The sequence below is a fragment of the Perna viridis genome, chromosome 13, assembly GCF_037379345.1.
Source record: "Perna viridis isolate PV_CMFRI_1.1 ecotype Kerala chromosome 13, ASM3737934v1, whole genome shotgun sequence".
Classification (NCBI taxonomy): Eukaryota; Metazoa; Mollusca; class Bivalvia; order Mytilida; family Mytilidae; genus Perna; species Perna viridis.
Genome location: NC_142457.1, coordinates 23341439 through 23485617, shown reverse-complemented (window position 1 = coordinate 23485617; position 144179 = coordinate 23341439). Strand labels below are relative to the sequence as shown.

The window sequence follows — 144179 nt, the reverse complement described above, 5'->3', positions numbered from 1 at the left end:
CAATTTTTAACACATGTAAATTGTAACTATTCGGGTCCCTGTTGACTATTCGCAAAAAAATGAGGATCTTTAAGGTTTTTCCTTACTACGTTAAGAATGACTTAGGGTAGTTGAATAACCGGGGCTCATGGCAAAAACGAATTTACTTTACAACTTGATTCAAATTGAATCTTAATTGTTTGACAAAGCATTGGAAAGGATATTTGAATATTCAGGTACATAACTGCGTCATACGACATTAAGTAATTTGAATATTCATATATTTCATTTCACATGCTTTGTAATCCTGTTTTGATATCTTTAGATAAAAAAATTACTTGGACTGAACTAGCTATGTTATGTAGCTTGACCACATTGAATTTCGTTTATTTTTATATAGGATAATAATTACACACTGTCCTGGCTTTTCAAAAGAAAAATAAAGTACACCTAGCCTGATTTTAATATTGATATTATTCTTTTTAGAGTATATATGTACAATACTATCGCAACATATTGAAAGGGAGGAAAGTGTACGGAAATTTTGAGACTTTATAACTGATATTTTATAATGTGAACTACTCATTGAATAATCAGATACTTGTACAAAATCAAAAAGGTGTTACCTGTTTATATGAAATACCTACATATATAAACAAGAAAACAACCATTTAGATAATAAGGGTAAATGAGGAAAATGGTATTTGTACAGGTTCGAATACAATTAAGATGTTTCTTTGATAAATTAACGACAAATTAAAAGGGGGAAAACATAATAAATGAATCAAAACATAAACATGACCAATGCATAGGTGTTTTACATAATCGTCAGTATATGTAGGAGCATTGTTAAAAAATCACTAAAAAAAGGAAAAAAAGATGTTTAACTCTTATAAAGCAGGAGTTATCTCGTTTGAGTTAGCGGTCAATGTACACTAACTAAATCTTTCCTTTTAAGAATAAATAAACAAGAATAATTAAATAAAATAAATAATATTTTGGTGTGGATATTACGTAACTAAACGGCAGTAGTCGGATTTGCTGTGTAAAAACTTTTCTGGTGGATTTTAATAAATATTGTTTCTACGCACTTCAAATGGTCTGCATTTGGAATGTCTAACAATAGATTAAGATGTAAAATCAAATCGTAAAATAAGGAAAAACTTTTCGCAAATAGTTAGGGCGCGGTTTTCATGTATCGCCTGAACTTTGTCTTTCAACAGAACACACGATCAAAGTCAATTTTTCACCACTTAAGGTTTATTTGTAACTTTCATAATTGTATTGAATGATTTTTTTTATTCAAGTCGTTCAATAATATTTATAGTAATCTATAATCAGTTCCTTTGCGCGTGTAATAAGTTACTAAAACATTTTTTTGCGTAAGTCCTATTCTGGCTTTAGCGTATGCATGATTTGAATTAAAAAAAAACAGATTAGGGACCAGATTTAACAACCGCCAATGTTTATGTTTAATGTATATGATCTGTATAGTCAATTTTAACGATCTGAATCGGAAACTGGGTAATGTTCTGCTGAATCAATGCCAACGGATCATTTCATCTTTTGATGTAAGCTTCCCGTTCTTAAACGAGCTTACTTCATTTTATATTATTTTATTTATCCATATTTATGCCTGGTATTTTATGTTGGGTGTAGAACGTAATCGAGGACATGAACGGGAAGGCCCTATCCAAAAATCGATTTCGATTATTTGGAGATGTTTAAGATTTAATTTTGTTGGCATGTTGTTTATGTGCCTCTAAATATCAGTACCAACTTGCAGATTTAAGACTTTAGTATTTGGTTAAATAAATACTTTCTTCTCTACTATTTTACAGAATTTAGAAATCAAAAATTACCCCTCAATCAAGATCATTTTGTCACTATTGTCTGCAATTAAAAAAACACATTTCTAAATACATTTCTAACATGTTAATTCAAAAATGTCGTCTGTCTAAGACGCCAACATGTGTACGAAGTAGCAATTAATTTTCTACGGGCTCGGTTAAGAATTAACAGGAAATAAAAAGAGTTAAACAAGAAATTGTATTTCAATTTAACATTCTACATTTGCACCTGTCCTTGTAAGTAAAAAAGGGTCGGTAAAGGCACTGCTAAAATAATAATGCACAGTACATGTATCCATTAAATCAAGTAAATTGTAGTCAAAACTAAGTTTAAAGCGAAACTTCCTTTCAGAATCATCTTTGTAAATAGTATGAGTTTAGCAAGTTTCATCATGTTAGGGAAATTTCCATTTTTGCAATGATGCAACGGTTTTCAAGTGTGAGGTCCTTCCGTTTATCTTGTAACAGCAATTGTCTCGCCAATATGAAGTCATATCAGGGGTATAAAAAACGAGGGAACTATCACATTGTGAATATTATGATCAAGTGGTGGAGATTCCAATCAATACAGGGTAACAATCAACGAATGCATCGTGTCAACAACTTTAGCTAGTGGCAACCGAACATGGGTCCGAAAGTTAATTTGAACGAATTTTATCAAGTTAAAAAAAACTCGCTTAGCATCAACAGGCTCTAGCATAACGTATAAACGAGGATATAGAAACTCTGTCTGTCTGTGGTCAACTGTAATTAAAGACTCATCTAGTTGTCCTTCATTAAGTAGTATTCCATCTACCGTTGAAAGATAGACCTTTTCAGTGTATGTACCTTGTGTTTTTTTCTAAAAAAAAACCAAACAAACAAACAAACAAATAAAAAAAAAAAACAAAAAAAAAAACATATTAATCGATATTTGTCAATATCATTTGTTTTTTGATAGCATAGAAATCTGAAATTAAGCAGCCGCAATTTATGTATTAAACTTAAATGTACAAAATATCCAATCTATAGTCCATAAGTCACCGAAGTTTATATATTACAAGAATTGTCATATGCTGCCTATATGTATGTTTATTTCATATAAAATGGAAACGATTAACCGTAATGGCGGGAGGTTTGGAGAGACACATCTTTGTTTAACCAACCATTTCCATCAGAAATTCGTGTACCAAGTCAAGGCCATAGCGGTAGAATCCAATATTCCTGTTTAAAGCTTGATATCGCCATTTATTACAAATTAAAGAAATTAAAATTGATGGAAAAATGGAGATAACTCTTTGATTGCACATAATTTTGTTGCTATGTTAAGGAACTTAAAAACAGTTTTCTGAGCAATACTTTGGCGATTAATAAAAATCTTGACATACATACCTTGTGATGATTTGTGACGGATCATAAATCAGTGAGGAAACATATGCTGTGCCGCCTATATCATAGGATTGGTTTGCATGTAAAGCTTCTTAACTGTTTAAAAAATAATAGTCCACTTAATTGTTGTGGGCATGCACAACTTTCGAAAATGTGTTTCGTCGACTTTTAAACATCAAGTGTTATGCCGATTATTCAATGTGATAAATGTATTTTAATGATGCACACAGTAAAAACAGTTATACACATATGACATACTGAGTCACAAAGAAAACATTCGTATTCGTAAAAATGATATAATGATTTTATAAGTTCTTTTGAAATAATTTGTATTTCGAGCGTATTCAGTCTTGCAATTTAAAGAAGATACATCAAACAATAACTTTATATTATGTTGCTTTCTACTTCGTAAATTACATAAAGGAAAAACAATTCCAAATAAAAATCTGAACATGACAATCCACGAGATATGTATGGATATTAATTTAATATCCATCAAATGCAAACTATTGTCATTTTTTTAATATTTTATTTCGTTTATCAGATCATTTTTTAAAGGAAATCGAAATCGTCGCTTGGTCGGTTAAAACGATTAAACACGAAAATGGTATATAATTAAATTTCCGAAGTAAATAATATTAATAATTACACTGCTTCGTCACACCACAAGATGCAATTGTATTTCGTTTCTAGCCATGTATCAACATACAATAGTGTATTTTAATGTAAAATGAAATTGCAGAAATTTCTCATCATTTAAAATATACATACAGAATGACTTATTTTTATTCAGACGGTTTATGTACAAAACCTTTTTGTCAAAATTGATTGAATAATTGTTTGGAAATAAACAAAAAATCATTTTGTTACAGGGACTTCTGTGCAGCCCAATTTGGTCATTCTAATGTCCAAAAATGGCTCGTTGAATCAAATGTAAAATAGTCACCCTTTGACAAAAAAGATTATCCTACTCAGACACACTAAGTAGTCACTCGTAAATACATTGTATATCATGTTGTGCGTTTGACGAATTACATAATTACCGCGTTTAAGGCGTTCGTTTTACTCGTCTTGAGTTTGAATTATTCAAAATATTGTAATTTAAGGACCCAGGACCACTTTTGCATATTCTGTAGCCAACGTTATATGGAGATCTAAAATTAAACTGCACAATAGTCCTTTTTAAAAAAAAATCTACCTGGAGGAAGCAACAAATACTATACAGATGTTCATTATAAATTTACTTTTGTTTTATTCACGGGATACAATACATAGAATTAAAACCTTGATATATTGATGAAAAACAAACGGGGACACAACATTTTCATTATAATTACAATTGTTAAATTTGGGTAATACTACGACATATTCATCGGAATTCTACTAGTGAGATGAACGTATTGATACAGTTCTACAAAATCAATGATTGTTGTACAGATGAGATTTTGTTTATCCACCATTCGTATCGTATCTTAAGGATGCTTGCTGGTCATGTTCAGCCATTTTTGTCAGATTTTCGGACACATCCGGTTTTTTTAGTATTAGCATTTATTTGCACCGTGATAACTACTTTTCTTTTCATTTTTTATTACATTCACCTAAAAATGTTATTTAAATGTAGTTTTTTTCATGGAATGCTTGTATTTCTTCCATGATTTTGATATATAAAATCACCAAGACAAAAACTATGGAAAATCTGGATGATTTTTCCCCGTCAAAATGTTAAATGCTTATATTACAAAAACAAGCACACTTGTCCACCTTTTTTTTTCATCCTTTTATTGTTCTAGCATGGAAGATCTTACAAGATTTCACAACCAGCTGAAACCCTTTTAATTCTTAAACAGAGCAGCCAACATCCTTTATGCGAAAAAATGTATCAAGGTCGGAATGCAATGATGTGTTATAAAATATTTAAATAATTAATAAAAAAACATATCTAAAAAACCCTTTTTATTCGACCAATTTAGTAACTGTAATCTATCGTATTCGAAAGAAAGAAAGAATTAAATATCAATAGATACGTATTTATGTTCTCATAGGTTAGTTATTTGTTTGTTTGATTTTGTTTTGTTTTGTTTTGTTTTGTTTTGTTTTTGTTTTTGTTTTTGTTTTTGTATTGATACACCATCACACACACATTTTTGTAATCAGTGGGGGATATATTTGAAATGTGGAAAATCATAGGAATAAAGGACTCTAATAAAATTTAAAGCATTTCAGCATTCGTGAAAATATCATATACTCCATGTTTTCCTTAACTAAGGACCATATTGTAATATATTAGTTTACACCAATGATACCTATCACTGAAACGTTAAAAAGACGTTAACTGTCACGCACATAATGCATGATATACCGATCTAACTTTTATCGAAGGTTATTCAAAAGAGATAGTTCTGGAATTTATATAACCAATTATGATGACATTATGAATCTACTCTCCTGATAACAAGATACATGTACTGTGCATTATTATTTTAGCAGTGCCTTTACCGGCCCGGACAAGGACAGGTGCAAATGTAGAATGTTAAATTGAAATACAACTTTCCTGTTTAACTCTTTTTATTTCCTGTTAATTCTTAACCGAGCCCGTAGAAAATTAATTGCTACTTCGTACACATGTTGGCGTGTTAGACAGACGACATTTTTGAATTAACATGTCAGAAATGTATTTAGAAATTTGTTTTTTTAATTGCAGACAATAGTAAATTCTCGATCAGTAGTATTGGCCCCTGGAGGACCTTTGATATATATCTGATCTGTTATTGCAAAATACAAATCTATTACACCAACCGAAACGTATTTTTCACCAATACAGCGTCATCGGAAATAAAAAAATTATCGACGGAAGAATCACGTCCATTTCCTGACAAGATTAACTACAGTTATCAAGGATTATTGATCAATAATCAAACAGTGGGATATAAATTGAAATATCATAAAAACCAGCACTACAATAAAATATGTAAATTGGGAGAGATCATGTCCAATGTCCATATTGTGCCGTATATGACTTTGGAACCTTACATCGTGTTCTAAATTACTACCCTAGATTTACTCTACGAGGAGAAATTACCCGGCAAGCGAAAGCCATATTTTATACAGCCTTGTTGACTTGGATTTTGTGCAGACAGTGTTGTCAAATTGTAAGACTAAATCAAATACAAAACTTGTTCAGACATCAAAATGTACTACATCTGGACAATTGAATATATATGTATCTAAATATCAAAAGTCGTCGCATCTACGCATAATGTTTAATGGTTTTTCTGTACTATATGCAGAACGAAAATGAATAAATCAACCTACATCCGAATTATAGAACCAAATTTAATGCGTTTGAAAATTATAACTTTTGTTCTTATGTTATGCAATATACATGTTTCGCACAAGCAATGTCGATCTTTATAATATACAACCAGACAACAAGCGAAAAAAAATGAACAAATAGAACAAAATTAAATATGCAAAACCAGAGTGTACTAGTAGTAATAACAATAAAACAGTCTGTGATTCCTGCCGCCATCATCAAGCGGATGACTTCCACTGACGCTGTTCTTGTTATTTGAGTCCTCATCATCAGATTTTACTATTTCCTGTCGGACGAGTCTTCCTTTTACTTGTTGGCAAGGTGCTTTATATCTCAGTAAATAAAAGGGTTTGTTTGTTGGGAGCTCAATCGGAGTACTGGCGGATCCATCGGACCTGCGAAATAGAAAATGAAAACAACATTCACCATACCCTAAATAATTTTGTTATCCAGATTGTCGAAATTGTAAATATGGAATACCAATTGTGAAAAAATACAGCTATACTGCAGTATACAAATGTAATACAAGGAGTGTGTGTGTGTGTGTGTGTGTGTTTGTTGTTTTTAGTAAGTTTGTGATGCTGATAAAATAATATTTCAGTCAGCGACATAATATGTTTATGCACTTGTACAAATAATGCAATGAATTCAAGAAACCAAAGCAATTGCTATGGGTGTTTGCTCCACAACTGCAACAGAAACTACTGATTTTTTTAAAATCGTGCCAGTGTTGGACTAGTTATCAAATATATCTGTCAGACTGACGGAAACATATATATATATATATATATATATATTCCCGGTTTTTTACCCTTTTTCAGGTTTACTTTTAGAATTAAACTTCCTTATGTATTCTGATTTGCAATAGTTGATTACCTGCAACAATAATTTATCAGAGTGTTTCTGTCATATGATCCACTAGGCAAGACACCCCCATAGCTGTTTTCATTTCTTTTATCTTCGTCATCCCAATGAATACTGCCAGTTTGGAAATCTAATTGATAATAATTACCAAATAATATATTTTTTGCATGTACATGAAATCACATCGTATACTGGCTGAATACACACGGTATGTCAAATTTTGTTTGTGTTGCGTGACTATCATTATCAGCTTCTGTCATGCTACCGCTCCATAATACTTTAAGAAATTTTAGGATGTATTACACAAACTAATATGGAGAAGATGAACGCAAACAAGGAAATAGGCAGATGTATATAAAGGCTGGTTGATGCTTAAGTACCCCAGTTCTGTGGTATTTGTTTGGCTCTGAAAGATTATAAACAGTAAGGAAGACAAAATTGGAACCTTCATAATTTAGTTTCTAATTTTAAAGACTTATATTTTTTATAAGTCTAAATGTTCTTTCCAATGAACTTACCTGGTGGACAGGATATTCCTGATCTCAAAATACAATAGTTCCCACTTGGCCAATTATGATGTCCCGTAATGACATGTTCGTCTTTGGTACAATAATGGAACACCATATTTCGCCCAAAACTGCCTTAAAAAGTAACCAGTGGTACAATTTAAGATAATTTTTTGTAAATTATAAATATTGTTTGATTTATCAAATTTTGACACTTTTGTTCCATAAAACGTAACTGTTTTATGTGGCAAGACATTGACATAAGCCCTACAATTGTTAAAAGACTCCTGCGTCTTCGTACAAATAATTGTTTGTAAAGATTTTAAACCTAACCCGATTCGGGCATTTAATATTTCTGTTTGTGAAGTTGGCCGGTTGCATAAAGAAAATAATCTCATATCAAACTTGCTTGAATACATATCATATAACATATGAATATAAATGTGGTTAAACTGGTAAACTTAACAAAAAAGAATGTCTTTACCCATATTACAACGCTGACCTGATTAATTGCAAGCTGTTCAAATAGAACAGTATAAGTGGTTCTTTTCGCGGTAATCTTAATTTTTACTATATTCTCGGTCATAGTTGAAACGTGAAAATTAAAATCACAGACATATTGATGTAAATAAAATTGAGCTATTATCTAAAATAAAGCTATTGATTTAAACGTTGAACTGTTTGTCTGCTGCGAAAATCACATAACGTAAAACAAAAATCCTCATAAAATATGCACAATTTTCTACATAAAAAAAACCCAAAAATACAACAGTAAAACAAAACAAAACAGTTACATGGTATAAAAAGACATGACTAGTACCAAAGAAATGATGCCCCGGTGTAATAAAGTTTTGATTATTTTTGTCTTCATTGTCTTGCTTTCTCCATCCTTCCTTCCATCCTGGCGGACATCCTACTTTCGGTTTAACTAGAGTGTATGTTCCCTTTGGCCACTGCACTATGAAATGAAAGCAATCAAAGGAGTAAATAAACAACAGACTGCATTGAGCACCATATAAAGCACCATTGTAGGAACATGAAAAAAGACATAAAATTAAAAGGAATCAATTAATCATCTGTATTGTAGTCAATGCATTAACACAGAAAATTTAAAATGAATCAAATTAAAAAAAAATGATCTTAAATCGAACTAGTTTGAATAAACATTAATGAGAATTCATATCTAAAATATATATCCTTCGACAAATACGTATGTTTAGTTACCTGCATATGCATATGATACCATCATGATCAAAGGCAAATACAACATCATCATTGTAAATGAGTATCTAGGATAAAAAATAAGTAGTAAAAGTTGTTGTTCAAAAACATTGCAAATGTTTAGGTGAATACCTTTCCACTCTCGTGTAAAACAAACTCCGGAAACTTTATATCGTTTTTCTATAACATCATTCTAATTGTTATTTATTTAAAAGGTTAAGTGTTAGCTTAGGTTAAGGTAAAGTTCAAATTTATAAATTATTTCTTCCCGCCAATTTTCGAAAGTCGGAAAAATCTATATTAAACAATTTAATAGAAAAGAAAACTTTAAATAGCTGTCTTTGTAAGAATCATGCAAAATTTGAAAAATGTAATACACCCCAAAAAAGCTACATATTTTTATTTTTGTAATTAAGTTGTATTATGGATCTATACTATGAAATGTGTAATTATTCATTCAAATCTGCCTGCTCTTAGAAGATAATCACCATTGAAAGTCCAGTAGATTCTATTAAGTTAGAGCGTCATTTACAGAGTTATCTCCCTTTATTTTGAAATCTACGGTGCATTCTATATACTTTTTATCTCCTATGAGCACGGGTTATATGAAAAACCAAATGTTAATTTCTGTTTACTATGACATTTCAAACCAATTCAAAATATAAAAATATGTAGGCTTTTTACTCATGAATCACATGTGTGCTGGTTCCTACGATAGTTGAAATGCACTGAAATTGTCAACAGAACAGTTTAAGACAATTTGAGTACCATTTTTAATTAAGTTTTTAACAATAAGGATTATGAAAGAAAAAGCCATGGGACCTTGATAAGGACCCTGGATTATATTTATTTCCATTTTTTAACAAACACGTGTTATTTGGTATTCTTGTGGTAATATGAACATTAAAAATACACAATACATTAGAAGCATTTGCTTACTTACTTGTCAATGCATCCGCCCAACTGTTCTATACTTAAAATGAATGGAAACATTTATGTATGTTCGTAACCAATCAAATTTTACCGTATGTGTCGATGCCTGCTTTCCCCCATCAATGCATTTCATATTCTGATATCAACATGAACCGACAAGGATACAAGGAAAGCAGTTAAATCTGTTAAACCGACTTCCCAAAATAAGAGCAAAATTTATACATTTATGAAGAGGAAATTTGTATCCTTTCTTCATTGCACAAGTACTCATTAGAGGCAAAATCAAGAATGGAAGGTTTAATGTTACTTAAATAAACATAACCATTTTTTAATTTTGAAATATGTTGACAGGTATTTGTTTGACCAAAGTTTGAACTAGCAGTTTTTGTTTTCTAAAAATCAGACAGAAGGTGATTTATGCATGTCAAAAAATCATCGAATTCAGTTTTATTTCTTATTCAGGAACATTTATTGATCACATAACCAGTCTTAGTTTTTTATTTAGCTGTTACGCGTTTGAAATAAAAATTATGAAGATTGTATAGTATATACAGGAACCGGTAATGACATTCTTCTCTGTTATTCAAATGCAAAATGTAATAATTAGATTAAATTTATTTTTGTTTATGTATTTGTTTCTAAACATTGTAAATCAAATGTAACTTTTTTAAATTTTTTCCAATGCTATTGATTTGTCTGTTTACCCGGTTTTCAATTTCGTACTATTATATTGCGTATTTTTCTTTCTATATCGAATTTTACTGCTGGTAATAGGAAGGATGTTCTCCGTTTCTCAAGATTTCATTAGTACTACAGCTAAGAATCATGCAAAATATGATTCATGGTTTGAAAAGTTACTGTTCGTATTTTTGATATTTTGTGAAAAAAACCTTATCAAAATAAGAAATTAACATGCAGTCGGTTTTTCATATAACCCCTGTTCAAAGGGGATATAAATAACACAGAATGTACTATGGAATTCAAAATTTAGGGATGTAATTATGTATTTAACACACAAACTCAATAAATACTACTACTAGGTAGATTGGATATTCCGTAATATGATGACTAGGCGACAATTAGCAGAATATAGCCGCGGGAATCACTTCTCTCGACAAAAGCAGATGATGCAGACACTCCAATGTGCTTGTATAAAAGAGCATGTGTAGACTTTTCTTTATGTTACCAATAAATTATTTACTCTTTTATACCAGCTTTACCTTTGATGTTGCCTCATGATTAAGAATTTTACTCCTGAAAGAACGTCTTCTCACTCTTTTGTTAACTTGAAATATTTGATTTCGATATCTATTCTTGAATTTATTTTTATTAGATAAATGAAATGAATTGAAATAAATTCAAATATTTCCTAATTGACAAATTGTTTGGGAACAAAGTGGCTTACAGATATGTTAAGTTCATAGTTAATATTGTTCACAGGTTTATTTATTATTTTTATCTAGAATTAAGGGTGACATGGAAACAGTATAATTATCCGTTTGATAATTCATATCAATCATTTCTTTGTTAATTTTGTTTTATACAAATCGATTGACCTTACCTATATTTATCAATTTTAACAAAAACATTGCGCTAATATTATTGGTAGTTATATAGCCCTAACTATATGACAAACAAAATAGGTACTCGGTGTAATTTTATATTCAAATAGAAATATGCTAAATCAAAATTAGATTGCTTAAATATGATGTCGAACCCTTTATATGGAGCAGAATTATACAAGTAAACAAAATAATGATCCATGTATTACTTTTGCGTTTGACAAACAAAATTGATGAAATGTTGACCTTCGCTATTATGATATCCGCTTTAATTTGATACGCAGAAGCCATATTTCCTTGTTTAGTAAAACAAGGGAAACCAGTGGTTGTATAAATACTTGTAATAGGTCATGTAGTAAATACCCAAATATTACGATTATAACAAAATAAGAACCCTTCATATAAAACACTCAATTATTTTAAATGAAGGACTATACAGTCCCGGAGTAGATCCGCCCAACAATTTGAAGGATCGATGAAAGCTGCCATAATGATCACCGACGGATCGATTATTGATTACCAGTGTCCGATCTGATCGCAGTTTTGTTATGTTCATTGATATATAAGAATTTGAACAAATCAAATATAAAACCATATTACATTTATCTACAATTTAAGATAGTATATGTAAATCCACACAGTAATCAATTGGTGTTGAAATTTATTACATTTAGTAAATATATATATTAATTGACAAACGAAACTATTGAGTTTCTGGAATATATCAATATCATAGTTGCACAGATCGGTACGAGTACAGTTTTATGAAATTAAATTGCTTGAGAAAACATGATAAATTGCATATTGCACTGCATCATCGTATTATCTATAATACAATAAAACCTGTGTAAACTGACATTCGGTTAGGATAGGTGCGTGGTAAACTAACTTGCAAATACATTTAAAATTAAAGAAAGGCAATTTTAAAAGATATCTGGTTTAGAACTGGTTTCCGATTATTTACAATTCGGTTTATACATATTTCACAATATATAATCAACTGGAGGGTAGACAGAACGTTTTAAAGAGTAATCAAGGGAGCCAAGGTTATAGGTTATAGTGGCAATTATAAGAATGTAATCCAGGAACCAAGACCAGACATGGAAAAGAGACACACACAACAAAGAACATAAAGTAACTAAAATCATACATACAAAGTGACAATAGCAAATGAGGAACTCGGACTCAAGTAAAAACTGGGAGTATGGACCAGGTGCACCGGTAGAGTAAGTGTCCTCTGCTTTCCTAGAAATACCCGCCAAGTTTACAAACTGCAATTCTTATGCGAAATTAACCTACGCAAACCTCTTTATTATCATTCGATTTATTTACAGCAAGGCTGGTGCATGTGGTCATAGGCCATGTGCTTTCAAAATGATTATGATAAGGCACATAATAGGATCATCTACTTGCCAAGATGTCAGCAGTGAATGACGGATAACAAATACACAGTGAAACTGTTTACTCGCCTATAGGTATCAATCATATGTTGATCCCGAATTGTTTGATTTCACAAATTGATATTTAGACGATTGTTCAGTCTGTTTTCATAAATGTTTAGATTAACCTCCATGCATCTATAACCACTGTTTTCTCTGTGTCATTTGTACTCCTTCGTTGCGAATTTGATGACAGTAGTCATCTCAGTACAAACATATATGACCTACGAGACGATTGTGTTACAAAACTATAAATTTCCTTTTCTTGTGCAGTAATACCAGCTTGCTAAATAGACAGGCTTTTGGACTAAGGTTGTAACAACAAAAACGACCTCATATGCTGTCTAAAAAGTTTTACTTCCGGTACAATTTTATATGAATTCGATAAAATGCATATTTGGCATGGTCAACTTCATTTTATTGTTTTAAATTTTTAATTTAATCTATATTATAAATTATCACCCGTTTAATAAAGAAAACATCATTAAAGACAATTTAACAATTTGTTAAAAAGCATGAACGTATTGCCTTAGATAAGCAGTCACTGTCTGAAGAATGAAACAAAAAAAATATTAGAATTACCAATTGTTTTATTCATGTTTTGCACCGAGTAGGGGAAATTAACAGAGGGATATCATGAATCAATTTAATACTTATTTCATTTTACCAAAATTTATATCAAGTAATGCACCTAACCATAAATAATAAATAATATAAATGCTACAATTTTTTAAACATAAACGGATGTAAGATACGTATCCACAGTAAATTGTATATGTTAAAGTGACAATATTCATTGGTAATATCAACCATATGTAAGTGCACATTCGACGTGTAATAAAATCAAAATGCCTCTCTTATGAAATATGGAAAACAAGTCAAAAAGTAGTATTGATTTTCAATAAATCATTAACTTTAAATTCATATTAGATACACTTCATTCTTAAGATAAGGCAAATGCAGTCATAAAAGTGTTGTATCGCTATTTTGTTTAAAATCCCTTTGATCTTGCTATATGATAATTGTTATTCTCACACCAGTCGAGTAAGAATGAGAATTATCGCTAGTTCTATGTCCTCGTGTGACATACAAGCAACAACGTAGGAATATTTGACGACCCAAATAACCGATTATTTGTTTACTGAACAAATCCCAAAATTATTCCAAAAATTTTAAACGCGACCGTCATAGTTTTTTTTCAAAAAATCTGTATCACAGCTGCACAACATACGTGACGTCACGTAGCACGTCGCTGAAAAATAGTCCCGAAAAGAAAGTTTGCAGCGCTTATAAAACTTACATATTTAGGTCAAGAAAACGGAAAATAAAAGAAAACGAATACCTTAACAGCAATAAACCGATTATCAATTTTTTTTTCAACTCGCGGGAGTTTCTCATGCTCATCTCGTCCCTCTCGTTGATAAATAATTAAATAATCTAATAGTAACTCGTAACAAAAGTTTGTATCAGTCAGAAGATTAGAAGACAATACAATCCAAAACAACCCTAATAGAAACAAATGGTATGGCAAAAATTTATTCTGTACACAAGTAACTGATTTTATTTATATACTGAAGTCAAACGTCTGGCATAGTTTCTGCTGTTAAATCTCGGAGTAGCCTGTTTTATGTGTCAAGATATGAATGGGAATTCCATGCAGTCATGTTTGTACGCTTAGGAATTGAAAGTAATCAAGGGAAACAAGGTTATAGTGGAAATCAAAAGAATGTAATCCAGGGACAAAAACAAGACACACACAAAAAAAAACCACTCACACCACAAAGAACATAAAGTAACTAAAATCATATATACAAAGTAACAAAGCAAATGAGTAACTCGGACTCCACTAAAAACTAGGAGCATGGAGCAGGTGTACCGGTAAAATAAGCGTCTTCTGCTCTTCTAGAAACACCCACCGAGAGAATAGACAATCAAAAGAAAATCACATAAATCAAAGGTTATAAGCAGCACACGTGCCTTTTTTGCAAATTAGTCCTACAATTGAATGCAGTCAATCTTAAAATTCATATTAAATTGTATCATGTTTAAAGAGGACGCTTACACAACCGGTGCATCTGGTCCATACTTCCAGTTTTTAGTTATTCATTTGCTTTTGTTACTTTGTATGTATTGTTTTAATTACTTTATGTTCTTTGTTGTGTATGTCTGTTTTCCATGTCTGGTCTTTAACCATGTATTACTTTCTTTTGATTACCGCTAAAACCTTGTTTCCTTGATTACTCATTTTAATCAATTCTACAATAATGTAATGGGCGAATTTAAAAAAAAAAAAAAAAATAAAGCAAATTTAAAAATTATGGTGGTCTCCACATGCCTAAATCTTATCCGGATCGCTTTTTGTGTTATATACACGCCATTCCTATGTCAACATGAAACCTGTTAATACAAGCTCTTCTACATGTATTAACATTGGAATGAATTGATAAAGGAGAACATCTCTGTTATTGATGTTTTAATGGAAATTGTTTGTTTGTGTCTTGTAACGAATGTTTTCCTTCTTTATTACTGATTTTTTTATATAAGTGGGTGTATGAAAGTGCAGCGTTTTACTTAAATATATCGTAAGTATAATTAAAAGTATGTTCAGTTTTGTTTTTTATTACTTTTCATCTGTCTGAAAAAAAAACTTAATAGAACGAATGATTAACAGTATTGGTTGAATTTTGCTTTTAATCATGATTAAAATGTGATTCGTTTCTATAAGTTGATGATTTAATCAACAGAATGACTTAATCTGTATTACAGGAGTACAAAGTATGAGGAATGCCATGATTTAAAAAAAAGGAAATACATACACAAAAAAAGGAATATAACCTACCAATGTAATTAAAAGTAAATGAAAAATCTGTAACTCAACTTAAACTTCGAGCGTGGACTTCGGTTTGGTAAGCGGCTATAGCTTTTCTTGAAACAACTGCCTATATTTCTTTAATATGAAAAATCTTTTTTTGTCTTTTATTTTTTTTTCTAAATTCAATCATGAACCTAATCATTTACCATTATATTTCTTGTAAAATGAAACGATTATATTGTATAACAGTAATCAAGGGACAAAAGGTCATAGCGTTAATCAAAAAAGGGCAAACCAGAGACAAAAATCAGACTTGGAAACCAGACATACACAACAAAGAACATAAACTAACTAAAATCAAATATACAAAGCGACAAAAGCGTCCTCTGTTTTTCTAGAAACAACCCGCCAAGTTGCTCATAAAAAGTCAAGTTCAGGGTAGACGAAAGAGGTGAGAAAACTATGACACACTGAACAAATCAGTTTTCATGGCACAGATTGATACATCCTAGCAATTCAAGATGACATTATTTTATATTTCAGATTTATTAATCACATTTTCCTAGCAATGTTCAAGAAAAAAAAGTATGTATTACATATCTTTTTCGCTAATGCTGGTAGAATTCTTTTGTCATTTTTTAAAACAATTTTCATCCTTTTTTCGTTTTGTACTTTAAATACAATATTCTTTTTTGAAATTTTCGTGATATTGTGCTTGAACTTGTCCTTTTTATGCAATTCACTGGTCATTCAGTGTGTACCACGTAATTGAGGTATTTTCTTCTTAGACCAACAGATGCAATTTCGATATTACAGCATGATTCATTGTCAGTCAACAACTTCCTCACTTAATCTAGTTCTGATAAGAACATATGACTAACATAAGTGTCCTACGCAACAATATACTTAAAGGCATTGATAGCCTAAGTTACGTCCGTCATGTGTGATTTATAGGCTATATCTTATAAATATTGTAGATAATAAAGTATCTCCTTTGAATTTAGGGGATCAACAAAGGACGGAAAAGAAAGTGTCAAGCCAGGATCAGATAACAGCAGCAAAAGTAAAAGCAATCCATGGGGAATTGAATTAGAATCTGCCACCGACAACGTGAAGCAAGTTACAAAGTTTGTGGATGCAGAATACAATAGACAATTTAGTGATTCAGCCCAATCATTAGAAAATAGCTCTGATGCTGAAGAATTCCGACGGTATTAATTTTTGTACCATATAGCATAACCTATTTTGCACCCTATTCTAAACATCTTGGAATGTTATTCTTGGTTTTTATCATCTGTATCTGCAATTCAAATACACGTGTATAAGGAAAAAAAGAATCATGAAAAATACATCTAAATCTGAATTGCAAGAACTTTCCTTTTCCTACCGTTCAATGTTTTTAAAGTGTCTATCGCTTTGCGTACACCTGCATGCTCTTTCATTGTGTAATGTAAATCGTTTTAGGTTTTATGTAGTGTTGATGTTATGACCGTCAAGAGATTGTATCTAAATTTAAATAAAAATGACTGGGATTTATTTTATTGTTGTTTAAATATTAAATTAATGGGTAGCGGTAGCTGTTTATTTCACTATGGTTTGGCACGGTCCGATTCTCATAGATGGTACTTTGGTCGATTTATGGTTTGACAAAAGCTTTACAAGCTCAAGAAATCTTATATTAAAATGCAATTTGTATACAGTGGACATGTTTGCATTCAAGAAAGAAGCAAACTAAATTACTATTAAAATCGTTTTAGGTTTATTTCAATGAAACCGAACCTAGGTAAACTAATTAATCAGACAGATTTTAAAGTCTAAAATTGTTGGGTTAATACAAGTATCATCACTGCATAAAGAGACAATAAACTTTTGTTACAAGCCCTAGGTATACAAGTTAGATAATATATAATACCATATTAACGTCATCTTATCGCCGTAGGAATGTGTCAGACTTCCTATTCTTCTTTTTCTTATATAACAAATTTAATAAAACTGTAAATAAAAGTTTGCAATCAATTTCTATAGAGGTGATCAATATTTGAAAAAAAGTACAATTTAACACGTGCTAAAGATTTTTGTACCAAAGATTAAATATTATCATGATAGCGGTAAATACTTATGTATTGTGTTAGCATATTAAACAGTTGGATTGGCTTTAAGTATTCATATATTTAGCGTCCTATGCGCCACATTTCTCAATAGTATTGTGATCTACATTTCAATTTATATCAAGTACGATTACTGTCTAAACAATAGAAAAAAAAGAGAATTTTCTTTTTCTTTCTACATCTTGAAATAATATAGGTATATAGATCCGTAAGAAGCAAAACGTTTGCACTTTACATAAGTTGTGTCATTTCTATTTTTCAGGTTTATTAATAGATATTTTTACTGCAAAATAGTCAAAATAGACCACAATTATCTGGAAACGTATTGATTTATTAAAGGTCTCGTCGTATTGTTAAGAAACGAGTATTCCATAAATGTACTAACTGTTCTTCACTACATTTAATGAGCGTTTGAATATACCATAAAACATGAACTTGTCTACAGCTCGGATGTGACACTGTCTTAAATTACTTCTTGGTGTATTTGTTTTACATTCGTCTCGTTCACCGTATAAGCTTGTAAAAATGATTTACCTGTTCACGTTAAAAATATATGTTCCTTTCCATGTGCCGTATGTCAAAGTTGCTAGTTTTTAATAAAAAATTACCTTGCACATCATGTATTACTGTCGAAAATTTATTCATTTATAACCCGTAGTTGCTAGCATTAAATGCTATATCATAGGCTAAGAAAATAGCAAAATGACAGGAATGTCCTTGTCAATAATGATCATATTTGTTTTCCCCAATAAATTCTGTTTAAGTAGTGCAACTGTGTGTTGTATAAGGACTACAGTCCAACCATTTTATAAAGTTAAACGGTTGCCAGGTTAACATTTATAATGATATCGGTATATCTGTTTCAAAATTATTGATGAACGAAATGTTAATGAGTCGTAGATTTTTCCATCTTAACTGCTAATGACCTTTTTTTAACAATATGGCATTTGTCGTAACATAGGGCCCCGTGCAGGTCCGGATGCCAAAAGCATAGGCCTGCAGCACCGTAAGCTTGTCGTAAAAGGCGACTTAATAGTGCTCAGAACCCTATCCCGGGGCTGGGATGCTCTGCCCACAGAGCAACTGGGTTGTGTGCCCCAGATGGTGGAATGGGGTACCCCTGGCGTGTTACATGCTGGGGTTGTCAGATTTTAATACAGAAAACCTGACCACAAACCATAGTGGTGCACCGTGTTGGGAAAGATGCCATGTTCCTCGCACGTTAAAGAACCCTACTGTGGTATTCTCCCGGAGTAGAAACCATGGGCTCCGCCACCGGAGGATAAATTGCTCGACCCTATCCATCTTTCCCTATTTTCCTATTTCCAGTGGCAATAAAAATTTGTCGACTCCTTGTGTCCCATCCCATTTTTAATTTCATCATCATTTCATGTTCAATTTATCATCCACTTCATTTTCATTGCCTGAATATAGATGAAATATTGCTGCTCGGGCGTTAAACCCCAACAATCAATGACTCAATCGAAGAATAGGAACATTTCCAGAAATTTGATTTGGATATGTACGTCTTGACTGCATTTATCGTAGTTCATAGGTTATTATTGACCGAAACGCGATCGCACTCTTATAGCAAACATTTGTATTGACACATTAGAATTTTCTCTTTTCTAGTTATAAAAGATTCATATTTATATACACGATTACTTCCAATTTCAGGATTTATGCCGGATACGGTATTTATTTCATGGGTTCTTTTTCCGAAAATGCCGCCATCAAAGCAGAACCGTTTTCACCAGAGAAAAGAGAACAATTTGCAAAAGAACATATTATTCTGAAAGACCATAAGTTAGCATCTGATGTTTTCTCGATATTGTCTATTCATGGTAAAACCTTGAACGAAGGCGATATATCGATTGAATGGAATTTTGGCCATGGGAAGAGGGTAGCGTATCGGAAGCACGCAGTGCAATATCAAGAAAACGGCAAATGGAAGCTTGCTGAAGCAGTTTTTGATGTAAGTACTGATTTGTAAATATTTTCCTTATAATGACGCATTTTGACACCTCCCCGCCTCATTTACAATTTTGACACATCCGTTTTCGAAGTATAGGGGTGTAAAAATCCTGAATGGGTCGTATGGGAAGGAGTTGCACTTCGAAGGGAGCCAATGCCACTTTTTTTGGCAGAAGGAAGTTGAAAGCATTATAGTTTTCCCACATAGCCTTAAAATTACTATAATTGATTGATTAAGCAATTTCTAATTCAAACGTTTGTCTTGATATAATGACAAAATGAAGACATTGATTTTCTTTGAAGATGGGTGAAGGCCATGAGGTATTTAATTAAGAAACACATGAAAGTTTTAAGTAAGTTAATGAGTGCCATCAGTTTTCAAAGACCCTGGTGTAGCAAAAACATTATCTACTACACATGACAAATATGTTGTCGTACCCGCTAACAAAGCCCAAAACAACATTGTTTTTGTCAGCAAAAATTTGTCAGCAGGATTCTAATGGGAACAAATTGTGCTCCTTTTGGTGACCTATTTCTTCATTCTTATGAGGCTGATCTGATCCAAAAGAACAAATATCATTTAGCTAGATCCTTTTATCGCAGTTTCCGCTGTATAGATGCCGTATTATCTTTAAACAATCCTAGTTTCGGGGGCTTATACATTACTTCAACCCCAAATAACTTGAGATAAAGGTTCATACAAATACTGTTAATTCAACCTCATATCTTGACCTTCACTCAGAAATCGATTGTCAGGGAAAACTTTTGACTGAATTTTACGCCAAACATGATGCTTTTTCATTCAGAATTGTCAATTGTCCTTTAATCTGTGGCAAAATATATTCAGCAACTGATTATTTAGTTTTTATATCACAATTATGGTAACATCGCAGACTTTTTGTATAGCGCTAGACTTCTAATATATGTCAGTAGTCTTCTGGAACAGGGTTACGTTGCCACAAGATTGAAGTCATGACTGCAAAAGTTTTATGGTAGTCTTCATAAGCCCGTGAATCGTTACGATGCATCAATCTGCAGCGTGAAAATTGATTTATTCAACTTGTCATAGGTTTTCTATCCGTGCATTCGTGTACCCCGTATTTGATTTTTTATTTACAAATCGGTGGGTGTTTCTAGAAATGCAGAGGACACTTACCCTACATCCGGTCCATGCTCCTAATTATATTTTAGTCCGAGCGACTCATTTACTTTTGTTACTTAGTATGTATAATTTCAGTTACGTTACGCTCTTTAATGTGTACGGATGTTTTTCATATCTGCTGTTTGTCATAAGATTACATTCTTTTGATTTCCGCTACAACCTTGGTTCCCTTAATTACTCTGCCCTTTGAGTACCATGCTGTATTCACGGAAACAGTCACTGCAACCTGTTTTCTGCGGTCCAGTTTATATATCGATCGAGTTTAAGCTTTTTATGTGAATGTTAGGCTAAAATAACTTGTGGGAAATTTACACTTCAGGCAAAACCCTTGACAAAAAGGTATAAAATTGAATTTTTAAATTACATGGTTTGCATGTTTCTGATGTTATTTGTGTCTGTTAATATTTCATATAAAATATATATACAATATAACTTGACAATCATACGTAAAACAGGAAAGAAAAAACACGCCCAAAAAATAAAAAACAAAACATATGAAATGATAACCAAAGTTTACAATTATATATGATACACACATAAAAGAACATCACGAATGAATGCACTTTGCTAAACTCTATAGCGTAAAAATTTCGCGTGGTTGAAGAAATCGCGAAATAAAAGCTTGCCAATTTTAAACCCAGATATATAGATTATGTCCAGTCGACCGTGTCTATAGACCTGAAAAATAAAGACATCATTATTTTATTCCCTTATATTTAAGCCAATTGCGAAACTTTACACTCACAAAAATTACTCGATATACGGTATATAAAAATGCCCTTTCGTATTGTTATTACAATGAGTTAAATATTATCTTACTCGAAAATACAGAAATAAACACTTCAGTATTTTTAACCTTTCTATGCAGACATTAGTAAATACTTTTATATGAATTGTGTAAGATCATATTTAAATATTTTCTTGTGCATTGCATGTACGTTGTAAGTCAGTTCAGAGAGATATAAAGTCTGTAAATAAATTGTATTGGGCCTGAGCTATTTTTATCGCACAATTTATTGCTTTATGACATCAAGATCAAAATCAAATGCTTAAATTTAAAAAAAAAAGATAATTTTAATTTTTTTTGCCTCAATCAAATTTTGACATGTATATATCTACTACGCTAACAATATGATACTTAGTTTAAAAGAATGAAAACGCCCTTATTCCAATAGTGTTTGACATGTGTCACGGCATTGTGTTATTGTTGCTAGATTATTACCGTATTGTACTCGTTTGTAATATGACAGATGCTTCTCAAGGAGCAGGACTTGCTACCTTTCCAGAGCACCTGATGTCATTCCCGTTGTTTTGCAGGAGTACATATGGCTAGTGTTGTTGTTTTGTTTGTTTTGTTTTGTTTTTGTTTTGTTTTTGTTTTTGTTTGTTTTTGTCTTGATGGATTGGTGAACGTCTTGTTTATTTGTTATCATTGATTGTGAAGTTGATACATGTCATTTTTGCATCTCGTTACATCTTTTTGTTATTATATCTGTCTTTATAGAAAGGTAAGGCTACCTTTAAGGTTCAACAATTAACAGCATTGTGCATGTTGTACGGAGCAAAGACGGAGAAGCACATTATATCTCCTAAGGGAAACAGTTTTGTGTCTCAGTTGGAGAAAGGAGTTATTGTCAACTTTCCAGCCAAAGCGGTATCGCAAAACCAGGAAATCGAATTTGAGGTACTTCATTTGTTTAGCTTACCTGGCAAAATATCCCATCACTTTGCGACTGTCGTCATCATCGTCGTCCGTAGTAATAATGTTTCAATTATCTTTTTCTCTGACACTACTTGACCAATTAAAACCGAACTTGGTATAAATGTTCCTAGGGGTATCATGCATGGAACTGATTTGGGGATTTTTGATTCATTGGAAAACATGGCTGACTTTACCAGTCAATATTTTAACACTGTATAATGTAATAGATAGAAGGAAATTTGCATTGGTGATATGATCCTTATGTTAAGCCCCACACAAATTTTCTTTAATCAAATTCTAGTTAAATTTATTGCCCTTGAAAGACAAAATTAAACATAGTGAGCGATTCAGGCTAAGGGAGCCTCTTTTTTTTTGTAACCAGAACTTACAATAAGGGTTATTGTAACAGACTTACATTTTAAGAATTATTTATTTAATTATTTTATGTGTGCTACACATATACGAATAATGGGAAAAGCAATGGGATACTCATTTTATGTTGTTAGAATTCTCGTTTTTAATCTCTTGTGTGTTTTTCATAGAAATTAGGTAATGTAATTGTTTTACATCATATTATGCTAAAAGATGTATAAATCAATATTTGTGCGAATGTAGCACCAACAAATTTTCATAATTACCAAACAACTCATCCCGTGCACTTTTTTTTTCTTTCTATTAAATAGTTATCTTAGCCTGGCGAGATAGTTCTTGTAACTTTCATCAAAAATATTTAACCACATGTCAAATATTCTTTCCAATTAAGGACAAGTCCATATAAAATTCAGATCGTACCTCAATGGTGTAGTAAAACCCTCTTAAGCAGGTTTTACATAACAATTGCTGTTTCTGTATTCAGATCTGTATTTATGAGAAAACCATACATTAATCTCCCATCAACCAATCAAATCATACAAAATCAAGACAGATAACTCTTGGAAATCTATAAAAGTTTATCTCGTGACTGAAACAACCGAATGACAAACTAAGACTTGTTATGTTGAATTAGATTTAAGAGTAATCAAGGGAACCAAGATTCTAGGGGAAAATAAAAGAATGTAATTTAGGTACAAAGACCAGACAAAGAAAACCAGACAAACACAAATAGAACGAACACTACCAAAACGATACATACAAATAACAAAATAAAAATGAGCACTTTGGACTCCACTAACAACTGGGAACATAAACCAGGTGCACCGGTAAAGTAAGCGTCCTCTTCTGTTCTAGAAGCACCCGCCTAGTTGCTCATGTTTCGGGGAAACAAAATAGAAATGGAAAACTACCGCACGTTTAATACATCAGTTTTCATGGTGCAAATGGGTACATCGTACCGATCCAAGAGTTCATGATAACCACCATTAAACTTCTGTAGTGATAACTTCAATCTTGTAGCAAAATAACTCTGTTCCAGAAGCCTAATTGTAATTTCTAGTCCGATACAAAAAAGTCTGCCTAGTTACGGCCAGCTCCGGCATAAAGTATGATACTGAAACTTCATACGCAGGTACTGAAGGGATGTTTACACAAATGAAAAGAAAGTTGATACAGTGTATTAGTTGGGTTTGTGAAATGCATCAATCACGTACATGTTAAACTTAAAACTAATAGTAAGGATTATTGTACAGAAGCAAAAGAGAGAAAACAATAGGAGAAGAAATAGGAGAAAGTTATACATTATGCTCATAACCATAACAATGAATATTCTGTTTTGTTTTTTTTGTTTAATTAACATAAACATTCTTTTTTAACAATTATAGATTATTCCTGTAGAATTTCCGAAAACAAGCGACGACGACGAAGAAGACATTTTATCCGGGCACATATCAGGGTTGACGTATTGCCTAACCACAAGACACGTAGTGTTCGACAAGCCTATAACAATAGAATTACCCTTTAACTATGTGAAGGGGTACTCGGATGACGGACATGACGATTCAGACATTGAATGGAAATACATGGTTTTGAAACTCGACGAAAACAAAAATCTAACGCCAATACAACTTGAACCTAAAGTTGGCAAAGGAAAAGCCTCAATTCAAGTGACTGAGTTCAGCGGGTATAAAACTATTTTAAATGTTCTTTTTGTGACGCAGTTCATTTTGAAAAAAAAAATCTATTTTCCTATTCCCTTTTTGAAATATCTCCATTGATATCATCATATTATTACCAACAGCTAAACGTTGGTTTCGACTAGATTAAATAGCTAATATATACTGTAAAGATCGCCTTCATCATTCCTCCTATTACAAATACAAAACTCTCATACAAAATCCCTAATCTCCATTCCTAATATATTTTAGATTAAGAATTTTAAAGTTTCCAAATGCAAGTACAGTGTCAATAGTAAACGAAATGCAAAAATGTATTTTGCAAAATAAATTGCTTTTTCAAAGCTATAGTCAGCACAGCATGTTTAAGATATTAGTTAAAAGTTTATGCTTTAAACAAAAAATATATTGATATTTTTTTTCTTGCTGATTAACAGTATGGATTGACTTTTTCAGTAGATACACATTTCTAAACATATGCTTGCATTGTTTTTTTTTTAGTTCAACGTACAGTTCCCGTCAATAATTTTCAAAATTTGAAAATGGACAGAACAGATGGTTTTATTGACCACAAAATAAAACATGATATCTTTGAAATAACATGATTATTGCTGAAAAATATTATTCATCACCTAACACAACTTCTTCCAATTCGAGTGGCATAATATGCACTATTTAGCATTACAAGAAAAACTGTTGTTAAATAGTCTCTGGAATGAAATGTGTATGTTTTGCCTAGTAATACCATCAGAATAAAGTATCAAAGGCTACAGCTGCCTTCTCATTTTTTTTGTAAGAGGATTACTATTTGATTGAAATTCACAGCAAACAAACATCTCAGGTGCAGATAATTTTGCTAGAAACTTATTGAATTAAAGCGATAAATTCAAAACAAATAGAGTGATGAGATCATCACCCAAAGGTTATTTCAAATAAAGAGAAGACAGATCTCAAAGAGTGCATTGTCAAATTGTGTTTTTTTAACAAGTTTGTTTTAGGGGATTTTTTGCCAGATTTTTACAAAGACTTGTACTGAAAGATTTTTTTTCTCCTTTAAGGTATAGCATATGCAGATACTGTTCAACAACATCTTTATCAACAATAGTTACGTTATCAGAGGAAAGCTATGGTTTTAAATATCGATGCAAGATTTTATTTTTCGTGCAGAAAAATTCGCTAAAAAGTTTTACAATGTTGCTAACATGCATCGAGAGATCAAGAATCAAGGAAACAATAGACAAAAGGCAAAGTGATGGTTTTAAATACATTTCAAAATGGAAGAGTAGAGATCTGTTCCTAAATTCCGAAAACACCGGTTTTTCTATCGATGTTAAAGGTAAGCTTCGACTACCTCGGTCAGCTGCTATCAAACACCCAAAGCTCACATTTGAACAAATTGCTGTCGACAATTTCTCACGATTTAGTGTTGAAGTTAATCAACTTTCACCTGAGTTATGTGGTGTTCTTACTATTCGAGACAGAAAAGGTGTTATTGATGAAATTCATTACGACCCTGCAAGTTCCAAAGAGGTTCATACTTCAGATGTTGTAAAAAAGCCGGTGGAAAGGAGTGGTCATTCAAAATTATCCACAGAGAGAAGAGGTAACAGTCGTCCGCTTCCTGTATCAAGACCCACTTCAGACGAAATGACTTCCTTTCCAACAGTAGATGTAAATAAAAAAGAAAACACAGAACAAAGAACTGGTGACGGTATGTATTTATAGCATACAATTTAATGTTATGTTACCCGAGACTGGTTAATCTGAATGTATTAAGTAATACATGTGCTAGTTAAGGTGGTAGACCTAGGGTAAGGGACATGCAATCAGTGATATGTTTGCATCATATTCGAATCATTTTTGGGCTGAGAAATTTATTCGGTCAAAACAAGTCTTCAGTTAACACAAAATGGAAAGGACCTCATATGATGTCTGCTTTACACAGGTCACCGGATATCACAAGTTTGGTTTGAACAGGTTTAATTTCATTAAAAGCACATTGTTGAAAGACATGTTTTGAAAGGACGACTAAACAGAAAGTTGTCGAATCGGATGTTGCTTTGATCGTATAATGTGACTGAATTGAAATAGTTGAAAGTTACTGTAATGTTGTATTATCAATTGGTTTTTGTTCTATGCAGTTTAAATTTTACATTGTGTTAAGGAGATTTAAAGAACTGCGCATTTATGTCCGTCCGTGTACAGTTCTTGTATTGTGGTAAATTGAAACTTCCCGGTCTATGATATATTTGGAAATAGGAATTGGAATTTCGTATGACAAATTATTCTTTTACAGCATATGTTTAATTTAAATTCAAATACAAAAAATACCAGTTTTTAATATTGTGAATTTTGATATGCTGTTCACGTTTTCCAAGGAGTAACCTTTTATCAGCAGCATTAAAATCAAATATGTAGGAAGATCAGAATCATGTCTGACAAAATCACAATTTGAACAAATTTGTTCTTCCGTGCAATAGATACACTATAAGGATCCACAAAGGTTTTACTATTGAAATGAAATCCATTAAGTATTACATTTAAAACTGCATGTTCAAAAACTATTTATGCAACATAATATTATAGTAATAATCTAGGACATCAAGCATATGGATCTAATAATAGTAAATTCTATTGCAGCCTTTCTCAATGATGTTGGACTTTTAAATTTGAGCGAATATCTTGATGACAATGATCTGTTTCAAGTCTGCATTCGTCTAAAAATGACACTCCAGAAGCATGCAGAGATCACTTCAGAGAACTCGATTCCTTCAAAAAGGAATGTTACCTTATTAAGCCATGCACTTGAATGTACGACGGGGAATCCTGTAACAACACTTCTCAAAGCTCTACGAGACGCTAGAAAGAATCAGTTGGCTGACAAAGTGGAGCAATTATGGCAGAGGGGTCAACTTCTTAGCGATATTAAGCCCTGATCTTCGTTTTGAAGTTTTCCGTTTAGTGTTACAAATTGTTTTCAAGTTCATATCATATTCTACTGTCACATTTTAAAACGAATGTTTTCTTTTATGAATTAATTTAAAAATATTTAGATAGCATATGTTTTTTGTGCCTAAAATGTCATCGATGCTCGCATTTCATGTTTCTTTTAGATTTTATGTATGCCTGTCTCAAAGAAACGTTTGATTGCAAAATAAACACATCCTTATCTACTTACTCAAGATTTAATGAGCTTTGACTTACCCATTGGTCTTTCAAAGATGTACTTTGGTTACCTATAGCATGAGTTTAGAGAAAATGATAGTTTGTTATCAATGATAAAGGCTTTACGGGCTACGAATTTTAAGGTCGAGTGCAACTTTAACTTGATAGCAGGTCAGAGTAACTTTTCTTTCTGTAATGATGCATTGTAATATTTAACTGCGTTCGTGTTTTCAGATGTTTGTTTTTTCTTTAAATATTTTCTGCATTGCATAAACAAAAGACCTGACTATCTGAAATAAAAAAAAATCTAAAATTATTAAGAATTCGATGTAATGTATTTTTTTAATTATGATTTATGCTTGATCTAGTGCCGTTTATCTGTATTCATATAAGATATATTTCTCGACTAAGAGAAAAAAAAACTTTTAATTCAAACCGTTTACAGACGCGACCTCTCAATTTGTTTGTCAACAACAACTTTACTTACTGGTTTCCATATATCAGATTTTTATTATATATGCTCAGACACATACATAGGTCAATCATTATTACATAAATAAAACGACACAGAAATGAGAAGTAATAAATACAGGCATTAATATAGATGCATATGGAGTGCGAAAGGTGATAAATCTATCAAAGCATAGCAAATATTTTTTTTAATGAACACAGAAAGTATATTAAACACATTCAAATTGCCAAAAAAATAGTAAACCACCTATTTTGTTGCGATATGGATGCTCATAATTTAACCTTGCCAAAAACGTATTTCATCGCCATTTTTTACATTAAAAAAAATACATGAAATTCGTCGCCAATATTTTCGTTGCAAAAAGACCATAATTTCTCAGATTTTGGAATGTTATACCACCGTTCTTTTTCAGTTGGTAAGTAGAGAGTACAAATGCGTAACTTTTATCCACATACTGTAATACTTTGGTAATTTGACTGACTAGGTTTCAGTACCGAATGATGTCTTGACAAGCGAGTAGCATTCGCCTGTGGAAGAACCATAAATAAGGCTTTACCATGTATTAAATACCCTGATCCTGCAGAACTTATTAAGTTAATTGATTCGCACAAATGTCACTTATATATGTACCATCGCAAGTATTTTAAAGTATTCAATCTATTTTAATTTGAATGTTTCAGTGCCATGCAGCTTAAAATTTAATCGATAAAGAGAATTACATAATTTGCTCTCATTTTGAACAAGCCTTGCCTAAAACAAAATCATGCGTTCTCTATCACGAATTTGCAAAGGAAATTTTGAACTCTCCATATACCACATAATTTGGGGTAGTGTTTCTAACACCAAGTATATTCTTGAAAAATTGCAAATGGACAATTACATCAATATTTTAAAAGCCCATCAATTTTGTTTTGCAATGCATCCTACTTTTCCTTTAGAATCATAGTATCATCCGTTTACAAATTCACGAAAAAATAAATAAATAAATAGATAAACATGAATTTCGTCTACCATCTTTAATTATTCAATAACTTCAAGTGATACTCTATTGAGCTGTTAAAAAAAAACGCAATTCTTAGGCATTCAGAAAAATAGTTATAATTATTGAATTGAGGTCTATCTTGCGAGCATCTTTTTATGGGTACTTCCATTTCGTGTAGTTTAGTTCTGAACATTTCAGTATTTACAAAAAAGTTACATCTTCACTTATTTCTAAAATATCAAATAAATCACCATCAAAATCTACAAAACCGCTCATGTTCCCACCAACTAATGTGACAATCTATGTGTGAAAAATTAATCATCTCGCTCTTAATTTCTATATATCAGAGGACTATTTAGAACTTTCTTGGGATATATATGCACATCCCCCCAAAAAAAAACACTTCTTACAATGTTGATGTTTTGTTGGAATTTTTCAAAAACTATTCACTGAATGAATTTGCTTTCTGATTTCAAAAAGGTTTAATATTTTGACAATGACATTTTATATACAATAGTAAATCCTCCAGTTTTTATTTTACATATTTACTCTTTTTTTGGAAAAGTAACTATTATCTGATGAGATTTCAAGGTCATCAAATTCACCTGGTGTAAATTTAGTAAATACAAGTTTTTCATATGATTTTATTAGATTAATGAAATCAGGCCTCACAAAATGAGCAATGTTTGTCTTTTCCTTCCCATCTGTGCGTTCTCTCAATCTGTTGACATTTTGGAATTGGATGTTTTAGAAATTGTGGATTTCAAGTTAATTTGCAAAGATATCTCTTAGCACAGCTTCTTTATTTTTATGATTCCCATCAGGGTTAGGAATGGTGCTGGACAGGGCTACAAACATTACTATTACTATTACTTGTTGGACTTTTTGATAAGTCAATAAAGCTGCCGTGCAATGTGTCATTGGCCTGCATTATGACATGCAAGACGTTTGACAGATTGTTTTGATTCGTTGACTCATGTTAGAACATGTTTGCATGGGTGGCGTATAACCGGTATTGGACTTGAATGATCTTACTCTTTCAATTGTTTCTAGCCATGGATTAAACACAAATCAAAGATCAATTATATATATATATATAAGTTTATGCCTTACAACTAACTTCAACTTCCTGTCTAGCTATGCCAATTTACCAAATATACGGAGGTCTGTTTTTATCGAAGTGTTAAAAACACGCTTAAAGTGATAGAATAATTGCATGTTCTTTTGGGATCTTTCTAGTCTGTACCAAGTTTAGATTTCTTCCCTATGCACTGCACTTTCACATAATTTTGCAAATCTTATCACATGGTCTATGCTACGCTATTGTTTTCAAATCGTCAACGATAGTATTTGTTTGGTTTAAAGAGTAATCAAGGGAACCAAGGTTATTGCGGTAATCAGACGAATGGAATCAAGGGACAAAGACAAGACATGGAAAACAGACTTACACAGCAAAGAACATAAGGTAACTAAATTCATATTACAAAGTAACAAAAGCAAATGAGCAACTCGGACTCCACTAAAAACTTGGAGCATGGACTAGGTGCACCGATAGGCTTACCAGACCTCTTTAAAGTTTGACTTGCTAATAAGTTTTTTACATAGAACCTAACACACTTAATTTAAAAAGCAGTATTTGGCATGACACGCGTGCCTTTAGTGTATGCATTATAATGTACCGTGTATAGGAAGAATTGGGATTGATATTGCATACAATAAGGACTTTTTGTAGGATTAAACAGGTCAGTTAAATGTAAGTAGTCCTTTATTTGTTCATTAGTATTACGTATAATCAGTTCTTTATTCCTGATTTAACAAGAGACTCAGACTTTTTTAATTGTGGTTAATGTTGTAATATTTTTCTACAGTGGCCAGATTTAAAAGGGAGAAAATTGTAATCACGCCAAAGTACTTTAGCCATCATTGCATTTTTTCGCCTGTCCCAAGTTAGAAATGTCTGGTCTCTGTATGTATCATTCTTTTTTGTCACTTCCAGTTTACTTTTAGGTTGCTGTTGTAAAACGGGGAAACTATTTTCCTGTACCTGTGAATAATATTTTTAAGCCCAGCTGCAGCCTACCCTTTGATTTAAGAATTAGCTTGCCGTTTATTGGTAACCTGGGTATCCTTGAGTTGCCATTTTCTATCCCGGTGGTGTTGCTGTTTCGTTGACATATTTACAATTTCCATTCTCGTTATATTATTACGTTTTTCATTAAAAAAAAATTCGTTTCGCATACGATTTAAGGCATCGTGTAATGTATGTTATCTTACATATGACAATAATATTTTATTATGGTAATACATAATATTTATCTTACTTCCCTATTAATCGACAAAGTCAATCTGATAAAACGTTGACAGTTGAAATAGGGGATTACGCACTTTATCCATTCTTTGTTTTTTTTAAAGGAAAGATTTGGTAAAAAGTCCATAACTGGTTTAAAAATATGTGATAAACAAATTAATAGATTGCCCTCTTTTTAATGTAACCCTTGTAATCAGCCCGAGATTTTCATTACTGACGGAAAAAATCTGAAATCAACTATGTCGGTGGTGACCTGTCCGTTCTCTAGTATTTCAGTGAAGTGCGTAATGATATTGCGAAATAAATGCAGGAAAAGGCGTTCAGTTAATTTTAATGCTATCTATTTCATAAACATCCTGTATATCATTTGTGTATAAACGTCAATCAGGTGACATTTGCATTGCAGTTTATGAATCAGTTTGTGAGTAACTTGCTTTGTCTTCGAGGTATGATTTAATGATTTTTCTGGCATAATATTATTCCCTTGTATGATTTTCAATGAACAAATTTCTTCAAGCAATGAACCTTATCAAATATATTTGTAATCTCAATTATTTACTTCAAATCAGTTAGATGTGAATTTTAAAAGAGAAAGTAAAATAAGAGTTAAAAATTACATTGCCTGGTATCAAGGTTCAAAAGTCATTTGAATCGGTATAGCAGAACTTTTTGCTGCTTTATGCAGGATTCATATTTAAAACGTTATAATCCGGGTATCTAAATAAATGAACGTGTTTATTGTCATAAGGCAAAACGGTGTATGTCTTATTATATTTTTGTAGCTCTGAAGAAAACAGTATCATCTATTGCATTTTATAATATACATGTATTCGAGAATATTGCCATATGCATTAATGGACACGTGATTGAAAAAAAATGAATACGAAAATATTAAGATTAGTATGGAAAGCATGTACGTAACAATGTTTTGTTTTGATTTATTTTGTTTTTCATTATTTGTGCAGAGCTAATTATCGATTGAACATTTATTTAGTGACATCTTCAGTTTCACAAAATAACTAATCAATATTTAACAAAAAACAATGTTTTAACTCAAATCAGTTTCTGAAAGTTTTAATTTTGTTACAATTTGTGTGTTTTGTTCATCAATTTCGATATTTCAGATTCCTTCTATTAGTACTGCGAGATGGTGCCACTTTCGCTTATTGTGCTGATAATAGTATCACCTGCTTACTCGGGTAATTTTCAATATACCAGAGACCTTTTATTATTTTATAGCTGAGGTCTTTTACTTCTGCCAATTTTTAATTGACCAAAAACCAAAGAAAAAAGGGCAATTTGAATTTAAATTGTCAATTCATTGTCTTATTCCACATTCGACAATAGTCTTTAAAAAACATACATATTAAAACGTGCAACAGTCAATTTATCATTAAAAGTGCAATTATTAACATATATAAACATTTGTATCTTTTATCGGCCTTATTTCAAATTTACTTCATGTTCAAGCAGATAAAGGATCATATTGTTGAGAACTTTTACTGAATATTTACAGTACAATGGCCTAAAGGAACTTACACCCTTCCAAAACCCAATACTGGTTGCCCATTGCATTGGAAAAGTGGTTGGAGAAAACAAGATAATGAGGACAGTCATCCAGAAAATAGCCACTCATCTCGGTTAAATCTTAAAGGTATAAAACCTATTTAAAACAAACATAAGGTGAGGCGACAAGCATTTCGGAAGACCGTAAAATTTAATCATGATTCAATCAAAATTTTATAGTTTCTTATCAAAAAACACAACAAGGTTGTGTTTTTGTGTTAAACGTATTATCGGTTCTAGGAATAACGGAATTATCTTTCTGCCTTGTTTCAATCTGTAATGAGCCAGATGATTAGCCGAATGTGTGTCTCATTTTGTCATTTTTACACCATACTCAATCCAATTATGAAATGTATTTTATGTTTGGAACTTAAATATGTGTTGCTATCACCTTGTTTCTTTTTATAATCTAGGTCATTTCGGACGAAACACAATCCTTCATTATTGTACTAAAGACGAGCATGTTGTAGAAGGCACAGCATATTGGCCAAAGGGAAACTACTGTATATTGAAACAAGGGTTATCTTGCCCAAGAGGTTCGCATACTTACGCATTTGTGGACTAACCGTTTTTGGAGTGATACATCTAAAATGTATGGAAAACCAATGCAATTTGAGAAATAAGTTCAATATTTCAAACTCTGTGAGCTATTGTTCAATCATAATAATTAATTACTACGAAATGGTTTGAAACTTGCTGATTTCGCTACATTTGTTTTATTTTGTTTTGTTTTGTTTTGTTTTGTTTCTTTACTAATATTTTGTATTTATCTTTTGTATTCCTATCAATGCATTTTTCAGCAGGAAACGTTACGCGGTAAGATATCACAAGGCTATTCTTAAGAAACTTTGCACACATATCCCTTACCATCTGAAGGTAAGCTTTTCAAAATTAATAAAACAGCAATTTTACAATCTAGGTGGCAAGAAAATTGTGTATCATTATAGTGTTGGCATGCTTAACAAGATTCTGAGAACCAAAATTGAACGATATAATGCTCGTTGCCATGGGGAAATTGTTTATCACCAAACGTTTGAAATTCCGATTTGGTTGAAATTTGGAAAATAGTGAAATGATATAGTTATCTTAATTTTGAGGTTTCGACGCAATGTGCGCACGAAATATGATTTTTCCTCATGTTTTGCAAAATAGAAATATTAAGTTTTTTTTGTAATTATATACAGTTAAAATGTTCATTGAGAAAATCGAACAGATGATACACTAGCATAAGTATGGACGCGTTTGTCTTAATATTTAATCTCTTGAAACTTGAAAATTAGTAACATATATTTTAAACAACGAACCTTCGATTAGACATTCAGTACTATAAAACCACAAGTACTGACTTTCTGATGGATGAATTTCCAAATTTCACTATTTCCCTTTGTGCCATTCCCCATATTTCATTGTCCAATTCATAAACATATCTTATGTAAAAGCTATATTTACACACGGTCAGACCAAATCCTGGATATTGCTCGTGAAAGTTTCTTTAACTTGAATAGCAGTGGTTTTGATATCATATCACTTGCATTAGGCATTCATTTGCCAAAGAATATATTTCTCTTAAAACAGGATTTAAGACTGGTAGTATCCGTTGGGATGATGAGGACAGTAGAAATAAAAACGCACAAGATGGTGTTTTGCCAAGTGGGTCATACGGTAAAAATACCCTCATTAACTATTGCTGCAGGTAAATAAAAACTTTTGGCAATGATTCAGGGTTGTTTTCTAAAAAAAATAATAATAAACAAAGTAACACAACAAAACAACAATAGTTTTTTTTCTCAAATACCAAATAAAAATGATTTTTTTCTTTGGCGCAACAGCAATTAAGACGTTATTTTTCTTTTTGAATACGTTAAATTGTAAATTTCTCATTAGTTTTGATTTTGCTTATTTGCGATAAAAACAAATACTCTGCTTATTATCGTTGTAACACCTTACATTCATAAAGCGATCTAGAATTGACTACCCGAACATTTTCAAATTAATAATTATTGTAACATTATTCTTAGAGCCGATGGATCTCATAATATCGAAATCCAGCTCCCAACAAAAACGCCCTTTTATCTACATGAATTTAAAGCAGGATGTCAGAAGGTAAAGGGCATGAACGTCCAGTTAGAATGGGTTCAGATGGACGACGAGAATTCTAGAAACCGGAACTGGGCAAGCGGAAGTCATCCTAGAATTGGTAGAAAAGGAAGTCTTACCACACTCTATTATTGTTATTATTTTAAGTGAATGTTCAACAAACTTAAGGCAATTAAACACTGAAACGATATCTTATTCTATATCAAAAATTTAAACACGCATGCACTTAAGCTATTTATTCTAAAAAAGCGGACAATTGACCACGTTCGCCATATTCTTCCCGCTTAATAGATGAGGGTATAAATACGGTAGTGCTTTATACTTTACATATCTTCTTTTATTAGTACATATCAGCTTGGACAAAGAGGTTTTAAAATATATAAAATGTGTTATATAATTACTATCCGAGCTTAATCTTTACGGGTTTAGCATACAGCTTTTAATTATTGATTTGCATTACAAGTGGTGTAGTCCGATTGTTTAGTTTTTACATCTGTGAGCATTTGAAATAACAAACGGTCGGCATTCCAATGCAAACCAATTATAATCCTCTACTTGCTGACTTATCCATTCACTGCTAGATTTATGAGACTGACTTTATTGTTGATCTGAATGGAAGAATATCGTTTAGCTAGATACTCTAATCTCAGTTTCCGCTATACACATGTATATATTAGAAGAACATTTTATAAACATATGAATTGAGCTCTTAACGTACATTATTCATCTGTCAAGGAATTTTTACATATCCTGCCGTACTTTTCTTACGCAAATATGCTTAAGGACAGGATAAAAAGATACAAAATATATTACAAATGCAATCAGTCAGTTGGGAGGTATATATAAGAATTTGAATTATAGTTTTTTCTTCCTATGAAACAATTTATGCATCGAATTGGTCCGTTGTCACGTCACACTATATGTGTTCACAATTTTTAAATGCTTTCCCTTTACTTTATTATCGGCACCCTTTTTTATATTATTATTTTGAGTACTTCTAGATCTTGAATTCTCGTCTAACATTGAATCTTGAACGACTACGGTACAGATATACCAGTTATATTCTAAATATTTGCAATACAAACGTTATTTGTATTTTTATACTAATTATTAAAATGTATACATTTTTTCCATAAATTACATATTTGCCAATGTAGGCAACTAGTATGTCACTTCTTGCTTTGCATAATTCAGCGACCAAACTATTTAAAAACATTTGGTAAGCTCATTTTTGACAGTATAAATAGATCTAATGCAACTTTTGTAACATACAAGAACAAAACAACAATTGCCTTTAAAGACTTATCCAATCATTCGTTATGTGAAATTGTTATTTAACGTTATTATTTCGGAATTAGACGTTAACAGGATTCCGGGGAATTCCTGTCAACGAACATAGTAGACGTGACAACTATTCTAAACTTGTATAAATGTTAGTGACTGGGAAGCAACAAATACAACGTAACATTTTCTTAAATAGCATGATCTAGATATTTAAATGTACAAGAAATACGTACTTGTATGGGGAAAGCTTCCCATGTGGGGGATCGGGAATTAGGAATGGGAAAGGTGTATTCAGGGTAGGGATTTTGAATTTAGAGGATGAGGGAACTAATCTCATGGTATTTATTTACCTAAAAATATGTAAAATTCAAATACTAATAACAGCTGAAAAGTTGAAGAATTTAAAAATATAGAATTTAATTTGAAAATTTAAATATCTGATAAAAAAAATATGCAATGGGATTGGGTGGGGGATAGGGGATTTGTTTATGGGGAATGAGCATGGGGACAATGGGGATGATATATGGTATAAGTGGGAAGTTTATATCATACAAGATATGTACTCATAAAAACACATGTCGATTCAAAAACAGAGCAATTTAAACCATGTGAAACATAACGATATCGAAGCCTTGGTGTTAGAGGTTTGAATTTTGTGATACGTTAGGCTTCGGATATCCTGTGAAATAACTCAGGTCAAACAAGTCTCAATACTGGGTTACTGTTTACCAAAAGGAAGTTTGTGAATCTAAACGACTGGAAACTCAAAAGGCAGCCTTTTTGTAATACATTTGTAACTAATACATGTAAATGAAATCATAAGAGGGAACAACGGGTTAAATATAAAAAAAAACTCACCATTAAAAAGGAAGCAAGTAGACAGTACCAACCAATTGCTTATATAAAAGGAAATTAAAAAAAAACAAGAAACTGATAGGTACAAACAGCAGATCAGTGCGATTTAACGACACACACTAACTGTAAGTAGTAGACAATCCATCACACTGAGAAGTAATTCAGTTCCATCCTAATACTGTAGTGTCTAATTTCGATTTCAATACAAACATTTATCATGTATACATATGCATGGTCATGTTCGTTTTTATGTTATTACAATGGATGCAATTCAGACAAAGATCAAAGGAGTACGTCTAAGTTTTGAAATGAATATTATGTTGACAATCGAAAGCAACTACGATTCTTTTTAATGTATATTATAGAGATTTTGTTTAAGAAATGTTCTTTTGTAAGTTTAAAACGATTTTTTAAATGAGATGAAAATCCGTTATTGTCATTTTAATTTTCACTGACTCAATATTTCTAAATTAAGTGCATTCATATAATAGCTTAACGTGAATACACTCCCTTAAAAAAATGTTTTGTTTTGGCATCTTAGAGCTTTTTTTCCATGAGAGTTTAACAAAACCACGACTTTTTTAAATAGAATATTTGAAGTAGAGTTATAACAAAAAAGCTGCCTTCAGGTAATACAAGTGTCATACAATATTTGGTCCCCCCCCCTGAAATATTGACCTCGGTGTTAAAATATCATAGCCAAATAACAGGTAACTATTTAGTTTATACTAGTAGAACTTCCCACCGAATATAAGAGTTTTGAAGGCAATAGTGAATATAATGCTACATATTTTATATAACAATGCTTGTTCTACCTTTTGTTTGGTTTAGCAGGTGGATTTGGTTTATTTACAGACTGTCTTAACAAATTTTAAGGTACGGTTCAGAGAGATTGGTTACCCTTCATGATATCAAGTTTTGGTATTATTTGGTGTTTTTTTGTGTTTGTCTTTTCATTCAGAATTTTAAGATCATGTATTTAGACATTTGGCTTGGTTTTCAAGATTTCAGAACACTATAATTTGTTGGTTTTTTTTCTATATGTAATTGAACTACATTTCATTGTTTTATTTTATTAAAGGAATAAATAAAATAATAATAATTCTTACAAATGTATAATGTTTAATTTGTTTTTCGACAAAAAAAAAAGGGAAACATCCAATTTCAAATATCAAAGTTCTTTGACCCAATCCATGTTGTTTAAGCTTGCAGATCAAGTGTTGTTATTATTGTTGTTGTTGACAAGTCTAAAGACATTTTGTTCAAATTTCAAGACACGTTTGTTTGCTATGTATGTGTCGCAAAAATGTGTTAAGGGAAGAATAAGGCTAAGTGCAGATTAAAAACTTTAATTGAATCTGATTTTCTTTTTAATTTTAGTGTTTGTTTTTATATATATATATAAACAATAGGGAAACCAATATATTGATTTTGATCACAAATTTTTTTTTCACAACAAAAAATAATAAACATTCCTTAAAAACACTGATGTCAATCTTAACACAACTGTTATAATATATCAAGTCAACAAAAATACTGAGCATCGTAATAATTAACTGCAATAAATATCATTAAATAAACACCAGCTTTTTAAGATTGCAGTTCACCAAGATTTTTTAAAGTATCAAACGGCCAAATATTTCAAATGAATCATAAATGACAAAATGTTTATAACTTGTAAAATGTGAATGACGTAAGGTATGATTTCACTGACACAAATGACTTGCTGTAATATTTTGTTATATAAAACTCAATATGACACCTATGCATATGTATATTTACCGAAAATGTTCCACAAAATATCCCTTAAAATGCTGGGTATGCGATCTATTAAATTATCTAAGTACGTGGGCTTAGATAACCCCGTGCACTCTTTATGTTTTCTTAATTTTCAAATACTCAAAAAATGGGGTTTTCAATTTGTTTACCTAAATTACCATACATTTTCAACAAATTGCACTTTTTAGCTTTTTGCTCAACTGAAATTTGGTATCATTCGATGTACAATCTAATTTTCTACATTTCTGTATTACCGCACTTTTGTTTTTGGTGGGATAGGATTTTATATTTTTCATTTTGCCTGAAACCCCTGGTTGTTATTGCAATTTCCTTGGTAGTATTGTAAGCTAGAACACTGGGCTATATAATGATATCTATATGCATTTAATTTCCAAACATATACTGTCCAAGGGAAATGTAGACAATGTAGGTTTATACTGAAGCAGAATCCGAGATCATTCTTTGGCAACAAATTGAGTCGGTAATGGAAGGTATAAAGGTACCTGAAAATTACCGTGAAGTTGATGAGTGGGGGTGAGTACGGTAGATCCCTAAACCCATGGACTTGTATGTATCTACATAACTACATCCAGCTGAGAGTTTTGGTATCGATGTCTCAACAAAACTGTATTTCTCTAAGTGGTATCAACGTAGCGTGCTCACTTCCAGTGCGGTGGATCGCAGGTTTGAGTCATACCAAAGACTCTAAAATTGGTAATCACTGCTCGGAAGTCAGAAAACAAGTATGCTTTTGTTTGTGTCAGCTACATATAGCACAACATAAGGTAGTTCAGCATGCGGACTGAAGTGCATAAATATTTTTGTCATAGGATATTCGACAATCACCCATCTATCTCCGTCAGATCGAGATTTTTTTAGATAGTTTCCATAATTAACCTCAACAAAACCGAATTAGAAAGGCTTCCCTGATAATAAAATGTTGCGAAAGAAGATATGAACACATTGTGGACGAAGTTTAATTGAAATAACGTGTAAAAGCAATTTCAATGATTTTTTTTGTGAAGTGGAAAGAGGATTGTATTTATCAGTACGTGTCACTGTTTTTTAGTCGTATTGTTTTTTCTTTTTTTTAAAGCATTAAGTATATAATCAGGGTATAAAACTTTAGCAGATAGCTTAACCTCGATAAGTAGATTGTAGTTTGGATGATTTGGCACTGAAAACATAGAAATGAACATTTATATACATTCACACTGCTCAATGCTCACCGTTGATATTGAAATCCCGTTGATACATTCAATTACATCAACGATTGTATTTGATATTGACAATAACGGCATTAAAACGTATAATGATTTACATGCTGGTTCTCACAGGTCATGAATGTCGTAATAAATAATTCAGTAAAGCATGATAAAAATGCAAAACATGCTCTTGTGTCTAAACTACTGCATCTGTAGAATCCGTTGCTGGTAAAGTCAGTTTTAGGAGTTTAATAACTCTTTCGCTGATGATTTTTAATTATTTCCCATATGTTGTACTATTTTGTGCAATGATATGCATTTCATTTTATTTCAATAGAATTTGTTGTACTATTTAATTTATTTACTAACCAGAAAACGACATCTCGCAAGGGTGACCTTGGCCGAATGGTCCTGCAATACAAAATGCATTGAACAAACAAGTCAATACAATTTCAAAGATGTTCATTTAGTCTGTATTTCAAGGACAATTTGAAAGGTCTTTTGTATACGTAGATGTTCGTAACCCAGAATAAAAGTAGTGTAAAAATGTGTAACACATGATAACAGTGGAACATTTATCTAGAACAAAATAACTGAAGAAACACCAAGCACCTCGACTACACTCAACTTAAGATAGCGGAAGTCCTCTGAGAATGTTTTATCATCTATTAAGTTAATAAATCAATCTATCAAGCATGTTCATTGATTTTTCTATTTCAATAGGTCAAAGCATATTAATGAAATGCTAGAAATGATCAATATACCATGATTAACGGTATTTAGTTGGTTTTTTTTTAATAATCATTACAATGACAGCTTTATAAATGTCTGGAAGATTTGATAGTTGTCTTCCAGCTATCAGATGAATTCAAGCAGCAGATGAAATATGTTTCAAAACTACTTTGAAATCAATTCACCATCCGTTTGTTCATTTAACTGTGTATATGTAATATAACAGATTTTTCTATTAAACAGTTGCTGTAATGCCGGAAATAATTCAACATCTTAATGACGCCATTAGCATTGTATTATAAATTGAACAAAGTCCCATTGCCTTTAAGCTTCTATTTTAAATATTATAACTTGTTCCCAGAAATTGTAAATAAACACCAATTTGACAATGCACTCTTTGAGATCTTTTTCTCTTTATTTGAAATAACCTTTGGGTGATATTCTCATCACTCTATTTGTTTTGAATTTATTCATTTTAATTCTATAAGTCTCTGGCAAAATTATATGCACCTGAGATGTTTGTTTGCTGTGCATTTCAATCAAAATACTAATCCTTTTTATAAAAAATCAGAAAGCAGATGTAGACTCCGATACTTTATTCTGATGGTGTTACTAGCAAAATATACAAATTTCATACCAGAGACTATTTAATTACATGTTTTCTGGTAATGCTAAATAGTGAATATAATGCAACTATCGAATTGGAAGAAGTTTTGTTTGGCGATGAATAATATTTTTCTGCAATAATCATGTTATTTTAAAGATAGCATGTGTAAATTAAAATCATCTTTTCTGTTCATTTTCAAATTTTGAAAACTATTGATGGGAATTGTACGTTGAACAAAAAAAAAAAAAAAAAAACAATTCAAGCATATCTTTAAAAATGTGTATCTATTGAAACAGTCAATCAGCAAGGAAACCATATAAATACATTTTTTGTATCAATAATAAACTTCAAACTAATATCCTAAATATGTTGTGCTGACTATACATTTGATACTGCAATTTATTTTGCAAAATTCATTTGTGCATTTTGTTTACTATTGACACTGTACTTGTATTTGGAAACTTTAAAATTCTTAATTTAAAGTATATAGGGAAAGGAGATTAGGTATTTTGTATGAGGGATTTGTATTTGTAATAGGAGGAATGATGAAGGCGATCTTTACAGTATATATTAGCTATTCAATCTAGTTGAAACCAACGTTTAGCTGTTGGTAATAATATGATGATATCAATATTTTTTTTTATCGCGAGGAGCGATGTGTGTCTCGAAAGGTGCAAGCCATGCTGACCCGTTCTTGTCATCGGATATTATCAAGGTGTTTTGCCTGCATTTGTAGTGCATTTCGTTTCGTGTATTTTCATTGTCAGTTCATGCGTTCTTGGTCGTGCAATACAATAACAACCGTTTATAGATATTATGTTTTACCTTTTGATATAATGACAGTTTCTTTTTCAGATAAACAATTACTCTCCATCTCAGGATTTATGCTGGAAATGGTATTTATTTTATGGGTTCTTTTTCCGAAAATGCTGCCTTAAAAGCAGAACCGTTTTCACCAGAGAAAAGAGAAGTCCTTGCAAAGAGACATATACTGAAAGACCACAACGTAGCATCTGATGTTTTCTCGATAATGTCTATTCATGGTAAAACCCTGAACGAAGGCGATATATCAATTGAATGGAATTTTGGCCATGGCGTTTTGTAAGCATGGAGTGCAGTATCAGGAAAACGGCAAATGGAAGGATGCTGAAGCAGTTTTTGATGTAAGTACTGATTAGTTAATACTTTCCTGAACGTCCTAATACTTTCGAAACAACCATTTTGTGGTGCTAATCGAGAAAGAAGAAAAACTCTTGAGGCATATATATGTTGCCAATTAGTCTAAACATTCGTTCAAATGCTATATTTTGTGGATTTTGTAATTTTCTTTGAACATTGAATATGAAATACTTGAAGCCAATGTCCAATGCAAAAGTTATCAAAAATTGCTTTTGTCTGCCCCCTTTAGGCCTGATGCTGTTTCCATGGTAAGAAGGAGTTAATCACCGCAAAATATGTTCTGCAGATTAGTTTAAACTTTCATCGAGTTTGAAATGTTTGGCACTATATATAAATTACTATGAATGTTAGGTAGAATCACTTGTGTGAAAATTAAATACACATCAGCAAAAACCAATGAAGAAATGTTCATGAAAGCTAAATTTGAAAATAGTAATTTCGTTTTCCTAACTAATTAATCGCTTTTTATAATACTTTGAATTTCCCATGCCCGTGGTTTCCACAATGATCTTGTGACCTAATGAAGTTGGTTTGTTACGTGAAAGTAAATAGGGAATTGATTACGATGTCAGAGGAAAACACAAATTTAATAGTTTTCTCGTCATAATTTCAAACCGAATATACAGAAGACGAAATTAAGGCACAATGTAAGCAAATGTCAGACAACATGGACGAAGTGTGGAATTTGCAGCTAAAAAGCTAGTATGTCTAAAGAAAATCCGATTAGTGCTCGTGGTGCCGGTCAAACAAAAACTTTTGTTTATATCTCTGTATCATTTGTGCAGTCGTAAGTTTGACAAGACAGCATCTTATGGTGATCAGAAAAACAGGATCGTAGAAATACTTCTTCATTGTTTACAAATCATACAGTGCAGTAATAGTATCAGTACCAAACAAACTTAGTGACGTTACGAGCTAATCAGATGTTATCGATAAAAAAATCAATACTATTAGCTTACGATCTTCCTTTAGATAGCAGAATTCTGCAAAATGGCTATCTACATTTATTTCCTTATGCAATTTACAAAATTGCATTTATTTATTTATTTTTGTAAACATAGGTATAATTTATCATAAGAGGCTAAGGTGGTCTTTCCTTCTGAGTTGTACACTTTTAATAAACTTGATATCATATCAGTTAATGTTTTATGTGACATAATTTGAAAATCCAACGTAAAGCGAGAAGAAGAAGAAGCTGAACAAACAACAAACAGATATTATAAACAGATTACACACGAAGAAAAAAAAATACATTATGTATTATACACACATAATAGATCAGGAATAAAAGCAATGTGAAGCTCAGAGATATCATACTAATCCCCGACAGACCGTCTTTACAGACAAAAAGAAATATTGACGTCATGATTAAAAACCCATATACATGTTTTTTAAAGCAAATCGTGATATTTGACAACTGCAAAACATTCTTTACGAAATATGGAAATGCCTTTCGTATTAAAATAATACGCTAAATTTGCTGTAACTGGTAATAATAGAAATAGACACTTCAGTATGTATTTACTTTCATACAGGCATTAGTTAATGAATGTATATGAATCATGTAAGATTAGCTTTATACATCTTAGTGCAAAGATGGCCATGTTCAGTGAGATATCCATTTTGTTTCTGTAGAAATCATTAAGTATTTTTTTTTGCTTTATGTTAATTTTGATTTCATGATTCACTGCTTTGTGGCATCAAGTTCAAGGTCAAATTATTAAATTGAAAAAAAGATAAAAAAAGTGATGGTTAATGTTTAATCGTGAATCTTCTCTTGCAATAATCTAATTTTGTCAATTTCGAATATTTACAAGTATGTCATCTTTGCATTTTGTTTTGTTTATTACTATATTTCTCTTTATAGAAAGGTAAGGCTACCTCTGATGTTCAACCATTAACAGCGTTGTGCATGTTGTGCGGAACAAAGTCAGAGAAGCACATTATATATCCTAAGGGAAACAGTTTTGTGTCTCAGTTGGAGAAAGGAGTTGTCCTCAATTTCCCAGCCGATACTGTATCAAAATACCAGGAAATCGAGTTTGAGGTATTTCATTTTTTCCGCTGAAATCAGAACGTACAATATAGTATATATTATAGTAGCGTATGAGTAAGTCCGGGGTAGAAGAAAGAAGAAAGGAAAACTATGACACATTGAGTAAAGCAGTTTTCATGGTGCAAATGACTACATCCAAACAATTCACGAGTTCATGTTGACGACCACAACACTTATGTAGTGATGGCATCAATCTTGTAACAATATACCCCTGATCCAGACATCTAATTGTATAAAGTCTAGCGCGATACTAAAAGACTACGTAGTTACGGCAAACTCTTGCATATGAAAACAAAATGATTATCGTTTGATTGTGTTGAAAATTCAACATGAACAAAAACAGGACAATCTGAGCTCAAAACAAGTAGAAAACACTATTGTGCAGAAGCAAATTTACAAAAATAAGAAAAAAACGAATAAAATAAAAAATGAAAAATAAATTCATTGTTTTTTTTTTTTTGGTTTTTTTTTCAAATTTACATCAACACTCTTTTTACCAATTAGATAATTTCTGTAGATTTTCCGACAACAATCGACGACGACGAAGAAGAAGGCATTTTATCCGGGCACATATCAGGGTTGACGTATTGCCTAACCACCAGTCACGTAGTGTTCGAAAAGCCTGTAACGATAGAATTACCATTCAACTATGTAAAGGAATACCCAAATGATGGAGATGATGATTCAGACAAAGAATGGAAAAACGTGGTTTTGAAACTCGACGAAAACAAAAATCTTACGCCGATGCAACTCGAAACTTAAGTTGGCAAAGGCAAAGCCTCAATTCATGTTACTGAGTTCAGCGGGTAAAAAACTGTTTCAATGTTCGTTTTGTGGTACAGCTCTTATTTGAACAATATACTATTTTACGACTCCCCATATGGAAAATCTCAATTGATTTAATTACTTCTTTCCAACATCTAAACTGTGATTTCAACTAGATGCAATATTTAAATAATAAAGTTTAATGCAGATACTGTAAATTCCCATAATTTAAAATATCAATCCCTCATACAAAAACCCTATTCTGTACCATAGATTAAGAATTTCGAAGTTTCCATATATGAGTGCAGTAATATTAATAAACAGAATGTCAATTTGCAGTTTATAAAACAAATGCAGTACTGTCTCATAGCTATAATCACCAAAACTTGTTTTTGATATCAGTTAGTCATTCGATTTATATTCTTCGTTGCTGGTTATTCGGTATGGTTTGGTTGTTTCAAAAGATACAAATTTCTAAAAACATGCTTTCAATTCCTACCATTGTGCTAGCTATACCGTCGGAATAAAGTATTAAAGAATATATATCTGCCTTCTAATTTTCTAAAATAAGTTGTATTTTGATTGAAAAGTACTGCAACGGGCCATGGGCAGATAATTTTGTCAGAGACTTCAATTTCCTTATATTCAAATGAATAAATTCCAAACATATAAAGTGATGACGAAATCACATAATGGTTATTTCAATAAAGAGAAGAAAGGCCTCAAAGAATACATTGTTAGATCGGTAAGTTTGTACAAGCTTTTTTGCCAGATTGCTACAAAAAATTTGTAATTAATGTTTTCTTATCTTTGGTATGGCATTTGTAGACATTGTTCAACAACATCTTTATCAATAATAGTTACATTATTGGAAGAAAGCTATGGGTTTAAATACCGATGCAAAATTTTATTATTTTTTTTTTGTACAGACAAATTCGTTGAACAGTTTGACAATGTTGCTTACAAGCATTGAGAGATCAAGGATCAAGGAAACAATAGGCAGAAAGCAAAGTGATGGCTTTAAATACATTTCAAAATAGAAGAGTAGAGATCTGTTTCTAAATTCCGAAAATACCTGTTTTTCTATCGACTTTCCCGGTCAGCAGCTATCAAATACCCAAAGCTCACGTTTGATCAAATTGCTGTCAACAACTTTTCACGGTTTAGTGTTGAAGTTAATCAAATGTCATCTGATTTATGTGGTGTTCTTATAATTCGAGACAGAAAGGGTGTTATTGATGAAATTCATTACGACTCTGCAAGTTCCAAAGAGGTTCATGCTTCTGATGTTGTAGAAACCCGATCGAAAGGGGTGGTAGTTCAAAATTACCCACCAAAAGAAGAGATAACTATCGTCCGCTTCCTGTATCAAGACCCACTTCCGAAGAAATTACTTCCTTTCCAACTACGGATGTAAATAAAAAAAGAAAACACAGAACAAAGAAATGGTAAAGGTTTGTATTCACAGATTACAATTCATTATATAAGTCTGATTCTGCTAACAACTTTTGGCGGGTCATTGGCCTATACCAAGCAATCTGCTGACATATCAATGAAAAGTGACCTCTGGCCGCCGCTGTCGAGTTTTTGTCGTTTTCTATGAAAATTTATCAGACTGGGTCATCTGAATATATTACCTTATACTTCCGCTAGTTTAGTGCGAATTTGAATTGTTTGTTTAAAATGCATCAAAATTGGGCTTTTTTACGGTTCTGGTTGTGTTATTTAATTGCAAATATCATTAGAATGAAACTTGTCTTGTTTAGCTTAGAGATTAATACGCTTCCAAATGGAGCGGCGATGCATGTGTCTTAACTGGGTTTTTGTATACTTACAGACAGAAAAGGCGTCAATCTTCGTTTTGTTCATGTAAAATCGGGTACTTAAAAACAATACAATGGCGGCTTTATTTTCGTATACTTTGGAAAACTGGTTTGAGAACCAGTCCAGGACACATGAGCTAGTTTCGATGATTAAATACAAATCGAATCTGAGCTTTTTCCAAGTTAGGGATGATCAAAACATGGCACCCGGATGTTTACGAAAATCGCGTTATCAGCTTATTAAAACCAGGAAATTCCGGATAATTCAGCTCATTAATATTTCAGACAATGACAAAAGGACAATAAAAACGTATATCATAACAAATATCACCACGTTTGAAAAAAAATACGAAAAGACCTAGGTGTTTGAATTCATATATTTCTTTGCGAGTGTTTAACCTTTACTTTATTCATATAACGGTCAATTGTTCAGTTTATACAGTTTCACAAAGTATTGAAGTATTGTCTTGATTGTGTTTGATTTGGCTGAGAGAAGAATACATGATTTTCTCAAAGATACAGAAGTAGACTGAAATGGCATCACCTGTTCGGAGAGTTTTCCTACACCATTAATAACTTAAGCATTTGTAGATGGAGTGGTATTTTAATGTTGAAAATTCTCAAAATAACCAATTCAAGTAGATAATGTAATCATTTGTTAAATACAAATATGATGGGGATTCTATCGTTGAGTAGGGGATTATTTTCGGGAATTAGGATTGGAACCGTGGGAAATTGGAAATGGTTTTTGTTTTATATTTTCCACGAGCTTTACATATTGTCTGTGGTTGATCCGATTAATATTGAACAAATCTTGGGTTTTGTAAGACAAAACTTGACTAAAATGTGTCTTAACCAATTTTGAATTTAAGTAGCATTCCTCTTAAGAATCATGCTACATTTGTAAAATGTTATACACCTCAAAACAGGCTACATATGTTTATGTTTGTTATAAAGTCTAGATGATGAAACTATAATTATTCGTTTCAATCTGTGTGCTGTTAAGAGATAATCAACATGGAACATCCGACAGTTTATATTGTATTTTACTGTCATTTTCAGAATTATTTCCTTTAATTTTGAATATTACTATACATTTTATATAATTTTTTCTCTCCTAAGAGCACATGTCATATACAAAGCCGCATGTTAATTTCTGTTTACTATAACATTTTAAACAAAATATTAAAACGTGAATATGTGTAGCCTTTTCAGCCATGAATCACATTTTGCATGATTCTTATCTTGAGTACTACTAAATAATTTGGTCGGTTACTGATGAAGGAAACCTTTCAAATTTGTGGTTCAAAAAGGTTTCAGAAAAATAAGAGGTCATTTACATTGTAACAAGAGAACATAAAACAAATCATAAGGATTCGAACGGTTATTAAGAATAATAAAACCCAAGGATAGCAATTATACAAAATGTTGGGAAAATAGGACACCTACAGAATAAACTCGAAATAAATAAGAATAACTAGTATAACAGAAAACAAAAAGTAAAGCAGATTGTCTAGAAGCTTTGGACAGGGACCGGTAGAGTAAGTGACTTCTATATATTTAGAAAGAGAAAGAACACCAGCGACTTGCTAATAAAATATCGCGTCCAATGAAAACAAACTTAGAATAAATCGGTTCTTTTTGTGTTATACATACACCATAACAATCCATAAAGGATTCACTATTTATAAAAATACATGTTTGAAATCAAATCTATACAGAATAACAGTTAAAACTGCATGTGCAAAAATAGCTTTAAACAACATAATATTATGGTTATATCTGCGACATCAAAACTTATGGATCTAATACAACAAACTTCTATTACAGCCTTTCTCAATGATCTTAGTCTTTTAAACTTTAGCGAATATCTTGATGACAATGCTCTTTTTCAAGTCTGCATTCGTTTGAAAATGACACTCCAGACGCATGCAGAGATCACGTCAGAGAACTCGATTCCTTCGAAAAGGAATGGGACCTTATTACGCCATGCACTTGAAGGTATTTAAGGTAGTGTGAATAAGTTGCAAATCGACGAACGTTATCTACGATTTAGATGGTGCAACCTGTGTAGTCTACAAGTCTTGATACTCCCATTTCTAAACCTACCTCATCATTATCCAGACTTGGCCATCATTTTGAATATTGATTTATCATTTGACATATATATGATATAAAGAATTACATTAAAACACAAATATAAACGAGATAAAATTTACTATATGACAACCATATATCAGAATATGCTTGATTTTTACAGGGACACCTCTTAATGGTCATAATGACGACAAATGAGCATGTTATGGTGTATCCATCAGCACCATGAAAACTGATGCATTAAACGGATCATAGTTTTCGTTGCCTCGTTTGTCTACCCCGGACATGACTCTTTATGAGCAACTCGGCGGGTGTTTCTTAAAAAGCAGAGAACGCTTACCCTACCGGTGCACCTGGTCCATGCTCTCAGTCTTTAGTTGAGTTCGAGTTGCTCATTTACTGTTTGTTATTTTGTATGTATGATTTTAGTTACTTTATGTTCTTTGTTGTGTATGTTTGTTTTCCATGTCTGGTCTTTGTCCCTGGATTGCATTCTTTTGATTACCGCTATAACCTTGGTTCCCTTGATTACATTAAAACAGAAATATAAACGGGAACGACAACATATCTGTCATGTATAGTGACAATGTTTTTGCTACATCGGGCCTTTGAAAACTGGTTATTAATTTGTCCTTGCAATATGGGGGATTTCTTTCGGTATCGTTTTCATGAGGGAGAATGTTCGCCAAAATAATTGCATCTATACCTTAGGTAGGTTCAGAAACAGCTGTGTCAAGACTTGTTTTGTAAAGGGAGTGTAGTTGAGTGAACGGTCTAGAATAGAGTTTGGTCGAATATGATGAAGTCCAAGAGTTGTTTATATGAAAGGAAGAAGACTATCTCTAGATATATCAAGTATCTTACATGTCTAAGTTACGTATAGGTGCAATGGCCATGACTCCTTTCCCGTCTTGGATTTTTGTCAAATAAATTCATCACATTTATGTTATTGTTATATTGGCTTGAAAGGTTTTTTTTTAATTTTGATGTTGTCATTGCACCCGTAAGTTATTGCAGTACCTAGTCTGCGTATCCAATATTCCTCCGGGACTGTTCGTTGGTTGAAGCGTACAAAACAAAGATTGAATTACCTTGTGATAAACTGTCTGGAATTTGGTGGTATTAATTCCCAAACGATGAGCGCACATCCGTTTGTTTAATCGTTTTTGTGCTTCACCGACATATACTAGACCAAATAAGTTGCATTCTAATCAATAAATTAAGTTTGTTGATTTGCAACTTAACCATCGTGACTTCTTGTATGAAAGGTTTTGTTCGTAAGGGTACTTGTGAAGAGAGAGTCGGTTACTGGAATGTTGAATGTTTTGATATGGTACAATGTGGTTCGTCATCGTTGTAGTCAAATGCATTGAATTCTGCTTGTTATCTTTCCCAGGGCAATAACATTTTTAATGGCAATATTGGTCTATTCTGGTAATTGGCGACGTCAAAGTCAATTTGATGAAAAGTTGAAATTTTGGATTACACTTTAAATATTCTTTTATGATTTTTTCTTTCTATAAATTAAAGATTTGGTAAAAAGTACACATCTGGTTTAAAATATATGATGAACTGATTAATAGATGACCTTTTTAATATTACACTTGTTATCAGCCCGAAATGTTCATTATTGACGGATAATATCTGAAATCAACTGAGTCTGTAGTGACCTTCCATTCTGTAATACATATCAGGGAAATGCGTAAATTAATTTTATATACTCTTAAGAACATAATACACACCTTCCCAAATGCACTCTTAACCATAATAAAACATTCAATTATTCTGTACATCTGTATGCATTTTATCATATTGAGAAACCAAATTCACACTGAGTAGAGGAACATTCCCTAAGGTACCCATTTATGCAAGTTCAACACATATCAAACTTCTGTCACATCTTTTCCATCATTTTGCTGACAACACCTCTGTTTAAGTTTCATGGAATTAAAAAAAACTTCATGTGGCATATACATGTATACGTACATCTTGTATTTATGTACATTCGTATTTCACAAGTTAACAAATTGGTGAGTGTATATACATGTAGTCAAAACCTACAACATATTTGTAAACGCAAACACATGAAGTTAATAAATCATTAAAATAACTACATTTAAACTAAGTAAATCATCAGTACAAAATATTTACAAAAACACAATATTTAATAATAAAAAAACATAAAACATAATTTGTCAATCTGGGGGCTACTCGTAGAAAACAAACTTATTTTAAAAAGATCAGTATCTGAGGGAGCCCATCAAATACATGAAAAATATAAAAAAATGAAAATACATGTGAGCTAAAAAATGAAAGAAAACAGAGGTACATTGTATCTGGGGGAGCCCATCCGATACTGTGTAAATTTTGTCTAATCTCAGTACCTGGGGAAGCCCGGCAGGCACACCCACTGACGTTTGTGTTGTGGACTAGATTTCTGGGGGGGGGGAGCCCGGCAGATTCCAAAACTGATTTCTAACCATTGAAATAACTTTAAGGAAGTAAACGATAACCTGGGGGAGCGCCAAAATGAGTATAACGAGTGCCCCCAAGAAGATTGATCCAATGTTAATATGAATTGTACATTTGCATGTAGGTCTGTAATCCACTATAGTCAGCAAAAAACATCAGATGGAAATATCCATTTGATTCGTGCATGTATAATAGTGTCTAATGAAGTCCTACTATACCTAGTGTAACAGTTTGACCTAAAGTTTGAATCAAATGATCTTAGATTTCTGCAGCTGCTACAGTAGTAGCTGCCCCTATACTAAAATGAATGACCACTGTATCATCAATATCTAATACAGATAATGCATGTCTAAAAAGCCAATAAACTTGTTTTTTTATTGTGCTCCTTTACAGTCTAATAAAAGAGCTGATGAACTAACTGCACTTGTTTCTTCCTATGTTCAATGAACTGGTTCATACATGGTACAGGTTTGATACGTCCAGATTCAAAATATTAATATTTACACCCTGACTGAAAGGATCAGTCTTCAACATTTTCAAATTCAAAACATAGTAAATCTATTTATATCAAAAGTAATATCTGGCATTAAGGTACAGTTATCATGATCCATTTACTGGTAACAGTCCCCACAACATAAGGAAAGGGCTAATTGACAAAGTGCTAGCATCATAGAGTCTAGAAAAGGGGACAAAACCCTTTTTTAAATAATTTACAAATTACTGTCAAAATAAACAGAGCTACATGAAGTCTTTCCTTTAAAGCTAAATCAGGACCTTGAATTCTTTTGATACCTCTCAATATACATTCTAACCTATCATTAAACATGAGTGGATCTTTTCTACCTTTTCTGAAGTAAACAAAAAACAAAAGCAAAAAACAATAAAAAAAAACAAAAACAAAAAAAAAAACAACCTAGGATTGATAACAGTATGTAACGAAGTTAATTAATAATTCTTCGTCTATAGTAGGCAGGTCTCCAGGTTTGTTAGTCATACCATACAAGGGGACAATTTGGCAGAAAAGTTCAAAACCAGTCTTATAAGCTGTTGCGGTATTTGCACTAATAGAAGCGTTCCATAACCGTTCCTTCATACATGCATCATCAAATATTTCCACTGAATACAAGGTGTTTGAAAGTTATCCGTCTATGGTGCTAGCTGTCGACACTTTGCAGTCTTTGTTTATAATCGCTACTGTAGACATATTGTCGCAATGAAACACGGTTCTATACCTAGCCAAAGTACATTGTACTACCTCACAAGGCTATAGCCATAGCTATGGGATATAACTCAAATGCGTAAATCAATTGTGTAGCGAAGTAGATGCAGGAAGGGCGTTCAATTAATTTTGATGCAATCTATTTCATAAACATCCTGTACATCCTTTGTGTTTTTACTTCAAATATTTGACATTTGCACTTCAGTTTATAAATCAGTTTGTGAATTACTTGCTTTGTCTTGGAGGTATGTGTGAATATATTTGTCTGTCATCATAACATTCCATCGCATTTTTTCCATGAATTACATCACACATGTCCAAGAATAATGAATTTCGTCTAATATGTGTAGTTTGTTATAATCTGTTTAGTGTGAATCTTAAAAAATACACTTATAAAAACACAAAGTAAAATAAGAGCTAAGTTTGTATTGTTTGGGCTCAACATGAAGTCCTTCTTTGAACAATTTTACAATGAAACTTGTGTAAACCGAACCGCCTTTGGACTTTAAATTGGTCCTGTTAAGACGGGTGTGCAGTTTACCAAGGTTCAAAATACATTCTAATTGATGTAACGGAACTTTTACTGCTTCAGAAAGGATTCACATTGTTTAAGACGTTATAGTATTAACAGGGTGTCTAAGTAAATGCATGTATTTATTGCCATAATGCACAATGTTGTATGTCTGATTCAATCTGTTTGTTGATCTGAATCAAAACAGCATCATTTCATTGCATTGTATGATATGAAGATACCCGAAAATATTTTATACATGCATTCACACGTAACTGAAATATTGAATACGAAAATATCAAGATAAGTGTGAAATCGATTCAACCCCTAGCTTGTAGGCTATAATTTGTTTTATTTCTCTTGTTATTATTGTTTGTGCGGAATTTATGATCAATCTTCAGTGGCCCAGATGTTTAATCAATTTTATTTTCTTGAAGACATTTACGTTTTATCATTTTTGTTCTTTTAGATTACTCAAAGTGACTTAATATCGCTGTTGCAAAATGGTGCTAAATTTACCTTTTTTACTGATGATATTATCATCTGCTTGTTCAGGTACATTATATATAATACACAAAAGATCTATTATATATTGATATTTTACTTTTTACGCTTTTTTATTTATAAATTTAACTAAAATATACAAAAAGAGCTAGTTTGTCTTGTTAATTTTATTTACATTTTTATTACCGTCATCTTCACTTTAAATCACTTGAAATGCAGGCAAATTCATATAAAGAGGACTCATATCTTTACAGTACATTTTGTTTTTTTCTCAATGTTGACAGTGCAATGGCCCCGAGGAACTTACACTCTCCCACAACCCAAGACTGGTTGCCCCTATAATTGGCAAAGTGGTTGGAGAAAACAAGATAACGAAGACAGTCATCCGCAAAACAAACAATCACCTAGCTTACATCTTCAAGGTACAAAATAAAAGCTTTATTATATAAATATATTTGGTTTTGAAATTGTTCTTCTAACAAAATATGTATATTTTTGGTAGAATGAGACTTTTTTTTTGTATATCATATTTCAATTTTGCCATTTTTAATATATGTAAGTATATATATATATATATATATATATATATATATATATATATGTATATTTGAATGATTTCGATCACTTTTGCACAAAATTAAGCACTATTTCTTTTTTTCCATATGCATTTACATCAATCTGGTTCATGTATTTTTTTTTATTTACAAACATTTATTTACTGAAATAGTAATCAGATACCAAAATTAAATGATAACAATTGTGTTAAAAGATTATTTGTAAAGATTATTAGAAATCCTCCTTGTATCATACTAATTACAATGTAACAAATGTTTTAGGTTGAATTAAACAAGAAAAATTGTGAGCAAAGCTCGTGAAATTTTTGTTAATCAAAAAATATTTATGATTGGGTCCGGAGATAAGAAATGCAATACGTATCAAATTGAAAAGTTATATACTATGTTTAAATAAGACAGACAGTTTCAAACAACTAGCGTCTTGTGATTTTGTTTCCGAAACACATACGCTATTGACTCAAACCTAATTAAATCGAAGGTAAATGCATACATATATTGTTATGTTACTTCGTTTTATTTGTTTTTATCAAGGTCATTTTGGACGAAACACTGTCCTTCACTTTTGCACTAAAGATGAACATGTTGTAGAAGGAACAGGATATTGGCCAAAGGGGAACTACTGTATATTGAGACAAGGGTTATCTTGCCCAAGAGGTTAGTATATTTACACTTTTAAATGCTTCCATCACCTTCGATCACTTCTTACAGGTAAAAGAGACCAAAAGCAATTTGAAATTTGACTAATAAAGTCAATATTTTCATTGTAAGAAACTGATGATTTGAGTTATTTACAATATTGTCAACTTTATTTAAAACTTTAAATACAATTAACACGTTTATGGAGACAACGGTACAAATAATACATCAGTATTTAAAATGCATTTTGAAAAAAAAATAATCTCTAAAAATACGCACGAAATGCATCTTATTTTTTTGACATGATATTTTGATTAAGTATTTCGTACAACTTTGAGTACCACCCATTTGTGGGTTAACTTCAAACACTTTTATTTCTTTTTGTGTCTTTTCTCAATCTTACATTACCAAACCACCGTCATTACCCTTTTGTCACATTCACCATTCATACCTATCATTGTTTAAAACGTAATATCATTACATGTAATTGTTCTTGGTACAAATTAAATAAATTTTATATTTTTAAATTCTATTTCATAATTCTTTCACTTATACAATGCAAAACAAGGTACGCCTGATTAATTCAGATTTCAAATTCTCCATCGCCCACCCTCTATGCCCAACGCCACATTTAAGTTGAAGGTTGCCCAATGCAGTTACTGTTACACAAGCTCGACAATTCATGTCATTATAATTGTTGTTAAAAAATTCTTGAAATTAAATTGCATAAGTGTTTATATCCCGTTTGCTAAACATTGTCTTTACTAAAAAGTATTTTTGAAAAGGGTTTGAATCTGGAAGTATTCGTTGGGATGATGAAGACAGTAGAAATAAAAACGCACAAGATGGTGTTTTGCCAAGTGGGTCGTATGGTAAAAATACCCTTATTAACTATTGCTGCAGGTAAATATGTTTGCATATAGGTTAAGACATTTGTTTAAAAATTGTGACATGCTGTTGTTGAAAATGGTAAATATTTCATTTTAGAATATGATATTATTTAAGGAAAAGTTGTTTGGCGTATAAACACATTTGCTGGTTCTTAATTGTCGATTATTCATTACCGAACGTTAGGTGGTATAGAATGTGAATATAAAGGTAAACCCATAGATTGATAAATTCAACACCATACCTTCCATATATAATTTCTAATTTTATTTGATAAAAAAGTGATCTTTCTGTACTTATACTGCACACGGTTAAATACAAATGACGTCATATAGAAAAAAGTTTTTTCCAAGGTTCATGCTGTTTGCTTTATGATTTTCCAGCCATTTTATTTTCTTTGCATCTTTTGAATTACATGTGAGACCAATAAAGCGACATGTTTTTTTTTCTTGAATAATCTCTTCAATAGAATCATAAAACAATTTAATTGAATTTTGAATTTTAAACTGCGCAAAAGTAGGTTGTCTCAAAACTGCAAAAAGGCCATTGTGATAATATTCGGGTTTTTAACAATTTGCATTTTATTCGCAGATCAGATGGATCCATTTTCAATGAAATTAATCTTCCAAAAAACAAACCATTTTATCTACATCCATTCAAAGCAGGATGCCAGAAGGTGAAAGATATGAATGTCCAGATGGAATGGGTACAGACAGACGACGAGAATTCTAGGACCCGGAACTGGTCAAGCGGAAGTCATCCTAGGAAAAGTAGGAGAGGAAGTATCACCAGACTCTTTTATTGTTATTACTTTCGACAATCTGCTAATTTCATAGTTTAAAACTGCAATTTACAAAAGAAAAAAAAAACATAAAGAGGAAATTTCAGTACGATTGATTCTTGAACAGATTAGTGTCTTAAACACATGTTCCCTCTTTTGAAATAAAGACAAATATAAGAAGAATAAATACGCTTACTAGAAAAATCAAAATTAGTTTTGAGACTGCCACTTCACCACTTTAGAATCACGAAGAAAGCTTTCTTTTGAAAAAAATCTTGTTGTGGTTATCTTAAACTAATTTTACATAGAGTTGCAAAGTTTTGCACGTTGGAAAGTCAAGTAGAAGAAGAAAATGTATTGTCAATTTATTTTTAGACACGACTCTGATCTTTTCAATAAGACTGTATTGCATTGAGTATAAACTTCAATTTTTCATCTCCCATCTCTATGATTTACATGAATTTAACTGAAACAGGATATTGCTACTCTCAACATCCCTTCGGCTCCTGCGAATGGAGTGTTCATATCACAACTCATACGTTATGCCCGAGCTTGCCGAAACTACGCAGACTTTTTGTATCGCGCTAGAACTCTAACAAATAGGCTTCTGGAGCAGGGTTATGTTGCTACAAGATTGAAGTCATCACTACAGAAGTTTTATGGTCGTTATCATGAAGACGTGGATCGTTATGGTGTATCCACCAGCACCATGAGAACTGATTTATTCAACGGGTCATAGTTTTCCTTCCCTGGTTTGTTTACCCCGGACTTGACTTTTATTAGCAACTCGACGGGTGTTTCTAGAAAAGCAGAGGACGCTTACCCTACCGGTGCACCTGGTCCATGCTCCCAGTTTTTAATGGAGTCCGAGTTGATCATTTACTTTTGTAACTTTGGATGTATGATTTTAGTTACTTTATTTTCTTTGTTGTGTATGTCTGTTTTCCATGTCTGGTCTTTGTCCCTGGATTACATTCTTTTGATTACCGCTATAACCTTGGTCCCTTGATTACTCGTCTAAACGTCTATTATCATTGTTGGCTAAACTTATATTTTTTAGAGTGGTCTCCCTAATTCGGTCAAACAATCAAGGATTTTTTTTACCTAAATTAATCACGAACATGCTATAGTACAAGGTTATGTTGCCAGATGAGTAAATTCAACACTTTTATAGTTTTTAGTTTGACCAACTGGTTCACAATTTTGTAGTATCTCTCCTTTGATTATTACCAGAATTGGAAATTATATGAGCAACTTGTTTGATGAATTCTCCCTATTCCTAAGTTAATTTTGGTCATTTAATTTGTTAGTATCTATGTGTTTTCTGTAAGTCATTTAGTAATATTTTTGGAGCTTTGTCTTGTTCTTTGTAATTTTCCGCGATTTATGGAATCGTGAATTTTTTTTCTCTTGCTTTGGTTACAGTTTCTATCTTTTTACTCTACCATTGTTTGTTGCGTTTTTTTTTTAATTATAAATTATGCTTTGACTCTTTAACAGAAATATGTGCACTTTATACGTATTTGTTTGTACTACATGTACCTCCACTGAAAGTGTATGTAAAGCCAACCATACATTTATAAATCAGTATAAAATGCACTATTTGTTTTGTCTTCTTTTTACACAATTTCCTCAAAATGAAAAAAAAAGGCCGAGTATACAAATGCAGTTTGTAAACATAAAAGGAACCTACATTACAAACTAAATCAATCCATACCATAAAGAGTTGGTGATGTATCGACTATACACTTAATCCTGATTTTACAACAAAAATGATACAATATTGTGTTCACTAATTTTATAATTATCTAATTAATAAAAAAAAATCAATAAGATAATTAACTGCAAAAAAAAAACATACAATGTACAAATAAAATGTGACGAGACACTCCATGCATGTACAACAACAACACAAATCACTTGTGTATCCTGGTATGGCGCTAATGAAGCCGTTGGTTTCAGTGCATGTATCCTATAAATTTTATCACAATTTTCAATACCCAAAATACAAAATTAAAAATTATAAAGATATTGCAAATATTGGTATGTTTTTGTCAATTAGTTACATCGCAAGCATCAGCTGCAGTATTAGGAAATTTCAAATTTAAATACAATTGTATACGATCAGTATTTTAAACCAAATATAATGCAATAGGGAAACAAAAGGTTAAACTTGAAAATGTGTTTCCAAGTTTTTGATTGATCCGTTACTGTGGTTTTCAAGATTCACGAACGAATAAGGAGAACTTTCGATAACAAACAGATGAAATTAGTTTTAGTAAACAGTAATGTTGCTTTTGAGCAGAATAACATCCCTTCAAACTTTAGCATCAGTGCATCAAATTCCGTGGAAATGTAATTATTGAGGTTTTAGTTATTTTTATTTTGTTTTATTTTTTATTTTGACGATCCACGAAGTCATCAAACTACTGTGCCGTAGCGTAAGGTGTTGGTGTCATTTTTGGTAACTCCGAAATCGGCAAAATTTGACGTGTTTTTTGTATTGCGACGTACATCGTTCTATAATTGTTATAAGTAAAATAAGTGTGTTTATTTGATATTATGCATAAAATAACACATACGGCATAAATTATTATTTAATTATCCGATTCGATATTAATATTTCGTACGTTCTGGTCAATTGAAATGATCTGATTACATCCTGATATGGTAAATAGTTTGGCATCAACCATTTAAAAATTATTTGAAGGAAATTTTATCCTATGAGAAAAATATTAGGAATTATGACAATAAATTGTGATGTGCTTAAAAAAAATACCCCCCCCTAAAACAGATAGCAAAAAACCTGCAAACACAAAGTCAGTAGCACCCCTCTGAAATCATGTTGTGAAAGCGTATAAGGTGAATCTTTCCTATTTTGTTTTATATCTCTAATGTAGATGTATGTTGATATTTCCGAATACATGTATTCGTTTCCTAATTTCATAAGATATGTTGCTAAACATAAAACATTGCTAAAAATTTCCAGAAAACCTTGGCAAATCTCCCACTTTGAGAAAATTTGAGAGCGAAATCTCCCGTTTTTATTATACGACAAACCAAATTTGCAGTCCTATAATGTCATGGCGCAGTCGTCGTCCGCGTCGTCGTCGTGGTCTGGGGACACTTCGTTTCCGTGCCATAATTTTACTTGTGGTTGACAAATTGTTTTGAAATGTTGATATGAGTTTACCAACAACTAAGAAGATTCATATTTCATTTGGACATTGTTGCTCCTGCCGCATTAGAAAAAGAGACCAAAAAGGGTAAAAATACGTATTTTATTAAAACCCATGTTTTTTTTTCGGTTTTTTTTTTCCATTCTAAATATTCCATTTTTAAAGTGTTCTTTATTTAATTCGGCTGAACAAATGTACAACATATTTTATGTGTTTTGGACCGCTTTCAAGTTATGGGGGGCAACGCCTAAAACTTTTTTTTTTGGTCCGATATCGAAATTTTTTATTTTATTGGATTCTTCATTGGATTCCTCTTTAACAAACCTGCCTGGATTTTCCCATCAGATTTCGGATATCTCTTACGGTTTTCGAGCTACGAGGGGTCAAAAAGGCCACACCAGAATATTTTGTTTTTGTTTTTTTTTGTCCGATAAGAACAAAAATCAAAAAAATATTTTTGCAATGTTTGTACAGCTTATTATATCGTATAGCTAAAATAATTGTCAAGAGTTAATTAGACGATCATGAAATACGTTGATTTTACAATATTCCACTAGCGAAGGTGCAAGCGCAGACAAAATCCTGCGCTTATATAAATGTTCAGCCAAGTACCATTAGTTTTTAGAATATACAATATGCAGCATATATACATGTAAAGTACAAACTTTCATAGTTATTAGTTCACTCAAAGCTAACGAATAAAGCTTTTAATAAAGACTGGGTAGCATGCAACATGTGAAAAACGCCGGGAAAAAGACAACGTGATATCACAACATACTTGCGTATTTATCTACTATTAGACAATAAAACTCATTATTTTTTTAGAATAAACATGATATTCTGAATATTTATACAGTCCTTTAAGCGTGAATATACTCTGCTAAAAATACCATTCGTTGTTATATTTTACAACCATAAGCAAGAAAGTAGCCAATGGCCAACGTCGAAAAAAATCAGATTTGTGACATAAGAATATATTTTCATTGGGGTTATGTAATAAATTGTCAATATAGTTAATAAAAGTCCCGATTAAAAAGATGTTCGCATAACTTGAAGAAAAAAATGTCCAACATTTTGTCTTCCAATCGGTTTCTTTCCACGTTTGCAATGTCCACATCAAAGGGGAAATATCTGTGATATTGTAATACGCTTTGATCTTATCATTACGTCATAAAAAAAATATGACATCGTCTGCAGTACAAATTGCTCTTTCCAAAAAACGTTTGTTTTATCAAAATACGCCAAGAAACAACTTACATATATTGATGAAATTGAAAGCAAGCATTTTTAATGTTACCCGTTCACATATGAAAATGGACGTTCTCGTGATCGAATAATGCTTTCCCTCCACAACTAACGGCATCTTTCAAAGATTTATGATTGTAATCCTACAACACCAACCATTTTTGAACATTTTAATATCTATATTGCCTTTGATAACTCCACATTCTAATAGCAATAATTCGTTTTTTGTAACCAGCCCCGGTTCAATCGAATGTGACACCAACAACTTACGCAATGTCTGTACTCTAGTCAATCAATGTCATACAACAAAACGGAACTCTCATATTTTTTTAATTAACTGTTTATTTTTTTCAATTTAAGTAAAAACTTTTTTATGCACTTGCTCTTTGCAAAGTTTAAGTCGCATTGGTTTTGATCATATTCACGATTATTGTCTTAAATGTACGATATACCCGAATCCAAATGCTTAGTGACTTGTTCTTGTACATATCCAATATTTTTTTCTTGTTTGCAGCAGGTGTAGCACTTTGTTTAACGCATCATTATATCGGATATGCATACTCTTAAGTCGGGACCATTGTGGTGGTTTCAAACTTTCTGTTTCTTACATTGAAACTTGCCTTTGTTCTACGGACATTTTTGACAACTTCTTTTGACTATTTTCAAAAGTCTATTGGTTCGATAATCATAATATCAGTTTTCTCTTCAATTTAATGTTCATTTCCAGTGCACATTTTGATGAAAAAAAAAACTCAATTCACCAAAGTGGTATGGAAATTCTAGTTTGTTTTCATTCATTCTGATATTGCAAATAGTCAAATCACATTGACTGACATTGAAGAGATAAATCTTACTTTGAGCAACGATTTCAAAACCACGTCGTGATTATTCTGTGGTTTAATATTTACTAGACGTGTTGTTATTTTTGGGATTATCTTAATATCCTCACATAAAAATGTAACTGATTATACCGAATACTCAATATGACCATTTTACTGTACTGAAAAATGCTGTCGTTTTTATCTTATCTTGGGTACAACATTTGCCTATTTTCCTATCATCTGATCAATAAAAAAAGTCATGAACTTTAAACCACGTCCTTTTAACTTCTTTTACCAATGAAAAAAATCCTGTCTGATATAAAGGCGTGTGTATTGGAATGAATTAATACACTATAATCAGGCTTAGTTACACTCCTAAAATATGAGAAAAACCAAAGGAATAGCAAAAGACTGTTAAATGTATGTATTGCAATTGTAATAGAATATCTTCAAATAGATGAAATATTTTACGTCCTTATAAGTGTTTTTTAAGATTTCTTTTTGTTTACATTATTATCAATTAACATCTTAAAAATATGTGAGCTTTGGTTTATTAGACACACTTAAGAACCTAATTTTCTTACTTGGAACTGTGCTTTTGATTTCACGCATAAAAATGTTCCCCTATCTGTTTTAAATATTTTCCAAAAATGTGACCGATTCTGATTTTAGTATATACTATCATTTAGATGTACTAAAATTTACTATTTAATATCAGTTGTTTTCCTCTCATATGGGTTCTGATATGATTGTTAAAAACCGAGAAAAAACATATTTTTTTTCACATTCCAAAGACTCTCAAATTCTTTGTGCCTGGTAACGTTGGTAGGTATTTTCAAAAAGATAATTTCATCCAGTATCTGTCTATTCATTATGTTTTCACGATATGAATTAACATCTGCGAAAAGGTTAAATTAACACCCCATATGTTGGAGTAATGGACAGAAACTCTAACACGGGGTCCCATTCAAAGTTCAATCAAATGGAAAATGTTGCAGGTCCTGTCTGGGGATCTTTTTGTATTGATTTTACAGACTTTTTGGGGGCCATATCATAAAATTCATTTTATCTGTCTATAGTAGACCAATAGATACTTGCTCATGTTGTTTTATAGATTACAAATCCAAATGCTCATTATGTGCATAATACATAAATTTTGTTTAACAAAATCTGTAAAAAATGTCTGTGAAAATGTTTCAAGATTAATCAGTAGACTACTACAACCGACGTGAATTGGAAAAATTTATATGACGTTTTGTTTTATTCCAGATAAACAGTTTCTGTTTGTAGTATATATATAAGTCTAAAGGATTGTACAACGATACCGATAAAGATATTAACACACTATAATAAAGTATATAATGGGCAAAATTTTCAGTCAACAAATGACCTTCTTCAGTGCCTTAAATAAGCTGAGTGTGTATAACAGTAAATGGTATGTTTTTACTGATAGAAAGACAAAATGTCTAAATCAACACTTTTTGCGTTGAGGTAGACAAAATGTGTCCACCTCAACGCACAAAAACGTTGTATTAGACATTTTGTGTCCTACTCAGCACTAGATTTTCTTTGATTTTTAAGATGTCTACTTGAAACCATTTTTGTGTTGAGTTCGACAAATTGCGTATTTAAGGATATTTTAATAATTTATATGGTCAGAATATAACTAAGTAAAACAAAATAAGAGTTTAAGAAGACATAATGTGTTTGTCATAATTATATTTCAACTGGGCATGGTCATCATAATCATTCATTATTTTAGCCAGCAGTGGTAGAGTGTTGTTGAAATGGTACCGCAAAGTATTGTCAATACTGTGTACATGTCAATGGCAGAAATTCACTTATTTTATAACAATATTTGTAATTAATTATCGTTTGATAAAAAAGGTTAATAAACCGTCTGATGCGAAGGGGCAAAGGATGTGGGGACTTTTAAATTTAAAATTGTCGATAGAAATCGAAAATATAAAAAGAAATATATGTAAAGAGCAGCGGTAACACATTGTGGCACATTTATATCGCTATGCTGACAACAGTCCATACTTACTGTTTAAAATCTTTAATATATACATTTGTAAGCTTCAGTTCTTTGATAAAAAATAAGTTACACCCACGCGAAATTTCCAATTTTGATATATAATTTGTGTTGTGTGTAAACACTACTTTATAGCACTTCGAAGTGGAGTTTTCAATTCATTTTCATCTGAAAAGTCTACAATTGATGTATTCAATGACATGGCTATATTCTAGTTTGTTTTTTCAAAGTTTATCAACATGATTGATAATTTTAAAAAAGTGTATTGAAAATTCTAAGCGTCTTTTTTTATCATTTTGTATCATCTGATTAATTATAATGGTCAGATAGTAGTCATAACTTTACAAAAGCGAAATGGACTGAAATTGATATATTCACACGCATATGTCAGTATATTCCACTAATAAGAACAGGAGACTCCACGGAGCCTGAATTTCTAACCTTGTTAAATTTTGCCTTTCAAAAAATGCAATATATTGAACAAGAAGATCAACAATTTCGACTCAAGAGGATATAGTTGGACTTATCATAAGGATCATTTAAGCAATGGAAAGTTTTTTTCTATCTATCATTGTTTTCAGGATTTTGGTTAAAAACTGAAAAAAACAGTCATTTTTCCCTTTTAAGGGCAATAACTCTTACAAGGAGTCCCTGAAGACTATTGATGTCCAAATAATAAGGATTATTTCAGCTAGTGAAATTAATTTGAGTGAATCAAACGGTTTTTTGGCAAAAAAAAAAAAAAAATACTGTCTGGCCCCTATTTTCTATTTTTAGTAAAAGCGGCCATTTTTTTCGACGGCTAAAAAAATAAATCCCATATCAGTTCTATTCAAGATACCACAAGGAACATTCATACCATATTCATATCTTGTCAGCATTTCTGCCATAGTACAAAATAATGAAGGAAATGTATCGTCAGAGGACATTTGAGAAGTTGTACGGTCAATACAGGGTAAAGGGCACTAATAATGACCCCAGAAACCCCCAAGATAAAAATTGCTTCACGATGCCTACTTAACATATATCCACGAGATATTCAACAATTATATGTGACAGTCAGCCCAAGAATTCAGAAACTTACTCTTTAGCTAGCTTTTTGAACGAAATTCTGCTGCCACGAAAAATATGTCGGCTATTTGAATTTCGACTGTTGTGATGCGACTTGCATGACTGCTTGTGCGAACCTTGTTCTAAAAACAAGGCTGGAAGTGGAGGTTTATGATTGGAAAGTATAAAGACTAGCAGAATAACAGCACTCTTTTCTATATCCTTTAGAGTTGAAAATAAATAATAGGAAAATTAATCAAAACGAATCTTGAAGTGAATAACAAAAATATTATTTCTGATTACTTGGATGATTACTTTATTTATTGTTTTTAATGTTCACAATTTCATAGTTTCTTCCTAGCACTTAACGCAAACATTAGAGAAGAAAATGCGGTGTTATTTTCATTTATTACACGAAAAAGGTTTGCGCAGACAAATAAAGTTGTATAATAACTGTTGCAATCACAATTTTTTAAATCGTATTAGTTACCAATTTTGGCTTATTTGAAATATTGTTTAAACTTCGAATATTGTTTGTTTGAGGTTATACGGTTATAATTTTAGCAATTTCCCCATCCAAACAACTCGATACACTTCTTATCAGTCGTACAGAGGACAAATTTTGTCCGTATCGTACCTAAACGTCTTAACTACAGGATATGGCATGCAAAACAATTGAATAGCAATTATTTTAGTCATATAACTAGAATAACAACAATAAAAAACAAAATTTTAGATTAAAACATATTATTAAGCAGCTGTCTTATTAAGTATCAGTTAGGCATGGATTTAAATGATTCGCTTATAAAATGACTCATAATGTGTTTTTTTTTACTTAGAAATAGCTTAAGAGAAAACTGGAGGAAAGAATGAACAAACGACAGACAATAAATCAATTATTCGAAGGCAGCAATGCAATATGACACATGTGTTGTTCAATTCAACTTAACTTAAATATAATTGTATGATTATTTCATGATTCCCTAACAGTGGATTGCTAACATATGATTATCATCCGATATGCATACGATTTTGACCTCTAAACTTAAATATATATTAAATATGGTTTCAATAAATTAGGATGGTAGGTTTACTTTAATCATCGGGGTAAAATGGTTATGTTTTCAACAAAGACAGAACAATTGTAAAGTTATATTTCAAATTAAGAAATGCAGATTTTTCACTGATCTTAAAATAGATTATTTTTAAAACGAATTGTATATGAATTTCCTTTTCCTCAGTAGTGTTATGAGTCCAAAGAAGTAAACGAGAATGTCAATAGACTAGTAGATGTAAGGTAGATTTGAGCTCACTAGTATTTACTTTTATATTTACTATAATGAAAGGAGATGTTGCATTTTTCTCAATGTTTGGCAAGAATATTTGTTTTATAAATTAAGACTGGGAATGGAATATCTGAAAAAAATATGTTGCTCTACTGTCAAGAAATCTGTCAAGATTGAGTCGCCTTTTCATTTGGGTTGGAAAAAAACTAATACCATAAAAATCATAGAAAGTATCACCAAATCCATGCATTACTACATTAAATCAACCTCATCCACATAAACCACCTGGTTTCTTTAACTTAAGTGGAACACGTGAAATTGGCCATACTAAACTGTGTTTTTTATGGTGCAAATGGATACATCGTAACGATCCACGAGTCGATGACGACCACAAAACTTCTGTAGTGATGACCTCAATCTTGTAGCAACATAACCCTGTTCTAGAAGCCTAATTGTAAAAAAGTCAATACAAACAAGTTTGCGTACTTACGGCAAGCTCTGGTATAACGTATGAGTTGTGATAAGAAAACTCCATAGGCAGGTGCTGAAGGGACGTTGCCACAAATGAAAGGAAAGTTCACTATATCTAATAAGATTTCATCATGTTTGTCATATAGATTGGTCAATAGTTTTCCTTTGTCATTGATCTTTAATTGTAGTTCGAGATATGAGGCTGAATTTACAGTGTCTGAAGTATCCTTTACTTCAAGTTCTTTGGGGGGTAGATGCGATGTATCAAATCTCAGAAATAGGATTAACGATAACACGTCGTCTATATAGCATAAACTGGAATTAGGATATAGACTAACAATTTTAGCTTCTTATGGATCAAATCAACTTTAAAGTTGGCCTCATAAGAGGGAAGGAAGTAGTAGTGCATAACCTGTTCCCATTGGAACATTGTTAAAAAACGCGTCCACCATGCAGGAAAAACTCAAGTAATTTGAAAACATCTTCTTCGGTATATTTGGAAGATGATTTGGCTTATTTTCACATAGTTTGAGGAACCTAGCAAGAACTACATATTTGTATCTAGGTGTATCGTCTTTTCTTGAAATAACAAAGATGTATAATGTTTTTGAGTCGGGATTTTCACTGAGTATGAAACATGTTATTAAAATAATAGCTAAATCTAAATTATTGAAGAAAAAAAGTTCATGTTTGCAAAACAACTTTGGAAATGATAAGTAACTACATTTGCTTCTTAGTTACCGTAGCTAACTTATATAATACATTCATAAACAGATTGAACTTGCCTTGGTACGATCTGTCAATTGGTTTGACTTGTCATATGTTCTTTTGCGGTTAAAACAGGAGATTAGGAGATGAATTCCAATGCAGTTTTTACAGAACCTTTTGATAAATTTATTTTCGTCTTTGGATTACTGGATCAGCATGCAACATGGGAAATGGTCTGTGTATCCCTACAAATCCCCCACCAAGGTTTCAGTTATATACAGGATTGGTGCGTCTTTTTTTCCATAATTCATGATATTTTTATTTGAATTTTGACAGTAGGAGTTATTCAATGACCGATGGGTTTTTTTTGCAAAAATTAAAACAAAAACAAAAACAAACAAGTCTAGTTTATATAGAAATAAGCAATAAGCAAAATTTTGTTAACAAACAAAGAATTCAAAACATATGTCGTTTAATTATATATTTACTATATAATTCACCTCGTCATGTGGATTTCTGTAATTCAGAAATTGTAAGCACGATAATGCAAGTAAACGAACGAGACGAGATAATATTTTTACATTCTATTTGAATATAAATAAATCTTTCCTGTTTTGTGATGAACGACAAAAAACATACAACCGAAAGTAGGAAATATATGTAAAGTCTAAATTTAAAATATAAAATCAAAATAAATACTGACAAGAAAACATTTAGTGTCATTTATCAGGGCTTCCAAAAGGCAGTTTGAGATCCCTATTGACTTTGCCCTACTTTTTTCCTTATTATTATTATAATTAGGTCACCGACCACAAATGAACTTTTCCGGGAATATTCTTAAAAACCGTGTGACGGACTCTTAAGAAACGTTGCACACATATTCCATACCGTCTGGGGTTGTACCCAGGCTTCCAAACCTCTGAAAAAGGCGCCATTTTTAAAATGGCTGCAAAATAAAGAAAAAGATGTCAAAATATAGGACATTGCAATATCTTAGATACCTTGGCGTTATGGAAACCTAATTTCCCTCTAAAATTCAAAATGTTTCGATTTGAAAAAAAAAAAAAATAGGGTACAAACTACATGCCAAGTCCAAATTTTTTTGTGACGATTAAAAGAGCACTGTTGCTATCCAAAGAAATTTTCTCGCCAGAATATCAAAATCTGCAATTTTGATGAAATTTGGTGTAAGGGAGAAGACGCCATGCTATGTCAAAATTTTGTGGTTTTGAGATGATTTTGAAAACGTTGCCAGGGAATCCGATTTTTCCGCAAAATTCCAAATTGCTCCGATTGAATAAAATTTAGTTTATAAGGTAAAAATGGCATGCTCTATCCATTTTTTTTAGTTTTCAAGATTGCTTGGAGTCAAAGACCTTCATGATCCTTCAGTCTAATATTTCTTTTTTAATTATTTTTTTGCAAATTAAAAGTAATTGTCATAATTATAAATTAGACATGATGCCTTGTAAAAATATGCAACAAGCAAAATTATGTATAGCCAGCACAAATCAATGTGTCTTCTGTTAGAGTATGCAATTATTCTGCACCATCTCGAAGTTTGTCTGAAAATAAAATAAATTCATACATATAACAAATCTGTTGTTTAAACAACATGTTTCTACATATCAACAACCACCATAATTCCATAGTACAATATTTTTTAGAAAATAAGTAAACAAATCTCTCCAAGCGTCAGACCTACAGATGAACATTTCTTCGAAAAAATTGGGAAACAGCAGTAAAATGCAGTAAAGGAAGGGGGAAAACGAACTTTGCATATTAAACGTATGCAATATAAATTTGAAAATACAGCATATAAAAGGAGCGGTTTAAATGTTTACATCTAAAAGCGGGACTACATAGAATCACTTGTAGTATCCATTTTTTTATTCATCCTTATTCACCCTTGTTAATCGTTAAATGAGATGCACACCACCGAAACTCTATTTCCCAATAAAGTTTGTATGCCAAGTCATATAACCCGTACATGGAGTGTACAATTTGTAGAAGACATTAGGGAAATTTGTAAAATGCATTACGGTAAAAAAAAGAAAGATGAATATTTAAGCGATATCAGAGTTTGAAAACTGGTTAAAAAGAATGTCGTCATCTTGTAAAATAAATTAAAATTAAATTAAATAAAAAAGTAGCTAATTTTGCTTATCCATGTCAAATTCTGTTGAAATCAGTTGACTGCTTTTATGATAGAGGAAATGAAAAACGAAATGCAGATGAAAAATGATAATAAAAGGTCAACGGGTGAATATTTCTTGAAAATCTATTGACAACATTTGCATACATTCATCTTAATAGTGATAGGTTTAGCAATGCCCATGGCATGTAAATGATGTAAACAAATAAGGCAGAGTCAATAAATTAAGCTAGTCCAAAAGGCATTTGTAAAGAAGACACATTCGACATGTTTCTTTATAGCTTGAAACTTCACAAATGACTTATGAATGAATATATTTTGAATCTATATGACTATTAAGTTTAGCTCTTGAAATATGTTTATTTTCAAAATTTGGTGTTTTCCATTTGGCAGCTATATACAATGTTCAACAAAAAAATGGGTCAAGAGTTTAAATTTGAATAGTTTAGTTTTGACAGGTTTCAATCGGTTAAATAATACTTTAATTTGGTATGCGACTTTCTTTATTGCCTTATTTCTTACAAAAATGAGCAAAATTATGAAAACTAAAAAGTTAAAATGCAAACCGTGACCTTAATTATTAAATCTTTTATCGTTCAAAGCGTGTACACAATCAATACATTTATTTCATGACAAACTTGTAAAAAGTGATAAATAAAAATATGACCACTTTCGAATGTCCTTTTATATTTTATTATTGTAGTGATTAATATCTCTTTATGACCAGGACTGAAATTAAACACAAACGAACCGAAAGAAACGTCACAAAACGAAATATAAACAAAAAAAAGAAAAAAATAATAAAATAAAAAACAAAACACAAAAACAAAAGCAAAAAAAAAAAAACAATATCAATTAATGTATTCGGTCTTATTACATCATCATGGACATTCATTGCCAAGTTTATATGAATGTTCTTTGTTGAAGATGAAATTTACAGGTACATTTTTAAATATGAATTTGGTAATGAAAGTTGGTACTTGGTAATGACCCATCTACAAATAAATAAATGCTTGATGTGTGTATTTCAAAATCAATTATACACAAGGAAGGTATAAATAGGCCATTTCCCCCTAATAAATTAACGGTCTTTCCTGACCCAAGTACCCCTCTTATTTTTCTTTTGAGTTTATCACATAACAATCACTAGTACTGAGTTTCAAGTCTACAACGGCCACTTCCATCGTAACCCAATCTTACATGGGCCTAAAAATACCGAATAATGTCAAGACTATGCAAGAGATTTCAGTTCGAAATGTTAAGACCGTTTCAGACTACAAGATTGTTTTCAGTTCGACACGTGTAAGACGTGTTCAGTCTTGTTCAAATAAACAAGACCAGCTGTTTTGTTTTCTGTTCACACTAGTTCAGATTTTGTTGGATCATTTGAGATTGTATGAAAATTTTATGCTTAGATGTAATACGATCGCGTCTAGACTTGTTAAGTCAAAAAATTATGAATTGTCCCCCTTCGACAATTTTCTTTAATTATATGCTGTTTTTAGATTTTTTTATAAATGTAATTAAAAGATCATTTTGATTCTGAATATTTTATGAATAAAGAAAAAGATACATGTAAATCAAAATATATTGTGTCGTTTTGATTCTAAACATTATTTACACTTACTTAAAAAATATTAGAGTTAGAATTTTGTTGTTAATGTTTTATCCATATTTATATTTTATTCAATGTTCCTCCGACTTAATTAAACATTTTAATTTTGAATACGTATAGTCAATTTGTCGGGTAATTGTAGACCAAATTTGCAGGCGCCACGATGTGCTGAACTACTTTTCAATTCCTTAGAAGTGTTTACCTAATTCCAAAAGAAAATTTCTGTAGAATTAAAAGCCCCCGTAAACACCAATTAACCCTGTCTGTATTCTATAATGACGTATACTTGTTTTGCTTTGCTTTATTGTAGTCTTTTTAAGTCATCAAATAAAAGATTGTAATCTGCGAAACGCGTTTGCAGATGATGGAAGTCGCTAATCGAATTCAGCTACCACACCTATCAAGCCATATCGCCACAAGATGTTTATTAAACTCTTAATTATCAAATTAATTTATTAATAGCGTTTAATTACATCCGCTTTGTTTATTCTAAATAAACACTCATATGTTTCACATACTACAAACTAAATTTAAAAGTGTCAGAAGAACAAAACGGTACATGTAAACCACTAAAACAAGCAGAAAAAGATATCATAATTATTATCAAGAATTTTTTGTGTTAATTATTGGTCGACCTTTCTCTATGTGTTGTAAATGTATACCTATTAAAACGTCATATGTAAAAGTCCTTATTTATGTAAAGCATTGCAAAATCAGGGTGATGGCCATATTACATTAAAGAGGAGTCCAATCCAGACTTGTTTCACTCTTCGATTGACTTACTGCACGTTTGGAAATGTTCACTGACTCAAATGTGGTACATTTGTATGAGATTGAGCCAGAAAATCAACACAACAGCTTACATGTAGCTGCTACATATAGTAGGACAAGTCATATTTTGTCATATCGACAGTTCTTTGGTAAGGTTTCACGAAGACTTGCTCCGCCAAAATCTACAAACTAATATCCTCGTAGAACAGAATAGAACTTTGAAGTCATACCAATGCTTAATAAATAAAAACCTGAATGCATCATCGACTGTTATTAACAAACTGTAGAAACCAGAGTCATGGTCACGATCAGTTACTAACGTGATTGTCGACACGTGCCGTGCCGGGAAGTCCTTGCACGAAAGACTTAATAACTGATCGTTTTATGTCATTTTTAAAAATCAGTTTAGTGGATTATTAGCATTTTTAAAAAGACTTTCTACTGGGGTTGAGGTAGGAGTGTTTTAAAAATTAACTAAAATCATTTGAATGCTAAACTTAGAATCGAGATTGTGAAAAATTTTGTGCAACTTATTACACAGGTCAAGGAGTAAAATATAGATCACTATAAAAATGAATAAAAAAATCAGTCAATACAATTATACAAATTACAAATAAACCTTACATGATGTAAAATTGACTTTGATCGTGTGTTCTAAAGTATTCTCGATGCCTTGATATACAAAGGTTCAGGCGATACATGAAACACAGCGCCCTATCAACTTTGACAAATATGAATGAATGAAATAGAAAACAAAATATATTTATTCTTCTACTCCCCCACCTATATCTGTCCATTAATTTGATGGTACTCCGACGAATTCGTAATGTTCATTTCAAACTGATGCTAAGAAACGTTTTTGTGTTCTTCCTATATCGCGATTTAGTTTTACATATTGATCTATTGTTAGACGTTACGAATGCAGACCGACTTGAAGTGCGCGGCGAAAGTATTTATCATCAAAATCCCCAGATACACAACAATTTATGCAGCTTTACCAGACATTCCGACCAATGCTGTTAAGCTACATAATATTCATATCCAAACATTATTTAATATATTTTACTATAATGATTTGATTAATTTTTAAAAAGGAAAGATTTAAGTAGTAGATATTGACCTGCTAACTTAGGGGAGATAACTCTTTTTAAAAAAAAAAAAAAAATCTCTTTGATTTTTACAAAATAAAAGTAATTTGATCGGTGTAGAGACTAAAGCCATCTTATCACAGCCTTACACCGTCTTAACAACATTTTCGGTGCAAGTCTGAAATAGTGTGAACGTGACTGATCGGTCCCGGATACGAAAGACTGAACCGACTCAAATGTACTGAACAAGACTTTAAAGGTTACGGCCGATAACAGTCAACGGGTGAATATTTCTTGTAAAAACTATCGACACCATTTACATTCATTCATCTTAATAGTGATAGGTTTAGCAATGCCCATGGCATATGTATGATGTAAACAAATGAGGCAGATTCGATAAGACCAGTCTAAACGACATTTGTAAAGAAGACACATTCGAAAGGTTTCTATATAGCTTCAAACTTCACAAATGACTTATGGATATTTTTTAAAAAGTCGTATTAAACATATTATTCATAAGCCACTGAGGGAAATACTGACCACCACCCTCTGATGAATCTATATGACTATAAAGTTTAGCTCCTGAAATATGTTTACTTTCAACGTTTGGTGTATCCCGTTTGGCAGCTACTGCAATATATACAATGTTCTACAAAAAAAAAAAAAAAAAAAAAAAATGGTTCAATTTGAATAGTTAAGTTTTGACAGGTGGTTAACTTTCAACATTGTTCAATCGATCGAATAATACTTTAATTTGGTATGCGACTTTTGTTTTATATCTTAACATGTGTTTCTTTACGCTATTTGAATAGTATTAATTTTGAGGTTTTTATTTTATTTTTTAAAGAAAAGTTATTACCCTTTTCTAGGAAAAAATGAGCAAAATTTTGAAAACTAAAATGTCAAAATACAAATCGTGACCTTAATTATTGCTAAATCTTAAATCTTAAATCTTTTTATCGTTGAAAGCTTGTAAACAATAAATACATTTATTTCATGACAAACTTGTGAAAAATGATAAATAAAAGATGGGCAATTTCGATTTTTAAAAATTTTTTTTTATTTCACTATTGTGGAGATTTATATCTTTTATGGCAAATTCAGGACTTGGATTAAACAAAAACAAAACAAAACAAAACAAAAAAAACAAAAAACAAAAAACAAAAAAAAAAAAAAAACAAAACAAAACAAAAACAAAAAAGCAAAACAAAAACGAAAAGGAAACAAAATAAATCAGGATTTTATTAATGTAATCGATCCTATTAAGTCATTGCAGAGAGTCATAACCAAGTTTATATGGATTTTCTTTGTTGACGGTACATTGTAGAGGCAAAAAATGTTATTTTCTTTATAAAATCACTTTTTTGTTTTGAGATAATGGTAGCTGTTACAGTTTCCTGTTGGCAAACAGGTCAATTTTTGTTTTATAGATAATAGATAATTTTAAAAGTAAAAGAAAATTGGTTTCGAAAATTCCAGATTAGGGAAATAGAGGGTCACCTTGGGTGTATGAAGCCGATGGACTATAAAGACAAGTTCTTATATAGTCAATATTTCATGTGTAACCTATTTGACTGGTTGCTTGCTTTGCACTATATGTGGTCACACGTGTTTTAATTTTGTTCTCTCTTACTGACGTGTTCTTTTGTCGTTTGCATTTCACGATTGCCTTGCTAAATTATTTCCTCAATAGTGCTATTTTACATTGATTTTTTACACTCTGTTTTCCTATTAGCTTCATAAATTTTAGAAAAAAAAAGAATGTTCGAAAATGGTTATTATGGTTTCCGTCCTCACATGTTACTCAAATCGAGATACAAATAATACCTTGGCCATAATTAAAACATTCTTTGAACAATAACGAAGATAACGAATAATATTGTTTTTATTGAGTAACACTTAAATATCATTTTAATTCACATACCACTTGTTCTGGTTGTACTTCGACTTGCTGATGACATATCTACAAATAAATTAATGATTGATATATGTATTTTAAAATTGATCTATCACAAGAATGATATAAATAAATCATCCCCCCCACGAACAATTGAAAAGTCTTTCATGACCCAAATACCTCTCTTATATTTAATTCCAAGCTTATCCCATAATAAGGCAAGGTTGATTTAAGATAACCAATAAACATTCACCTTGATCATGTTTATACATTCAGTTATATCAGATTCATTTTATACATATTTCTGTTTCGAAACACCTTGTTTGATTGATATATCACATGATTTTTGCCGTTGATCTTTGATTTTGATAATGTTAGATAACACAACTTATTCTGAAAAAAAGAGCATTCTCTCCTATTAAAAACAAGCTCACATTTTAAGATAAATGAAGACTACGTTTGTTCGACTAACTGTTATGTTTTTTATTGACCAACTGACATCGATAAATTTAAGTATGCGTTCCTTAATAAACTTCGCTAATAACAATAAATAATATAAACAAGAGGAATATTTTGATTCAAGTGTAGTTTTTTTCTATGTTACAGTTTTAAGATCAGAAAATCTTTAACTTGAGGAATATTTTTTACACTTTGTCATACCAACTATCGCGAGAAAATAGTAGGATGTGTATATTGCATGTATTAATACCTGAAGTCGGCTTAAGAATTGGATCTGTTGATAACTGTGAAGATCTTGAATTATCTAACAGATGAATATATAAAAAAGAAAGATAATCATGTGGAAGACCACAAACTGGAAGCGTGAATAGTAACAAAGCCAACAAGATTATGAAATATAGAAAAAACAGAAATGCAGCAAATGCACCATCGTAAAAACCATTAAAAAGGCGTAAATACTTACAAACGTTGTTCAAAGGAGGTATATGTACTATGTTTTTAGTAAGAACTCTGTGATATATATATATTTTTTTTTGAGTAATGTTACTCGAAAATGATTGTATTGAAATATGACAATACTTAATGAATTTCTTTAAATCAAAGATTTCAACAATACATTGTGTACATATTTAAGAGAAAGTCTTTGGAGTGATTTTCTTGACTGTTACCATACAGGCATAGATGTGGAAAATCAACTACATTTAACATATATTTAACCTTATTTATTTTGTCTAAACTGCAAATAAACGATACAACAGTCAAGGAGGAAAGCATATGACAGCAGAAACAACAACCAGCATAAGAGTAGGCATGATTTTCTGCTTTGTTATACATACATTTTCACAGGCAAAGCTATAACATATGATCATAGGGTCTTTACAAAGAAATTAAAACGCTATATTTAAAATCAGTTCTTGGCATGACACGGGTTTTTATTCCTTATTGTATGACTTACAATGTATCGTGGTTCACAACCCCGCAAGGGAGGTATTGAGATTGGTTTTACATACGATTGGGGCATAACTTTGTGTAGGTTTAAACTGGTCTTGAGCTGTCATGTCAGTTAACTACTAGTAGCCCTGGATACATTTGTGTAATTTTTATTGAATTTATAGAATATATATATATATTTGTTAGGAAGATTTTGAATACATTAAAATCCTATATAATTTACTCCATACTATTCTGAATTATTTTCTTCCATAATACTAACTTGCTGATTTCTTTTGGCAGCTAGTTAAGATAGGAATTTAAAACACGAAGATCATTTATTTTTCTTCCTGTGATAGTTATACGATGTTTTAGATACAATTTACATTTATGCATTTATGTATTTAGTATTAGTATATGCCCAACAAATCCCAGAAATCGATGCTGTTGATACATGTTTCCATATTTTGAAAATTAAAAAAAATATTAACTGGAAATTTAATGCTTCATACTATTAAAGCATATGTTTAAAAATGTGGTTTTGTGTTTGCAACAAAACAATTTGTAATGGACTTTTTACGTTTCGTTTTGGGTTTTAAGGAACCATGAAAACCAAAAAAAAAAAAAAAAATGGTACACGTGTATCATACAAATAAATAAGTCATTCACGGTAGCTTTGGATGACACGTCTCTTCATCATATGTTTGTTTTCCTCAGCACGTTTACATGTAATAGTGACGAGACTCTTTTGACAATGAATTGAAATTTTAGTAAATTTTGATCGAAACAAAGAACAAGAAGGGCATAGTCGTCACTGTCAAAATCAAAATGTCAAGTCCATAGCGACCCGTTTTCAAGTAATAAACGATCCAAAAATGTTTTTATTGTCATTTTAAATGTACAAATCTGTTTTAAATACGTCATGGATGATTCCGGAAACCTAAGTTGTATTAAACAACACTTATAAAACAAATTAACTTAAATTAGGATTCGTAAGAACAATTCGTGTATGTGAAAGGAGTAAAATGCCTCTGTGACTGACAATAGTCCTTACCATCGGCAACTTCCAATATCACGTTCGAAATACACGTCGATATTAAATTAATATCGTTAGAGATAATTTGCCCCTTAGATCGTCGTAATTACCGTTATAAAGCCAAATAGTACGCTTAGAGGTGGTTTATTTCGGTTTGTGGGTATTCATGAATCCCACGATATGGCAATGGTAACGAATTGGATCTAATAGTGACGAGCCTACAGCAGTATATTGAATAAAATTTACATCATTTGTTAAATTGAGATCAATTTAGGATGACGAATGTTCAGTATATTGAGTTGGTTCACCAATAAGTTGTGATAAACTATAACGCGTGGATACATTCCGAATTTTCGAGTTAAGATATAGTTGATTGTCGTTAAAATCAGTAAGAGTAATTAACTTAGACTACCTTATTATGTCTTTTCTCAGAAAAAGGCCGTTAATTAACAAACAACGAAGTTTAAAAAAAGCGTGACTTCGACATTGATACCATAAAACCTATGTCAAGGGTTAGAAATGGTAGCACAAAATGTATATTATCATAAATATCCGGACTAACGTTATATTCATGATGAGTGAATTAATTGAAATGCGGAATATGTCGGTTCTGAAGTTTATTGTAGGTAGTCTATCCACAATATCAACTTGCTAATCTTTATTGCAGTTTGTTTTTCATAATTCAATTTTACTTCGGCTATTACATGCTTCCGAGTTAAACATATAAAAGCAGAAGAAAGAAGAACCTTACAATATCCATTAACTTATTTTTAACATTATATACATTTTGGCCTATCCTTCACACCAAGGATTTATAGCGAGCACCGCGAAACAGTGTGAGCTCTACGGTTATAACATGTACTATTTTGATTTCCCTTAAGGTTCCCCAATATACTAACGAAAAAAGTCATGTCCCGGAAGTAACAAAAAATGACTGTCCTTACGAAGAAAATTCGTCGTTTCCAAAAAAAAAAACCAAATCATATTATTACGGTTAAGATTACGATTCAGTAAAAAAACTCCATATGTTCTGATAGTTTTCGAGTCTTTTCCTATTTTTTTTTTGACTAATTAAAAGAAGTGAATAAAAGGTGTTTTTAAAAAGTAAAAGTTCGGGAAAAACATGAATGTGCATACGTGTTTCTCGGCTGTTCCACTGTTGCCGTTGTCAATAACCTATCCCGCCTCATAAAAAAACATAACTCCAATTATTCATCCAAATCGAAGCATAGCTTTCCTAAGATAGAGAAGAAAACATATTCTTTTTGGAATGTACAGCTGTCAGTGTTGCGTCGGAATTTTGTTTCCGTCACATGATACTCTCCTTGAGACCTTTAGATTTCCCACACGCACGATACCCAAACGCACGCTGAACGCTAACCAAACGTACCATAAACGAACGCTCCTGGCGTGCATTTAAACGCACGTTAGACGAACGCTTAGTAGTGCGTTAAAAAGACGGACGATGAAAAAAAAAATAATAATAACAAATAACGAAGACAGAACGAATAGAAAATAAAATCATTGAAGTTATATAAATTAATGATAGCAATAAATATAACAATAACAGTTGAATCAAATAAAAAATAAAAGAATGCTTCTATCTTGCGTTTTAACAAACGCTTCTTTCGTGCGTTTTAACGAACGTTTCTTTCGTGCGTTTATTGTGCGTTTAAACGAACGCAAAACGATGTGAAAACGCACGATAAAGCTTAAAATGGAAAAAGTGAAATGTCAAGGAATGTATATGTTAAATATATTCCTACCATCCATGGAGAACAGTAACATTTCCGGCATCTGTACAAATTAATCTGACAGGCTAAATATGATAAGGATGTTGCTAGAGATGCTCTTAATGGTTACAATTGTAAAGTATAGCTACAAAGTGCTACAAAGTTATCGGCCATTTTGAAACAGTAATCAAGGGAACCAAGGTTATAGCGGTAATCAAAAAAATGCAATCTAGGGACAAAGACCAGACATGGAAAATAGACATACACAACAAAGAACATAAAGTAACTTAAATCATACATATAAATTAACAAAAGTAAATGAGCAACTCGGACTCCACTAAAGACTGGGAGCATGGACCAGGTCCACCGGAAGGGTAAGCGTCCTCTGCTTTTCTAGAAACTCCCGCCGAGTTGCTTATAAAAAGTCAAGTCCAGGGTAGACAAACGAGGAAAGGAAAACTATGAACCGTTAAATGAATCAGTTTTCATGGTGCAGATGGATACACCATAACGATCCATGATGACGCCGATAAAACTTCTGTAGTGATGACTCCAATCTTCTAGCGACATAACTCTGTTCCAGAAGCATATTTGTTAGAGTTCTAGCGCGATACAAAGCGTCTACGTAGTTTTGGCAAGCTCTGTCATAACGTATGAGTTGTGATATGAACACTCCATACGCAGGTGCTGAAGGGATGTTGCCACAGATGAAAGGGCAGTTGACAATTCTGAATGAAAAGGCATCATGTTTGTGCTAAAGTTTGGTCAATAGTTTTCCTTTACCATCGATTTCTAAGTGTAGGTCAAGATATGAGGCTGACTTTACAGTGTCTGTAGTATCCTTTATCTCAATTTCTTTGGGGTAGATGCGTTGTATCAAATCCCCGAAATTAGGATAGTTTAAAGATAAAACGTTATCTATATAGAGGAAACTGAGATTACAGTATCTAGCCAAACGATATTCTTTCTTTCGGATCAAATCAGCTATAAAGTCAGCCTCATAAGAGTGAATGAATAGATCAACAAATACAGGAGCATATTTTTTTCCAATTAGAATCCCGACCGTTTGTTGAAAAAGACGTCCACCATACTGGACAAATATGGTGTATATTTGGAAGATGATTTAGAATTATTTCTTACAAAGTATGAGGAATCTCTCCCAAGAACTACATATTTGCATCTAGGGGTACCATCTTTTTTTTTTTGGAAAAACAACGATGTATTATTGAAGAAAATTTAACATTATTTAACAAAACAGATTTTCCAAAAAAAAAATATTGATTTCGCTTGCTGTTAAACTACAAAAAAAAATATTGCACTTGCAAAACAAAAATTCTCATCCAACCCCATTCCTTTACTATTTTTACGAATCTCGCAAAGATGATACATGTATGGTAAAACTCGTGGTGCTCGCTGATTTAGGCAATGTCTACTTCATATCATATAGAAAGGATTGGAATATCGCGCAATTTAACATAATACAATAATAAATATGTTGCATTGGGCGATATATAGCGAGATAACCCATGATGGCGGACGATTTCCATCGTTTCAACATCACTTCGCTATAAATGCAAGTATTCTGACCCATATGGTTTGAAAAAAAAAATAAAACATCCCACACCAAGTTGCCTCTAGACTTTTTAAATGTTTTGATATGATCAATACCTCGATTCGAGACATTAATTTCTAATCACATTTTCAACTTGGTCCCACCTTAGAAAACTGTTTATTCCAAACCCGATCAATCGTCATAAAACTTTGATAAGAAATGGTATAAAGATGTATAAAAGGGGTTTTATAGCTGTAGCTTTCCCACACACGTGTAATATCAATGTTTTTATATGCCTTGGTTTTGACTCCAGACTACGTAGCATCGCTTTCAAGGGCGGTTTCTCTCCTAATTTAAAATTCAAATTCCTTCTTCAAAACCCGAACGATCGTCATAAAATTTGTTTTTAATTGAACAAAAATAGTATGAGGGTGTATATGAGAAATTGTATAGATGTAGCCTCCCATTCACTCGTGATATCATCGGTTATGTTTGACCAACTATTGATATAGGCAAAGTGGCGACCAGGGTCACGCCCTTAAAAAAGGTATTTCCTCTTAAATAAAAATTCTTATTCTTTCTCTAAAATCCGAACGATCATCATAAAATTTGTATTAAATTGAAACAAAATGTGGTCTGATGGTGTATATAAGGATGGTGATAGCTGGCTGTAGCGTCACCTGCTTTTGTGATATAAACGTTTTATAATACCCAATTTAGACTTCAATAGCAGTATAGGCGGCAAGTATATGTGGTGAGTATACTGAAATCTCACCACGCGAGATTTTGCAATGACGTACGAGATGCGAATCCTTCTATATTTAACTCTTTCTTCACACATATGTATCGGTACATTGAAAAAAAATGTTGTGCTGTGTTCTTTCATGGCCTTTTAAACATCGCAATAATTCATTTTAAATGATAGTCTGCGTTGGGCTCATAGCCAATTTTTTGAACGGTAAAGCAGTGTTTCATAACAATCCATGAATTTCACTACACCATTACATGTACGACCCATTATGTTGATATTTGTTCGTGACAAAGTTAGATACAAAGACAAAAAGATAGAAAAAAAATACTCAAGTTTATGATATCAATTAAGCTGTTTAAGTTTTATTTTCGTAGAATATCAACATTTTCTAAACAAAGAAAGGAATAACAGCATGCGGGGAATGGGAACATTTAATTTCCCAATTGACCAAGTCGGACCACTGTAATTATCGTCCTAAATATTGCTTTCATTTAATTTTTTTTTTCCAACTTGTATTTAAATGCTACTCAGTGATTCTCTGATTTCAATATTTTAGTGACTCCCTCTCCTGCATTTTAAATTGTATGAAGATAGGCATATGGCATATATGTCATCTGAAAAAGAATTTTCACGAGAATGCCTCTTTTTCAAGTGCAAATCAAAACATTGGCTGTGACATGCGTCCGAATTACCCATATCAAAACAGAATAAAGAACCCTTCAATATTCATTACCTTTGCAGCGTGCCAATTTTCAAAATAAACATAAAACTGACTTTAACTTGAAGGAATGTAGTTCTTGCACTTTTTCAAAATTGTTTTACATTTAACATCCTAACAAGTTCATGTTTCAACAATGAAAGTAGCCCAAATTTTATCATGAAAAAAATCAAACAAATATTTAAATACTTAAAAATGACTGTTACAATAAATAGAACAATGTTTGACAAGAATGATTAGCATTTTTGAGAATCTTAACTTACTAACTTCGAAACCCAACATAAATTTTCGGTTGAGGCAAACATGATTTTTGGACAAAAATGAGTTTTTACATGGTTTTCTCAAGGACAGACTATTAAATGATTTTTACACGCTTGCCGTTTACTTTTATTTTGTGTGGCAGTGAAAGATGACTGATCTTTAATAAAGTTTCTGCTACTAATGTTAAGAATGTATACTACATTGCATTAACTTCGTATTTTCCCCTAAATACTTTCCTGCGATAGTGGTATTTTTACAAATTCACCAAATCTAGAATTTCAACAACGAATACACAGTTTATAAAGCTTTTTTTTAATGTGAAAATAGAGCTTTAAATGCAGGCAGGCAGATTCGATTAGTACTAAACATTTTTCATTATCTTAAGACATCGTTTAGTACGTGTTCTGGACATTAACACAAGAAAAAAAATCTGCAAACGCACTATATTAACCGAACTAAAATGTCATTAAAATCATTCATAGGACCTCTGTCGATACATGTATTAATATTCCAATTTATATATATTTACTCGAAACATAATGTTTCTATTTCATACTGTGAAAGTACTTTCGTTCGGTGTTATTTATATTTGTACTTTTGTATTCAGCAGTATTTCATTGTGTTTTTATTACGTGGGGTTCGTCCTTTTAGCAGAGTTTTAGTGTGTATGGTAAATTGTTCTTTTTGTTTTTGATTTTAAATCATGTTTGTACTGGCCACGAAATTGTGAAAGTCTGTCCACATACTCTATACAATATAGATCATTCATAGTAATTTAAGATGACACATTTATCATTACATATGTTTTCCATCGAGTTTAAAGTGTAAATATGTTGCTAACTTTAAGATTTGATATGAGATGTTAATAGAATTTTATCGAAAACACATCACTTACGCGCCACATTCTTAAGCTAACTGCCAGTTTAAATAGCGATACAGCCAAATATCGAGATATATCACATAGCTACATTGTATATTATGCTTCTATTAATGTGATTACCTGAAGACCGACTCCCTTTACTTGTTCTTTCACATGGTGAAGTAGGATGTTGCCTAACCACTATATCAGACGTTATATTAGCAGCTTGATCTAGCAAATAAAACACTTTAAAAAATGTCAATTGGCAAAATTAATAATGGTCAAAGCAATCATTGATATTTGAGAATACTATACTCTATATAAAATTCTTCGTTTTTATTGGTTCACAAAGAATTATTATTGATAAAATACCACCTGGACATGAATACCTACCTTCCGTCAAGAATTCCAATTACTCCTACAGGAATTTTTTCCTATTATTCTCGTTCCGTTGTAGGCTTGCTCAAGCTTCCACACAATGAACAAATGTTCGGACGATAATTTGTTTAAATTAAATAATAAAGTATTAATGACGAGATTATCAGTAGTTTTGGTAAATAATAACACAAAGAGGACCCACAAATTATGTTCAAAAAGGCGTGAGATTCTTTTTTAAGAACGATGCATTGGATTGTTAAGAGAATGGATCTAATCACGAACTAAACGATATTTAGTATAATATAACACATACTACCTGCTGTTGAGGTTGATATACTAGATAAACACTGAGAAAAGAATATAACGTTCAACTTTATCTCGACCAAAGTTCGTTCTTCATGTATCTAGTATCCAACTTCACCTGTAGGCAATTAGTGTATAAAACTTTCTAGAAAGTTAAACGCCAAGGGTTTAGCAATTTTGGTCAGAAAATACAAATGAATGCATCACAATCAACTTATAGCACATACGTGACTTCCCAAATTCTTCCATACATTTTTGTAATGATTTGGTACATACTAATACGGACTGACATAAGGAATATAATTCAAACATTTCGTGAAAGCGTCGAGGGGCATGGTCTTAAAAGTTTAATCGAAGCATAATGTAATTGAAAATTAATGTTGCGGTACCTGAATTACGATTCACATCTATAAATGATGTACTGTTGTTTTTCTCTGGAGAAAAAAGATCCATTGTTTTTGTCGTTTTGTCTTCAGTTGATCGTCCTAAGGGTTAAATACAAAAGATTAAATTTATTAATTGAAATTATCTTTCAATAATGTTAAAATATGAAATTTGCTGTTTTACATATGAACATAAAAGCAATGAAACACCATTGCATATTGATAACGACTAGATATCTCACATATTAGGTCAAAATAAATTAACTCGTATGACCGAGATGACATAAAACTAATTGAATTAAAGTTACACATGATATCTTGTAAACATCACATGACCAATATAAAATACTAACTTTTGTCTGACTCAGATTGTAACTCTCATATTTTAATTTTTAAAAAAAAGTTAAATTTAATCAGTAAAGATGTTTCGCTTTCTGACTAGAGTTAATTCTATAATTATCATAACTAAAATGTAAACACTATGTATCTTGATTCTTTGGATGCATGTTCGAGTGAAAATCAATCGAATATATTTGATAGAAGTAGACAGAACAGGAAAAATAGACACAAACAACAGAGAACATAAAATAGACTGGGATCTTTATGAAAAACAGCCTCTGCTGTTCTAGAAAAACCCGTGGAGTTGCTGATAAAAAGTAAAATCCGAGGTAGACGAAAGAAACAAGGAAAGATACGACGCAATGAACATATATCTGTTATCGTGGTGTAAATGGGTACACCGTAACTATCTCGAGCTGTTAACTGGCATAGTGGAGTGCAATAATATTGAACCTTTCGAATTTTTGTTGAGTATTTCTATCATGTACTGCAATAGTGTTAATATGATTATCATCCTTTTTTTAGACGTGTTTTATTCAAAATTGGTCTTGGTACAATACACGAACCGATCCAGCCAATAATAATTGCGATCGTTCATCGATCACCGACTAGTTCGATCAGTCATCGATCCGTCAATCCGATCCGTTAAACCGGTGACCGCTTCCTTTAAACATAGCATCACTGATGATTTGTTCATATATTTTACGAATCGATTTGTTTTAGTTTTTCATTTTAACACACATTTACCAAATTACATAAATGTTTACTAGATTAACTTTTTTTAATGAAAAACAAACGATGTTAATTTATCAATTCAAGCTAATATGGAACTATCCTGGTTAGCTCGATTAAAATTCTGATCTTTACTTAAACCAAGCATCTGTCATTCAACACAACAAAACCGCGTTCAGTTCGGACACCGTCAAAAATCATTTAATCATCGGTCATCGACCGGTCAAACAGTTGCACGGGTCGGTTCAGGGACTATAACGTATATGTTTTTGGTCTCTCCTTTTATGTTTTTTATGGGAAACAATCGCCAAAGTGAGATTCAATGTTTCTATGGATACTTGACTTTAGACTAGAATTCCTCAATTACTGGTACAGTCCCTAAACCGATTCGCGCAACGATTTGACGGATCGATGACCGCTGACTGATTGATCGCTGACAGATTGATAACCGATGATAGTAGGAGACCGTTCTTATCGCAGTTTTGGTATGTAAAATTACGGTAAATCTGTTAAAAAGGAAACAAATGTAAAAAAAGTATTGATTAATGTTTTAATCTATTTCATTTTGTTTACATGTGCAAAATTGACGAGTACATCAACCGAATCTGTAAAATATATTGAACGCTCTGTTGTCACGTGATGCGATCACCGGTTTATTAGATCGGTTTGACTTGATGACTGACAGGAAACTGATCGATGCTCGATGACCGATCGCAAATTATGTTAAACGGACCGGTTCAGGTACTGTATCACAAGAGGTAGACTTACATTCGCAAACAAGTCTTAAAATTTTATTGAACTATTTACTTCTCGTACGTGAATAGTATTAGTATACTTGTTATTTTGTTTAAAATTCCTTTCATCTTGCTATATGATCATTTGTAATCTCACGCCAGTCGGGTAAGAATGGAAATTATCGCTAGTTTCTATGTCTCCGCATGACATTCAAGCAACAGCGTAGGAATATTTGACGACCAATATAACCGTCTGTTTGTATGCTGCGTATGCAATAATGGCTTATTTGTGGCAATATTTTCTAGTTTACAATGGGAAATGATAAAATACAGTAACTTTCCCAATTAGAAGAAAGGAATAAATCCCAAAATTATTCCACACATTTTAAACGCGATCATCTATGTTAACCGATTTTTTTTTAAATTGGTATCACAGCTGCACAACAAACACGACGTCACGTAGTACGTCGCTGAAAAATAGTCCCGAATGGAAATTTTCCAGCGCTTATAAAACATACATATTTAGGTCAAGAAAACTAATACCTTACAATTCAGCAAAACAGCCATTAACAGATTATTGCATTTTTTTTAACTCACGGAAGTTTTTCATGATCATCTCGTCTCGTGGCAAAGCCACTCGACGAGATAAGCATGAGAAAATTCCTCTCGTTAAAAAAATATTAAATAATCTAATAGTATCGTATGATTATGATAGGTTTGTAGAAAACCATATGATTACCATGTTCTGATAGTATGATAATCACACGAAAACTAAAGCATATGTTAATCTCATCGTGATCGGTTTATATCATAAACATATGATGCAGTGAAGACTATATAATATGTTAATTTTCAAGTACAAGTATTGGAATCAAATCAATTTTGGTATTGCTATTTTGAAAATGTTTGAAGTCCGTTTCAACAGACGGCAACATTTAATAGAAAATAAATATTCTTTACACATTTTTGCATTTGAATTTGAAAACTCCTACTCAAAATGGTTTGTACATATTTAACTTACTTGCTTTCTGTTTGTGCCGAAACCAGAATATTATAACCAAAGTAACCAAAATACACATTACGATCACAGCGGCTACCACACCGATGGTCACAGCTTCAAAAAGACAATATTAAAACATTTAAAATGCAAATAAAAAACAGTAAGGACAAGCTTATATAAAACTACTTTTGATATTTCATTTAATGCTTTCAAGGGGTATATTCCAAGGCCTAAATGTAGAAGCAGACCGAACACACTCTTTTTTTTTTTCTAAGTCTGCGATATGCCCCGATGGGAATATAAGCACCTCCATCTGCCCCAACAATACCAACAAGGTGCAACTAGTTTCACGTTTATTCTACTGACCATATAGGAGACATTGATATGACTAACATTCTCTATCATACGACTGTCACGAACAAAACCGCCGTAGAAAGAAAAACTCGTACCAATTATTTCAAATTCTTATATTTTACCTATTGCATCCACAAACTAATTAAAGGCTGTAAGAGCCTCACTTGCTCACCTGGATTGATAAGTAACATTCTGCTTTTGTTAAAGTGGCCATGGTATGTTTATGAAAATTCCTAACGTTCAATAAAGAACATTCATGTCAGTTTTTATTGAATTCCGTCCAAAACTATTCATGTCATATACGGTCCTTTCGGTCAATATGGGAAATTTAGACATCAGAGAAAACGAATCTCTCCATAAAAAATGCTAAAGGTTCAAGATACCGTCAACCATACTTCATAAATTGGAGTTATAACTTAAGGTCATCATGAATGCTGCAGAAAATCGATACAACGAGAACAAGGAGACCAATACTGCCTCCACACTCTCTAATGACGATACATCACTACATCAGTATATTTAATTCGAAGCCTCTAAAAGTAACCATAATATGCTTCATACTTGAATCTGCACTACCAAGACCTTTTCCTACTTGCAGTTGTGAAGGACTGATGCATTAGTGAATATTTATGTATCTTTCATTTGGTGTACATATTTCACTAAACTTATTTTTCACGTATGTATAATGCAGGAAAAAAAAGGGGGAAAAATAAAACTTATAAAATATCTATCGTTTTGTTTACTAGAGACCGATGCTTTGATTTTGCATTTCCGATATTTAAACAGTTACTATTTCAAGCAATTTCTGCTTCTATTTATTAAAAGAGTTGAAAAAGACAATCATTCGGTGTGAATTGAAATGTGAAAAAAAACTGTTTAGACTACCTTATATTTGACATATAGTATGATAACATTATAGCCTACACAGTGCATAACTTCTTGAGAAATGCAAAGCATATTTTCCTGGTTGCATAATTGTTTGCACACAGCCACATATTTTTATTACAAACACTTTACTGAAGGCGACTTAAATAAATTTGGTTGCAATAAGTTTAATGTTTCATAGATAGCACCTGGGTATGGAGTGTTCCTTTCACAACTCATACGTTTTGCCAGAGTTTGCCGAAACTTTGCATACTTTTTTGTATCCCGCTAGAACTCTAACAAATAGGCTTCTGGGACAGGGTTATGTTGCTACAAGATTGAAGTCATCACTACAGAAGTTTTATGGTGAACTCGTGGATCGTTATGATGTATCCATTTGCACCATGAAAACTTATTTGTTCCACGTGTCATATTTTTCTTTTCCTCGTTTGTCTACCCCGAACATGACTATTCATGAGCAACTCGGCGGGTGTTTCTAGAAAAGCAGAGGACGCTTCCCTACCGGTGCACCTGCTCCGTGCTCCCAGTTTTTAATGGAGTCCGAGTTGCTCATTTGCTTTGGTTACTTTATATATATGATTTTAGTTACTTTATGTTCTTTGTTGTGTATGTCTGTTTTCCATGTCTGGTCATTGTCCCTGGATTACATTCTTTTGATTACCGCTATAACCTTGGTTCCCTTGATTATTCTTTAATAACATTAATAAACCAAGACGTATAACCAAGATTTGCGTACTAGATATCGGTGGCCATACGATAAGTGCCGTAAGAAATTGAGCTCGTATCTCTTGAACAGTATTGAATATTTTTATATGGGTAGGTATTTGTTTGTGTTTTCTACTTATATTATGTCATTTACACTTACAAATATTTGTTGAATTACTTAAATCGGTTGTTGCTGTAAAAGTAGGAGTTGTGGCAGCACCCGCCGAGATCAATGTAATATTCTCGCACAAATATGTAACTGAACTATCTGGATATAAACAAAGCATTCATCAACAACATCAGCTGCAAAATGGACACTTATTGTATTTGATTTGCAATGCTAGCAGTTAAGTATATGTCTTTTAAAAGCATTGTAAAGAGCCAAATGGTACACTTTCCAGAACATTTTAGTGAAAAGTATTATATGCACAATTGTTTTACACGTCATTGTGAAACTACGACTTCAATGGGAAAGCCTATTTTATTTTCATAGCATATTTTTCAATTATGCCAACAATTTAACCAGGAGCTAAAGAGAAATGAGCAAAAAGGCCCAAGTACAAACTTTAGATGTATCACCACCTGCAGTTTTCTTAAATTGAAATGTATGATGAAAATGAAGAATCAATGAAAACATTTCTTTTACTATGTTTGTTCCCACGTGTGTATCCAATTTATTTGAGTGGACGTCTAAAGGTCTCATTTCTCTCATCGTTTACCTTGGATAGGCAATCTGACTTACAAATTGTTTGTTTTCAGAATATTTGGGAGTTACAATGTAAATTCACAATGCTCTGTCGCAAAAAGAACGGTCATCAGGAGATTTTTGCAGATCTTTATAGCATTCAGTGTATTTGAAATACATTTGTGACAGCTGTTCAATTATAAGTAAAGCATTGGTCAACTTTAAGGATGCACATAAGGCTGTGGGAAGACAACTAACGAAATATTTTTCAGTCATGAAAGATTAAAAAACATATGAATAAGTCAAAAAGGCACCTCGCCTATTAAATAATAAACAAAACGTTAAAATATAGCATTTGGGTCTTCAATAGCAGTACGTATTCTCTAGACTGGCCTTTGATACGATGATTACCCCGGCGCGATTAAATGGGCATAACACCAAAGCCTAAATACAACAATTAACAATTTTCATGAGGTTAACAACGTCTTAAGATTCCTCCTATATATGGACAGGTGCATCTCATGTGGCGGGACTAATAGCAGTCACTGACTTGCGAGATCCAGAACTCACTCGACAGATTATGTCGATTAAATCTTAATTCTGCCTATTAAAGGGTTAATGAAAATATGGTATTTTCGCTGTTGATCAAGATCACACATTGCATGAGATTCACCTTAAACGTAAGGCAGTGTAAAATGAATACCATGATTCTTTAACTGTCTAAGTTGTGATACACTCGTATATCATTTGATAATTATCATAAGACCATTATACAAGTTAATGGAATATGCCATTACAAACAAATGGATCAAATTACCATTGTAATGTCAAAGCACTGCTCTTTAGAATGAAAGAAATATTTATCTAAATATCTTTTTTTTCAAGCAAGATTTAGAAATACCCTTAAACTATCTCTGTGAACACGGATTCGGTTTTGAATATGCCTATGTTATCAATACAACAATGAAAAAGGGTTTGAGTGTTAATGACTACTTTATTTCCACTCTTAACCACTTAGAGATTCTTGTGTACTACTAATAATGAAAAACGGTTTTTAACACGTTTTTTTTTTTGTTCAACACGGTGTCGGATATAATAGCTTGTCTTTAAAGTGTAATCAAGGAAACCAAGATTCAGCAGAAATCTAAAGAATATTATCGAAAAATAGAGTAGACAGGCTAAACATGAAAAATAGGAAATAAAAAAATCCAGATATGTTTTTTCTTATTCTTGTGATTTAGATTCATTTCAGTAGAAACAGCTGATTTTTGCCATAAAGTGTCTATTTATGATCAGTTTTAGGAATACTTAAATACACTTTTCTTTTGTTTTAACTTACATGTTAGAACTATAGTTAAGTATATCCATAATATGATAAAACGACCAATTTGCTATATAAAACAATTGCATCTATATTTCATACTTTCTTACTTTAAAATTTAATTTGCACTTATTCAACACAATTCTTACCATTTGAATTGAAACGTAGAAAACTTTCTACTTTATAATGTTTTTTCGATCTCAAAATTCTCCCTACACAGGAAAATGGCGTTAAAATTGGAAAATTATTCACGCTATACATGAAATTCCATTGAAATGAGATACATGTATCATTGCAGTGACAAACATCTTCATCACATGGTCCATCCTTGTCATGGCATGAGTTGTTTGTTGACTTGAAGTGATCAAAGGTAACTCCGTTGACCAGAAACTCAGCACTGCAATCACTAAATAATCCAATGGTGTTGCATTCAAATCTTATAGCACCGGAGTGCTCAGTTAAAGAACCAGTATAATTCAACAGAACTTCTTTTGATTCTGAAACAATAAAAATGCAAGTTAAAATACATTTAATTATCTTTCTTGTTATGTAAATGTTATTGTAAATTTGATAAAACTTAGATCTGAATACCAGCCTTCCGGACGCAGATCTACATTTCATTTACTTGGTTTATTCATGTTTTTTCCAATAACTTTGTATACTTCAGGTTTGTGACCACAATAAATTGATGGAAGAGCGTGGGGTAGTGAAAGCAACTGAAAGCATTTTGATAGAAATAATACCTTTTATTAATAATATACACACTCTGAAACGCGTTACATTCCCATTTCAGCTTGCTTCGTGTACTTCGTGTGGGTGTATCGTGAGTTTCGTGTGCGTGATCGTGGGATCGTGTAACGTGCAGCGTGAGAGTCGTGTGCGTGTGCCTTTCGTGTGCGTACTTCGTGCTTTGTTCTTTGTGTACTTTTTTCAGACAAATAATCACAAAGATTGTATCGCATTAGATAAAAATAGTTATTATTTCAAAATACTACAAAATTGACTATATTATACCAATACTTTATGAAATTCAGGAATATTTATTCTCCTGGAACAAGGAAAATATGTTCCAATGACCGATTTACAATTTTTTTTTAAACATTTTTCACATAAAAGCTACTTTCTTTTCATATTCAGAGCAATTAGGTGGTATCATATCAGTCAAAAATACTCTATCATCTAAAGTATTAGTATATCATATCATTTTTTTTTTAATTTCAATATGTGTATACTCCCTGACTAATGAAAATGTTTTCGCAATGTGCCATGTATAATAAAAATGGACATTTTTTTCTGATTATCTTATCAACAATGAATTTATTTATTTTTAGATAAGTAAGATTGTATCGCAAATAGTTAAAATTGCTTAAATATTTAAAAATAGAGTATGATTTACTTTATGGAATATTAGTATTTTTATCCTCCTGGAATAAGGAATATATGTTAACAATGATCAAAATAGTATTTATTTCATATTCAAAGCAATTTGATGGTATGGTAATATACTTTTATATCTCATAATTGAGCATATTTTACCCTAATTTTATGAAATTTCAATATGTTCATACTCCCAAACCAATGAAAATGTTTCGCAATGTACTATGTTTAATGAACATGAATGTGATTTTATATCAAAAACACATATGGACATTTAGAAATTGTATATATCGAATATGTTTATTAAAGCATAATACACATTAATGCAAAAGTACATATGAGATGTTAGCAATTAACACAATACGACGAACAGACGTACACTTTAAACCGTAATTTATTATTTGTTTCGTTTCGCAAATTTGATTCCGAAATATACAAATAATACAGATGGACACTTCCAGTGAACACGATTTTCCGTGTATCGTGTTCGTGTTCTTCGTGTGCGTGGGATTGGGAACGTTACACGTTTCAGGAGGTGTAATTTTAAATTACAAGACACAGGTTGACACAATTACATTTTAAAATGAAAGAAAAAGTTAACGTAATGGATAAAAAATCAGACATCAAAAGAAACAAGAAGCTCTCAGGAGCCCGAATCGCTCACTTGGAAATATTTTTTGCCTTTCGCGGGCAATAACTATAACAAGAAGTTGTCCGACAATTTTGACTCAAATACTTTGGTAGGACTTATATAGAGATATATATATAGAAGGGTCTGAAAAATTCCCAACGATCTTAGAACTGTCAAATTTGCTTCGGTACGAGTTCGAGTCCCGCGGAGGGAACGACCAAAAATTTGCATCGCAAATTTGACAGTTCCAATATCGTTGGGAATTTTTTAGACCTTTCTATACGTTTTCATATCTTCCCTGTATCAATTTGATCCGATGGAGCAGTGTAGTGAATAGAGTCGTCACATTCTGAGACGTTTGTATAATATTGATTTATTGTGACATGCATCATTAATTTGATACTCTATCCTACATAATAACATCTAAATAAACTGTCCCGTACTACCATGCATCGTGTACTAAGTTACAGCCCTAGATTAATCCTACGAGGAGGAATGACCCGGCCAGCGAAAGCTACATTTTTATATAGCATAGCTGGCCGAGTGGTCTAGGGCGCTGGACTTTGTGCTGGCGGTGTTGCCATAGATGTCACAGCGGTACGAGTTTAATTTAAACACACCATACGCATGTGTTGCCACAGGTGAAAGGAAATTTGACAATTCTGAATGAAAAGTAACAACGAACGTTTATCGTAAAGTTTGGTCAATAGTTTTCCTTTTCCATTGATTTGTAAGTGTAGGTCAAGATATGAGGCTGACTTCACAGTGTCTGTAATATACTTTATCTCAAGTTCTTTGGGGTAGATGCGATGTATCAAATCCTCGAAGTTAGAATTGTTTAAAGATAATACGTCATCTTTATAGCGGAAACTTAGACTAAAGGATCTATTTAGTCAATTTACCAGGTGAAGGCGAATATGAGATGAAGAAAAAATTCTAAAAGGTAACGAAAAATTGACTTATGGAAACAAATATTGATTAGAATTATTTTAACTAATGAATTCAATTTCGTGACGAATTTTACAGTCCCTGTATGGGATAAACTTCCCATTTTCCCCAATTCCCCATTGCCGCACACTTCACTCCCCGTTGCCCCATTCTTCATTGCCCATCCCCAATTGCCCCATTCGCCATTGCTAATAGCCCCATTTTCTATTGCCCTATCATCAATTTCGTCGCATTACACACTGTTGAAAGAAAAATGAAAGAAAATGCTTTATCAAACGCATATTAAGATGCACAAAGTTTTGTACTATCAATATCGATTTTAGAATCTCGCCGCCGGGTTCGAGAGATACTTGCATTATAAATCATCGCCACTCCGAGCTGCATTCAAAATTATCATGCAAAATATTCCTAAAATATATCGATAAATGTATGAATTTTATTCTTAAAATGACTCTCAATAATGTATCTATGAATAGTATTGCTTTATTTCAACTTTATTTCGAATTCTTAATTGATAAGCACTAATTTCCAAGTGTATATATTCAGTCCCAATTCAACAAAACAACTTGTTTTAATTGTATTGGTTCAGACAAATTTAATTTTAATAATGGACTGATATTATTGTTTAAAATGTAAACAATGTCAATATGAGCATTATATGTGTGGCTGTGAGTCGTTTATTTCAGTTCAATTTCTCAAAAATGACATATTTCTGCAAATAGCAAGGGTGTGAAAAGTTTTAATTTCAATAATGCTCCACAATTATTAATTAAAATATTTAAAATGGCAATATTAGTAACCGGTTGGTGGTTGCGACACTCAAAATTGTATATCTTTGCAAAGTATATGTGTGTGAACACTTTTATTATACCTTTTAGTCAAAAGTTATTAAAATATGTTAAAATTATCAATATCAGTATCATGTTGATGTCTGTAAAACATATATTTTAGACCACATTCTTAAAAATTAGATATTTCACAAATTCAGTGAGAACGAAGACTTGCAATAACCTTAGTGGTTTACATTATTGTTTAAAATGTAAAAAAATTGTCAAAATGAGCATCATATGTGTGGCTGCGACACATTGATTTCAGTCCAATTTCTCAAAAATGACATATGTCTGCTAGATATATAAATCACTGTTTCTTATCGTGTTTTAAATTTCTTTTTTGAAATTAAGATACCTGTATAGCAATTAGTAATTGGAATGAAGCATTTGTTGCCATGGATTGAAACACAATACAATACAAGTGCCTTCACGTGTTTTATAAATTATGATGATAGCGGTCAACAATTTAAACCCAGTTGTTATAAATAAATAATTATGTCATATGAACATACATGTAGTTTACTAGTTTAATATTATAATGATGCACGACTGTAAATATAAATGGTTCTAGCAGTTATTAGTATCGCATTGAAGCTTTTTGATATGAGTTCAATTCGTTTCCGATGATATGCTATATTTACTCGATAGCAACTAACAAAAACTAGGAAGAAAGTTAGGTATAACAACATTTTAAATTCATAGTTAAATAGGTCAATAAAGCAGTTTTACAATAGTCAATTAATATAAAAAAATTATCTAACAATACTGCCAGTTACTTCTCGTGATTGTTCATCAGAATCAGTATTCGTTCTACCAAATGATTGGACGCTTTTGAATAGTAGTAATAAATGGTTAGCTTAGACACTTTTCCAAAACACAATAAGCAATATTCTTGAAATTATATGAAACGTGCAAGAAAGCAAACTTAAAGCATTTCTCTGAAATGTAAGTTTTTGAGGCATTGGCATATGAATGTGTATTCACAGATTCGTTGGTTAAAATACTTGTTAAAATTGCTTTTTGATACATGTTAAACATCATAGTTCACACAAAGCTAATGTGTCTGGTAGTGTAAGAAAATGTATATGCTTACCTGATATACATGTACACATAACATGTTGGTATAGTAGGTGACAGAGAACACAGAACAAAGTTGATGAGCTCATCCGATTCTGAAACAATAGGATAGATAAAATAAGTGTAACGAACTCTAACACAAGACATTTAATATAATTTGACCGTAATACACCGAAGTTTAAGTATATAATGGTATCACAGCAGAACAGAAGGGGAATAGAAACTGAACAAAGAAAATTGAAATAAATACATCATCAATTACATAATTTAACAAGCAAATGCACAAAGTAAAAGAAATACAGTACGTTGAGAATAAATAAACAATATTTTCTTTTCAATTTAAATTCCTTATTTAACACACCATTTTGTTTGAAATGCCTGTATCAAGTCAGCACCATTGCGGTACCAGCTGCTCCGGTGGTGTAATATCTATTATGCAAGATTTCTTTTGACTTGACTTGATTATGAAACGAATTGGTGTTCGGTAACTTTGTTGTTACCTTTATTATGTGGTGCATTTCTATTTGTTGAGGAAAATAGAATTTTGGATTTTTTAATGGTCACAACATTACGTCTACTTAATTTTTAATGGGTGGTGATTTGAAGTTTCGATGAGTATTAGAGATTCACATATTGATAGATGCAAAATGTATGGATCGTATCTTGTCTAATGTAGTTAGATAAAACAAATATCAGGATTACAATACATTGTTGTAGTGGAGACACTTATAGTGATAAACCTAAGAGGCATTTGTTGAAGACGCACATGTATATTAACAATATTTAACGAACACTTCTATTATCCAGTTATTTTCAGAAATATGTTGTCAATCTTTGCCCAAGGCTCGATATTAAGTCTATCATTTAAGTCAGCATATTTTGCTAATACAATATGTCACCATAAGCTGACGCCAAAGCCAAAACTGAAACAATTACTAAGCAACATTTTCAAAGATTAATCAAGGGAACCAAGATTCTAGCGGAAATCAAAAGCATGTACTCCAGGGACAAAGACAAGATATGGAAAACAGACAAACACGACAAAGAACACAAAATAACTAAAAAAAATACATACTGAAAACTGGAAGCATGCATGCTCAAGGTGCACAATAAGGGTAAGCATCTTTTGCATTTCTAGAAACTCCCGCCGAGTTGATCATGGAAAGTCATGTCCAGGTAGACGAAAGAGAAGAGAAAAACTATGACGCGTTGAACAAATCAGTTTTTATGGTGTAGGTGAATACATCGTAAAGATCCACTAGTCATGATGAAGACATTGAAACTTCTGTATTGATGACTTCAAACAACAGATGAATTTACAAAACAAAAGATATTAACACATGAATGTAAGCAAATATAAAGAAATATGTCGCAAATAGATGTTGCTGTAATAGGTAATATTCAACAACTCATTTTAACATGATTCTAAAAAAAAACACATGTATTATATATATCATTATTGCTTTGGGAAATAAGCTGGAAGAGGTGACTTGGTAGCCTTAAAGTTTGCCCATAAATCCTTCTTTTCAAGCGATTCATTGAAGTTTAATTTCATGCCAAGGACAATTTCGGTTTGAAATTTTCAAGGACGCTTTTGAGTGTTCAAACTTATGCTATTAATTTCTATTTAAGAAGACTATGTCTCAAATGTCAAGAAAAATTACACAATAAGTCATGTTTGGCAGATTAACATATGTAAAGAAAAGATACAGATTAACATACATAAAACTTCCTATTTACACCATAATCTACACTAATATCCTACTGTTCCATCCTAATTCTCCCGTGAGAAATCAGACTTTCCCTTAAAAAATTACCCCCTTCCCATAGAATCCCCACTGCATTTTTCTTAACCATCTATTTACATTATCACATTGAATTTTATATTTTAGATTTCTTCATCAATAAATATTTTAAAAACGAATTTCCCCACTCCGCCATACAATATTCCTTAATCATAGAAATATTGATGAAATTATCCATAATAACCACTGTCTCCAAAAAAATATGCGCTAATGTTACATTCGACTCTTGTTTAAGAATGATTAAAAAATTTCCTTTAAGTTACAATCGTCATTTTCTTGCCATTGCTAGTTATTAATTTGTTAACGCAAATAACCTATAATCTTTAAGTCCATAAAGGTTAAGATTGAATAATGCCGAGCATGTGGTATATTGTGGTTTCTCTTATGAGGAGGCTGATTTAATAGCTGATCTAATAAAAAAGAAGAAACATCGTTTAGCAAGATCCTTTGATCTCAGTTTCCGCTAAATAGATTACGAAGTATTATCGTTAAACAATCCAAGTGATATATATATATATATATTTTACACCAACACGGAATTAACAAAAAACGTTAAGTTCTTCCTATTTTGTATAGTTTCTTATAACATTGTTTGTAAATATTTTTATTTTTATAGTTCAGTATTGAAGATCAACACACAACGTGTGTCTATAGCACAATTTTCAAGACCTTTGTTACTGTCGGTAAAAAATTTGATACGTCACATGTATTCACCTGATCATGTAGTGAATTGTGTTCACAGACCATTTACTTTCATACACACTCAGTTTATTTAAGGCACTGAAGAAGGTCATTTGTTGACTGAAAATGTTGCCCATTATATACTTTATTATAGTGTGTTAACATCTTTATCGGTATCGTTGTACAATCCTTTAGACTAATATAATTATTTTTGTTTGTGCTGCATCGTCATGACTGGACGATCCGACACCCATTAAGTTTGCTGGTTGGCAGATTCCTTTAGACTTATATATATATATATTATATATATAAATATATATATATATATATATATATATATATATATATATATATATATATATATAACGTCTCAGAATGTGACGACTCTATTCTCTACACTGCTCCATCGGATCAAATTGATACAGGGAAGATAAGCTAATGATGGAAAGTTCTAATGTACCAGGATTGTTCTTTGTATAACAAAATCAAGCTGTTAATCTTGAACTTGACTATTATAGTTTTTAATAGATAAAAGAAATAAAAACATTAAGATGTTGCTAGTGCCATGTCTTTGTAGCTTTGGTAACACATGAAATGCTAAACGAGCGACACAATTGATGCAAAAAAACTTACGCCACGAAATGTACAAAACGTTGATCAAGCTATTTAAGAATGTTACGGGGACTATGATATATATCTTTTTGATGATAAAACCAAACACTACTAAAATAAATATGAATAAATAAAACAACTAGTTTTACGAGCAAATATTTCCGGAAGAATTTTGTGTAGCTTATAACTTTCCACAACGTACATTGATAAAGTAAGCATTAGATATGGGCCTTCATAGTTAACATAGTATCTTTATAGGGTAAACTACTAACACGCCGTCACAAAACAGGTAAATTCCCATATCGAGATAAAGAGTAACTCACCGTGGCAGAAAATATTTCCTTTTTAGTATGAGCCCATTACCCTTCCGTACGATAGGAATCTGGACTGTTGCTCAATACAAATTCTTTAAGTATGGAAATTATTTAAAACATGATTGAATACGTTTTTGTATAATTGTTATGATTGGTATAGGATGAATGTCTTTTTTCAAATTATACGTAAGAACCTTGAACAAACAAGATCCCCATTCTAAAGTTAAGTTTAAATTTAAAAATAAATCATTTGTTATGTAACAACAAGAATTGGAAGTTCTTACATGACTTCCAATATAAATAGTGAAGAATAATTTTCGAAATACATTCATCCCGGTATATTAATAACACAAACACACAAACATATATATATATATATATATATAACGTCTCAGAATGTGACGACTCTATTCACTACACTGCTCCATCGGATCAAATTGATACAGGGAAGATAACGTAAACCTATAGGATGGTCTGAAAAATTCCCAACGATGTTAGAATTGTCAAATTTGCGAAGCAAATTTTTGTCGTTCCCTCCGCGGGACTCGAACTCGTACTGCTGTGACATCAATGGCAACACCCTGCACGAAGTCCAGCGCCCTAGACCACTCGGCTAGCTAGGCTATATAAAAATATAGCTTTCGCTGGCTGGGTGATTCCTCCTCGTAGGATTAATCTAGGGCTGTAACTTAGTACACGATGTATGGTAGTACGGGACAGTTCATCTAGGTGATATTATGTAGGATAGAGGATCAAATTAATGATGCAAGTCACAACAAATCAATATTATACAACGTCTCAGAATGTGACGACTCTATTCACTACACTGCTCCATCGGATCAAATTGATACAGGGAAGATAACGTAAACTTATAGAAGGGTCTGAAAAACTCCCAACGATGTTAGAACTGTGAAATTTGCGAAGCACATTTTTGTCGTTCCCTCCGCGGGACTCGAACTCGTACCGCTGTGACATCTATAGCAACACCGCCTGCACTAAGTCCAGCGCCCTAGGCCACTCGGCCAGCTATATATATATAGAATAATCCTACGAGGAGAAATGACCCGGCCAGCGAAAGTTACATTTTAGATAAAATATATGCTTTTAGCAGAGAGGATTTTTTTTCAATATTCTTCAATCAATTTGGCTTCTGGAACAGGGTTATGTTGCTACAAGACTGAAGTCATCACAACAGAATTTTATAGTTGTCACCATGAACTCGTGGATCATTATGTGTACTCATCTTCTCCACGTGAACCAAAACAAGTATGTTCAATTTCTTTTCTCTGTCTTTTACTCTGGACTTGACTTTTATGGGCAGCTCGACGGATGTTTTTAGAAAAGCAGAGATGCTCGCCCTACCGGTGCACCTGGTTCCCTTAATTAGACTTGCACATGTTTTGTGTGTTTTGGGAGTCCCAATGTGCACGGATTAGGAATAACTTCCTTAAGTATGTTTAACAATAACACCTGTATGTTGTGAATTCACCGGTCATTGTATATTTAGTTTTTCAAAAACGTTAAGGTAATGTCGTGTATCTTTTTAAAGTATAACATTCTTTCAACAAAAATGGACTGTTCTGAAATATTCATCTTGAACAGGGGTAAAAATATGAAGAAACTTACCATTCCGTTTTATTTTACATACTGTATTCATTCATTTCTTCTAAATCTTCGACTGTCCCGAACCCAAATGAAGTCTTCCTTTAGAAATCAATCAAGCATAAATGTAATGTATATGTAATGATTTGTGTATTCTCCTACTTGTTTATATTTAGGTTCACATTTTCTGATTCCATAAGGTACAGTTATATTGTCATATTTAATTATTGGTATACATTGAAATTAATATATTTAATGGTAAATACAAAGCATAACTATTTTTGTTGATTTGATTGTTATTGTTTGCTTAATTTGATTAAATGTATAATGAGGATACCAACAGTTGTTCTGAAGGGCCTCAGTGTCCGACTAAAGGTTTATCAAAGAAACATTCTAGACATGATCACAATATAATGCAACTGTCTTTTTATTTCCAATTTGATTTAAGATTGGATTAAATACAGTTTTATTTGCCATTGACTGAAATGAGATATCAGTTCCATATTTGACTGTAATATGACCTGTTTGTATATAATAATTAAACGGTTTCTTTATGATGGATTTTTGGTTTATATATGTATAAATATGTAATAGGGTTACGGGGTCGTTTATAATTCCCAACGATGTTTGTTTCGCAACGTTGGCCGCTGGACTTTGTGCAGGCGGTGTTGCCATAGATGTCACAGTGCTACGACTTCGGGTCCCGAGGAGGGATCGACCAAAAACTTGCATCGCAAATATGACAGTTCTAACATCGTTGGGAAGTTTTCAGACGATGTTAGAACTGTCATATTTGCGATGCAAATTTTCGGTCGATCCCTCCGCGGGACTCGAACTTGTAGCGTAAATATATATAATTAGAGAGAGTTCTTAGATGCAAACCATAATTGAGTTATTCTAAAACATTTTGATATGTCATCGTACATATATATTTGTTAAAATATCCCTGTGCCGTTGCCTAAACCTCTACGGATGTTCTTTATAATAAAAACGTGAACTTGATTTTTTATCCCCCCCCCCACTAAAATTATTAATATGACAGTTTTTAATTCATACCATTCGTTATCATTTTAAATCATATCACTTTTCGTGTTAGATGACATAATATCTAATATGAATAAATAATTGGTCTTTTACAACAAAATGATAAAGTAAGTAACAATAAATCGACGATTTCTTTCCTGGTATCAAAATAGATATCATTGAATGTTTAAAAGTCGGTCAGGTGAAGGCCATAATTTGTTATTGTGTGAAAGAATAATCAAGGGAACTAAGGTTATAGCATAGCGGTAATCAAAAGAATGCAATCCAGGGACAAAGACCAGACATAGAAAACAGACAACAAAGAACATAAAGTAACTAAAATCATACATACAAAGTAACAAAAGCAAATGAGCAACTTGGACTCCACTAAAAACTGGGAACATGGACCAGGTGCATCGGTAGAGTAAGCGTCCTCTGCTTTTCTAGAAACACCCGCCGAGTTGCTCATAAAAAGTCAAGTCCGGTGTAGACAAACGAGATGAGAAAAACTATGACCCTTTGAATAAATCAGTTTTCATGGTGCAAATGGATACACCATAACGATGTGATTAACAATCACATTTGAAAAGAGTGTTTGCAACATATTTATGCATTTTCCGGTCTTGAGCTCCCTGGATATCTCGTTCTAAAGCTGATGATAAAAGGTTCGACCTTGAAGTTTCTGTACGTAATTACAAACATCTTCTAAATAAGACTTAAACAAAGGAAACCTTTTTTTTGCGTCGAAGTGTGAGACTTAAAAGGCGTATTGCATGACCACAGTAACAATTGATACCAAGGGACGTGTCAAGAAAGATACGATCATAGACATATTTGATAAAAAAAATTGTCAATTATTCCAGTGAAAGAGGACGTTGAGTTTTAATAACAACTTTGTCTTAAATATTTACAAGCAAATTATATGTATATTAAAATAATCACTATTTGCCCAAGGATTTTAATGGAAAAAATTGTGCTCCTCTACTTGCTAACCTATTTTTTTTCACTTTTTTGAGGTTGACTTTATAGCTGATCTGATCCAAAGAAAGTACATCGTCAACCTACACACTTAAATCTCACTTTCCGCTATATAATCGTTAAACAATCCTAGTTTCTGGAATTTGATTTATCGCATCACTCCAAAGAATTTGAGATAAACAATATTTCATACACTGTGAATTCAGCCTCATAACTTGATTTACATTTAGAGATCGATGGTAAAGGAAAACTGTTGACCAAACTTTACGACAAACGTGATGACTTTTCATTTAGAATTGTCATTTTTCCTTTCATCTGTGGCAACACCCCTTCAGCACCTGCGTATGGAATTATCATATCACAGCTCATACGTTATGCCGGAGCTTGCCGTAACTACACAGACTTTTTGTATTTTGCTAGACTTCTTAGAGTTAGGCTTCTGGAACAGGGTTAAGGTGCTACAAGACTGAAGTCATGACTATAAAAAGTTTTATTGTCATCATCGTAAACTAGTAGATCGATACTGTGTAACGAACTATGTAAAGAAAAACTGATTTGTTCAACTTGTCATAGTTTTCCTTTCCTCTTTAATCTTTCCCGGAGTTAACTGTTTATGAGCAACTCGGCGGGTGTTCCTAGAAAAGAAGAGAACGCTTACCTTACAGTGCACCTGGTCCATACTCCCAGTTTTTAGTGGAGTCCGAGTTGCTCATTCACTTTTGTTACTTTGTATGTATTATTTTAGCTAGTTTATGTTTTTTTTTGTTGTGTTTGTCTGTTTTCCATGTCTGATCTTTGTCCCTGAATAACATTATTTTTATTTCTGGTAGCATCTTGGTTCCCCTGATTACTCTTTGTATTTTCTTCGTATAGTTGTTGTCTTATCATACATTATCATACATTGCTTTAACTGTTCGACTCCCGGTTCTATTGATATCCCTCCTAATTTATCACTTGGTCAGGGCACTCAATATTCGAAGTGAAAATAGCCTTTTAATTGAAATGAAAATTATGCAGTGCATAGACAAAGGAGAAATAAAGAAGAATAAATTTATAGTAACTGAAACTTGCAGTGGGATTTTTTTTTTTTTTTTTTTTTTTTGAAATAGAAAAAATCGTTTACTTTTCTACCTCGCCGTGATGCTAGATTGTAAGTTGTAATTAACTCATATTATGAATATTTTATTTCAATTATTATTATAAGTACTTTTCTTCTTTCAGAAAACTATCATGAAATTGGAATTTTTTATTATTCTACTCACACTTTCTGCAGGTAAAGTTTTGATTAAATAACACGCCTTTACAATTTTCTGTATTCGTAAACATTTATTTACGGTATATTCCTTCATTTGAAAACCAGATATTTTAATCCACCTCGTTCAATCATAGGCATGATCTTGTCATTCTGTGTGCTAAAGTGTAGGTACAAGCTAAATGAGTTGCAAAACGTATCTTATCAATGTCTAACATATAACACAAAGTTATTTTGTTCTAATTTCTAAATGATTGAGTTTCTCCTACCTGTTACTTTGTTTACATTTTTTATTATTATTATTTTATTATTTTTGTTATTATTTTTATTTTTATTATTTTATTATTATTATTTTTTTATTATTAACTGTTCTGAACATATTTAGCTAGAACAATACTTAGACATATATTTGTATTACAAAATGCATTATTTTGTATATTCAAGATTCCCTTGCATGCAACATCGACATATGTTTAACTTGGTCGGCTACTCCAGATTCAATAACACTGAAATGCAAAGTTAATATCCTTAAATGGAAAATAGAATTTTACGACCAAAATGGAACGGAGCGAGCGTATTGCATACCACCACACCCTTCCTCAAAATGTATTAATTATGAAAAGGAGAACATTATAATTCATCAGAATACAAAATCAAACATTACTGTTTTAACAATCAAAGGACAAAAGTCTTCATGGGACAAGAATAGATAAAGCTATCATCAACGTGACAATTTTAAAAGAGGGTATGCATATAATATATTTGTTTTCAAATCTTGAATAACTGAAACAACAGATCAAAATAAACTTTAAGAAATTTACTCCGATCAATTAGAGCTTGGAAATGAAATGACTTAGTTATATTGAAAACAGATGTTAATATATCAAAATAAAAGCAACTGTAAATAATTGAGTCAATTAAATACAAACAAATTGAATATCATCTCATTAGTTTGTCTGCCTTTGCTATTTTAAATTCTGCATGTATACAACAATGTTTATGTACGTTAGTATATTTCAGGTACAATCAATGTTATATCTAGGAAGGACGAAGAGGGTAAGTAAATATGGTGCTTCTTAATTCTAATCTGTATTTGTCTTATACATTAGAGTAAATAAATTAGAGTAGTTGTCTAAGGTGTTTAGATGATTCTGTGTGCATATTTTAATTTTTCCTATTTATTTTTCTTCTGAGAAGTGATTCAATCATCCGATTTGTATCAACTAAAATCAACTTATCCCACCTGCTTGGTAGTGTTCAACTTATCACACAGTGTTTTTTTTTTTTTTCTTTTAGGCAATTGCATAGACGAATTTCTAGGATATACATTCATAGGTGTTGCTGTCATAAGAATAATAGTTTTTATTTTACACCATATGTATGAAACTTTTAAACGTTGGACAGGTAATTTCTTCTACCAGCAACTAAATGTCAAAAATGTTATCTGTTTCCATGACATTTGTTTACTTGATTTATTTCATACTTAACTGTATACACATTTTGTGTAAACCCTTTAAGCCATACACTATGAATGATGTGTTAAAATTTCTTTAGAATGTAAATATGCGTTTAAGCATTATCAATTGTATTGAACAATATATAGTATGTCGCATACGTCATATTAAAAGTAATTCATTATTTGAATGATTGTCAAGGCTTTCAAATCGTTTTAGGAAACGATACTCAGGCAGAAGACCGCAACCGCGATGACACCATAAATGGTTAGATACTTACATGTTTTGAACTACTGTATTATACACCTTTCACATGCAACATGTATTCCTTATCAAATAAGAAGTTATGATTCAATTGCAAAAAAGTAGGCTGCAATATGAGAAAAAGAATTTTCATATGTTTAGAAGTAATAAATTATACTTATTTTACGAATAGTTAAATTAACACGTGTGACTGACATATGTTGATCAAAGCTTATTTTCTATTCTAGAAAAAGAAAACATCTTGTAATCAATTAAATTTTATCAATATATTCAGGATAATATTTAGCAATTAAAACGGTCAACAATCAGACATTTTCAAAAAGACTTAGATTTATACATCCTGGAAGCTGTTTCTATTTTCATTCAATTGGATGTTAATTTCTCTTCACTATTCATACACTATTTTTCAAGAAATACAAAGTATGATGTCAACTGTGTGTTCTGAAAGTGTTAGTGTTTGCATTGTGATAGCCAAGTTATTTTGGCTGATAATACCCTTTTATCATTCTCCTTTTAAATACAAAATCATTTAAAACAGCTTTATTTCTCTTTTATTTCCTGTTCGGTCTGGTAAAGCTGTATATTCTAACATGCTACCATTTTTAAATCACTCAAATCCAATGCGTTCTGATTGATTTGATTTTCGTTTAGATAGAACAAGCTGCATGGTATTCGTTAACATCATTATATTCATCATTCTGTTCGGAATTTTTGTTGTAATCGTTTATGGTATTGGTGCGGTAACTACAGACTGCAAGTGTACGTCTATTTATTTATATACTAGCATATTAAAACAACTTTGTTTTAAGTTAATTTTAAACTACCTTTGATTTTTTTATGTATTTAAAATGCACTTCTAATTAGGATATTATAGAAAATGAATTGCGTAGGTAACACATCTCTAGTATGGCTGAATTTACAGTAGTTAATTGCATGCCTCAAGTGAAAACATTACATTTTACATATGATAACACGAAAAGTCAATTTGATCGATTTGAAATGGATAATTGCGATTATCATAAAGGATAAATGCATATTTAATTCTTTCTTGCCAAAAATGTGTGGGCGGATAACAACGGAAATATCTATTTCCTCTTTTGTGGACGAATTGATCTTATATTTTGTTATTTATCATCATAAGAGTAATTTTTTGTAAGTGTGTAGGCCTTATGATTTTAAGATTGGTTATATTTGATTCATTGTAAGAATGTTTTTACCAAAGAATTGTTTGTTATTCAGTTAAATTTGTCTTCATTGTGCTGGGGTTTGTTGTTGAAAAACATGCAGCACGATTTGTCTATGATTTAGTAGAACGAAGGATAAGAGGTAAGTATGTGTAAGTTATCTCAAAAATATATCTTATCATCTGAATGTGCACAAACATCACGTTTGTTTATACTGGAGAAATCTTCTTTACTAGCCGCCTTATTTAAGTTTAAAAAAAAACAAGATGATATACACAGCTTATTCTTATATTGTAACTTGGTGTTAAATTTCAGTGATTTATGTTCTGTACAAGAGATTGCAACACAATTCGAGTATAACAATAAAAGAGACAAAGACGTGTTAAAATGTTTGACACCTACTTATATATTAAACAAATAAATTGTGGAATATAAATAAGTATTGGTCTAATAAAATCTGTCTGCACAATGTGCATAGGCAAACTTTGTACATGTGTGCATTAAACGTCGGATAACCCTTGAAAAAAAACATTGCTTTACGCATTAGTTTATTATTAATGAATGAAATTTTACTTTTAGTTGCATGTCAGACAATACCGGATCTTACAGGTTAGTTAACATAAGCTATGATCACAAAAGCAATATTTTGTGGTTTAGTGTGCTTTTGTTTTGGAGGGGGTGGGTATTCGGGTGATTGGTCGATCATCATAGATAAGAAATAATGAAATTTTATTTATAGATAGTCATAGACCGCTGTTTGTTCAATTAGAGCCATTACAAAATAAAAGTGTATTTTTTTTTAATCTTTTTTGGTAAAAATGTCTATTCATTGAATTAAAAAAGTTATCGATATTTTAAAGACCAAACTGGAAGTTCAAATTTTGCACTAGTATATGTCAGAGAAAACGTTTAAGAATTGCTTTTATGCAAAATGTATATAGATATTCACTTCGTTAAGTGAGTTAAAAATGGCATGAAATGTCATGAAGTATTTTATGTGGATATATTGTTATTTATACAAATAATTTGCATCGCAAATTTGAGAGTTCTAATATCGTTGGGAATTTCTGAGACCTTTCTATACGTTTATATATCTTCCCTGTATCAATTTGATCCGATGAAGCAGTGTAGTGAATAAAGTCGTCACATTCTGCGACGTTGTATAATATTGATTTGTTGTGACATGCATCATTAATTTGATCCTCTATCCTACATGATAACACCTAGATGAACTGTCCCGTACGACCATACATCGTGTACTAAGTTACAGCCCTAGATTAATCCTACGAGGAGGAATCACCTGGCCAGCGATAGTTATATTTTATAGCCTAGCTGGCCGAGTGGTCTAGGGCGCTGGACTTAGTGCAGGCGATGTTGCCATTGATGTCACAGCGGTACGAGTTCGAGTCCCGCGGAGGGAACGACAAAAATTTGCTGCGCAAATTTGACAGTTCTTACATCGTTGGGAATTTTTCAGACCCTTCTATAAGTTTACGTTATCTTCCCTGTATCAATTTGATCCGATGGAGCAGTGTAGTGAATAGAGTCGTCACATTCTGAGACGTTGTGTATATATATATATATATATATATATATATATATATCTAGGGTCTGAAAAATTCCCAGCGATGTTAGAACTGTCAAATGTTGCGAAGCAAATTTAAGGTCGTTCCCTCCGCGGGACTCGAACTCGTACACGATGTATGGTAGTACGGGACAGTTCATCTAGGTGTTAGTATGTAGGATAGAAGATCATATTAATGATGCATGTCACAACAAATCAATATTATACGAACGTCTCATAATGTGACGACTCAATTTGCTACACTGCTTCATCGGACCAAATTGATACAGGGAAGATAACATTAACTTATATAAGGGTCTAAAAAATTCCAAAGGATGTCAAAACTGTCAAATTTGCGATGCAAATTGTTGGTCATTCATTCCGCGGGACTCGAACTCGTGCCGCTGTGGCATCTATGGCAACACCGCCTGCACAAAGTCCAGCGCTCTAGACCATTCGGGCAGCTAGGCTATATAAAAATATAGCTTTCGTTGGCCGGGTCATTCCTCTTTGTAGGATTAATCTAGGGCTGTAACTTAGTACACGATGTATGGTAATACGGGACAGTTCCTTTAGATGTTATTATGTAGGATAGAGGATCTAATTAATGATGCATTTCACAACAAATCAATATTATACAAACATCTCAGAATGTGACGACTCTGTTTGTTAAACTGCTCCATCGGATCAAAAATTGATACAGGGAAGATATGTAAACGTATAGAAAGGTCTGAACAATTCCCAAGGATGTCAAAACTGTCAAATTTGCGATGCAAATTTGTGGTCGTTCCCTCCGCGGGACTCGAACTCGTACCGCTGTGACATCTATGGCAACACCGCTTGCACGAAGTCCAGCGCCCTAGACCACTCGGCCAGCTAGGCTATATAAAAATATAGCTTTCGTTGGCCGGGTTATTCCTTTTTGTAGGATTAATTTAGATGTTATTATGTAGGATAGGGAATCAAATTAATGATGCCTGTCACAACAAATCGATATCATACAAACGTCTCAGGATGTGACACTGCCTTCGGATCAATTGATACAGGGAAGATATGTAAACGTATACAAAGATCATTATTAGATTTATTAATTTGATCCTCTTTCCTACATAATAACACCTAGATGAACTGTCCCTTACTACCATATATCGTGTAATAAGTTACAGCCTTAGATTAATCCTACGACGAGGTATGGCCCGGTGTTGCCATAGATGTCACAGCGGTACGAGTTCGAGTTGAAATGGACTTTAACATTCCCAAACATCACAGGTAAAAAAGAGATAAAAATAAGTCGCTAGAAAATGTAGTCTCTTAAACCTTTCCTTATTATAAAGCAAATATCGCTGTTATATCTATATGAAATAAACAGAAACAAGTTAAGAAAACTAACTGTTGTCGATGTTTCAATTTCTTCATGAAAACTTGTCCGTCATAGGTTTGATGTGTAAGTATTTTTTTCGACTTCATAATTCCTATTGAATATGAACAATTATGTTATTAACGCGCTATACAATCTGCATTTAATTGAACATCTTAGTTTTTTTAGCATGATAAAGCTACCAGTTATTATTCCAGAAAACAATCAGTCAGTAGTCTCTCCTAGAAATCAGCAAGTAGCTCCTCCTGGATATCAGCCAGTAACCCCTCCTAGGAATCAGCAAGTAGTGGTCCCTCATGTGAATCAGTCAGGTAGGTACAACATAGGTTTAGAATATAGAAACAATTTACGTAATGACTGATTGATGAAATGTAAAATATATCTACAAAAAGCGTCAGTAGTGGGTTACTTCAAAACGTCGAGCATGCCCTAAACGTAAACACATGAAACAGAGACGACACAATGTAGCGAACCGAATAAAAAAAAAGATTACACGCAACAACTGAAGAAGTAATCAAGGGAACCAAGGTTACAGCGATAATTAAAAGACAGGGACAACCATGGAAAACAGACATACACAATAAGGAACATAAAGTAAATAAAATTATACATATAAAGTGACAAAAGCAAACGAGCAACTCGGACTCCACTAAAAACTGGGATCATGGACCAGGTACACCAATAATCGTTCTCTGCTTTTTTACAAACATCCGCCGAGTTGCTCATAAAAAGTCGAGTTCAAGGTAGACAAAAGAGGGAAGGAAAACTATGACACGTTGAACAAAGCAGATTTCATGGCGCAAGTGGATACATCATAGCGATCCACGAGTTCATGATGACGACCATAAAACTTCTGTAGCGATGACTTCAATCTTGTAACAACATAAACCTGTTCCAGAAGCCTATTTGTTATATTTCTTGCACGATACAAAAAGTATGTGTAGTTTCGGCAAGCTCTGGCATAACGTATGAGCTGTGACATGAACTTTCCATACGCGGGTGCTGAAGGGATGTTTCCACAGATGAAAGAAAAGTTGACAATTCTGAATGAAAAGTCATCACGTTTGTCGTAAAGTTTGAGGCTGACCTCACAGTGTCTGTAGTATCCTTTTGCTCAAGTTCTTTGGGGTAGGTGTGAGATATCAAATCCTCGAAATTACGATTGTTTAAAGATAATGCGGCATCTTTATAGCGGAAACTGAGATTAAAGGATCTAGTTAACCGATATTCTTTCTTTCGGATAAGATTAGCTATAGGGGCAGCCTCGTAAGAGTAACGGAATAGGTCAGCAAGTAGAGGAGCACAATTTATTCCCATTGGAGTGCCGAGCGTTTGTTGAAAAATGCGTCCACCACACTGGACAAATATGTTGTCGATTAAAAATTCCAGCATTTTGTAAACATCTTCTTCTGTATATGGAATTATTATTTTTTTTTTACAAATATGAGGAATCTCTACAAAGAGCAAATTAGATTTAATATCAATTTCAATTTCTAAATATTTTATATACAAGAAAGTAACAATCAACATAAATAAATTATTTTGTTACTTTATAACATAAGGTATTGATCTTCTAAGAATGTTTTGGCGAATTATTTGTTTATAAAATCTAGTGATATTGTAATATCCTGGTCCTCAACTGAAATATGTAATCTATCCATAGGTAATAAAAATGGAGTTTCAGCATCTGCGGACGTCGAAGGTAAAAACTTATGAAATATTATCAAAGTTAGTAAAGCAAATGCCAACGTCTCTTTTAGAGATCTCACATACAAGATATATAAGGGACGATCAAACATAAAGTTTTAATTGACTTATTAAGATTTTAACAAAAATGTCCTTTCCTAATCAAAAATCAATGTATATCCGCTCGCGGTAAACGAAATCACTAGAGAAGTTATATACATTGGCGACAAAGAAATAAATTACTCGAATAGAGTAACTGATCAGTTAATGATTTTTAAAGTTTTAGGTAATGACTTGTTTTTTTTTTTTTTGCCTTTTTGTTTTTTGTTTTTTTCACAATTTTTCCCACATATATTAGATGCTACATATTCCGACACCATTAAATAAAATTTACGTTTGCTTTTAAAATAAAAGTCTTGATTTCAAATCAAAAGTGAAAGTTCCGATAGCATTATTCAAGATTTGCTCAAATGGATATCATCACATTTCCATGAATCGTTTTTTTTTATTCTACTTAAAAAAAAAAACGTGATCAGAGTGTTTTAAACTGTCAAAGCTGTACAATGCTCCCTCGACTCGTTCCGCGGATCTGCTTAGAAACAGTGACATTGGACTTAGTTCTTTACATAATCTTACATAGATTTCATAAGTATAATATGTTTAACCCATACATTCCAGAGGGACATTTAAAATTATTAAAAGATGAAGATAATGCCAGGTGATGGATTGTCGAAAGCAAAAGGAGACAGACGCATATCGTCCAGAACTCGAACCTCTGCAATCCTGAAACCTTACTTTAATCATATATGTAATTGTTTTACATGAATAGCTATCTACATATTTGAGTATTTTGTAATGTTGTAGAAATAAAAAAAAAAGAAATAACTGTATTATTTGAGTGATGAATATCAAATTTACTGATAGAGTCCATCTATACTACTACAGGAAGAGACCGATTTCTTTGAGACGCAACTCCTCAGAAACCATACAAGGTCGAATAAATTTGTGATATGTGGTATAAATGCAGTGTTGTGTACTTCCTAAATTTGCGTTTGAAACAATCTTTTTTTCTACGAAAAATGCGATTTTTTTGGAAAATATCCCAATTCGGAGACAGTCATTGGTCGGTGTGTTATAATACGCTTTCGTGCAGGCTCCATTGACGTACTGTCCGGATCATGTGTACATGTGTTTCATCACTATTGTAAGTTGATTATTTTGCTTTATTATACGAAATCCAACATTTTTCGAAGGTGCAAAATTGACCAGATATGGAAAGGCGTAGAACATGTCGAAATGAACATTCCTTTTTCTATGTATAAATATGCGCCCAAAGTACGTATCCTTCCCCCTTTTTTTATGTGTGAAGTGGCATGACTGATAAACTCCTTACCCGTTGTTTTGAGTAAAATATTAATTTATTTCAGATTTGAGTATTTAATATGCACCTCTTAATTGGGTGGAACAAAACTTTCAGAAGATTAAAGTGTGTTCAAATCCCCCCCCACCAAAAAACAGCCAAACAAACAAACAAACAACAAAAACAAACAAAAAAAAAGAAAAAAGACGACTGGATCATTATTCACAAACAAACAAGACATGATATTTTTACACATTTAGGATGACTTACAAATGTAGTACAAGTCTGAAAAGCTTATAGTATGCATGCAGTTGTCTTTCTTTTATTACACTGTTTGATAAAGAGTTATGTTCAATTAAAATGTACAATTCGGATAAAGTGCGAATTAAGCGTGAATTGTGCATAAAATTCAGTTGAGTGTCCGTCTGTCTGTCCGTTCGTCTCCCGGTGTTTTTTTTTCATTTGATAAACAATACTTTGTACAGTTGTTAAACACAAAAAATAAATGCAAGTTCGATTTTGAGCTAGTTAAAAAAAAATTTCGAGTTGGCAAGCGACCACTTTGATAACCTACTTGAAGGCATTATAGGGCGTTACTTTATATAACTAACAGAAAATTTCACAGAATAATAGGACAAAATGCTAGAAAGTCCCCTTTGAATTTTTCTCACAAATTCAACCATTAAAAAAGCGAAAAAGTCCCAGTTTGGAGGATTGATCACATAGTTGTATATACATATATATAAGGGTAGTTACGGAGTGAACGATACATTGAAAATATCTAGGAACAGGGCTCTAATGTATGAGGGTCTTCAACAATAAAAAAACACCCTCAAACTAGACCAAGAAGGTCCTTATAACGTGCGCATAAGCTGAATTCTTGATAAATAAAAACCAATTACTCTCTTGCTGCCCACTGGCCATGGAATGCAAACTTGGGCGAAGCCTCAGGATAACCAGCTTATAGCACCAGGGTTTCAGGTAGAGACTGCTAACCTTGAATCAATTGATCGCTGCAAAAATACGTCATTGACTAGTTCAATTTTTGTAGTCTTCTCTTTGTGTTTGTCTGTGGCGTAAAACATCACTCTCCCATACCCCTTCGTCAAATTAACCCGGCACCAATAAAACAGCCAGATCAAACCATTTTTTTTCTCCAGGAAAGTGCATTGGCATGATAATATAAAACTTTGCTTTAGAACGCACCATATAACTTCTTGTGGGCTTGGCTTTTTCTTTGTTAAAAATATTTCGATCCTGACTTTGGAGAAAAATAGATTTGGTAAGGAATAGGTAAAAATAAGTAATGTGAATAAAAAAGAAAAAAAAACTCGCACAGTCGTTAGAAAAATTCATATTTTTGTGCGCTGCGCTTGCGAAGGAAAAAAAACCAAGTCCCCTTGAAGGTTAATGGTCAAATCCTCTTAAACCACTAAATCAATTTGAACATAATTGTACACCTTTGATGTATGGTAGATGATCGTAGATCCTTTACATCGATTATTCATATTGTTTGGATTCGTACTGTGTGCAAACTTTGCTCAATCGATCATCTAGTTGCTCTATATGTGAGTAAGATATGGATTATCTTTTGTTATAGATTCGAAATATAATTTTTTTAAGCAATTTTTTCTTAAGATATTTTCGGCACTCACAAAAGTGTCACCGAAGGACAAACATGAAAATTGTTTTCATATTCTGATTTTTTTCTTTTAATTCAAACAAATGACTTCAAATTTGAATGATGTAAGTAGTAAAATGGTAAATAAATAAAGTCAACAATAAGGAAAGTAAAAAGATAATTACGTGCAAATACATATAAATACAACAAAAAAAACGTAATAAAGCACAGACTATCTTGGGTTTACAACCTTGGCAAGGAGAAAAAAACAAACGAATAAGAGTAGCAGTTTTACCTTTTCGGAATTTCGATGATCAAATCTTAAAAGAAAAATATTACTAATTGAAAAGTAACCAGTGTGTGAACATATAAGTGCCCGGTTACACAGGATGCGAATGAATTTCGTTCTATAAATTCGAAGAAGGCAATTGGTATTTATCCAAATGTTGTTTAAAATGCTGAGTTGTTTTAGTAGTCTATATATATATATATATATATATATATATATATAAGTGTCTGAAAAATTCCCAAAGATGTTAGAACTGTCAAATGTGCGAAGCAAATTTTTGTCGTTCCCTCCGCGGGACTCGAACTCGTACCGTTGTGACATCTATGGCAACACAGCCTGCACTAAGTCCAGCGCCCTAGACCATTCGGCCAGCTGGGCTATAAAATGTAGCTTTCGCTGGCCGGGTGATACCTCCTCGTAGGATTAATCTAGGGCTGTAACTTAGTACACGATGTATTTTCAGACCCTTCTATAAGTTTACGTTATCTTCCCTGTATCAATTTGATCCGATGGAGCAGTGTACTGAATAGAGTCGTCACATACCTACATGAACAACAATTTTTGTTTTCGAGTATTGTAAGTAACTACCATACCTATAGAGGAGAATGTCAAAAGTCTCAACGTAGCTCTTTATTAGTTGGGACATCAAGTGGAATTAAAATTCAATTAAATTAAACTTAATAAAAGGCTTTGCACAAGATTAACCCTGGCGGGTGTTAGAAAACAGTAGAGGAGTATCTCAAAGATGAAGTCATTAGTGATATTTAGGTTGAGAAAACAATTCGTGCAGAAGATTCAATGCCGCAAGAAGACTGTCAGGAAAGGGTCAGCTGAGGCGGTATGTTCTTTTAGCCAATTTGCTACTAGCAATGGTATCAGTGCGGGAGTGGCCTTTTCGTCAGAATGAAGTCTTGCTGACATAAATGTTAAAGGTAGACTTCCTATTTACGATGATTTGAAAAAAAAAGTGTTCCTTTTACATATTTTGTAGATGTAGTGAAATACAGTAACACAATATATTATACGTCTCAGCCTAAGCACGTTATACTAAGAATCAAAACATGTCGCGGAATTCCGCAGGTGTTGACAGGTATAAACAATATTTTGCTTGCTGTTTGTAACTGTGCTTGGTTGACACAGTTCACGATAGACATTTAAAACAAGAGTTATATCGCCTGTTTTGGACTGTCATAAACTGTTACTAGTAACCATAGGTGAGAAAAGGTCTCTAATAAAACATATAATGTTCTGTTGCTCTTTTTTGTGCGACAAAAAGTACCATGATATTTTTTTACATCTATACTTAACGTTATTATCATGTAAACAGCAATAAAAAATATACAAACGACCTCAAATATTCTTTACGTATCATATTCCGGTTTAAAATTGTAACTCCCTCTACTAAGCCATGTGCTGGTGTCTTTCCATTTACTTACAATTTCCGGGAAAGAGTCGTGGAAGATGTAATACGGTATAGATTATATTCCTGTTGTAAATAAGTTTCATGGAAAATCATATAGAAATATCACGTCAAAGTAGATCAGCTAATGTATCTTTATTTACACAGACTTACATATGAAATAAAATTTAAATAACGAATGCAAAAACTACCTGTATTTTTACTATGGATCGCTTCTTTGAATTTCAAACCCTTTCCTGAAAATATGCATGCCATGTGATATCTGACTTCCAAAATTATGTAAGGCACATACCATTGTCTTCTCAAGGGGGCTGGGATTTTATTTTTTTAAATTTGGAAAATATTTTTTCTCAAAATATTACAGCCACCCTCCTCCCACCCCAACCTTTGAGTATAAAAATGGTCGGTAAAATATACATCATACAATCTTGTTACAAACCTTAAAGTAAAATTACATCATAGACAGGATTATATCATATATATCATAATATCAATTCATGTTCATTCTTTACTTTTACATGAAGTAAAATCAATAAAACAAGTAGGATCACGTTAAAGCTTTAAATTTGACCATTCTGTGTTTTTTGTTCGTTTGCCCACAATTCCGTCATTATTCTTTAAAAAGGGCTTGCTTTCTGACAGACATTCAGTTACACAAGTTGGCTTTTTTGAGTCCGTATTTCCAAACATCATACTTAGCTTCAAAATTGTAGGTTTAAGCACGTTGTCATGTGATATCAAAGCAAAATACACTTGCGATATGACGCAAAAACAACAAACGTTATCTCATTTTGTTTTAATTGCAGGTAAAACTTGTGGTTGTAGTGTAAAATAGAATATTTTCTGGATATAAGATTCTGGTTTGAAACTTTTGTAGTGAAAAAAAAAAACACGTAAAAGGGACTGTATCATAACATTTAGTGTTCAAGGATATCATTTTACATAGACCAAGATCGACATTTCATTTTGTTTACCTTGCTGCTAAATATATTTGATTTTGATTTGATCATTCTAATCTATTATAATGTGCATACTACAACATGCACCTAAGATGTGATTGACATTAATAAGAACGAAGTTGCATACGTATCCTTCAGAATGGCTTTAGAATGGGGAATATAAAAAAAGAACACGCAAATATAAATTAATGCAAATACAAAAGTCATAGGTTCGTTATATTTACAATGTCTACTACTTATTGTCCTTTTCAAGTTAAATTCTTTTTTAAATGGTAGTTAATGTAAAATGAGTGACTAATGGCAGATTTGCTCCAGAAAACAACCAAAAAGCTATTTTAGTTTATCCTGGAGTATCTGTGACGTAGATATTTTTTGACTGCTTATACAAGGAAAGAGTTCCCGCCATTTTTTCTATAGTGCATTTAAACTATATTTGGCCAATCAATATCTTAAAAATGCAAATTTTACAACTTTGATGTTTATTTCTGGTGTTTATCCGGTTTAATTAATTGGTTAATGCAATAAAATCTCTGTGCTTTTTTCTTCATGTGCCACACGTTATATACATTTTGTCCGATGCTTAGACGGAGAAGTACTTAAATATCTATACAATGTTGCTTAATATTGTACATGAAGCCACAAAAGTTTTGAACATAAGAAGAAATCAAGGGAACCAACATTCTAGCGGAAATCAAAAGAATATAATCTAGGAACAAAGATCAAACATGGACAACAGACAAACACAACAAAAAACATTAACTAACTGAAATGACACATACAAAGTAACTAAAGTAAATGAGCAACTCGGATTCCACTAAAAATTAGGATCATTGACGGGGTCCACCGGTAGGATTAGCGTCCTCTCTTTTTCAGAAACATCCGCCGAGTTAATCATGAAAAGTCAAGTCCGGGGTACACGTAATTCTGTTTTCATGGAGCAGATGGATACACCATAACGATCCATGAATTCATAATACGACCATTCAATCTTGTACAACATCACCCTGTTCCAGAGCCTACTTGTTAGAAGTCTAGCGCGATACAAAAAGTCTGTATAGTTACGGCAATCATTGGAATAACGTATGAGTTGTAATATGAAAACTCCATACGCAAAACTCCATACGCAGGTGCTGAAATGATTTTGCCACTAACTATGAAAGGAAAGTTGACAATACTGAATGAAAAGTCATCACGTTTGTCGTATAGTTTGGTCAATAGTTTTTCTTTGCCATCGATTTCTTGGTGTAGATCAAGATATACTCCTGACTTCATAGTGTCTGTAGTATCCGAGAGCGCGTCTTATGAAATTACTTTTCAGAAGCAAGAGCCTTTCCGAACGAGGTCACATGTCTCGTCCTTTCACTACGGAGAATGTATAATTGGTTTGATATTTTTTCTAATGTTTGGAAAATTTTATTGCTTGGATTGTAGTAAGTGATTTAATTTTTGTTTACGTAAATGTTTTAGGTATATGTTAAACAATAAATTGATCACCGGTTTTATTTTAGTATTTTGTCGAACAAGGGTATGGTTTACAAGGTCAAAGTCATTTAAAATTGGTATAAGGTGACTTCGAAGAATGTCGGGTTAAGACGAAGGCTTAGATGACAAGGAGTCAAAAATAATACACCAAAGTTGATACCATGCCTTCATATGAAATATTTTCATTGTGACCTTGCTAGGCTAAACACTATGAGACATATCTTCCTTCAAATGATTTTTATATAGAAATCGCATATCCCTCTATCTATTGTCACAAGCTCAGTGATACATTTTTTTTTAATATTTGCATGTAATGATTCATACTAGTATATAATTAAGTTCATTTTGACTTTGGGTCCGCTGATTACTGACTAGAAAATTGTTCATCTGTCAATGTCTTTCAGTTGGTCAAAATCTATGTATTGCAATTCAACACACATTGACAAAAACAATAAAATCCTAACATAATCTTTTTGTCGTCATCAAATATCAGATTACCGCATATTTAGGCGATTTAATTCAATTCAGATTTCTATTTTGTGGATTTAAGAATCAATTTGTCCCGTGCTTAATACAAAATATTGTTGAAATAGGGTAGATACCACTAATTCAAACAATGAGCTTGAAGAAAGTACTCTAAAATATTACTACACAAGTTTAAGTAAATATATCATATGTTGCAATGGAAAAAAGTGCATTTAAAATCTACGAGTGAGCTTGTTTTTTGCAGAAAAATATTTTCTTATTTCTACATAACAAATTACTGCCACTCACATGATATTTAATATTGACAATGACTTATAGAACAGGAAGAGGCATCGGCATAAATGGGCGTTTGGGTGGGCTAATTTTAGAATGAAAATAAATATTGAGCACTTGATTTACCAAGTTTCTTAAAAATAATTGAGAGGAATCTAGTCTTATTTAAGTGTCAGTCCTTGCAAGAAACAGGCAGAAGTTAAAACAAGGAATAAAAAAACCACCATTTTGATAGTGACATCTGACTATTTGCACCATCAGAATCAATGAAAACAGACAAGATTTTCCATATCCTATTGAGTTATCAATTTATTGAAATACTCTGAAAATGAACACTTCAAGGGCAGATAACTATGTCAAAAAAACTCATTTTTCTGAGATTGTATAGAAAAAATTATGAGCCAAGCCAGTGAAATAGAGAAATAATTGTCTTCTCAAATAAAGAAAGCATCCTTGAGTGATGCTTTATTCTCAGATCCGTGGGTTTTTGACATACATGTTTCTGATTTTTTTCCCATTTTGCCTGATTCTTACAAACACTTACGCTTAAGGAGCGCCAACAACCTATGCATGCTGATATTCTACTTGACTCCAAATATATTGTTCTATTGAGTAACAGGCAAACGTTAACATCCGATGTGTCCTTTCGAAATGAATTTTTTTTAGATAAATAATGACCAGAAAATACTGTTGTTTATGCCATTTTGATCTTTCTATCGACAGCACTTTCATAGTGTAATATTTTAGTAGTTTTGTATTAGTAATTATGTTTGTTGATTTTGTGCGGTTTTCGGCTTCCACCATCATGAAATTGACTTTGTTTTTAATTTTGGTGACAGTAGGAATACATCATTTGTTTTCGAACATTACATTGGATAATTTGATGGATTTTAAAATATGTGACATGAAGATAACAAGTAACAGAAGTCAGTGTTACATGATATGTTTAACTGAACGAATCATTTTAGTGGCTTTTTAGTTTGTCACGACTAAGTAGGGTTCTCAAGATTCAAGATTTCGAGATTTAATAAGATAACTCAGACATAATGAATATGTAACATGAGAGTAATGTCATATATACACATAAAATAATACACTCAACGTAATAAAATAATAATATAGTATTCACAATAACAATAGACAGAAAACCTTCCATTTTAACTTGGATATTTGATAAAGTAAAGTAATCTGGTATAAATGAATTGTTCAAACTACTTCACATTAACATATAAATTAATCACAAATACAAATTTTCACATAAAGTACAAAACCTTTCATATTTAGCAATGTTTTTCTCCCTTCCTGTTTCTACAGGAGTTCTCAAATTAGAAACTTTAAATTTTGTTAACCATACTCTATTTTGTTCATTCAACCGAATTAGATATTTCTCCAAACCAAATTCAGCTATAAAAATGTTCCCTAGAAGATGTTGAAATTTCATTATTCCATCTTGCAACAAAATGTTCTGATAAAATCTGCTTAAAATACATCTTCTTGTGATAAAAATATGATTGATTCACAAAAATATACCCACGACCAGTATTGTTAAAAAAGATTTTATACAATTAACCCATTTGAAAGAATACTGATCATTAAGATTTAACATAAGTTTATAAAGATTACTGATTAATTTAGATTCATTAGACACAAGTTTGCTCCAATAAGATGCCATTCGCATTTGTACACAATTTTTGTAGTGGAAATTTTCCCAATTCTCCATAGACACAATAATTTGGAGTAGTATTTCGTACTTTCAATATTCGCTTACAATATGTTAAATGTACATGTTCAATCAATTTCAAATTTTCATAGCCCAGACTTCACAACCATATAATGAAATAAACTGCTGTAAATGAAACCCGGGATTTATTTCGAGGTTAAACTTACCATTGTGAATTTGAATGTCAACGAGTTTGGTTTTTCAATTACCGTAACACGGTATCGCATTTCACTCATATAGGGTATCACATTCCATAGAAATGTGAAAAATATCAAAGCTCAATATCACTTGAGAACCATGTAAGAAAATAAAAAAAAATATAAATTCCCTCCAATACTCTCAACCAATCTCAAACGCTCTTTCACACCTCATTACTCGTACAATCAATGACACTATCCGACTTCATTACATCACACTCTGACATTACTCATACACTAGGTCTTACCAATCAGATCACTCACTCAGACAAACACCATACAATCAAGCTCCGGTGCATATACTGACGGTAACCATTTACCGAAAGAATGGTTGTTGATGGACAATATATCATCAATATATCTGTATGTAAAGTTAAAGGGATTAGCATCCTTTAATTTGTTATTCTCTACGAGTAATCAAGGGAACCAATGTTATAGCGGTAATTAAAATAATGTAATCCAGGGACAAGGACCAGACATGGAAAACAGACATGCACAACCAAGAACATAAAGTAACTAAAATTGCATTAGAATTATTGGTTAAGGAGGTAGTCTTAGGATAAGGGACATTACTCATGAAATCAATGATATGTTTGTATCATATTAAATTTCACTAAAGCCTCTCAGGTTTTTGTTTGAAGCAGAATAAAATGAAGTTAATAAGATGCTTACATACGATTGACGTAAAACGCTGAATACAAACATTTCAATGATCTTTTAAGAGTTGTGTCCCTAACCCTAGATCTACCTCCTGAAATAATTGAGTTAAAGCTTGTACTTACCGAAAACTTGAAAGTATTAACATAAAAGAAAATATACGTTGCAATACAAACATTTTTCAATAGAATAGAAAACGTCAACAGGTTTCTTTTATTATTGATTTGCTGTTTAATGGAAGTGCAGGAGCCATTTTTGGTCAGATTAGAAAATAAATAAAATTTTATTTGCAGTGCTTTATCGTATGTTTCCAGTGTAAGAAATTTCGATATGTCACACTGTGATATAAATTCGATAATTTCACACTCAGACTTTATCCCGCCAAAGAGTTATCAAGGGAACCAAGGTTATAGCGGTAATTAAATGAATATGGAAAATATGGAAAACAGACATACACAACAAAGAACAGAAAGCAACTAAAATCATACACACAAAGTAACAAAAACAAATGAGCAACTCGGACTCCACTAAAAACTGGGAGGATGGACCAGCTGCACCGGTAGGGTTAGCGTCCTCTGCTTTTCTGGAAACACTCACCGAGTTACTAATAAAAAGTCTAGTCCGATGTAGACAAACGAATAAAGGTAAACTATGACCTGCTGAATAAAACAGTTTTTATGGTGCTGATGGTTCTGAAAAAAACAAATCGGCTCGGCTAGGAGGGGAGCACAATTTGTGAACAATGGAATGCCAACTTATTGTAAATTGTTCCTTAATGTGACATATATGTTATCAATGTGGAAACCTGCTTTTCTGTGATGTTTTAGAAAAATAAGTGGATTTATAACCGAGAACTACATATTTTTGAAACAGCAGAAATTTACGTAAAAAATTTGATTCTTTATTTAATAATTGAGTGTAGCGTAGTGGGTTATATTCAAGGTGATCTACGTCAATTAACCTTAATTTATATAGGAACCTAATATGTATTGTAGTCAATTCTTAAATAACCGTATATATAAAGGTTTGAAAGCTTTCCAAAGAACTATCAAATTTGCAAAGCTTTATCAAAGCCCGTTCCGCGCAAAATTATTGTAAGGATCAATACCGAGAATCTTATCATTTTAAAATGGGCAATATTTAATAATGAATTTCAGATTTCAAGTCTCAAAGCATTTATACGACGTCGTTTATTCATAACAAAGACTAGGGTGTCGATCAAAATAACGATTTTTTTTTCATAGTCAATAGGTCAACAATCGAATGATGATAAATTATATCATAAAACCAAAATCACCCTAGCATTTTATTTTGTTTGTGTAAATATATGATTGGGAATATCAAGAAATAAATAACGATGTAAAGTATATAAAGTCGATTCGGATTGCAGTTATGCGTATCTTAGAATCACAAATGAGTAATTCTTGCATTTTAAAAGCATCCCAATTCACTTTTGTGTTTAATTCAGAGTTTAGACCCCATTTAAATATCAGTCTTAGTTTTTTCATTAAGGTGTTGCGCTTTTGATATCAATTTTTTGTAGATTGTTTATGAAAGAGTAATCAAGGAAACCAAGGTTATAGCGGTAGTAAAAAATGTAAAAGAAGTCAGGGACAAAGACCAGATATGGAAATAGACATACGCAATAAAGAACATAAAGTAACTAAAATAATACATACAAAGTAACAAAAGCAAATAAGCAACTCGGACTCCACTAAAAACAAGGAGCATGGACCAGGTGCACCGGTAGGGTAAGCGTTATATGCAACTTATACCATAAATATACTAAAACTTATGTAATCTTCGTTAAAGAACAGTATCGGTAAAATGTTTTTACTCGGTTGTGACCTTTCTTAAATAACTAGAATAGTCTTAAGGTCCTTACTGGGACAGATATGTGCCCTTAGACAAAAATAAAATAAGAAAGAGAGCTTATAAAGAATAAGTGATAATTAAGTAACCTTTATTAGTATTTAATCTTGTATCTTTGATATGACAATTAAAAAAATGATATATTTGAGCAAGTTCCATATACAAGTACTCTCTGGAAAGCTCGCTACCCCAAGCTGGCTTCACTGTTGAACCGAACTACCAAACCAAATGTGCCTGAAGGTAACTTAAATAATGTAGATGGTCTTCCATATGCAAACATGTTTGGCAATTTTGATATTGCCCAAGTACCTTGGCAAAATATTCATCTTTCCTTGATAACTGCGCATACTTTGAGGTTACATACCTCATGGTATAGAAAATCTTTTCATTGTTTAGGAAAAGAGGAATATTCCTTAGGTTTCAAAGGTATTATTTTACTTTCTGTCGAGATCATGTTTTAAACTCGAATGAATTATGGTTCTGATTATTTTGGAACAGGAAATATGATTATGGAAAACATATTTCAATCTAAGGACCACCTGCACATCATTGGAAGCTTTAGTTCAAAGTAACCAAAAATATTATTACAATCAAGTGTCAGTCTTTGTAAGAATCTGGCAGTTAATGAAAAATGGTATGAAAAACCCCTCCTATTGGAAAGTTTAATTTGACTATTTGCACAATCAGATTTAAAGTGAAAAAAAACTCCAATATTTTTTTGGTAAATTGAGTTATAATTTCATTTACATGCTCCAAAAATGAACATTTCAAGGACACAAAACTCGGTCAAAAACCTCATTCTTCTAATATTCTGTTGAACAACATTTGAGCATGAGCAAAACCAGTAACTAAAATCATACATACAAAGTAACAAAAGCAAATGAGCAACTCCACTAAAACTTGGGAGCATGGACCAGGTGCACCGGTAGCATAAGCGTCCACTACAAACACCCGCCGGGTTGCTCATGAAAAAGTTAAATCAGGGGTAGACAAACAAGAAAAGGAAAACTATGGCCCGTTGAATAAATCAATTTTCATTGTGCAGATGGATACACCATTACGATCCACGAGTTTATGATGACGACCATAAAACTTCTATACTGATGACTTCATTCAAGAAGCAACATTGAAATAGAAATTAAAAAAAAATATATTGATATGAAAATATGGGTTAAATTCAGCTTTAATATTGAAGAATTTAGAAGACATACAATTGATTTTGATAATGTAAATATTCAATTAATGCAATCGTAATTCTATAAAGGGATTGGGGATTTTTTTTTCAATTGGGAGCGGGGATGAGGACAATGGAAATTTAAACTATTCAAGAGCTGTATCATAGGCAGTGTCTGAATTTTTATGGACTTTATTTAATACGTTGTTATGTTTTTGCAACTTTGAAATTGTATAGGGACAATATCTTATTTTATGGTGTATGGGAATGGGGAATGGGTAAAGAATTAGGGGGATTTGCATTTTGAATGGGGAGGATGGGGAAATCAGTTTTAAAATATTATTGATAAAACAAATGTATAAATTTAACTAAAATAACAGTTCTAATGTTAAATATTTTTTTAAAAGTATAAAATTCAATTTGTTAATGAAAATATCTGATAAAGTGAAATGCAATTGGGATTCTTTTTATCGTAAATGGGGAGATGCTATAAGGTGTTAATAGAAAATTTAACAAAGGAAAAGCTGTACCACATTCATTATGATCTAGTCATTATTATTATGTATAGTTGTTCAAATGCATTTAGGCATATTTAGTTCGTCGTCTACCTGTCGGAGCAAATATCACAGCGAACGATGATTTTTTACCGCACCATCTAACCATTTCCGGTACTCTGTTTAAACATGCTTGCTCCTTTTCGCCGGAATTACCGACTCTTTCGGTACTTATATTTCTATAGAAGGGGCTACTTGGTGAACGGTGCTTTCTTTTTAGAGTTGGATCGCACCTTCCAGGTCCGGGTGTTAAAAAAATAAGCCTGCAGCAGCGCTAAGCTTGTCGTAAAAGGCGACTAAATAGTGCTCAGAACCCTAGCCGGGGGCTAGGGCGCTCTGCCCACAGAGCAACTGGGATGTGTTGAATGGGCTACCCCTGGCGTGTTACATGCTGGGGTTGTCAGGCTATAATACGGAAAACCTGACCGCAAACCATAGTGGTGCACCGTGTTGGGAAAGATGCCACCTTCCTCCACGTTAAAGAACCCTACTGTGGTATTCTCTCGGAGTAGGAACCATAGGGCTCCGCCACAGGAGGTTAAATTGCCCGACTCTACCCACCTCTCCCTATTTCCAGTGGCAATCAAAGTTTGTCGACCCCACTGTCCTTGTGTCCCATCCCTTTCTCATTTCATCATCATTTCATGTTCATTTTCATCATCAATTTCATGTTCATCGTCTGAATATAGCTGAAATATTGCTGCTCGGACGTTAAACCCCAACAAACAGAGTTGCTGCTTAAAGTGACTAGTTAAAAGTAACGAATGTCGCTTTTGCAGTTGGTCAATATCTAGGACATCTCCCATTTATGTGTGATATACAAAAGCATTCGCATGTCTTGTAATGTACATCTCATGCGGCAGCATTTTAGGTGTACCATACACGTACTCCTCAAACTTAAGGTAAAAGAAACCCTGCAAGTTGTCAAATTGAAATATTCTGTAAAATTCCCAGATAGAAACATTCTGAAAGGATCCCTTGTATTATTTTTTTTCCTTTCAAGAAATGTTTTCTTTCTTAAAAAATGTATATGTACCTCCTTACTGTGTTGTATTCTCCCAATGTATCGTGAAAAAAAAAACGCTTTTTAAAGCATTTCTAGTAATAATCAAATGCAAATGAAAGTTTAAAATAACTCTATTTTAGGTTGCAACGAATAAAAACGGTGTAATAAGATGAGGGGAGCGGTAATACATGTATCTAAGGCAAATATACGACTGAAATCTAATATTATGTATATGAAGCTGTATTCGTTGCTTTTTCTTTTTAGTTAAGATGGTGCAAATAGTCAAATTAAACTTTCCAATAGGAGGGGTTTTTCATACCATTTTGCATTAACTGCCAGATTCTTACAAAGACTGACACTTGATTGTAATGATATTTTTGGTGACTTTGAACCATTTAGAACTAAAGCTTCCAATGATGTGCAGGTGGTCCTTAGATTGAAATATGTTTTCCATAATCATATTTCCTGTTCCAAAATAATCAGAACCATAATTCATTCGAGTTTAAAACATGATCTCGACAGAAAGTAAAATAACACCTTTGAAACCTAAGGTATATTCCTCTTTTCCTAAACAATGAAATGATTTTCTATACCATGAGGTATGTAACCTCAAAGTATGCGCAGTTATCAAGGAAAGATGAATATTTTGCCAAGGTACTTGGGCAATATCAAAATTGCCAAACATGTTTGTATATGGAAGACCATCTACTTTATTTAAGTTACCTTCCGGCACATTTGGTTTGGTAGTTCGGTTCAACAGTGAAGCCAGCTTGGGGTAGCGAGCTTTCCAGAGAGTACTTGTATATGGAGCTTGCTAAAATATATTATTTTTTTAATTGTCATATCAAAGATACAAGATTAAATACTAATAAATGTTACTTAATTATCACTTATTCTTTATAAGCTCCCTTTCTTATTTTATTTTTGTCTAAAGGCACATATCTGTCCCAGTAAGGACCTAAAAACTTTTCTAGTTATTTAAGAAAAGTCACAACCGAGTAGAAACATTTTACCGATAATGTTCTTTAACTAAGATTACATAAGTTTTAGTATATTTATGGTACAAGTTGCATATAACGCTTACCCTGCCGGTGTACCTGATCCATGCTCCTTGTTTTAGTGGAGTCCGAGTTGCTTATTTGCCTTTGTTACCTTGTATGTATGATTTTAGTTACTTTATGTTCTTTGTTGTGTATGTCTGTTTTCCATATCTGGTCTTTGCCCCTGGATTGCATTCTTTTGATTACCGCTATAACCTGGGTTCCCTTGATTAGTCTTACATGTCATACTTCTGATATCCGAGATTAGTCGAACCAGAATAAGAAAAAAAACAAATATGAATTGGTACTGCTTATAAAATTACGGGTTGTGTGGATTGAAACATTTGTATCTGCAAAGTATCAATTACGACACTTTGATGTACAAAGTTAAATATTTATATAATGATTAAAATATAATTCGCTTATATGATACTTAGTTAGAAATGAATTATTTCATCTAATGTCACTAGTGTAGCGGAACTGCATTAGTGTTGATAGTATAAAACCGTATGATACTCACTTGCAATGTGACGGATGTCAACAGCGGATAAGGGCATGCTTACCCTTCCGGAGTATCTGATTTCACCCCCGGTTTCTAAGAGAGCTAGTCCACTTTTTTAATTATTATTTACGTGATAATCTCACTGCTGATGATTCGGTTTTTTCTGACGATATTTTGTCCAGTTAATATCCCATCCTGCAATCTATCAAGCATCCACTAAGTGTTATTACCATTCGTAAACCCTCGGGCGTCTAGATGTATTGAATTCCAGATATTCTGTCTGATGATGTTTTCCCCACATGCAATTTACGGAATGATTACAATGTTTCTTTAATCAAACAAAGATTAAATGATTTTTTTTTCGCTTTAGATCAAACTTGCGACTTTGTATATGGACTTTGTTGTAAATTGAAAACATAGAGTAAAAATAGTTAGTTTTAAACGGTTTTTCTAAGGTTTGGTATCGAACCCGTTTAGACTTGAAGGTGTTTAATATTTTGTTATGCGTGGATTGCTTTGCTTTGCAATACCGCCTTTTATCTTTTCTTCAGATATTGGTTAAATTGTGGCTTGAATTTTTAATTTTGTAAATCGTGGACAAAGTTCTTCAAAATCAGAGCATTCAAATTTGGTATTGTTACTAACATGTATGCATGCACAGTAAAATAAAATTATTTTGTATAAGAAAATGGGTCAAAGTTCACGTCTGTCCTCCTAGTAACTGATTATTGTCAAAACATACATCAACGAAAACATTGTGTGAAATGTTGACTGCGAACCTAAAAGTAAAGAAGTAATTACAGCACACGTTTCTTTTCGGTTCTTTTCTTTCTTTTTGTTTTTGTTTTTTTTTGTTTTTTTGTTTTTTTGTGTTTTTTGTTTTGTTTTGTTTTTTGTTTTGTTTTGTTTTCTTTGTTTTATTTTGTTTTTGTTTTTGTTTTTTGTTTTTGTTTGTTTTTGTTTTTGTTTGTTTTTGGGTTTTTTGTTAACAGTCCATAAAAAATTGAATAACTAGACTTGCAAGCAAACAATTACGCAATTCAATCCCTCAGATTGTTATTTGCTCGTTCATATCTTTTTAACAGTTTTGTTTTTAGGGTTTTATGTAACTCCGTAGATGTAATGACGTCGTACGCCCTTCTGTTTTAATTTTTCGATATTGTTTTTTTTTTTATTTTGTTTCTGGTGATATTACCTTCGTTTTTTACATTGGTTTTAATATGTAATTTTCGTAATTCTCTGTTACTAAAGTACAATCACAAACGACTATACCGAAGTACTAAGTTTTGTGTTAAGCACAAAGGATAAAACACCTGAGTACAGCAACAAAGCTATTTATCCTACTGGTGCACCTGATTCATACTCCCAGTTTCTTCTGAGGTCTTGGTTGCTCCTGTTTTCGAAACGGATGGATTATATTATTTTATTTGTGCTTTATTCATGACATTTTGTATGTTTTCTTGGTACAGTCTTTATTTATGGATTATGAATTCTCTGCTAATCATGGCCTCATTGCTCTTACTTTAAACGAGTTCTTCATATACCTTCTTTAGTCTGGAATGATAAATAGAGATTTACATACACGGTTCATTGATACAAGTGGCAATTTATTTAGAATTGTGTTATCGGTTATTGGTTTGAATTTATTACTTAATATTCGCTTTCCACCAATCTAAAGCCAATAAATTGCATTTGTTACTCTTCTAAACCTAGACAAAAATACCGCAGTACTTCATTTTAGTTTTACTAATCACCACAAAAACAAAAAAAAAATATTCATCCAAACATCAGAAAAAAACAATAAAAGTACTTTGTTCTCACCCAAACACCAGAATAAATTATAAAAATTCCTTTGTTAGTCATCCATACCAAATTTTCGCTGTCATATTTTGTTTTTTTTCAAAATTATTCATCCATGTGTATATATACTATTATATTGTTTTAAATCAATCATTCATCCTTTGCAATAAATCATTATTTTAATATTTGTTATCAATCAATCAATCAATCAAGCACCATTATTACATGCAATATTTGTTTTCATATTTACTTAACTTAAACATTCTTTGTAATAACTCATCCAATTACAAATTATTTTACTCCCCAATTTGTTTTATTGACTGTACGTCCTTGTCCTCCCTGAATACACTTCTTCTCCTTATTTACATCTCTCGTCTTCCCTAACACACATTCTTTTTTATAATTTTTTTTTTCTTTTTTGTCTCCTAACACACTGGTTCTCATTATCGATCACATGACGTCTCCTAACACACTGTTTCTCCTTATCGATCATATGGCATCTCCTAATACACCCATCCCATTAACTCAACTACTAAATCCTGTGGGATAGCTAGATAGAAATGGAATAACAACTTATAGTTATACTTCACAATTTTATCATACTAGAACAGATTAACTCAACTACTACATCGTGACATATACGTCTGTGAGGTAGTGTTTGTGTAGAACAAAAGATTTTTTTCGGCAAAAGTGTATATACAACGATTGAATTTTCAGCCTTATCAATTATATTACGGCAATGATTTGAATGACCTTTTAAAAGTATTTGGAACTTACCCAGTGTTAGCATCTGATTCTCGTGGACCAACATATACAATTGTTGGTGAATCGCCATCTTATAAAAACAAATAAAGTTAAAATACATGTATCGGCCTAATAATTGATTTGTTCTGCGTATTAAATGTAACATTTCTTATCTTCATGTTAAGTAGAATACCTGACAAGTGTTTTTACTAAACTTGCCATAGTGACAGTTACAAGTAAGTGACGTGCTTCGATGAAGTTGGTTGTGGTTAGATGTAGATTTTTTCTTTAATATGACTTTCATTTTTACAGTTAAATATTGAAAATGTGGTGTAGATATTCCTAACCATTTCAAGGCTGAATTAGACTTTTGAATTTTTTTTTTCTGTTCTGAAATGGTTGGGAAGGCTGTCCCAAAATTTTGCCGCGGCAAATTTAAGAGTTTTTACCGTATCTGTTGGAATTCTTATGGAATTTGTGGTTCTAGTCTACAACGGAAAATGATTAATTACAGTCTTACCCGATTAAAATGAATAAATCCCAAAATTATTCCACAAATTTTAAACGCAACCGTCATAGATAACGTTTTATTTTCCTTCAAATGATGAGTATCACAGCGGCATATGGGCCATACGCGCTATTTATTTTTGTTTGAATTTAGGTCATTATAATATGAGTAATCCAACAGCTGCTGGTTGGAAAGTTCAAGGTGGCTATTTCAGATTTGTCAATGTTTTGAGTGAATTAGATCAACTGGTAAGTTACTGGGTCTTACTTTTTTTGTATTCAAATCAATTTTTTAACGTGTTATTCCAATTCTATATCAATACCTACTCATTCGTTGATCTGTGAACCAGTTCTGTAAACCAGCCCGCATATTAAGGATTACATTGGCATTTTCGTTCACATCTGACCGATTTTCCCGATTTAAAAATCGAGCAATTATAATGCAGTTTTGGGACACGTGTCAAACACCATTGGCATTAGGACGAAATTATTTATTTCTTATTATGTGCCATTTTGTGAGCGTAGTAGGTAACTTGACTGTGAGATTTTGAAAATTTTTAGTGGATCATACTTTATTTTAACAATTTTCTTTAGATAAATACTTTACTTGGTAAACTGATATTCTGTAATCGATTTCTTACATATATAAAATATAATTGTTTCATGGTATAATTCGTAATTTTATAACCAGAACCTGTTCATATTTGTATTTCTTATTCTGGTTCGACTTATTTCGGAAATCAGAAGTATGACATGCAACTTATACCATAAATATACTCAAAACATGTGTAATCTTATTTAATTAAAGCAGATTTTCGGTAAAATAGTTTAACTCTGTTGTGACTCTCCTTAAGTAGCTATAATAGTTTTAAGTTCTTTACTAGGGTAGACATGTTCCCTTAGACAAACAACAAATTATACAAAAAAGAAAAAATATGCAAGAAAAAAGGTCTATGAGGAACTAGCCACAATTAAAGTAATCTTTATAAATATTTTTTTCTTGTATATGTCCTCCACGAATGAGTTGTCAATTCACCTTACAAAGATATTGTCCGGAGTGAAGAATGTACAGCAAGCTAGTTGCAATACTACCTACTCTCGTAGTGGCATTAATTATATGTGGGTACTTACGAAATCTAAACAAATTACTTCAAACCCTAAAATCCCGCAACCTTTCAGAAATTAGTTCTGTCCTACTCCTCAACTCTTTACACTACGCGTTGCCACATGGTACATTAAAATCTCGTTTGAAAGGAGTTATTAGTAAACCTGTTCTTGTTTTGACAAGCTTTGTTGTTCTTGGTTACAAATTCGCATAGTTTTTAAAAACATTGCAGAAAGGGCAAGGTGTACTACACAAAAAACAGGTTTGCGATATGCTTGATTTTCTTAATTGATATGTTTGTCACACTTTTAGGAGCTATTTTCAACCAAGTTGGCATTCCAATGGACGCTAATTGTGTTCTACTCCTAGCCGATTTTTTTGTTTGTATTCATACGCGACTGAATTTCCTCAGAATCTCGTAAGGATTGAGAATATAAAAGACGCAAAATCCTTGACCTTTACATACAGATATATATTGATGATTGAATGTCCATTTGGTAAATGGTTCAATATATCCACCAGAGCTCGAGATAAAGGAGACTACAGAAAAAAGCTTGTTTTCCATTTTCTTTGGACCTACATTTCGTATTTGACAACAGTGGTCATCTCAGCAATAAGGTTTATGATAAAAAAGACAACTGTAACTTTAAAATAATAAATTTTCCTTGCCAATGCAGCTATATACCTGCATTTCTTGTATTTGGTGTTTATGTTTCACAATTGATTCGCTACGCTAGAGCAAGTACTAACTACTCTGATTTCTTTGAACGCCATAAATACCTGCGTAACAGACTCCTGGATCTGCCCACAGATCAACTGGGTTGTGTGCCCCAGGTGGTGGAATGGGATACCCATGGTGTGTTACATGCTGGGGTTGTCAGGCTATAATACGGAAAACCTTACCACAAACCATAGTGGTACACCGTGTTGGGAAAGATGCCACGTTCCTCGCACGTTAAAAACCCTACTGTGGTATTCTCCCGAAGTAGGAACCATAGGGCTCCCCACCGGAGGATAAATTGCCCGACCCTATCCACCTCTCCCTATTTTCAGTGGCAATCAACATTTCTCGACCCCATTATCCTTGTGTCTCATGCCATTTTTCATGTCATCATCATCATTTCATGTTTATTTTATCATCCACTTCATGTTCATCGCCTGAATATAGCTGAAATATTGCTTCTCGGGCGTTAAACCCCAACAAACAAACAAACACATAAATACATACTTTAAACCTGATTCCTTCGTCCCCCTTTCCCCATTATACTATAGAATGGAAAGTTTTCCTCATACAAGTACCGTATGCATTATTTAGTTTATCCTAGTTTTATGTCTTGTTCAGAATCAGTAACTGATCATATAATCAGTCTCGTTTTTTTAATAGATTGTTGCGCTTTTGAGGTAAAAATATATATATGTTGTAATTGAAATTGACACGTTGCAAGTTGTTATCGTTCTTGATCTGATTTGTATGGTTGATTTTAGTGGCGAAAAAATGTAAGATTTTCTCAAATGTTAATACCTGAGTAAAGAAAGGATTATCGTTATGTTAATATATATCATACATGTGTATGTAGATAAAAAAAAATCATCTTTGCTCGATGAGTTTTTTTTTACATCATGAATCACTTTACCATTGGCGATGTCTGAATTTTATATGGACTGGCACTTACTAACAAGACCAACAACACTAGGAGGGGGTGGCTGCTGTGTTGATTGGACCGGTTGTCCTTTATATGCATGGTAATGGTAATTTTAAGCGGTTATTACGTGATACATTGGCGGAGAAACATTAAGATGCTGCTTTCAATAAAACTAACTGCTTACGGAGAGCATGCTGATTGTATATATTTGTCCCTTACATGTTGTCAATACCAAACTTCAAAATTACACGCAATAGAATGAATTTAACTGTTATATAAACCAAAATAAATCTTATTTAACAAGTAAGAGGTGTCCGTTTTAAAAATATATTAAAATTGCTTTATTGACTAATGAAATGTCTAATATGAGAATGTCTGCCAACACAATATTAAGTGTTTTAGTACGTTAATATGACAAGTGACCGTCGGAAATGCTGTATAAGACATATTGAACTGGTCAGTCAATGTAGGCATAATTGCACATAGTGACGTGGTGTTCAATATTGGCTGCGCCTCTGTCAATAGTGCTTGCCTCGACCAATTATGTGTCAATTCTGTAATAAACTTTCGCTAAACCACTAGAATGCTGAATATCAACTTGACTGTGGTGTGTTTTATTAAAAACTTGAGAAATTAGAATCGAATTAGAAAATTTGAAAATGCAAAGTCTTGATATCGAAAATATGTAGGATCTTTGAATCAAAATTCATCAAGAATATTTTTGTCCAGACGAATCACTTTATACAAAAGAACTTTGAGCATGAAGGACTCATTTATATACTTTTTGCTTAAAGATATTTCAAAGACAAGCTGTCTACAACGAGCGGAATATTTCTGGAGACACTGTGGAAGCAATTCTAGGTACAAAGTTACTGCCTTTTTCAGACAAGAAACCTTGTACAAATCCTACCCTTGAAGTTTAAGACATCTATTTTTGTTTATAAATCTAAAATGCACTATGTTGCATTAAAATGGAATTCTTTTCATGTCGTTTTAAGTATTTCTCTGTCTAAGAATTAGGCAAAATGCGTGTAAGGTGTTGTACATGAAGAATGAAACGCAGAGATTCGGTTGCATAATCCAAGAATTTTGACCTCATTATCTCCAGAAATACCCATTAAAGTGTTTGTAAAGTTTGCCTTTTTAAGATATTGAGAAGACAAATTTATTTGAAATAATCTTTGGAAATATGGCGAGAAAAATTTTCCCACTTTTTTTTCCTAAAATAAGTAGTCAAAACATATCTATGTCAAATATGCTTATGGGTAAATTTGAATAGTTTTACAGTTGTTTTCAAGATGAATTGAATATATTTGAGGCAGAAAAGGTTAATTGCTAAATTAATGAATGATGTGCCACCCATTGCCTTATTCTTACACAACATTGTACTTAAGAATTGGTTTTTGAAATGCAGCCAATTTAGTGCTTTAATAATTAGTAATCTTATATTAATACCTTTGAATTTGATTTCAGAAATCAAATGGAATTAAATCTTACAAAGGACTTGACACTTATTTTAAGGTTAAAGTGTTATTTGACAGAGACGATCATGCATTTAATGGTATAATCAACTACTCATTCATTGGTCCAAATCTGATGTTGTGATTAGTAACTCTTGAGGGTACAAATCTTTTGTTATTCTGAAACATTCCGTTTAATGGGAAACACGCAAGATTTCAAGATTTACGAGGAAAACAGTTCTTTGGACTTTTCAAAAGTTCTTTCATTGGCGTCTTTTTTAAGAATGACGTCGAATAAGAGAAGCTTTAGAATAGATTTTAAACTTTGACAAAGACAACAGTCATAGAATGGCATCAATATTGACGTCCCCATGTTGTGAAGTGAAAAAAGTGAAGGCATTACCTACTATGATTAGGAGTATGATCTTGAGATTTTTTGGTAGTACATATTGAATATTATAAAGTGATGTCGAAAACAAAGTCAGCTATGTGTTAAAAAACTTGAAAGTGTAATTAGATTTAACTGTGAGCTAACAAATTTACTTCAAACCGTCAGGCTTGTGAATGTCATCTAGTCAAAAACAATAGAGAGCATTTAAAAAGTCAATCAAAAGACACGACACCTGAACATAAATTTAAAGTATTCATATATTAAGGAAGTCTTTATATGAAAGTTGCTCACGTAAAAGAAAAGGAATTGATTCAACGTGTATTACATGTATCCATGACAATCTAAAATAATACCTAGTGAGTTTAAGTTAATAATATTGTAATGAACATTGAAATTGTAATTGTTAATATTTCCATTTATTATACTTAATAGTGTGTGTGTTATGTTTGTATAGATTATGTTATCTTATGTTATATTTATAAAAAAAAAATAGTCAGTAGTGATTTTATTATTGATTACATGCACTGTTGAACACAGGTATGCATTCATGTATGGATTCCATTTGTCCAGTCATGTGAATAAACCTGTTATACTTAAGTTTAAATGATCAGAATCTGTGGGCTGCTTCACGAGAAGATGTCAAAACGGATGAACACCTACTTGGTAAAAAATCATTAATTTTACCATTAATAATAGTGTTCGTTACCTTATACTGTCATGCACTTTACCAGAATCATTGAAAAGTGGTACAGTTATTTACTTTACCACAATTCATGGTTAACTGGTTTACCATAATACATGGTCTAGACCGATAGTAAAAATCATTGAATTCATTTTACCATAAAACATGGTTAAATACTTTACCATGATTTAAGGTCATTTACATGTATATAGTATTCACAGAAAATAAATTAAAAAAATAGGTAGAGTTTACCAATATAAACTTAGCACCATTACCACAGATAACAACTTAATTTATATCACTACATGAATGATATGTCATAATTTACCATGATGAAACTTCTATAACTCTTACTTAAATCATCTTTATTTGTACATGTGTTTCATCATTATTTCATGGCAATATGATTACGAATCCTGTTTCTAGTACATGTAACACTGGAACTAATTTCTAACCATAGAACCTAGCTTTTGTTACAATACGCAAATGCTTTTCATCTGATTCTTTCAACTTTGATGTTCTTAAATGAGTAAATAGATTAACTATGCACTTATGGCATTTAAAATATTGGTTGTCCTAGTAGGATATAAGGACGTTTGAATTAATTTCAAAGAGCAATTTAAATACGCTGCTACAAACCATGGTACATGAAAAAGACTGATGTATCCCCTAAATCTAAAGGGAGAATGTAACGATGTTATGTCAACACTGTATCGATTTATGGTTAAAAACACTTCAATGAAAGGATCGTGCAAGGAGTGCTTCACGGATGAAAATACGTATTTTTGTTTTACTGTCTTGTTTAAATTTCACCTTGTACTGAATTCTCTTAAGATTTTCTCTCATCTTCAAATGGCGAAGACAATTTTCTGTAAAAGGGAGAAATCTCTGATCATGGCAGACAATTATATTAGTTCTCATCCCGTTCTGTAAATAAACATTTGCACTTCAAAAACTTTAAAACAAAATTCAATAGAAGTTAGTATAATCTTTTTCATGGGTTTCCTAAAGTAGCAAAATGATTGTTTGAATGTTCGCTTCATGAAAACACATGCACGGTGTTACTAAAATTTATATTGGGTTTCTGAAAGCAGATTTTTATGTTTACCTTCAACACCGTTAAGTCAAGCCAAAGTCTGAAGTGAGTAAAAGCACGATTGGTAAATATTTTGCGAAAACCGTTTTTTTTTTCTTTGTGCCTTTTTTTTTTTGTGCTACTACATTCAAATATTCTCTCAGAACCTACTTGCAAGAACTTTAAACCATGAAATATATATGGCTTTAAAAAATGAATTGTAGCTTATAGATCAAAATGAGCGATTCAGCTAATTGAAGCACAACTAAATTGTTTGTGTAAAAAACAGCTAATTTAACATTTTATTTTGTTTGTAAGCAATCTTGATGCTATTGCTTTGGGTAAAATCATGTCTACTAAATTAGGTTAAAAAGATTATCCTGAATATAAAACAAAATGAAAATCTGTATGTTGTGAAATTGTCTTCAGTTTTTAACTGTTTACTATAGGTTAGTATCATTTTCATTGCATGTACAATATTACTGTAGTTGTATTACAATAAATACCACCATTGATTCTGTTGAGTTTTGCCGGTTTTCATACTCAGAATTAATTAGAATTTGCTATATATTTCACTAAATAATTGCATTTATTCGACATTTAAAGTTTTTGCACATTTTAAACGTCTCGAATTTGGTACCATTAATGCTAATTTTCAGAATATTACATATAACACGGTAAAAAATCATTTTGGCATTATGATTTTAGAATTTTCTCATTTTACAATATCTGCAATTTCACGTTATTGTTCATTTTTGTCCAAAAAACAAAATTTCATAGAAGCTTTAATAAGCTTACAATAATTCATTTCGCGCTTAGCTCTCAAATAATCCCAATTAAATGAATATATGGACTTTTGTAAGGCAATCGTATTGAAAGAATGGAACCCCTACTCGGCTACAATTAGCCTAAATAAATAGAAAGTTTGGTAACAGAATGCAAAGGAATTGTACATAATAACTTTTTTGACATTTATAATGAATGTATGTATGTTTAAACCATAATGCTTATCATAAAAGCTATATTTTGTAAATTAATATTCCTAAAACGACATAATATTCAAAGAAAAACAATTGCAGAATCATGGGTTATCACCCAATATAACAAGGAACTGTCTTTTTTAATATCCAATATCAACGTTTAGGATGTTATTAGACATTCTGGCATTATGAATTTTAAAATCAATGTTTCAACATAAAAATGCTCAATTTTGGCCCTTTATTTTCATTTCGAGGTGACAATAATTGCATGATGTACCTGATTAAAATTCCTATTGAATGATACACAAATCTGTACTAAATTTCAACTAAAATCTTTTATAGTGAATTCAAAATTCTAATTTTTAGCAAATTTTGATAAATTCTGTCAAGGAAAACCGATAAAGTCAACAAAAAGACCCCATAAAGTATCAATTGGGATATTATTGGACAGAAAATACGACAGAAATCATTATTTCTGAAATAAAAATATTGTAGAGGTTTGACATAGAAAATGTTAAATTTTACGATGTTTCGTTGGGGAGGGTTACGTTTTTTGTATGATGCCCTGGATGGCATAAACGTTCAAACAATTGTGTAGACAACATTATGTATTTTCGACCAAGTTAGGTTCAAATGGAGGCTAATACTGAAGAAAAATTTGTAATTGTGTTAATAAGTGAAGTGAGGGGTAAATTGGATCCTCTTAGCCCATAGGTTACTAACAAATGCAATACCTAATGCTTGCAAAACTTTCAATCTAAAGATCAGTTACTCTTTCACTTGGCGGGTAGTTGAAAGCGAGGGCTACTATTTATTTCTTATAGGATTGTCCTATTTTTCACCAGGCTTTTACATTGCCCGCCATATGACCAATACAGTACTGATTCCAAAAATTGATAAAAAAAAAAACACAAAAAAAACTGCTCAAGTCACAATGAAAATAACCTTTTTTTTTGTTCTGACTGATGAACTGTGTTATAATACTAATATCTGATGAAAACTAATAAGAAAGGGCAAGTTTTCCATGTGAAAGGTAAACTAGGGAAACAATATTTCTAACAATAATCAAACGAACATGGTTGCAAAAACATAAAAACTAGACAGAGAAAATAGACACAAACAAAAACTATTTACTTCAAATGTTCAGTATTTCTGGGGGGGGGGGTTCAAAATAAATATCTGGTAATGAATATTTTACGGTGGAGTATGAAGTTTTCACGCTTTGTTTGTATTAAAACTCGTTATTTACACATCAGTTGTCGTCATTAATGTGTCTTGAGTACATATCAATTGTTTAATAAAATAACTATTATAAAATGATGTATACATATAACACAGTTATTAAGAAAATTCAGCTATTTGCTAGGAACTTGAAATTTCAAACAAATAATTAGCTTGAATTGGGTTTGATTTGTACCTAAACACTTGCGAATATCATTTTAAAATCAAAAAACATTTTAATATAGTTATCTGTATACAAATGAGGTCATACACAATATTTTACAAAAATATCAAGGTTAAACTTTAAATTGGCAAAAAAAAGAATTGGTCAAACATATTGGTAATATTCATGACTAGGTAAACACCTAGATGAAATTTGATATGTATTTAAAGGTAATGAAGATAGTAATCTACCATTGTTATAACAACATGTTCACAAATGAGTTGTTGACATATTTATCCTTGGTGTTAATAAAGTATAGGGAAGATTGATATGTATCTAAAATCAGTATAGAGTTATTGTGTGAGAGGAAGACCAACATTAAGAAATAATGATGGAATGCTATGATAATGTCAACACTGTATCGAATGATTATTTCGTATTTTAAGGTCAAGACACACGCCAGAACTTGACCTGACCATAACCATTTAATACAAAGACGTTTCAATATCAGAACAAACAATAACAAAAAGGGTTACTTTGAACCATTTAACTTGCTGAAGGAAAAATATAAATTGGTATATATCTTTCCGACATTAGTAATTGATCAATTGGTGATTAGTTTGAAAAAAAAATTGGAGTAAATTAACTTTGTAGGTTAAATTGCGTTATTATGGACAATAAGTTTATTTTAACACATTTTAATGGTTCCTGAGTAATTAGAAAAACAAAATAGTCGAATGTTTCAAGACTTTATTATTATTTATTCCAACCATGATGGACTAATGTATAAGGATAATGTTTAGTATTTGAAAGGTTTAAGCACGTGTTCCATATGTCCTAAAAAGTATAACCTGCAGATTTTCTTATTTTGTACAAAATTAATGACGGTTGCATAGAAACAATAATTTGTCACCCAGTTTTGACATGTACATGTTCTAACAGCACGTTAATTGTTTTGTCTTGGTTGAGTCATCCTTTGAAGAAACTTTTTGTATTATAATCAGGCAATATTGTGTAATTGTGTGATCATCAAATTTTGTCAAAAAAGGCTGTACTTGCAAAATTTTAGCTCGAGCTAACATTTCGTTTTCTTTGGTTAACAGATCCAATGCTATAGGGTTGAGAATCACCATTGACCGCGTTCCTTTGGTTTTGATCAACATTCCTCACAACGTTCTATTTCAGACTATTTCATTCAAAACTTGCAATCCGCACTCCTAAATGACGAATACGTATCAACAATATTCCAGGGTTCTCTCCTGTTATACTCAAGTGTCGTTTGTCTTTGACAGAAGCCCGAAGATATGAGTTATTTTTATTTACTTTAGAAGTTATTTTAACATGCATAATTCATTTTTTCAATCTTTGGAACGAGGCTACTTTCACGTGTTCATTACTGATACCATTCTTCTTTTCATTTTAGCTTTAAAGTTGATCATACCTTATATTGTTTAATTACCATTTCCTTTTTATAGAACAAATTCTCGCCAATGATCTTCACATAGTAAAAAGAGAAATATGTGTCTGTATTACACCGTACATCCATACATAGTAAAAGAGGAGAGAGAGAGAGAGAGAGAGAGAGAGAGAGAGAGAGAGAGAGAGAGAGAGAGAGAGAGAGTACATACATGTATACATGTAACTGTGTCTTTAATTTGATTATAACTTTAAATGAAAATATATTGAGTTGTAGTTAAAGCTTCTCTGATAACAATCTCCGATATAATAAATGATGATAATGTATATATTACAACGATTTAATCGATGGGCTTATCTTGATGTAATACATTTAATTGGCAATTGGCACAACTAAAAATGTTCATAACAAATTATTTAAACATATTGCTTGACAAAGACAAATCATTTTAAACTCTTGTTATATCTGAAGCGATTTAGAAATACACAAGTTTCGTGAAGTCATGGCGGAACATGTAAGGAAATATCTTTTGAAGAGCATTATAAAAGTATAGAGAAACGAAAGTATTTATTATCATTCATATGTCGTTATTGACAATTTATAGGGTACTGTTTTTTTTTTGTTTGTTTGCGATATGAATGGTGGGAAAATTATTGATATTCATTTGAATAACCGTTTTTTTATTTCTTTTCAGCACTCATTAGGATTTAACATGAGAAAGGACTCACGACCAAATGTTTACAGTGGTAAAGGAAAGTGTGCCGAGGAAAAATTAAAATTGGAAAGTGAAAAACATGAGAAGGAAATGCTAAAATCTAAGACTTTTTATGAAGATGAGATTGGTAAATTGGAAGCCCGAAGTAAAGTTCAGAACGAAATTATTAATGATAAATGTAATCAAATCAAAGAACTACGGGACGATAGTAACATTAAAGCTAAGACAATTGATGGGTTGGAGAAACGTTTAAAGGAGAAAGACATGGAAGTAAAAAATTTGAAAGATGAACTGTTGAAATCAGGCCAAGAGAATGTAATGTTAGCAAAAAAGATACTACAATTAGAACTTGAAATAAATGAACTAAATCTGAAAATCTCTGAATTTCAAAACGAAAAGAGCAGCATAGTAAGTGAATTAAAATACTGCTTCAGAGAACAACTAATGGAACAGGAGGAAAGAATAAAAGAAAGTTTTAAAGAAGAAATGAAAGAAGTAAAAAACAAAGTATCGGATCTTCAGAAATCCCAAGACAACTTCAGCACGTGTATTAAAGATAACAAAAACGTAAATGTTGCGTATCATGGTACAAATAATATGAACAGAAGGCCAAGACCCTTCCAGCAACCACTTGAATTAAAACCAAGTTTTCCAAAAAATACGAAACGAAAATGTTAAATATCTATTTGGAATTGAAATTATTAAATGTGGTTACTTTTCTCAAATAATCTGTCAAAATGGAAAGAACAAATGCTACTTTATTTCTATGATAATGCAACTTTTAACATTGCTTTCATCATCAGACGAGAAAAAAGAGAATGTTTTAGGTACGTCTTTTTTTCTCTTTTTTTTTTGACGGAAAAGTTTTAAATTCAAATTACTGTGGATAATTAATGCAAATTTAAAGAATTGCTCTTATATAATTATGTTATATTTGTAAATATAATTAAGTGATAAATTTAATAGTTTTCGTTATGTTTTTTTTTAGAAATCAGTCAACCGAGTGTTGCGAAATAACGTAGGAGCATTAGGTTGATTTTTTTTCCAAAACTCACCAGTATGATCGTCATGAATTAAAATTGCAAGTAAAAGTCAAATAAAAACCTATCTTTTTAATGTTGTCCTATCTAATCTGTTTTTACTGCATAGCCTTTCACGTTCCATCT

General features: G+C 32.0%; 7 protein-coding genes across 15 annotated transcripts in view; 5 read left to right on the top strand and 2 right to left on the bottom strand.

Moving 5' to 3' along the window:
- Positions 1–6443: 6443 nt before the first annotated feature.
- Positions 6444–10180, bottom strand: LOC148600052 (uncharacterized). Of its 2 annotated transcripts, none has more exons than XM_088558354.1 (6): positions 10045–10180; positions 9105–9169; positions 8701–8838; positions 7893–8015; positions 7387–7504; positions 6444–6905 (listed from the first exon to the last, which is right to left on the bottom strand). In XM_088558354.1, the coding sequence occupies exons 1-6, from the start codon at positions 10092–10094 to the stop codon at positions 6683–6685; spliced, it is 717 nt and encodes a 238-aa protein (XP_088414480.1). In that variant the 5' UTR covers positions 10095–10180; the 3' UTR covers positions 6444–6682. The 2 variants fall into 2 exon arrangements, with proteins under 2 accessions (XP_088414480.1, XP_088414481.1); XM_088558355.1 differs by having other exon boundaries at positions 10041–10059.
- A 5342-nt stretch (positions 10181–15522) lies between these two features.
- On the top strand, positions 15523–28139 carry LOC148600051 (uncharacterized). Its single transcript, XM_088559441.1, has 8 exons — positions 15523–15617; positions 16391–16432; positions 16852–17058; positions 19633–19930; positions 22596–22775; positions 24551–24849; positions 25900–26552; positions 27482–28139. Exons 2-8 carry the CDS (start codon positions 16416–16418, stop codon positions 27775–27777), a joined length of 1950 nt encoding a protein of 649 aa, XP_088415567.1. The 5' UTR covers positions 15523–15617; positions 16391–16415; the 3' UTR covers positions 27778–28139.
- A 3942-nt stretch (positions 28140–32081) lies between these two features.
- Positions 32082–35621, top strand: LOC148600050 (uncharacterized). Of its 2 annotated transcripts, none has more exons than XM_088559442.1 (6): positions 32082–32214; positions 32893–32967; positions 33285–33422; positions 33748–33870; positions 34910–35027; positions 35353–35621. In XM_088559442.1, exons 2-6 carry the CDS (start codon positions 32916–32918, stop codon positions 35579–35581), a joined length of 660 nt encoding a protein of 219 aa, XP_088415568.1. In that variant the 5' UTR covers positions 32082–32214; positions 32893–32915; the 3' UTR covers positions 35582–35621. The 2 variants fall into 2 exon arrangements, with proteins under 2 accessions (XP_088415568.1, XP_088415569.1); XM_088559443.1 differs by having other exon boundaries at positions 32127–32189.
- Positions 35622–41841: 6220 nt separating this feature from the next.
- LOC148600049 (uncharacterized) lies at positions 41842–46032 on the top strand. The gene is made up of 3 exons (XM_088559163.1): positions 41842–43056; positions 44940–45119; positions 45646–46032. The coding sequence occupies exons 1-3, from the start codon at positions 42985–42987 to the stop codon at positions 45709–45711; spliced, it is 318 nt and encodes a 105-aa protein (XP_088415289.1). The 5' UTR covers positions 41842–42984; the 3' UTR covers positions 45712–46032.
- Positions 46033–47076: 1044 nt separating this feature from the next.
- Positions 47077–113395, top strand: LOC148600047 (uncharacterized). The gene is made up of 12 exons (XM_088558112.1): positions 47077–47208; positions 54804–54941; positions 104938–104989; positions 105989–106024; positions 106265–106372; positions 106642–106689; positions 107338–107445; positions 107926–108012; positions 108450–108479; positions 111010–111123; positions 112476–112514; positions 113177–113395. The coding sequence occupies exons 1-12, from the start codon at positions 47077–47079 to the stop codon at positions 113218–113220; spliced, it is 936 nt and encodes a 311-aa protein (XP_088414238.1). The 3' UTR covers positions 113221–113395.
- On the bottom strand, positions 68585–101847 carry LOC148600048 (uncharacterized). 7 transcript variants are annotated; one of them, XR_015918205.1, is made up of 11 exons: positions 101740–101846; positions 96718–96796; positions 91988–92335; positions 89993–90100; positions 87910–88002; positions 85090–85185; positions 84161–84250; positions 76430–76483; positions 75748–75786; positions 74364–74472; positions 68585–69759 (listed from the first exon to the last, which is right to left on the bottom strand). XR_015918205.1 is itself a non-coding variant. In XM_088559438.1 (11 exons), the coding sequence occupies exons 1-10, from the start codon at positions 101740–101742 to the stop codon at positions 74423–74425; spliced, it is 960 nt and encodes a 319-aa protein (XP_088415564.1). In that variant the 5' UTR covers positions 101743–101846; the 3' UTR covers positions 68585–69759; positions 74421–74422. The 7 variants fall into 7 exon arrangements, 3 of the variants coding, with proteins under 3 accessions (XP_088415564.1, XP_088415565.1, XP_088415566.1); XR_015918206.1 differs by lacking the exon at positions 101740–101846 and adding an exon at positions 100123–100226; XM_088559438.1 differs by having other exon boundaries at positions 74421–74472.
- A 29330-nt stretch (positions 113396–142725) lies between the features above and the next one.
- Positions 142726–144179, top strand: part of LOC148600046 (uncharacterized) — a 1814-nt gene continuing 360 nt past the window's right edge. Inside the window, exons 1-2 of the mRNA XM_088557801.1 lie at positions 142726–142812; positions 142993–144179. The exon at positions 142993–144179 is cut by the window's right edge and continues 360 nt beyond it. Of these exons, the coding sequence (XP_088413927.1) occupies positions 142801–142812; positions 142993–143691 (711 nt within the window). The 5' untranslated portion in view covers positions 142726–142800 and the 3' untranslated portion in view covers positions 143692–144179. The remainder of the gene's footprint in view (positions 142813–142992) is intronic.

What these genes read in the sequence shown, in the direction of transcription:
- LOC148600052 (XM_088558354.1), bottom strand. Translation starts at nt 10,094, where the DNA reads ATGTTTCCATTCATTTTAAGTATAGAACAGTTGGGCGGATGCATTGAC. An exon ending in GGTATCATATGCATATGCAG is followed by an intron (nt 8,839 to 9,104) that starts GTAACTAAACAT and finishes TTCATTTCATAG; the next exon opens with TGCAGTGGCCAAAGGGAACA. An exon ending in ACCGGGGCATCATTTCTTTG is followed by an intron (nt 8,016 to 8,700) that starts GTACTAGTCATG and finishes TTACTTTTTAAG; the next exon opens with GCAGTTTTGGGCGAAATATG.
- LOC148600051 (XM_088559441.1), top strand. An exon ending in CAAGTGACTGAGTTCAGCGG is followed by an intron (nt 24,850 to 25,899) that starts GTATAAAACTAT and finishes TTCTCCTTTAAG; the next exon opens with GTATAGCATATGCAGATACT. An exon ending in AGAACAAAGAACTGGTGACG is followed by an intron (nt 26,553 to 27,481) that starts GTATGTATTTAT and finishes ATTCTATTGCAG; the next exon opens with CCTTTCTCAATGATGTTGGA.
- LOC148600050 (XM_088559442.1), top strand. Translation starts at nt 32,916, where the DNA reads ATGGTGCCACTTTCGCTTATTGTGCTGATAATAGTATCACCTGCTTAC. An exon ending in AGTATCACCTGCTTACTCGG is followed by an intron (nt 32,968 to 33,284) that starts GTAATTTTCAAT and finishes GAATATTTACAG; the next exon opens with TACAATGGCCTAAAGGAACT. An exon ending in AGGGTTATCTTGCCCAAGAG is followed by an intron (nt 33,871 to 34,909) that starts GTTCGCATACTT and finishes CTCTTAAAACAG; the next exon opens with GATTTAAGACTGGTAGTATC.
- LOC148600049 (XM_088559163.1), top strand. Translation starts at nt 42,985, where the DNA reads ATGGCGTTTTGTAAGCATGGAGTGCAGTATCAGGAAAACGGCAAATGG. An exon ending in ATGCTGAAGCAGTTTTTGAT is followed by an intron (nt 43,057 to 44,939) that starts GTAAGTACTGAT and finishes TTCTCTTTATAG; the next exon opens with AAAGGTAAGGCTACCTCTGA. An exon ending in ACCAGGAAATCGAGTTTGAG is followed by an intron (nt 45,120 to 45,645) that starts GTATTTCATTTT and finishes TAATTTCTGTAG; the next exon opens with ATTTTCCGACAACAATCGAC.
- LOC148600047 (XM_088558112.1), top strand. Translation starts at nt 47,077, where the DNA reads ATGTCATCTGATTTATGTGGTGTTCTTATAATTCGAGACAGAAAGGGT. An exon ending in AACTTTTAAACGTTGGACAG is followed by an intron (nt 106,373 to 106,641) that starts GTAATTTCTTCT and finishes AAATCGTTTTAG; the next exon opens with GAAACGATACTCAGGCAGAA. An exon ending in GACAATACCGGATCTTACAG is followed by an intron (nt 108,480 to 111,009) that starts GTTAGTTAACAT and finishes TTATTATTCCAG; the next exon opens with AAAACAATCAGTCAGTAGTC.
- LOC148600048 (XM_088559438.1), bottom strand. An exon ending in TCTACGTTTCAATTCAAATG is followed by an intron (nt 90,101 to 91,987) that starts GTAAGAATTGTG and finishes GTTTATATCCAG; the next exon opens with ATAGTTCAGTTACATATTTG. An exon ending in AGATGTGAATCGTAATTCAG is followed by an intron (nt 84,251 to 85,089) that starts GTACCGCAACAT and finishes TTTATTTGCTAG; the next exon opens with ATCAAGCTGCTAATATAACG.